Here is a 121,896-nt window from a genome sequence, read left to right on the forward strand (position 1 = left end):
TCCCAGGATCACAGAGCCAGTTTCCTTCTTTCCAGCCCTTGCTACCATCCCATCACTGGTGTCTCTATTTCTTCCTGTCCGTCTCCCCACCTCCCTCCAGCCCAAGCAGCCATGTTAGAGGGGTTTGTAGGTGTGAGGTTGGCTGTCGGGGAGGCCGACTGGCCCTGTGAGAGGAGAGATGGGGACATGAGGATGCCCCCAGCCATCGCCACAGCAGCAGTGCCTCCTCTTTTCCCTTTTGCTCATCCTCTGTCATGGGGTGCTGAGCACCCAGACCCCAGATGTTTCCTGCCACACTGCCTTGTGAGTGTGTCTGTGTTGTGTGTATGTGTCGCTTCTGCACAAACATTGCCTTCTGGCCCCGGGTCCCCTGCCCTGACCCAGAATTCCGCCAGGAAGGGATGTGGCGGGGGGAAGGATGAGGGTAGACAGAACTCTTCCCATTTCTGTCCACACAATGTTGGAAATAGATAAAGTTAGGTGGACCCTAAATGAGTACTCCCCAGAACCCTCACCCCCTTGTTCTGGTCAGCAGTTTGTGATGGGGGCAGAACGCCAAGAATAGGGTACCAGGGGGCGCAGGGCACCAGGACCAGGCTTTTGTGTATTTTGATGTTATATGAACAGCATGCAAAGCAGATGCAAATATTATGCAAACTAGAACTTTTCTTTTTCCAGTCAGCAGCACTGACAGGCTCTGAAATGGGATACAGGGGCCCAAGAATCCAAGGGGAGTGGTGGTGAGGGCAGGCATCAACACTGCTTTGTTAAGAGGAAGCTATGTTCAAGTAGTACTACTGTCTACCTGGCACCAGGCTGGGTTCCTGAGGGTTTAGATAAAGACTCAGGCAGAGGGAAGTTGAGTGAAGTAAGGGCAAAAGCCATGACCACAGGAATTTGACTGAAGGCCTTTCAGAGATATCAGAGATATCCTTGCATTTAATAGAATCTGAGACCAGATAGTAGAATGTTTAAATTCTCCTGTTCTGACCTCAGCCAGACCTGGGTTTCATTCTCAGCTCCACCATTTAATTGCTGTGTAATCTTGGGCAAGGCACTTCACCTCTGGAAGTTTCTGTTTATTTGCTCATAAGTTAAGGCTAGTAATAGTATGGACCTCATTGGGTTGTTGTAAGGACTGAATGACATGCCTGCATGTACCGTGACTAGCTCTAGGTAAAGGCTCCATAAATGGGAGTTGTGACTGTACTAACTGCTTTCCCAACAGAGCCCCCTCCACCACCCTCTCAGGTCCTGCTCTAAGCTCCTAGAGCACAACATTCCCTAACTAACCACAGTGGAGTCAGCCTAGGATCTGCCTGAGGGCAGGGCCTGGGTTTGCTTTTCTCTGTCCCCAACTCAGCCTTGCCCAGAGGGTCACTCATCTGATTGAATGAATGAAAACTGAATGTTCTCAACTCCACTGGCAGGCATGGAGGGTAGGCCCATATGCAGACCACTGAGAGGCTTGGAGGGATACCTGGATTGGTAAGCTGGGATGATGAGGGATCCCAGCAGTCAGTTTAGTGAGCAACGACTGGGTTAGTCCTTTTCCAATTAATTCCCCACCCAACTTCCTTCCAAATAAAGGTGGGGTTGGGGGAATGAGAGCAGGAGTTTCTACTCTCAACAAATGAAAGCAAGGCCAGAGGTGGGGTAGGAATGCCAGGGGATGGTCCTGATACAAACAGGCAGGTGGCGGTGGTGGTGCTGTGGGGTGTGGGTGTGGGGGGAGTAAAGGCCCATAAAGATAGCCCAAATTTAATGAGCACCTATTTACCAGGCTTTGTGATAAACATTTTTCAGATGTTATCATATTCAAACCTCACAATGACAATCTCCTATTCTTTTAAAAATGCTTGGTGATATTGATAAAGACGTTGCCCAAGGTCACTTGGCTGGAAAATATCTGTACCAGCATTTGAACCCTGGCATTCTTGCTCCATAGCTTTAACCTTCACCTCTGGGCAGCCCTTCCATGCTCCTAAAGGCTGACCTAGGTTCAAGGCCTGCCTCTTTCTCACCAGGCTTCTGTTGTTGCTTCACCTCACCTCCACATCCACTTCATCAGTCAAAATATATCACTACAGCAGAAAGCCACCCCCCACTCTCCATTCTTCCCTTCCAGCCCCATCCTCCCTGCTCCTCTCTGGTCTCTCCTATACCTCTGCCTTCCTCTGATCTATACAGTAGCCAGAGGGATCTTTAAAAATGTAAGTCAGACCATGTCACTCCCAGCTTAGAACCCACCAAAGGCTCCCACCGCACTTTTCATAAACCCTGATGCCTCACCTGGTCTGCAAAGCCCTATCATGTCTGCTTCCCCTTTGGACCAAAAGTCATGTCCACAGTGGCATGCTCCAAACGCTCTCCTTTGCTTGACTGGTTCCTTCTGGTCTTTCAGGCTTCAGTTCAGATGTCACCTCCTCAAAGAGGCCCTCCCTGACTACCATAACACGGTCCCCTCCCTGAAATCCAGTCTCACATGACCTGTTTTAGTATCTTTATGGCTCTTTAGAATCTCTGAAATGATTCTTTTCAACTATTTGTTTACTTGATTATGGCTTGTCTCCCTGAATTAGAATGTAAGCTCTAAGAGGCTGATGTCCCCATAGTCTAAACTGCGCCTGGTACTTAGTAGGCACTCGATAAACATCTGAAAGAATGTTGTGGTTGGTGTGACCCGGATCAAGAAATCCAGCCCTTCTCTACCTCAGTTTCCTTTCTTTGTTGGGCTCTAGTCTCCTTTTCTCTGCCTCCCAGGGAGAGCTCCGGATGAGATCAGAGATGGCAAAAGCCTTCCTTCGGGGGAGGGAGGGCATGATGCCCGCATGGAGATGAGGTCAGCGTGGCAGGCACCTCTCCGCTGTGCATGAGGCAAGAGATTTGCAAGGATCGTTTTGACTAGACCCCTGCCCCGAACGAGATCCTAGACGGGCTGGGGAGGGTGCGCAACCCCTTCCTCCGGTGGGAAGCTCCTCCCGGCCGGGCCTCCATTTACCCCCTCCCCGGGGAGGCAGGTGGAGCTGCGTCCCCATCTTTGTTCCCATCTGGAGCGCGTTTGGCGCGGCGTGGCGGGGGCGGGGCTGCGCCCCCGCGGTGCCCGGAGAGACGGGCCCGCCCGCTTATCTGATCTGCGGCTAATTGAAACTCCCTGCTCGCGAAGGTCAGCTCGGTCCCCTGACAGCTGCCGAGCCGAGCCGGGCCGGATGGAAAACCCGGGCTGTGCAGGGCCCGGCCGGGCGCGTGGGGGAGGGGTTGTGGGGGGCTGTCTCTGCGGCAAAGTAGACAAAGGCTGCCCCTCCCTCCTAGTGCGCGCTGCTGGGGGTCGCCAGAGGTAGCGGCCTTCGCCCTCACCCAGCGGGGCGCTCCGGCCGGGATCACGTGGCCTAAGGCTACAGAGGCGGGGGGTGGGGGCGCGCCCTTAATCCCTACGCGCCCGCCCACCCCGCTCCCACGCCGGGGCCTGTCTGGGGTCTCTGGGAGAGTCACCCCCAACTTCCTGCCCCTACCCCGCCTCCACGCCCCGGCTCTGAGACTTCCTGCCTCCTCGGCTCCGGGCTGCTCGGGCTGTGGGAAGCTGGCGGGGCGGGGGCGGCCGGGTCCCCTCCCCCCTGCGTGCTCCATGGGGCGCTGGGGGTCCGGGAGGAAGTGTGCGCGGTGGGGGGCACGGCCTGGCCCCGGGGCGGCCATCCGGTGGGGCAGGTGCGGCCTCAGTCCTGGGAGGGAGGGTAGGCTTGCCCGTTGCTAATAGTGCTGGGGCAGGAGGGGGGTGGGGCGCGCACTGCGGGGAGTCCCGTCTCCAGGGTTCCGGGTGCGGATGTGGCTGGCTAGGAGGTCCCCCCCGTCGCGCCCCCAGGCAGGCCCAGGCTCAGCAAAGCAGGCACATGTCCCCTCAACCTCCGGCCTGAGACTAGGCTAAGATGCTGGAAAGCTCCTAAGGTGTAACAGCCTTCGGGCTAACCGCGCCCTTGAGCCATGCGTTTTGGGCCTCGGCTTTTGCAGTCTGTAAAAAATAACCCTAGTGACAGCTACCATTTTTCAGAACCACGTGCCAAACATAGTGTTAAACGTTTAACGTACTTTTTTTTGGTCTCAAGCCACGCGACAATTCCATTTTGCTGATGAGCAAGGTGAGACGCAGAGAGGTTGAGACTTGCCTGAAGTCACATATCTAGTAAGATACCTAGGCGGGACTCCAGGTTCTTTAAGGGTGGTCTTGTTTTAGCAAGAGGTCTGGAGTGGTGCGCCTATATAGGTCGATCGCCCAGGGCATCCACTAGTTTCGTGAACCCCTTGGCGGCTCGCTGCACGTGTTCTAGTCTTGGAGCTGGGCACGTGTATCTTGGCGCACTCCCGCGTGCCAAAGCCTGGGGACAGAGGCAGAGCCTAGCGCACTGGTGCCCAGGTGCGCCCTTCCCGGTTAGGACCCGGCAGAGTCATACGGCCTGAGCCGCGGGCTGAGTGGAGCGGGGGCGGGGAACGCAGACTAGAGTCCACGCGGGCCGAGGCGCCTGGGAGGCCGCAATCCTGGCGCCTGCAGCCGGCGAGGCTCGGGGTGACGCGAGGGGGCCCAGCTACCGTGACCTCCTCCGCGGTTTCCATGGAGACGGTGCACTATAAATAAAAAAAAAAAGAGAGAGAGGAGGAATTTCAAACCCGTTTTCTACCGCGCTAGGCGGGAGGGGTTGGCGGGGGGGGAGGGGGGGAGGAAAGCTCTCTTTGAATCGAGTTTCCCATTTCACCTTCCCAGGCGGTGGGAGCGCTTCCCCCGCAGCCTAGCCGGGAAATTGCCGCCCCTCACGCCGCGTGGCGCCCCCCGAGGAAGCTAATTAGTGCAGCCCGGGGAGCTGGGGACTGGGGACCTGGCCCCGGGGGGCCGGAGCTTGCCTCTTGAGGGGGGAGCGCCTACAAATTGCCGCCCCCCCCCCCCATCTCTCCAGGCGCGCACGCAGCCCGGCGCGGGCCGGGGCACAGGGCGCAGGCGGGAGGTCGCATCTGCAGCTTTGGCGCAATGAATCAGGCGCGGCCGCCGCCGCCGCTGCGGAGCGCGTCTGGCATCCGGAGTCTCCCGGGATCGAAAATAATTTGGGCAAAGCGGTGGGAGGTGTGTGCGCGCGCTCCGAGGGGAGGGCGGGGGAGCCGGCCGGGCCGGGTGCGCGGGGCGGGGGGAGGTGCCATCCGACAGCCCCGCTGTGGTGAGAACGGAGTTGACACTTCTTTCCTTTCCACTTACTGCGGCAAGTAACGCGGGGAAGCTTAACCCTCTCATTGCTTGGAGGATTAAAGAGGCCGCGAGCGCCCTCACGAGGGCCCGCTAGTGTTGGGGGGCCAGGTGTGTCCGCTCTTTTGAGGCTGGTCATTGGGGCCTGCTGGCTTCAGCCCTTTGGCTCCTCAGACTGGTGCTGTGCTCCCACCTGAACATTCTTTAAGGCATTCTCCTCAGGGCTTTTCTCCATCCCGCCTTTTACCTTTTCCATATCGGCTAGCGTCAGTGTTATGGCCTCAGTTTCCCCACTTTTACAAGAGGGTCAGAGTCCTGTAGCAGCTTCCTAGTCTGTCTGGAGACCCAAGTTTTATGACCTGGCTGGAGCACTGGGCAGAGGCAAGAGTGGGTGGTTAGGGTGGTGGATGCAGGAGTTGAAACCCCACCTTCTTTCATCTCCCGCCTGCACTGTGGGCGCCCTTCAAGAAAATGGCCGAGTTCCTGTTTTTGCCTCTGACGGCAGAAATGTCACCGCCGCTGCATTAAGCACGCTCGGTGGGAACTCGGGTTTGGATGGAGAAGCTGGCGCTCAGCTCTGCCAAGCTGCCTGCCGCAGGGGGGTGGGGATGAGCTGGCTGGCCAGTAGGCCTGGCTGGGGTCAGCTTTTGTATGTGCGTGTTCCCACCTTACTGCCTGCCACTCCAGTACCCCCAGGCTTCCCCTCCCTCAGCTATGCTGGTTGGTCCCACCTCACTGAAGTTTTTTTTTTTTGGGGGGGGGGGGGGGAAGGAGGCATCTATTCAGACCCTTGTGTCCGTCCATCTCAGGGACCTCAAGGAGAGCTGATTAAGGGGCAGAACCCACTTCTTCCTTCTCCCCACCCCCATAATAGGTAACACCTCTAGAATTTACTGATCTCCCCATTAGATAAGTAATTGTCCTTTGGATGAGGAAGGAATGGTAAGCCAGACCCCAGAGCATCCTCAGCCTTGTGACTTGAAGTCCTTCTAGCAGGGCTTGAGTCGGGGGGAGCTTACCACTACCTTCCTTCCTGTCAAAGGATCCCACCACCCCAGAAATTCTCAAACCTTGGTGCACAGCAGATGATTTGACCTTGTGAGCTTGCAGATGTCGGGAGGGAGGGGTTGCAGTATGTTGAGAGTCTGATTCAGTGGGTTTTGGTTGTCCTGTCATCTGCATGCTTTACAAGACCCTAGGGGGAGGCCCTGGCTCTCACTCTGAGGCCTGATCCCTTCACCCAAGGAGTCAGAGCTGGGAGTCCCACAGAGCTAGGTGGTCATGACTATTAGCAGCCCTACTGCATAGACTGGGAAATGGAGAGAGGAGAAGGGACCGTCTAGCGTCACTCTGAGGTAAGGGTTCTATGGTTAAAGTGTAACTCTTGACTCAAGCTCTCTTGACTTTGCTATGAATCAGCTGCATGTTGAGCTAAACTGTGCCATGTTTTCCTCTGTTGTAAAATGGGGATAACAGTAATAGTCCCTAACCTCATTGAAACAGTGTGTGACCTCAGTGAGACAGTGTATTGAAAGTGTGAGCATAGGTCCGGGTGTGATAAATGTGAGCCTTTTTTATTATCATTGTTAGCACTATTAGAACTAGAACTCAAGTCTGAGGTTCGATACTAGTTTTGGGGGGCAGAGACTCTGGCCCAGCTGTTGCTGATTCCCCAAGTCTGGTCCTTCAGGACTTCACCAAGTCTTAGACAGGGAAGAGTGTGTATGGGTTAAGAGTCAGTCCTCCCAGAGGGTGGTTTCATCTGTGAGTCTCCCCACCACAAGCCTACACTTTGGTCCTTTTTCACCCTTGGGAAGTATTGGTCCTCTCACAGTTCCAACAATTCCAGATGCCCAGTGGGCACTGGCCTAGTTAGTGCTCACCCCCACCCCAGGTCCATGTCCAGCCATGCTTCTTTGTCAAACATCAGATCCTGTGATGGTGGGAAATAGGCCAGGAAATTTAGTACCTCCTCCCCACCCAGGTAGTGTTGGTGTGGGGCCTTCTGGGGACAGGAATAGGATACTCAAATTGGAGAGATCTTTGAGGGTGGGGAAGCCCACCTTCCTCTTTGGAAAGGCAGGTCAGACCTGAATGAAGACATAGGACCAACATGTGCTTGGAACACAGGACTGATGGCTGTTTCATTTGTGAGTTTTTGGACTACTGGTTTCTGAAGTGTCACCCAGGGATTGTGGTTAGAATGCTGGAAGGACTTCCTGAAAACCAGGGGAGGGTTCTAGGGGGTTGTCCCTAGGCACAAGAGCATTGAAGTCTGATGTGGGGAAGGGGTTTGTCTATTTGAGACCAGCTGGCAGATGGCCGAGATGGCCTTTCAGACCTTCTTAGACTGTAAATAGTGGAGCACCAGCTTTGGGCTCTAAAGTTCTCACATATGCTTACCTAAACATCTGCTTTTGCTCACTCATCCAGACTCACACTGTGCCCATGTGTTCTCATCCCCCACATGTATATACCCATGAACATTTATGTACACACATGTTAAAGCATCACATGTGCAACACACACGTATACTTCTGCATGAATTCACACTGGTATGGAGTTGAGCTCTCAGATGCACAGATACTAACATGCATGTGCACATAGTATCCTGATGCACTCAATGCACACATTAACACCTATGCACGCATATATGCACATACTAACACTCTTGGATGCACACATGGAGACTTCACTGGTGGTTCAGTGGCAAGAATCGACCTGCTGATGCAGGAGACTTGGGTTCAATCCCTGGGTCAGGAAGACCCCCTGGAGAAGGAAATGGCTACCTACTCCAGTATTCTTGCCTGGTAAATCCCATGGACCGAGGAGCCTGGTGGGCTACAGTCCACGGGGTTGCAAAAGAGTCAGATGTTATTTAGCAACTAAACAACAACAACAAATGCACACATGGGCAAACGCCTAAACGTTTGCTCTCCCATCAGCTAACTTGTGTGTATGTGGATTGTCTGTTTTCCATGAGGATAGTTCTATCTTCAGTTGTTTGCAGGTACCCCGGAGAACAGGGATTTGTTCTACTTCAGGGCCCACATGCCTGGTGTTTGGAAGGTGTACAATACAGTATTATGTGGAATAGATGAGTAAATGTGTTAGTGTACACAGGAATGTATGAGTGAATAATAACCATAATAATAATAGCAATTACCATTTATTGAGTACATGCTAAGAGTCTAATCCTGTGCTAAGTGCTGTCTTTAGAGGTAGCATCTCATTGAAGCTTCGTAGCAACATATGGTTGGTGGTTGGAAGTTTAGTTGTGAAGTCATGCCTGACTGTTGTGACCCTATGGAATTTAACTCACTGGGTTCATCTGTCCTTGGAATTCCCCAGGCAAGGATACTGGAGTGGGTTGCCATTTCCTTCTTCAGGGGATCTTCCCAACCCAGGGATTGAACCCACGTCTTCTGCATTGCAGGCAGATTCTTTACCACTGAGTCACCAGGAAAGCCCTATACAACCTATGAGGCGAGTACTATTATATTTCCTGTTTAGGACTGTGGGAACTGAGGCTCCAAGCAACAGTCACTACTTGTATTAGTTTCCTAGGGCTGCCCTAACAAAGTACCACACACTGAGTGGCTTAAACAACAGAAATGCATTGTCTGAAGGTTCTGGAGATTAGAAGTCTAAAATCAAAGCATCGGTGACTCCTTTTGTGGGCTGTGAGGGAAGGAACTGTTCGAGCTCTCTCTCCTTGACTTGTAGATGACAGTCTTCTCTGTGTCTCTTGTATCATCTTCCCTCTATGTGTGACTGTGTCCTATTTCCCCTTCTTGTAAAGACATCAGTCATATTGGATTAGGGCCCACCCTAATGACCACATTTTAACCTGATTATCTCTGTAAAGGCACTATCTCCAAGTAAGTTCACATTCTCAGATACTGGGGTTAAGGACAGCAACATACGAATTTGGGGTGGAAAGTAATTCAACCCATAGTGCTACCCAAGGTCACACATCTGGGAAATAGGGGAAGCAGGATTTGATCCTGGGTCTGGAATGTCAGAGCCCACAGTACCATCCTACTGTGTGGTACAGAGTGTGAGCACGTGTGTGTGTCCTAGCAGTCACTCTCTGTGGCTCCCCTCTCCCATCAGCAAATGGGCATCCAGTGCCTGTTGCATGAAGGTGTTGGCCTTTTGCAGTCCAGGCTCACTGGCATGCTGGTAGCTTTAATGCTCCTTTGGCCATGATGTGGGCATCTAGAGCCATCCCCCGGGACCCTGGTGGCCAACGCTGCCCGACAAGTCAACATTGACAGGAGTGCCTGGAGATACACACCGGGGACGGGGGCTGCCTGACTCCCCCCACCAGCTGCCAGTTTGGATGCTGCAGCCTCATTTCAGAGGCTTCTGGCTTTGAAGCGCTCAGCCCAGTCAGGTGGGAAGCTGGAGCCTGAGTTGGAGAAAAAGGGGCAGTCATGAGGCTTCTCTGCGTCAGCTGGGGCAGCTAGGAACAGGCAGGCCCTGGGCCGGCTTTTGTCCACAGCCTGAACCTCTGCCTCTGCTGTGAGAAGACAGGAGGGCTGGACCTCTCCCTTTCTGCTCCTCTGACCTTGCCTGGGGGAGGGCCTAAAAAAGAGACCTGGCCCCCAGGCCAGTGAGGGAGACAAAAGTTTGAAGAGAGAGGCATGGCCTCAATTCTGTGGGGAGACTAGACTTTGGAGACATGGCCTCTGCCTTCAGGGAGTTTTCAGTCTGAAAAGTCCTAGCTTTTCTGAGGCCCACTTTGTCCATCCAGGAAGTGGGGCTGACAGTTTGTTGTGAAGGTCCTGGGAGTTACTATGGTAAAAGATGGGCTTCCCTGGTGGCTCAGACAGTAAAGAATCTGCCTGCAATGCAGGAGACCTGGGTTCGACCCCAGGGTTGGGAAGATCCCCTGGAGAAGAGAATGGCAACACACTCCAGTATTCTTACCTGGAGAATTATATGGACAGAGGAGCCTGGTGGGCTACAGTCTATGGGGTCACAAAAGTTGGACACGACTGAGCGACTAACACACATAGTAGAGGAGGATTGCGATTAGCATGAGTATCATACCCCACACATAGCTACAATGTTTATGGGGATGATGATGGTAATGGTGAAGGGTCACAGTTATTGTTAACACTTACTGTGCTGCAGACTGAGTGCTAAGTGTCCTCTTAACCCAGTTATCCCATTTAATCCTTCTGAGATATCTAGAAGACAGTTATCATCATCGTTGCCATTTTAAAAATATTTATTTGACTGTGTTGGGTCTTGGGCTTCCCAGGTGGCTCAGTGGGTAAAGAATCTGCCTGCAATGCAGGAGATGCGGTCTCAGCCCCCAGGTTGGAAAGATCCCCTGGAGGAGGCATGACAGCCCACTCCACTATTCTTGCCTGGAGAATCCCATGGGCAGAGGAGCCTGGCAGGCTACAGTCCATGGGGTCTCAAAGAGTCAGACAAGACTGAAGCGACTTAGCACACACACACACATACTGGGTCACGCAGCATCTTTGATCTTCTTCTCGGTGGCCTGCGGGATTTTTTGGTTACAGCATTAGGGTCTTTACTTGTGGTATGCAAACTCTTAGTTGTAGCATGTGAGATCTAGTTCCTCAACCAAGGATCGAACCTGGGCCTTCTGCACTGGGATCACAGGTCTTAGCTACTGGGTCACCAGGGAAGTTCCATCATTGCCATTTTTAAATGAAACTGAGGTTCAGTGAAGTGGACTTGCTCAAGGTCACACAACTAGAGAATGAAGGTATGGTCTGATGCTGCTCTTAAAATTTCACAGCAGGCCCTGCAATTATATGAGGATGGGGTCTCGGGGGGGACCTTGGGGTAAGACTGTCATGGCTGGCAATGGCACTGATTTTGGGGTCTCCACACTCTGAGCCCTATGCTGGCCTAGGCGACAGTGGCTGAGGTATGTCCATGATAATGATGTTGATGATGATACAGTGTATCCTCTGTCAAGATGATCCAAGCATCTGCCTCCACGCTTTTGAATTTTGTCCTCACGGCAGCCCTGTGAGGTCAGCAGGGTGGGAATTATTATTCTTTTACAGATGAGGATACTGAAGCTCAAGAGTGTTGGGGTCAGTCTTCTAAGCAAGTCAGAAGGTGGTGAGTTGTCACTCAGATTTCCTGACTCCATGTGAATATTCCTTCTGTTAGACGCAGGTAAGCATCTTCAGGTTATTTCAGAACAAAAGCCCTCCCCGGTTCTCTTCCCCACCCCTGCATTGCTGGCACTGTGATTAAGGGCAGGGACAGCTGAGGAAAGGGTGCCGATTCCCAAGAATCAACTCCCAGCAACCATGGCTGCATGAGCAGTTGGCCCGGGCCCTCACTGTGTGGTGTGTGTGGTGCTTATGTGTGTTTGTGCGGCCAGTGCTTCAGGCAGCCCTGCCGGCCGACGTGAGTAGGCACAGGAATTCAGTTCAAATGAGCCCGTATCAGTGAGCACCTGCCAGACACCAAGCACTTGGCTGAGACAGAGGGTTGCAGGTGAGAACAAGGGCAGTGACTAAGAGGTAGATGTGAGACACCGGTGATAACTTAATGTTTGGGAATGGCTAGACTGTTGGGACACAGGCACAGGTCTACCTGAGGGTCCACCTGAGGTGCTAGGAAAGGCTTCTCAAAGGAAGTAATGTCTAAGCTGAGGACTTAAGGGTTCAGGATTTAGCCAGACAAAGAAGAGTGGCAGGGAAGAGTTCTGGGCTGAGTATAGCCTAGAACCATGAGGCCTAAAAGGTGGAAGAACAATGTATCCTAGGATATTAAGGATTCTAAAGGTGCTGGAGCAGGAGGGGGTAGAGGAAGGGTAGGCCATTGACTCAGGACACCTCAGGCCAGGATAAGAGGTCTGGTATTGTCTCTGTGGTATGGGGGCCCACTTATCCTGCTTCCTAGCCCCTCTTCCACTTAGATAGGCACTCTCCTATCTTCAAGATCCTCTTTCATCAATCGGATTTGCCCAGTACCTCCTAGCAGTAGGTGGAGCCAGGGTCACCATGTCCACTTTACAGGTGAAAAAACTGAATCTCAGAGGTTATTGGCTTGGTCCATTTTACCTGGCTGGTATGAGGGGCATTGGGCCTGGGCCCTAGACCTCTTCAGGCCAGTACTTAGCCTGGGCTGTCTGCAGGACATCAATGTAGATTCTGGGATGGTGGTATGCCGTGGGATAGGGGCACAGCCCGGTATGGGGAAGCCCTAAGGATGGAGAGAGGGTGGGGATCCCCCTCCCCAAAGCTCCAAGTTGGTGAGGACTGCTGCCGCCTCCCTCCTGCAGTCCCCAGAGGCTGGCTAGGGGTGAGTCAGCCTGGATGAAGTCACCGGCTTCCGCGAAGCCTGTGCCCCCTGACCTGGGAGGCGCCTGCCAGGGGCACCCGCTGAGCGGGAGGACAGGCCGGGCAGCTCTCCAGGTCTCTCCGTTGCAGCTGATTTAGGGGGGCTGGAGGTGTCCGGAGCCATCAGAAGCAGCTGGGCGTCTGGGGCTGCGAGGCCCATAAGTCATGCCACCACCCGCCGTTCCCTGCAGTGCTCCCCGAGAGGTCTGTGATGAATCGCCCGGGACTGGGCTCATCAAAATCAGTTTATGCCAAAGGGAAATTAATTTCTGTCTCTCTGAGATGGGGAAGGGAAGGGCAGCTCCAGAGGCAGGCCAGTGACAGCAGTACAGGAACCAGAGGGGTCCTCGTATGGCCATGGTAGTCCCTGGCTAGAGACCCTAACCCTGTCCCTTCTACAGAAGGGGTGACTGAGGCTTGCAGGAGCCTCCTAATCTTGGGGACAAGAACCCAGATTTTGTTCTGTGTTAATTCTTTCTCCCCTTCCTCCCTGCTTTTATTTACTGAGCACCCGCTATGTGCCAGGCTCTGTTTTATGGTGGGAACACAGTGAGCAAGACAGAAATCCTGCTTTCATGGGACAGACCTTCTGCCTGGGTAAGACAGACAGACAGGTAATAGCTAAATAAGAAAATACCAGACAGGAAAACATAAAAGCCAGGTGATATGGCCAACTTCCCCAGCATGGTCAGGCAAGACCTCTCTGAGGAGGATACAGTTAAGCTGACACTTGAGTTTCAGAAGAGGGTAACCCTTCCGTTGTGAAGCAAATTTTCTGAAAATCTAGTGTTGTTGGGGGCTGGGGTAGGAAGAGTGCATTTCAGGGGAAGGAACCAGTAGATGTCAAGGCCAGCAACCCCCAGACAAGCATTCCCCTCATGATCCTGGGCCGCTGACTGCCATCACCTGAGCAGCTGTGCCTGGACTTGGCTGTGTGGGTGGCTGGGGGCAGGCTAGTGAATGGCTTTGCTTCTTGGACTGTATCTTTTACTAGGGGGGAGATCAATAATTTAATATTATGATTTAAATGCATTAGAAACAAGTCTGAATTGCTTATAGGGGAATTCACAAGATTCTTCTTTAAAGATAAAATGGGAGATGTCAAAGAAACGTTGGGTGGGGCAACTCACCCTGAGTCAGTGATCTTCCTAAAGCCAAGGGCTCCTTTGTGGTTCAGTATGAGCAGCTGGGTCAGTCTCTTCACAGCAGATCTTGAATCCCTCTGTCAGGAGTTCTTCTGTGGCTCCCCAGTGCCTGTAATAAGAACCTTAGGTTGGGCGTGGCACCTGTCTGAATGCTCAGAATGATGCTGTTAAACAACTATTTTTACTCCCCTGTTACAGATAAGGAAACTGAGACTTGGGCAGGAAAGAGACTTTTCGAAAGTCTTAGGCCTAATTAGTGGCAAAACCAGGATTCAAACTCACAACTTGAGTCATTCCTCATCACTGCCTTCCTGGTAGCCACATCGTCATTCTTATTTTCTCTTGACCCACTTTCCATTATCCTGTGTTCCACAGATCTACTCCACAGGTTCTCACTCCAGCACCTTTGTATGTGTGGTTCTCTACGCCTGCAGTCCCCTGCCTCCTTATGTCTATTTGTTGAGACTCTAACCATTCTTCTGCCTGTAATTCAGGAGACTTGGGTTTGATCCCTTCGTTGGGAAGATCACTTGAAGAAGGGAATGGCAATCCACTCTGGTATTCTTGCCTGGAGAGTTCCAAGGACAGAGGATCCTGGCAGGTTACAGTTCATGGAGTTACAAAGAATTGACATGACTGAATGACTTTCACTAACCGGTCCTCATGGTTTTATTCAACTTCTTCTGATGTGCTTTTTCCCACAAGCAAGGGGCTGCCCTTTATCTCTTATGCCTCATAGTTCTATTTGCCCTACTCTCTGAGCCATTATCACACGTATTTTATGTGCCCAGGGATTGCAATGTGACAGACCAGGATTCAGGTTCACGTCTCATTTCTTTCTTTCTTTTTGTGTGTGGCTGTGCTGCCTGGCCTGCGGCATCTTAGTTCCCTAACCAGTGATCGAACCCTATCCCTTGGCAGTGAAAGCTCTGAGTCTTAACCACTGGACTGCCAGGGAAGTCCCCGTGTCTGTCACATATATTGGCTCTGTGACCTTGGGAGGGCAACAACTTTTATGAAACTCAGTTTCTTCATTTGTTAAAGTGAGCCTACAATGTGGAGTCAAGAGATGATGAAGAGAAACACTCAGCATAGGGTCTGGATGTCTCTGAAAAAATGGCAACAGTTGTTACAGAGCCTTTCCTAGCCTCAGTTTCTTCATCTGTAAAATGGGATTCAATGTTCCCTTGTAGGCGGTCACAAAAGATAGCAAAGGGTGTCCGATGTGCCTGGCACACAGTGAGTCGGTACTCAGCCAGAGAGGGTAGATCTAGGGCTTCCTCACATCTCTGTCCCTCACAGATCCAGCCCAGGGCTTTCTGGCTCGGAGCATATTTTTTCAGTTAAAGTTGAGGTAGATTTACATTTCCAAGCAGTGTGGGTTCATTCAGTCCAGGCAGCCCTCACGGTCAGCCTGGTACAAGAGGGGGAAGTGACTTGGCACCCGCAAAGTCTCCATCACGATCATCATAACAGTAATTAATTTTTTGGTATGGACAATTGGCATTTTCATTTTATGTAAAGCACTTTTGGAGAATTTTGCTGTTTTTATTGATCTGTAATGTATTGTCTAAGTATAAACAGCAGCTGCACAAGCAGTTTTAAGCAAAGCCCTCAGCTCCCTTGCAAACAGACTGCTGCCTGAAGTCCTTCCTGAAGAGAAATTTGGGAGCTCCCTCTGTCCAACCATGCCCCCATTGCTACCCTCCTTTGGTTATGAAACAAATTCTCTGGAAACTGCCCTTTAGTGTCTGGGATTAGGAGGGTAGAGGTAGGTGAAGACCCCCAGCTCCTTTCACAGAGGGAGGGGTTGTCTTCAGTCATTTTCACAGGGGGAAGAGGTCTGAACAGCAATAGCAGAAAGATGGCCTGATCCAAGGGCAGGCAGGGAACTCTGCTTTGCGGTGATGGAGGGACTGCCCCCAGAGGTCCAAAGGTGCCTCTGTCCCTAAAGACACGTAGCCTTTCCCACCCTCTCTTCAGGCTGATTTCAGAGTTGGGAAGACTGAGATTGACGTTCCAGTGGCTCCCATCTTGGGGCTATTTCTCTGGGCAGTGAAGTTGATTATACTTTATAAGTAGAGACACAGCCATTGCAAGGTGGGTGCTTTGTTGTGTGTCCTTTTGGGGCTGCAGCTGCTGCAAACGGGGCTTCTCAGAGGAAGGGGCTCTGTCCAGAGGGCAACCCTGAAGCGTGAGGTGCCTGCGGTCTCGTGTGTCTGCTGGGCACCCCAGTGTCCCTCTCCACTGGTGGGGTCTGAGCTTTATTTTGGCCACACTGAATGGGAGCTGGAGAAATGACCCAATAGTTTGAAAATAGTTTGAAAAACTGGATATAAGGAGAGAAATGGGGCAGCAGACTGGAAGAAGACTCTGCCTCTTTAGTCCATGGTGCCTGAGGATTTCAGGAGAACTTTACCTGGATGGGTGCAGAGGCCTTGGAGCAGATGGGCCTCCAGGTGTCCTGAGGGGCCTGACAGCCCCTCTACCCTCCCCAGTTTTCCACAGCCCCATATATTCAGGGACCGCAGAGGTCTTATCGTGAGTGAGAAAGTAGATGGTGTGTGACCTCGAGAGGGGAGAGAACTCCTTGGGCCTGTCTGAATAGCCCCTACCTCCTCTCCCCTTGGGTGTTGGGAGTCCAGCCATCCTTACTGAGCTCCAGAATCATTGCAGATGGTGATTGCAGCCATGAAATTAAAAGATGCTTACTCCTTGTAAGGAAAGTTATGACCAATCTAGACAGCATATTAAAAAGTAGAGACATTACTTTGCCAACAAAGGTCCATCTAATCAAGGCTATGGTTTTTCCAGTGGTCATGTGAGAGTTGGACTATAAAGAAAGCTGAGCGCCGAAGAATTGATGCTTTTGAACTGTGGTGTTGGAGAAGACTCTTGAGAGGCCTTGGACTGCAAGGAAATCCAACTAGTCTATCCTAAAGGGGATCAGTCCTGGGTGTTCATTGGAAGGACTGATGTTGAAGCTGAAACTCCAATACTTTGGCCACCTGATGTGAAGAGCTGACTCATTGGAAAAGACCCTGATGCTGGGAAGGATTGAGGGCAGGAGGAAAAGGGGATGACAGAGGATGAGATGGTTGGATGGTATCACCAACTCGATGGACGTGGGTTTGGGTGGACTCCGGGAGTTGGTGATGGACGGGGAGGCCTGGCGTGCTGTGGTTCATGGGGTCGCAAAGAGTCGGACACGACTGAGCGACTGAACTGAACTGAAGATTATTCAGTCAACAGTGTTTCTTGAGAGTCCCCATGGCCCAGGTTTGTGTTAGGAGCTGGACAACCAAGTCCCCTCCAGGGACTCACTGTCAAGACAGGGGAGCCAAACTCATGGCCAGCTCATTCCATCTCAGACATTTGAACTTGGGGATTGGTCATAGTAAGGGCCTTAATCTGGTCTGGTCTGAGAGGCCAGGGAAGGCTTCATGGAAAAAACTTGTTAGGTTCCAATCACAGCTCCACCACTTACTAGCTGTGACCTGGAAGAGTTTGTTTGTTTTTTTAATGTTGCTGAGGATTCAGTGAATTAATACATGTAAATATCCCTGAAGATAGTGCCTGCCACACAGTGTGTATTCTGTAAATGTCAAATAAAAACTAAAAACCCCAACAGTCCAGTGGTTAGGACACTGTGCTTTCACTTCAGGGGCACGGGTTCAATCCCTGGTCAGGGAACTAAGATCCCGCAAGTCATGCAGCCAAAAAAAAAAACCACCAAAAACACAAGTACCACTTGGGTGAGTAGGACTTGGCAAGCATATGGGTAAGAAAGAGTGTCCTCAGCAAAGAGAATAGGGACATGGATGTGGGAAAGCAGCTTTTTCCAAGGATCTCCCTTCTGTGTCACCTGGTGGGGGTGATGGTGGCTGTCCTGATCTATGATTTGGGCTGGTAACTCCACCTCCCTCCCTCCACCACCACACCACCACAGAGTGGTCTTGGGGCATGAGATGCGACTGAGTCCCTGCTGTGCCCACTTACCTAGTCCTCTGCTGGTCCTGTCAGTGTCTGTGAGCCCAGCCATGGGTGGGCAGTGCTGGGCATTCTCCTATGGACATCTGGAACTCCCCATTTGGCTGGTGGGGGTCAGGAGGGCTTCTTGAAGGAGGTGCTCTTTGAATAGTGTCCTAAAGGAAAATGAACCCTTTCCTAGACAGGGGGAGGGGGACGTTCCAGGCCCAAGGGCACAACCTGTGCAAAGGTTGGAGAGATCCCAATTCTGGGAAAACAAAAAGACCTTGGGTGGAGTTTAGGCGCAGGGCCTGGGGAGCCCCACTTTGGATCGCTTTTATCAGGAGGTCTGGATTGCCCTCCCTTTGCCCTCCAGCCCCAGCAGGCGTGGTGGCCTAAGAGGTTAAAGTCCAGTCTTGCTCCAGGGCCAGCCCAGGAGCTGGGGGTAGGGGCACCAGTTGCCCCGTGCCTCCCTCCCACTCCAGAGCCAGGAGGGTTTGGCAAAGCAACAACGCAGCCTTTGTGCGTCTCTGCGGGTCTAGGCACGTCTGGCCCAGCCTAGGCGGCTGCCGGTTTCAGTGCCCTGTGATCCCAGCCAGGCGGGGCGGGGCAGGGCAGGGCAGGGCGTCCTCAGAGTCTACACAGTGTGGCTCCTGGGTTCCCCACTGCCCCCCCCGCCCCCCCCTCCCCGGCAGGGCTCCCCATGTGAGGACACCCATGGTCTTGGTTGGAGTACCTGGATATAGGTGGGGCTGGCAGTGAAGCTATAGAGCAGGTAGACGGTGGGCGGAGGTGGGCGGGAAGGTGGGGGATGGGAGCCGGACACGTCCCAAGGCATGCAGCCTGATGGGTACCCCGGGGTGAGTCTGAGTGTGCATTGGGGTGAGGACATACTTCAGGGTGTGAGGGTCTGGGGTGGAGCACATGAGCAGCCCCCAGCCTGCTCAGAACAGAGCGCTGCTGTCTTTCCCTGTAGCGCCAACAACGAGGCCTCTCTCTCAGCACATAATGTCCCCTCTGTATTGTCTGCTGCTCAGTGGTGACGATAATTTTAAGGCTCAGATCCTTTTCGCGGGTGCTGGGGGAAGGATGGAGGCTGTCTGGGGGAGGGCCAGGGCTCCTGGGCTGAGTTTCAGCCTGTGCTTCGGGGGAGGTCTGTTTTGTGTTTGGGGTCTCCTCCTAAACACCCACCACCCTCCCAGGGGCAGCAGAGCGAAGTCAGACTCTGCGGGGACCCCCTCACTGCCAGTCACGTGGCCCTGGCCAGCTCCAAGCCCTCCCCTACTTAGACGTGTCACTGGGGGCCGAGACCTCTTCAGAGGAACCTGCTCTGGTCACTTCTGGTCCCTGCTTGTGTCTGCTGAGCTAGATGTTTCTTCATGTCTGCCTGTAGTCTTTCCTGCTGTGGAAGCGCTAGACCAACAGTTGTCAACCTTTTTTTTCCTCAGGACTCCTTTTTGTTGTTCATTGGCTAAGTCTTGTCTGACTCTCCGACTCCAAGCACTGCAGCACGCCAGGCTCCCCTGTCCTTCACTGTCTCTGGAAGCTTGCTCAAATTCATGTCCATTGAGTAGGTGATACTATCTAACCATCTCATCCTCTGCTGCCCCCTTCTCCTTTTCCTTTAGAGGCTTGATACTAGGGACCCCGGAGAGCTTTTGTTTATGTGAGTTATATTGATCAAGACTTACCGTATTAGAAATTAAAACAAAATTTAAAAACATGTAATCATTCACTTAAAAAATAATAATACTAACTCTATTACAGGTTAACATAGACAATATACTTTTATGAAAAATAACTATTTTCTGGAACAAAGCAAAATTAGCAAGAGGAGTGGTGTTATCTATACATTTTTGCAAATCCCATTAATAACTGGCTTAATAGAACAAAAGGCCCCCTTGGGGTTGGATTCTCACGTCTGTTTTTGCTTTCAGTCTGTTGTGGTATGTTTCCGTTGTTTTGTTGAAGTGTATGAGGAAAACTTGGCCTCACACAGATTTCTGTTTGGAAAGTGATGAGTATTTTCCTCGCCTTTGCAGATAATTTGATACTACACCAAAACTTGACAAGTGATAGTTTCTTAAAGGTTAGTTGCTACGAAGAATCTGAAATACCATCAATGAGCCTTTTATATTCTGTTTCATTAAAGTTCATTTGTCTATCTTGTCCATTGAATGGCTCTTTTGCCCATGCATAATTTTATAACATTATGCATTGGTCATTTAAAAAATATTAGTTCACTGAGTTATGCAGATCTCTCAAATGTTAATATATTTCATTATGTAATATTAAATAGTCATATTGATATCATCATCAATTTAATCAGAAATGTACCAGCAAGATCTCAAGCTCATGGTGACCTATACAAGTATTTCCCAATTCAGATTTTCACTTAATAGAATTTTATCATTGGCAATAAATGCTGTAGTTGTTTTTGTTGAAGTGATAGGTTCACTTGGTTATTTTTGAGAGTATATCTGCCAGATAGCCAAGTCTAAAGTTTGTCTGTCAGTCTTTCTTGTCTTTTTCTCTTTCCGTCTTTCCTTCTTTCTTCCCAACCCAGGAATTGAGCCGGGGTCTTCTGCATTGCAGACTAATTCTTTACCAACTGAGCTATGAGGGAAGCCCTTAAAGTAAAGTGGTATTCCATAAAGAAGCAGCTAGTTCAGGTCATAACTCAAACAACTGCAGAACTGCTTCCCTTTGAGGTAGAAATCATACTTTGGTATGTTACAGACTGTTTTATGTGAATTTCCCAAATCATCACACACAGTGTTTACTAGATGTGTATGCAAGGTTGAGATTTAATAAAATCACTAATTTTTTACTGCCTCACTTCAACAAGGACATTCTTAAGTGAAACTAGCTTCTTTTTTTTTTTAATGGACGCTCCTGACAGTGATATATACAATAACTTCTAGCCTTGATTTGTGCTAAGGCACGAACAGTTTTACCCACTATTATTTTTGTACCATCATTGCAAATCTCAGCACAGTAAAAAGCCTTAGTATTATTGGTAAAATAATTTTGACCTTACGTAGCCCAAATAAGGTCTTAGATACTCCCAGGGTTCTATGATCCCTGCTTTGAGAACCACTGTACTAAGTTATAGGCTTCCCAGGTGGCTCAGTGGTGATTCCACCTGCCAATGCAGGAGACACAGGAGATGCAGGTTTGATCCCTGGGTTGAGAAGATCCCCTGGAGGAGGAAATGGTAACGCACTCTAGTATTCTTGCCTGGATAATCTCATGGACAGAGGATCCTGGTGGGCCACAGTCTGTGGGGTTGCAAAGAGTTGAACACGACTGGGCAAAACTGATCACACTCATGCGTACTGAGTTATTCTGCCTCATTCTGTTCTTGGTGGTGATGGGCCATGTTTTACATATTTCACCGATTAGGACACTGAGCCCCAGTGGAGCCTCACATGGGTCCTCATCTCTCATTCCAGCACCAAAATGAGAATTTTTTTCCTGGCAGGGATTGGGGAGACTTCTTAGAGGAGGTGGTGTTGATTTGATGGTTGGCCAGAATGCAAAAGGTGGGGGTGGGAACCAGGGAGTACATTCTTAGTAGAAGGAACAGCACTGGCAAAGGCCTAGGGAAAAGAACACATAATGAGGCCAGATAACTAAGATCTCGAATGCCAGCCTCAAGGCACTAGGCACCACAGAATCATGTTGACAGGGGAAGCAGTGACTGTTGTTTAGTCGCTCAGTCGTGTCCAACTCTTGTGACCCCATGGACTGTAACCCGCCAGGCTCCTCTGTCCATGGGATTCTCCAGGCAAGAATACTGGAGTGGGTTGTCTTTACCTTCTCCAGGGGGGATCTCCCCAACCCAGGGATCGAACCTGCGTCTTCTGTGTTGGCAGGCATATTTTTTACTACTAAGCCACTGGGGAAGCCCCGTGATGAATGAGATGAACCCAGAGACAGACAGGGCCAGAGATGGGGCCCTGGGCCTTCACCAGGAGGCCTTTCCATGCCAGCTGGCCTCAAGGCTGTGCCCTTAGAGTGGGTTGACATGTGGCCACTTAGATGGACTCATCCTTCATGACCATGACTGGCAGAGTGTGGTCTGTTGCCCAGAATCCCCTGGTGAAAGTGTCTCCCAGGTTTCTGCGCCGACAGCTTCTCTCTTCCTTTGTATCAGCTGTCGTAGTGACAGTGACCAGCCTCGCCTGGTTTCTTGTCATGCGTGCATGGGAGGTGACCTGATCAGGGGTGACAGCTGCAGAGAGAGGTTGGTCATGGTGTCCTGTCAGTGGGTGATCAGGGCCTGGGCCCAGGAGCTGTGGAAGTGGGGGGCTGCAGCACTGACTCTGAACAGGGATCGCCTCCCACCTCCACCCTGGGCCAGGCATGCCCTTCTTTTCCTCCAGGGGCTCTGTGTTCCTGCTCCGGCTTGTCCCCCTGTGCTGCTGGGGCTCAACTCCTGGCCGGGTCTGAGATGGGGAGACAGACCTCAGTTTCTGCGTAAGACGGGCCTCTCTACCCTGCTGTGCTCCTGGGAACTGGACCCGTATGGGTGTGCGTGGCTGTGCTGTGTGACTGTGTGGGAGTGTCCTATGCCACGTGTGTTTGTGACTGTGGCGTGTGATGTGCCCTGGAGCACAGATGCATGTGAGCTTGTGTACCCTACCATGTTGAGTCGTGTGTATGTTTTTGCGCCTTTAGTTGGGTGGTGTGTATTTTAGTATATAGTTTTGTATATCTTTTGGGGGCGTGAGTGTCACTGTGGTGGGAGTGTGTTTTTGTGTGATGGTTTGTCAGTATATATCTTGGCCCGGTCCCAGAAGAAGGCCTGCTGAGGCACTGGGGCTTGGGGGTGGGGCCTGTGCTAGGCTAGGGAGCCCATAGCCAGGAGGTCTGACTGGGAATGGACATGTCTTCACTGGCTCAGTGAGCATGTGTGCTCAGTCAGGTCTGACCCCATGGACTGTAGCCCACCAGGCTCCTCTGTCCATGGGTTTTCCCATGCTAGAATACTGGAGTGGGTTGCCATTTCCTTCTCCAGGGGAATCTTCCCAGGGATCGAATCCGTGTCTCCTGCATCTCCTGCATTGCAGGCAGATTCTTTACAACTGAGCGATCAGGGAAGCCCCACTGGCCCAGAGAGCATTGCAAACCATCAAAGAACCCCTGTCTAGCTTTGCCACCCCTGGCTAGTCAGGGTGGCTGGGTGGAAAGAAGGTATGAGGGAACCAAAACAGGCTTGGCCCACCACCAGCACCTTGCTGCCACTTGAGCCTAGTGGTGGTAGCCCAGTGCCCTGGGCCCATTCTCCTAAGGCTCCAAGCACTTTTTGTTGTGGGAATTGGGAAGGGGCCAAAGGCATGGCTCAGTTTGGCTCTTGGGGTCAACTTCAGCTCGTGGTGGACCATGGAGGCAGAGTTGGACCCACACTGTGTTGGGCTGGGGCTGCAGGTAGGACTAGCTCCACTGAGTCAGGCCTGATGCTAAGTTCATTACATATGTCATTCACTCAACAAATGTTTATTGAGCATGTTCCAGGCCCTGCTTTAGGTGCTGGCAGTATAGCAGGTAGCCTCACTGAAGCAGAGAGAGGAGAGAGGGCCTACTGCTGTGCGTGTTACAGAAGAACCAGATCCTAATGGGTTAAGTGATTTGCCCAAAGTCACGACAAAGCTGAGATTGGAAACCAGGCCTGTCTTGTGCCAGAGACGCCCTCCTCCTGCCCTTGATGTTCACAATTGCAGCCTACATGCTCACTGAGCTAGGACCAGCAGGGCGAGGGGATGGGCAGACAACGCTTGGCTAGCCTTGTGCCCTGGGCTATTGGCTGATGCTGGAGAGTGGGTACAGCAGCTAAATAGTGAGCTCCTAGTTGCTCTGGAGGGAAGGTGAGGTGCTTGGAGTGGTCCCCAGAGGCTGTCCGTAGAGGTAGTCAGGTAGAGATTCAGGTGTGCAGAGGGACTGGAGGGGGTACCTTGTGTTTCCAGGGTGCAGTGACCCAAGGGAACACTTCCTCTCTGGCTGTGTGAACTGAGATGGGGCTCTGCTGAGATGAGGCTCATTGTGAGCCTCAGCTTCTGCATCTGTAAAGTGGGCACAATAATTGTTCCCTCCAGCCCCAGTGGGTACAATGCTCAGGCCTTGGTGGCTGGCGCACAGTAGGGCAGCTGTGGGGCTAGGGCAGAACTGGAAGTAGGCAGGGTCTCCCCCAGGGCTCTCTGCTCAGCCCCAGGAAATGGGTAGGGGGTAGGGAGGAGGAGGAGCAGATGTGCCCGCGTCTCACAAGAGCAGCCGCATTTAGCCACCGAGTTGGGATTGAAATATTCCTGAGGGAGAAGAACCCTGAGGCTTCAGGGCGGCAACAGCTCGTCAGTGGGGAGCGGGGAAGGGATGTTGTCACCATCTGCCTCGTGTCTGTCTGCGACTAAAATAATACTGGGGTGAGACTCGCCGCAGGCACGGGCCCAGCCACAAGGTTCCCCGGAAGAGGGAGGGGCCGGGGGTGCTGCGAGGCTGGTGGGGGGATCAGTCTCATGAGTGCAGGGCCACGGGACCCGCAGACCTGCCTGGGGTCTGCTCCAGAGGGGAGACCAAGAGTGTGCTGAGATCTCAGTAAAGCAGGGGCAACAACAGAAACAAAAGCAAGAGGGACAGACAAATTGCCTGATTCAGCTTCCATGAGCAGATCCAGAATATTGAAACCAGAAAACGTAGCAAGAAGCTATTTTAATTTCAGCCAACGTATAAGTTTCGAGTCTATGGTTTACTGTGGTTTTTATTTTGAATCAAATATGGAGGATGCTCCATAATCTGCTCATGGCTCAGGGTTCTGGGGACAGAGCACCCACCTTTCTCACTGGGCATAGCAGTCACATCCCAATTGCCTCTAAGGGTTGGTACCCTGGGGCCTGGGCAGACACCCCTTCAGATGGGGACCTGGCTGGGAGCCTGATGCTTGGCCTCTGGGCAGTGAAGCAGTCATGCCTGGTCTTCTGCTGTGCGTCTCACCAGACACGAGCTGTTGGGTATTTTTGTTTTTATAGAGAAAACAGACCCATGACCTCAGCAGTTTATTTTAACTGCAGAAGCACCCTAACTGCTGGTTGCTATGTGCTGACACGGTGCAGTGCTGTCTGTTCAGCAGGCAACATATGAGTACCTACTGTGTGCAGGCCGTGAGGGGGGCAGGCTGGACCCACTCTCAGTATACAAGGCCAGCCACCTGGGTACCAGGGAGGGTGCTGGGGAGGTCAGTGAGAGGTGCTGGATATGGCAGGAGACCACAGCTGTTGTCTTGAAGGAGGTGGCAGATGCACTCAGCCTTGAAGAGGAGACATGGAAGATAGTTAGCATCAGCAAGGGAGAGCGGAGAGGATGTCCCAGGCAGTGGGAACTGTGTATACACAGACCACGACTTTGTGGCTGCCTCTTTATAGGAAATGTGTCTGTATCACAATCTTAGCTGTGAAGCAGAGCCCTTCCAATAGGCTAGACCTTGTGCTTACTGCTTTACATGTGTTTTCCTGGTCATTCCTTACCAAGCCCCCAAGAGTTGGTACACTTAATGTCCATCTTACAGATGAGGAAACTGAAGCTCAGAGATGTCTAGTAACTTGTCCTGTGTGGTACCCTGGCACAATGCCCTCATTTGGGAGGCAGCGGTTAAGCACCTACTATGCGCAGGCCCTGAGCCAAGGGGCCTCCTGGAATCAGACCCAGCAGCACACTCCAGAGTTTTGTTCTCAGATGGCTGGGGTCTCTCATCTCTATCTGGGCACAGTGACCATACAAACCTCTTCAGCATGTGTGAGTGTGTGCACATGGGAGAGAGAGATGCAGGTGCCTGAATGCAGGAGCATTGGGAACCCCATTTTACAGTCTTGAGCAAATTTCTCTGAGCCTCAGCTTCCTCATCTGTATAATGGGACTATAGTACCTATGTGCAGGCTTCTAGTAAGGATTAAAAGTGAAAGCAGGTATGAGAAGCCCTCTGTAAATTCAGTGAGTCCCCAATCAGGGCTGATTCTCCTCATCTTCCCAGAACAATCCAGTCAGCAAGCTTTCCCTGAAGCTGACAGCACCCCTGGCCACTGCATCAGCCACCACCCTGAATTATTCAGGACTCTCACTCCAGGCCTTTGTGGCCACTCTTCCCCTCCTCTGCAAGCCTGGCTGTCAGCACCCACTCTGAGCCTTTGTTGGGGCTCTGCTGACCTCGGTTCCCCCAAACTTCAGTCTGTTCAGGTGGGGCGGTGAGTGTGATAGGGTGAGTGTGTCAGAGAGTGACCGGGAGTGTGTGAGAGCACAAGAGTGTGTGACAGTGTGTATAAGCATGTGAATGTAGGAGGGTTACGAAGTGTTTGAAGTGTGAGTGTAAAAGTGTATGTAATCGTGACAGTGTGAGAGTGTGTGGACATGTGAGGGTGAGGACGAGTTTTTGTGTGAATGTGTGTAAGTGTGAGGATGAGTGTGTGAGTGTTTGTGTGTGTGAGTGTGCTATACCGTGTGTGAGTGTATGTGGAGGCCTGGGCCCTCCTTAAAGTGCAGGGAAGTCAGGCTCAAGAATATACAATGAGCTGGAGTCAGAGTCCAGCCTGGAGAAGGACGGGGTCAGCTCACCTCTATTTCCAGGGTCTCTTCATAATTGCATGCAGTGGGAGAGATGGGAAGAGGAAAATGTTTGGGAAGAAGGGTATGTAATGGTTAGATCATGGACAGGACCTGAATCCCATGCCCTATGGGGGCTTTAGCCCACTGCCAGACTGTTCCTGGTCTGCCTCATTTCCTGACAAACTGAGACCCTCAGAGGAAAGCAATTCCCTCTCACTGGTCATTTTCCTCTCCCTGAGCCGGGGTGAGCTGAGAACCCCAGTGGCTGTGACTGGGGGACTCTTCCCTTGCATCTATAGCTAGGTGGCAGTCCCCAGAGGTCTTAAGGGGGAGCTGTGGAGGGGGCAGGAATCTATTGGTACACTTGCTGTAGGGCCCCCACCCATGGGCTGGAAGGATATAGCAGACCTCCCTCTGCTTGACCCCCACCCCGACCTGCATGCTGGTCCTGCCTGGAGCCTCACTGTCTAATGTGCATGAATTTGGAGTACTGGGGTGGCCGTGGGGGTGGGATTTAGGAACTGGGAGCCTGCAGTATATGGATGTTGGGGATGGACTGTGTGAGAGAGGCATTTAGTATGGGAGAGGTCTGTGTACCAGTATGCCGCTATGGGTGACTGAGTTTACGTTTGTATCTGTGAGTTTTTCTATGTGTATGAGCAATGTATGTGTGATTGTGCTTGTGTTTATCTGCAAGTTTGTGTGTGACTACCTGTTTGTGTGGTTGGATGAGCATGTACAATCTATATTGGAGCGTGTGTTTGTAGAAGTATCTATTTGCGTGAGGGGGTGAGAGATGACTGACAGGGAGGGCTAGGTGGGGGGCCACCCTAAGCTCCATGGCTTCGGTCTTCCTCAGGCCTTGTTTGGCATGGCTTGTATCTGACTGCAGTGGGGCCACGCTGCTGGCAGTGTGGTTGTCTGACTTTGTGGCAGAACCTCACAGTCCCATGGCGGGGGGAGCTATAGGTTGGGGTGGCAAGGCAGGGTGAGAGACTTGGTTTTTGTGGGGGATAGAAAGAACTGGGGACAGAGCTAGAGCTCCTGGAACCTGATGCCTGGGTCCAAGTCCCAGTTCTTCCACTCACTTGAGTGAGCTGAATGAGTTGCTTCTCTCTCTGAGCCTCAGTTTCCTTATCAGAACAGTGGGGATTCTGATGGTCATGAGACCTTGGGGTACAGGACCTGCACATTAAGTGTTATCCACCAAATATCCTGAGACTGGGTTTTCCTCCAGACCCTGGGAAGTTGGCCAGTTGAAGGCCTGGACACTGGCCTCCAGAGGCTGGGGAGATGATACCTTTTCCCCTTTTCTGGGCCCAAAAGGCCTGATTTGTCCCTACTGTACCTCTTCCGTCAGCTGATATGTGTGCATGTACATGTGGAGGATGCAGAGGAGTATAAGTCAGCTGGTCATCCTGTCCATCCCTCTCCATTCTGGGAGGGTCAGTCTCCAGATCAGCGAGCGTTTTCCATTCTGCTCCTCCTTCCCATGGTCAGAAGCAGGAATGGAGCAAGTCCTGCCCATTTCCGCTCTGGCCTCACTTTCTCCGTCTGTTAGAGCCAGGTGGGTGGGAGGCCTGAGTGTCTCTGTTGCTAGGTCCTCAGAGCTGGCTAGCTCCCCCAGTGCCCCACACCCGCTAGCCTGCAGAGCTGTGGCCCAGGCAGCTGTCCGGCTGAGCGGGTTAGCAACACAAGACAGATGGCGAGGGATTATCTCAGCTTCTCAGAGTGCAATGGCGGCAGCGGTTGGGGGGAGGGGGAGGGCCTCTCACACCCTCCCCATGTGTGTATCCACACACACAAGTACACATGCAGTTCCCCACTCCTGCCCCAGACCCAGCCCAGCCTCCTGATATTTATGAAGTAGGCAGGAAGGCAGGAGGAGAGAGGAGATTCTGAGAACTGGTGAGAACCGTGGGACTTGGCAGTCTTGCTTCTGTCCCCCTGGACTCCTGGACCACAGGCTGAACCAGCTGGGCTTCTGAGAAGGCCCTCCCAGGCCCCTCTTGGACTGTGCCTCTGCTTCTAGGGTTTCTCTGCAGCTGCCCACACTGGGAATGGTGTGTTCACAACATGGACTTAAAGAGGAGCCTGAGGCTCAGAAATGTGTGAGCTGTGCCCAAAGTCACACAGCAAGTTTGGTGCATCGGCAGGCTGAGCCCTGGAGCTTGCTAAGTGATGGAGGGCACCGGGCTATGAGATTCCTGAGTCTTCTGTAAACAAAATGTGGTTGCCTCAGCACTTGACGCTGCTGCCTAAGATCTCACAGGGATGTGTGTATGACCTGTCCCGGAAGAAGCTACATGCACACAAAGACTCAGGCACAGCCTCTTTCACATAGACTTCAGCCTGCCTGCAGGCTGTTTGGAGTTGAATGACAGAGCTATGTCTCCAGGCTGTGTCACTGGGAAGGAATTGGAGTGAGGTTAGAGCCCCACTAGAGTGAATTCTCCCACCTGTCCTTTAATTTGCCACAGGCAGACGGTAGAGAGCGCTTCAGCCAGAGACTCAGCATTAGTCCCCCAACCTCGCCTTTGGACACCCTTCCTCCTCTCAGGCCTGAGTCATCAGTGCTGGGCCCCAGGGAGGGGTGTGGGCCAGGAAGTTGGGCCAGATTTGCAAATGACATCCCCAGGGGACCCTTTTCCCAGCATTGGGGGGGGGGGGGGGGAGGCGGGAAGGAGGCAGGCCAGGGTGGAGACCTCAAGACAGAAACTTGGTCTCTACTCATAGCTACCAAAGTCCAGACCTCTCCTCCCTTCCCTACAATGACTCAGGGCCTGCTGGACCCAGGCAAGTGGACTAGAGGCAGTGCTAGGCTGTGCAGGTGGCCTGGTTCCAGTCTCTGCACAGAGCAAACCCACTCCTCTAGGCCCCTGAGGCTTCAGCTCCTCACTGCTCCTAGGGGCTCATGTGTGGCTGTCTAGGACCCAAAATCAGGTTGACTGGAGAGTCAATTGGGAAGCCAGTTGGGCCTAGCCTTGAAGATGCAATATTTGCTGGCTTGCAGAACTTGGAGATACCACCCACACTGTTCCTGTCATTCTGTGCACCACAAGCTCCTCACCTGCAAGCCAGATTAGCCCCTCTGTCTCCAGTCTGAAATGACCTGACTACACTTCTGGCTCTCTGGGGCAGGGTCCTGGCCAGTCTCTCTCTGACCCTTTGGGCTCGAGTTGCTCGTCCGCATCCTCTGTCCGGAGGGTTGGGTGAGCCCATATCTAAGCTCCCCACGTCCCCTCAGAGCTGGGCCTGGGGAGGTCCTACTTGAACTTTACGGGTCTGAGCTTTCCCCCTCTCATAAGTGAGACTTTTCTCGTTCTTTCCTTAAGGTTTCAAAGTAACATTCTAAAGAGGCACCGTGAGAGCCAATCAGAGAGCCTATGTAAATAAGGTCTCGCTGATTGGCTGTCTCCTTCACGCCCTTTACGAAACTTCAACTTCATCAACTCAGCAAAGATTTTTCCCTTTGGCCTCTCGCGCCTTGGAGGAGGTGGGGCTGAGGGTCATCAGGGCCATTCTCCTGCTGTAGGGTGCCTGACCCACCGAGTCGGGCCACTTTGGGTCAGGCAGGGGCGAGTGCGCCGGACCCTGGAGGTTTATTCTGGCTCAGAATCCCGGCAGGGGCGGCCGGGGGGAGTATGCCCCCTCCTCTTTGTAGGACAGCTGCAGAGAGGGCTGCAGGCCGCGGGTATCGAGCTTGGCTGGGCCGGATCGATATCTGCCCACTGGACTGATGCGCCGGGGAGTCGGCTCGACAGGGGCTCCGCGGCAGAGTGATGGCCATGCAGCTCCCTACCTCCCACCCGCACCCCGCCTTCCCAGGCACTCCCCGGGAAACCGAGGCGGGGGAGTGGTGTTGGGATCGAGGGCGCGGCGTGGGGCAGATGACAATCTCATTCTGTGCTGATGCCCTCTTTGTGGGGGCGGGGGTAGCCGGGGACCGCACCCTGCTCCCCAACCTACGCTTGTCCCCACCCCCAAAGATTGCTCGCAGTCGAGGCTGTCCCTGCCTGTATCTCATCCCCTCGTCCTATCCTTCGCCTTCCTCCCCACTCTCTTTGTGTGTCTCCTCCCTGGCTCTGTGGTCCCTCCCTCACTTCTGTCTCTGTGTTGTCTATCTCTCCATCTCCGTCTCCATTTCTTTCTCTGCCTGTCTCTCTCTAGCTGCCCCTCGGTCTCTGCTTAGGCCTCTCCTCGCCTCTTGCTCATTTTCACTTCCTCTCTTTGTCTGGCTCTCTCTTCTCTCCTCCCTTCAGGCCCCCCCACCCGCACACCTCACAGCCCTGTTTACGACATCCCCGGGGCTGGCAGGTGGGCGGGGCTGCAGCAGAGAGGGGGTGAGTGAGGGAGACGCAGCCTCCCCCCCAGCTGTTAACCTTCACGCTTCAGGCCTCTGCGGATGGCAGAGGAGGGGGAAAGCCCAGCTGCCAGCTTGGCGGAGGTGACCAGGCGGGGACTGGGGGCTGCCCCTCCCTTTGGGCTTGTCTCTGGGGAGATCTGGGGCCGGAAGGAATGTGATGAAGGGCGCCTCCGGCCGAGAGAGGCTATTAGCCCCCCAAAGCTTTTGCTGGCCAGGCGGGTACCCAAAGGGAGCTCTGAGCGGCGCCGACTCTGCCCGCGGCCGGGCCGGACGTGGGGGCCGGCGTGAGAATCCCGCCCATCTGTGAGCCGGCCTCACGCCGTCAGACCCAATTTATCTCGCCGCCAAAGTTTCACAGCCATCTGCTCGAGTGGAACGGCTTCCAGCGCTGGCCCCACCGGGCCCCCCAGCCAGCGCGGGGATGTTTTCCAATACGGCAGTATCGCAGCCCCCCCACCCCAAAGCAAGGAGGGAGTGTGGTGGGGGGGAGGCGGCAGAGCGCGGTGCGTGGGGCTGGCAGGCAGCCCTCTCCCGCGAGCGAGCCGACCCTGAATTTTAAGCGATTGATCAGGAAGCGCAGGCCGTTCCCATCACTTAGAGCAGCCAAATGCGACGGCGCAGGGATTTCAAGGGGCCTTTGCGGAGGCGGTAATGAGGTCACCGTCACCGCGCCAGCAGGCGGGCAAGAGGGGGCGAAGGCCTGCGGGTACACGTGTGTGTGCACACGCCCGTGTGCAACCACACCTGTGCCCACGTGACCTCCGGGGACCCAGCACTGACCAGGAGAACTCGGCATTTGGGTGTGAGCAGATCACTGTTCCCCGACCCCCATCCCCCACCCCCTAGCTCTGTCTTCGTGACCTCTCTAGAACTCATCCCCTGTCCCAACAATGATCACCTTAGCTTCAGCACAGGAACCCCAAGCTTCCTCCCCTCCCGCCATGTGCCTAAAATACAAATGTTTGGGCACCTGCCCATTGCACTTCTGAACAAGCCTGCAGGGACACATGTACCCTAGGCCTGGGTGATCACACAGGTGTGCACATTTCGATTACACACTTGACCTCAGTGTTCATGCATCCTACACTCCCACCCTCCCCCGCCCCGAACCCCACCACAAACATGCACGCAGGAGCTCCACCGTTCTCAGCCCAGCACCAAGGAACAGAGAACCTAACGGAGGCCCTCCACACCCCCTTCCCCAGGAAGCACACATGTGCACACTGCTTCCCAAGACTCTGAGCTTGGCGCTGTGTCCGCGGGGTGGGCGCCTCCACTGCCCTCCAGGCAGCGTGGGTGCAGACCTCAAAGAGAACAAAGGCCGAGCGGATGCAGGGAGGGGGGCGCTGAGGCCCCAGCCTCATCCTCCTTGGCGATGCTCGTCTGTCTCGGCTCCACGGCCACCGCATCGAGCGGCTCTGATTGCCGAGTAAATCACAGCGATGATCTGAATAATTATCGTCTCCTGAAAAGTGAAAAAAAAAAAAAAAAAAAACCAAACAGGGGAATAAATAAACAGAGGAGAGAGCAGCCACATGATTTCTCACAGCCCTGGGTGGGGGGAATACGTTGGGGTGGGTGTCAGTGGTCTCCTGAAGATCCTAAGGCCTTCTTTGGGATGCAACGCAGGTGGGGGTGGGGTAGGCCTCAGGGTAGAAAGTCCTTCCAAAGAGGGTATAATGATGATCTGATCCCCTTTCTTCATTCATCTCCTCAGGTTAAGTCATGCCACTTCCCATACCCATTCCACCCCAGCAGGCCTGTCTCTGCCTCTCACACAATCAAGCCCACCTGTCCTGTAGAACTCCCTCCTGTCTCCAGTCCCAGTTCGCTGTTCAAGCCCATCTGCCCCCAAGGATGCCCTCTCCTTTCCGCTCCAGCTTTGACTGACTCTCCCATCTCTGAAGGATGAACCCCAGGCTACTTCCTCTGGGAGGTTCTTCCCAATTGTCCAGCCTTCCAGGATCCTCCCCTCCCAAGGGTTCAGTGTCTGATTCTACATAGCCTGACTGATTTGGGGATGTTCACCCGGTCTCCTCAGCTGGATGGAGAGCTTTGGTGGGAAAGCTATGTTCTAAACAAAATAATGATTATTACAATAATAGCAGCTCTTACCCCATCCTGAGCATCACTGATGTACAGGCCTCATGCTAAAACATCCTTTCACATGGATCCTCCCCAGAATCCTGTGTGGGAAGTAATAGTCCAATTTTACTAATGGGGAAACTGAAGCTTAGCAAAAGTGAAGCTTGGCTCTGGCCTTTTCTCCAGGATTAAAATGGTGATCATCTTCTGGATCCTTTCTGGAGTCATCCCTCCCCACCCCGTCCTACATGTCGGAGGAGCTGCTGTTCCTCTCCAGGTCTCAGCCCGTTCCTGCTCTTTCCGCCTCCCCCACCTTCGTTTTCCTGTCCTCGGGAGGGGTGCCATCCGTGCTTTTTGACCCTCAGCCCCCTAGAGGGCACGACCCTTCCCCACAGCCCCAGCATCAAAGGAGGGGCAGCTCAGTCCCTTGCTTCTGCTGCCTGAAATGGTTCCAGATGTGGAGCTTGCACGAGCCTGCATAAGACTAGGGTGATGTGCAGCACATGGTGAATTTCCTCCTGGAGGCTGCTCTGAGGGAGACCCATCTACCTGGCACCTGGTCAGTAAATGGGAGCAGAGCATGGTTCATGGAGGGGGTCTCCCCAGAGGCTGAGGGAGGAGGAACCCTTATGGAGCCTGGTTGTCCAGGAAGATTCCACACGCCTGTCTTGGAGCATCTAAGCCCATGCGGCACAACTACTGAGCCTTCTGGAGCCTGGTTGTCTGGGGCAGGAGAGAAGCTGAACCCATAGTGGGTTTTCATTCTACCCCCCATGGAGGGCAGGCTGTCAGATCTGGGGCCTAGGTTCTCCAGGCCAGGGAGGCCCAGGACTTAGCATTTCAGATCCTCTTGCCACTTCCACAGAGAAATGCTATTGTGGATGGGGCAAACTGAGTCAGGGGTCCCAAACTGACTCCTGGGTAATGGTACTTGTGAAGAGCTCTCCCATGGGGGTGCTGATTCAGGGCCTCAAGTGTTCCTGGGGTCATGGGTGTCCAGACCTCAAAGATTTTGTCTGTGGCTTGAGTAAAAAAGGGACAGGTGGTTTTGGTCTAGAGACACATAGAGGTAGTCCCGCCTCTGGATGTGGAGGAAGACGAGGCTGGGCCAGCCTGGCTCTGGGAAACCCTCATGCCCTTCTCATCAGGCCCATGCATGTAACAGTCAGAAACATTCACACGCGGGTACACACGGGCAAGAAGACATTCACACTAACATCCACACACAGGGGGACACACAGCACCTCTAGGTACAAACAAGTACATACATACATACTCCATGACAAACACACAGGATATGCAAGCATGTTGCACACACAAGAATCCCCAAGCCCCTGTGCTTACCCCCCCCACACATGCATATGGAGAACAGACAGGTACATACAGACACGTGCACAAAGACACGCAAGCACGTTTGCACAGCGATGCACAAGCACACACATAGGCACACACCAGATCACTCGCCCCCACCCCCTGCAGGGAGCTGGCTGCCCGCCAAGTGCAGTGCTTTCTGCTGGGTGTGCACAACCTTTCACAGGCTCTAATTGAGTCGAGGGTGATTTATAACTCGGCAGCGCCCCTGCCTGAGTGGGCTGCCCCCTCCTATTGCAGCCCTGGCCAGAGCCTTCCCCCACTTCTGCCCCAGCGTCCTTACAGCGGGGTCACACACACAGGTCCCTAAGATGGAGAAGAAAAGACCTCTCCCTCCTTGCCACCAGCTCCTCTCTTCATTCTTGCCTTTCTCTGGGGCCAGACTTTGGGTACTGAGAGTTTTTGCCTCAACCCACTCACCACCAGCAAACCCAGTACTGCACAGTTCAGCCTCCCAGAGACTAATCACAGCCTTTCTAACCTGCCCTGTCTAGGGACAGACAGGACTTGGACCTCAAGGCTCATCTCATGTGCCTCCTCTCTCTGCAGCGAGAGAAATTGAATTTAGACGTGAGAAGGGACTTTCTCCGTGTGTTGGGGCTGGGGGGTGAGCTCTGGTCAATAGGGACTGGGAGAGCCTGGGCTTAGGGTGGTGGGAGAAGGGGAGGTCACTGGGAATCTTGTTTCCTGCCCCTCCACCCTTTGGGGTAACTGAGCTGACTGTGACCCTCCCTCCCAGCTGTCCACATGGCCTGTGTGCCTGGGTCTGTGATTAATCGCGTTAATTAGGCTGGAGGTTTGGCTAATAAAGTCCCCTTGTCCACGTAAGACGGAGCTGCAGTGAGGGCCTTTGTCCTGGTGTGTGCATGGGGAGTATGCACCCTGACCCCTCACCTCTGGTCCTAATGTGGACTAACAGCCTCAGCCATGGTCTATGAGCTCAGCCTGAGAGCAATTTCATCCTCCCAGTGGCCTCCTGTGTTAGATGCTCATGCTGTTAACCCATTGGACAGTGAAGGCAACTCAGGTTCAAAGAGGCCAAGTCATTGACCAAGTTATACCCTTGGTTCATGGTGGGAGCTGGCATTTGAAACCAGACATCAGAGCAAAGCACGCCTAACCCAGATTCTGATCTCATCATGGAGTTCCATCTGGCCCCCAGATCCCCTGGTGCTCAGGGTGCTGTGTTTTTTTTCTTTTTTGGAGCAGGAGAAGCTCCTTGGAGGGGCTAGCCCTCTCCATTCCCAGGATTGGGCTTAGTTTAAAGCATGAGGGACTCAGATAAGAGGGACCTTCCTGGCAGAAGGTGTGTGTGTGTGTGTGTGTGTGTGTGTGTGTGTGTTGGAGAGAGGTGCCCTGGAGTGTCTGGGCTGCCCCTAAGGGAGTCCACATGGTAATGGCAGCCAACACTTAGTACCTGCTTATTGCCTATTGACTCACATAATCCCCTGGGAGAGAAGTTGAACCCTATTTCAGAGATAAAAATAACTGATACTCTGGCATTTTAAAACCCATCTGCCCCAGCTTCATGGACTCAATGCAGCTGCACCCTCAGTCCTTCCCCCACTGCCATGTTCTTTGGCCTCCGTGGCCCAGTGACCCCACTTCATCTCTGCCGTGGCCTTGGCCCTCCAGAATTTGCTTGAATGCACTTGAGCCCATGTGAGTGAGAGTGTGAAGTGGGTGGCCTTGAGGACATGGGGTGTGTTTCAGAGACTACTGAGGTGCAGATTTGTGTGTGGATGCATGTGTCAGTGTGTGCGCTTTTGTGACCCAGGTCTGTTTATGTGTGGGGGTATCTTTGGGAGTTGGTGTTTGTTTATATCTCAGTATGTGTTAATTTAACTGTCTATCTGCATGGCCTGTGTGGTGTGTTTGTCAGTATCTGTATTTTCTCCATATTTGTCTCAGTGTGTGTGTGTCTCTTTCCTGGTTTCTGGGTGTGTCTCTAGGTGAACATTTCTTCATGCCCTGGGTGTGTGGTGTGTGTGTGTGCGCGCGCGCTCCCATGTAGCCCTGTGTCTGTTTCTGCAAGTGACTTTAGGTGTGAGTGTGTGATGGTGTCAGGGTCTGTGTGTGTGGCTGTGGTTGAGGCTGCCTGGAGTGTATCCGCGTGCCTGTGAGACGCCGTGTGTGCGTGTCACTGAATGGTGGGGTCCGTGACCCTGTTTCAGGGCTGCGACTGCGATGGGCACCACATTTCTCAGTAATCAAGAAAATTCTTTCCGTGAGGTCTTTTTTCAAAAATCGCAATTAATGCAAAAACGGCACGGTGGAAAAATATAAAAATAGTAAAGGCAGGATGAGGTTGTGTGCGCGTCTGCGTGACTGTGTGTGTCCTCCCTCCCGCGCCCGCCAGGTGAGCCCACCCCCCTCCAGTCACGCTGCGCTGGGCTGAGCCACGGTAATTTCCGAGTCGGCGGCGGCTTTGTGTGCACCGGCCGCTGTCTTGGGGGCGGGGATGGAAGGGAGGGTTATTTCTCCCCCCTCTTCCTTTTTATTGGGTCATTAACAACGGCCCGGACTGCCGCTGCGCCCCCGCCCCCCTCCTCTTTCATGTCTGCCGCGCCTCCCGCCATTATCTCCCTCCACCGCGCGGCGTAATTCGATGCCAATCAGGTTTGGGGCGCTGAGGCAGCCGGATCAAAGACGGGGCTGCGGCGCTGGAGGGAGTTGGGTGGGGGAACCGGCTTGTGTCCCCCGCAGGCCTCGAGATCGGGGCACCCACCGTGTGTCCGGCGCAAGTGCCCAGGGTCAGACTGGGAAGCCCCGCCGGAGCCGGGGTGGGCGTGGGTTCAGAAAACCACCTGGGGGACCACGTGGTCCAGGGCCCCGGGGCCCCGGGTGGGCTAGAGCTCAGAGGTGGTTCCTTGAGGGGGCTGGGGGTTGGGGTGGGGCTGGCCTTTAGGCGGAGCCTTGAAAGATTTTGGTAACAAAAGTGGAGCTAGTTGGGAGATGGCGTGCTAAAAAGAGGGACTGAGGCTGGGAGGCAGGGATCAGCAGCGTTCGGGGAACAGAAGAAGCTGCAGATCGTTCTCAGTGGGTGTTTGTGCGGTATTCCGCGGCACGGAGCAGTGGAGGGTTCTTGGGAGGAACAGAGTCCCAGCTGGCCTTCAGGACAATTTATCTGATGGTGTCCTCTGCCTGCTGGAAGCCCTGCTGACTCAGTTTCCTCCTCTGGGAACTGGGGACCCTATCAGCTCCCTCCACCTCCTCCACAAGACATTAGTAAGAGAGTGAACATTGATAAAACAACCAAAGACAACACAGTTCACATTTATTGAGCCCTTACTCTTTCCCAGGCTGGGTCCCTGTCTTGTTTCATCCTCACAACAGCCCTACATGGTTGAAACTCATTTTATAGATGAGCAAATAGAGGCACAGAGAAAGTGATCTGCCCAAGAATCCACAGCTGGCGAGGGCTGTGGTTGGGATTTAAACCAGGCTTCCAGACCCAGAGCGCACAGAAAGAGGCCCCTCCCCTGGGAGAGTCCTTGCCCTAGCTCTCTCCTAGGCCACCTGGGCCTTGGGGAAGGACAGGGTAAAGGTTGGAAGCTCCTTGAGTGGGGCGGTGATTCCACAGAGCAGGCTGAGTGGGGAGTGGGACCAGTATCATCCTCCCCAGACTCACAGCCTCATCTGTTGCTTACAACACTTGGCCTTAGATACCTCAAGGCTACCTCCACCCAGTCTGCTTCTGTAAAATAGGGTTAACACGTTTCTTTGGCTTGTCTCTGAGGAGTCAGTGAGTGAATGCAGCAAAGGGTATTTTGAAAGTAAGATGTATTAGGAATGGTAGTTTTTATTATTTTTGCCATCAGCCAAAGACTGGTGGAGGCGGGGTGGAGTTCTCTGCAGGACAGTCCCAGCAGGGGATGGAAAGCCCCTTTCTCCCCAGAGAAAATGCCAGCGTTTAGTCCCAATGATTCTGAGGCGAGCTGTTCCCCTACCCCCGCTCCTGAGAAGGAGAGAAATAGATTTTCTCTCCCAGATAGTGCTGGGTCTTCACAACTCTAAATATCTCAGACCAGAGAATGTTCTGAGCAAACCACGGTATACATAATACATGTTTCTATCCTCAACTACAAATAGGCCTCTGGACCTTGAGGGCGCCAGCCTGCAAGGGTCCCCGCCTCTGTTATCTACCCCTAACCCTCGGGTCTGGGTTCTAGTAAGCACTGGTTGGGGTGAGGCGGGGGTAGAGGCCCCTGAGCCCTTGGAGCCTTCCAGATGGTTTCCTGAGTACCTCCTTGGGCTGGGTCTATGTTGGCACTGAGGAGATAGATATAAGAGGCCCACAGAGAGTGCCCATCCTGGTGGGGGTGGCCAGTGAGAGCACAGTCCTGCACAAGGGGCTCTGCTCACACGGGCCAGGCTCCTAGTGGGCCTGGGGGACACCCTCTGTGCTTGGAGGGACAAATAAGTTGGATTGAGAAGAATGAAGTTTACCAGATGATGGCTGGGGGCAGGAAGCCCACTTCAGAAACATGCAGAGCCTGGACGCCTTAAAGAGCAGTGCACAGTGAATGTTCCTGGAGATGGGGAGGATGAGCGGGGTGCTGGACTGGAGAAGGCTGCTGGACTCGGAAAGAGGGGAGCCTGAAGGAGCTTGGAGGAGAGGGTGCTAGGGACCCAGGGTAGCAATGCAGCGGCAAGTCACCGTACTTCAGCCTTCTCATCTGTACTATGGGCACAAGACAGCCTCCCTCACCCTGCCACAGCCAGGCAGGCCTAGATGGGAGGTAAACAGAGGAGGGGAGGCGCTTGTGCTTTCACAGCCCCTTCCACTCAGGGAACTAAGTCATGGGCAGAGGCTGGGGTGAGGAGGCAGGTGTGTGGGGCTCTGTGCCCACTGTTCTCCATGCACAGGGAGACAGCTCCTGAGCTGTCCTCCCAGATCCAGTGGCCATGGCTTGCAGCTCCAGGTGATGTGAGCCTGTGGTTCTGGCAGCGGCTGCCGCTGGGGAAATGGAATCTTGGTTCTAGCTTTCAGCTCAGGAAAGCTGCTCTCCGCTGGGGGGCTCTGCAGGGCCCGACCTCAGGCCCGACCAGGTTCTCTTTTGCCATCTGTTGGTTCTACATCTCCTTTTTTCCCACAGAAGGTCCGTCGCCCCCCCTCGACCCCCACCCCTCCCCGGGAGTCCCTGCCTGACCCAAGCTGGGTGCCCGTGTGCGTTGGGGAAGGGGGTGCCTGCGTCGCACACCGCAGATCCCAGCCGCCTCTGGACGCTGAAAAATCCAATTTTCTTCCTAATTGCCACCGCCCGCGCTCTCTCTCCCCTCACAGCCTACTTCTGCTCGGCGGCGCCGCGTTCCCCCCACACTCCCCCTACTCCTGCCTCCCGCTGCCCACTCCACGGCGGACGCTGCCCCCCCTCGCGGTCACCCGTGTCGGGACGCACCATATATCATGTCCGCAGTCGGGAGGGGCTCGGGGAGTGGACAGCCCCCGCCCTGGGCTCCCTGACGAAATCGTCCTTTTCTGCGGCGGATGACAGGTTGTGGGAACAACAGCTTGAATTACGGAAAGAAGTTTCCCCACTGAGTTAATCTGCAGTGGCTGGAGGTGACCTTCTGGAGACGGCGATTAATCACGGGCCGTGGCGGGCGCCGCGCCACGCCGGGCCCTTTGGGGGAATACTAATTCCACTACAAGATAAATCATAATTTGACAATAATCATCTGCCCTAATCACTCCAATTCTTCCGTTTAATTATTTGTATACACTGTGTTTCTTCATCGAGGACCCTGTGTGCCCATGGGTGGGGAAGAGATGGCCACCTGGGCACAGACCCCAGTCTGGGCCCCTCAGCCTCTGGGTGCTGTGGGTGTGCCCGGGGAGGCCTGACTTAGAACTGCTTGGGGGTACCCTGGGGCTCAGAGTCTTGAGATGACATGACTGGGGAAACTGAGAGAGGCCAGGCCTGGCCCAAGTTTCCCTGTCAAGTGTGGGGTGAGTCAGGCTGAAAAGACTAAAGCCCGTGATGGTCAGTCCCAGGGGGCACCCCTGCACCACTTAGCTGAAGAACTGGTCTGGAGAGCCTCCCCTCCACTGTCTAGCGACCTCTCCCCCCAGTCTCCTGGGTGCCCGGCCCCACTCCCCATCTGCCGGCATGCATAGGGTTGCTGGCTGCTTCCGCTCTCCTCACCTGAGCCCTGGGGCTGGCTGTCAACTCAGGACGTGAGAATCAGGGCTTGTGGGCCTCTGAGCAGACATGGCCTGCCCCTGCCTACCAGGTGCTGTGTGATTGCCGGTAGATGACAGGACCTCTCCGAGCCTGTCGCCTTTACCTATAAATTGGGTGAGGCTCCCTCCCTTCCAGGGTGGTAGAGACCTGGCCTGGAGCCAGATACAGGGTGCTCACAGATGGATACCTCCCACTGCTACTTCTTGTTCTGCAGGGTCCAACTACTAGAGCGCTGTGTTTTCTACCTTCACCCTCCTCCAAATCTGGCTTCTGGTGCCCCAGAGCTCAGCCCTTGGTGGGGCTGCTAGGAGAGTTCTGGGGGTTTGGCTCCTCCCCAAGTCGTGTCTCCCTTGGAGGAACTGGCTAGGCTGCCACCAATGCTGTTCCCTGAAGTGGGAATTAGAATGATGCAGGGCCTTTCTTCTTGCAGGACGGCTCCTGGCACCCCATGGTGGGGGGGTGGTGGTGGTAAAGAAGGGGTCCAGTGGGGGTTGTTGGACCCAGAAAGGCCCCCCAGATGAGCAGCCTTGGTGGGAACCTTGGTGTGCCTTTGTGGCAAGTGAGAGGACGCCTTCCCTAAACAACAGCCAAACACCTAGGTGAATGCTGATGGGGCTACCGCTGTAGAGAATGATATAGCAATGACCATGAAAATGATGATAACAACAGTGAATGTTCATTCCCAATAGTGGCCTGCCTGGGGATCTCCTGGTCCCAAGGATGACCTATGGTAGGCTGATGGTAGAAACACAGTGCCTATCCTCAGGCTGGCCTAGGCTCAGGGAAGAGATGTGGCTCCTTTGCTCAGATCTGAGAGAGAAGGAAGCTGGGGAAAATACAAACCACAGTATTACTTGCCTAGCATTTAGGAGCTCCTGCCATGTGCCAGGCCTCCTGCTTAATACTCTGCCTTTTTCACATCTTTGAGTTCTCATGATCATGAGTGAGGTATGATGTCAGCCCATTTTACAGATGGAGAAAGTAAATTGCAAGGAGGCCAAGTCACTTGCTCTGTGTCACCAAACTTGTGAATACGAGGTTGGGATATGAACTCAGCCTCTGCCTTTATTTCCTCCTGTCTCCCAGAAATCTTGACAAGGCCACTTCATCAGTGTTGTAAAATTTCTGGTCAGAAGATCTGGGGAAAGCTGAGTCAGCCTCTTCACCTCTCATGGCCTTAGTCTTCCCACCTGTGAAAAGGGGTCTGGGGCAGTTGTGAGAATGGGGGTGTGAAAGGGCGGCTGGTCCATGTTTGCATACTTGTAAGTCCCTTGTGGGGTCTGAATTCCCTCCCTTCTGCTGTAGTTTCCCTTCACTCGTCCTCTGTGAACAGAGGGCTCCCTTCTTGGCCTTTGGCTAGACCTGTGCTCTTGCGTTGCAGCTTCTCAGTGACCCCTGCCTAGAGGAGGAGATACAGGTGGGACTGGCCATGTCTTGTAGTCTAGTGGCCTCCATCTGATGCCATTCCCTGACAGCCCTTGGGCAGAGCAGCCATGGCCTGTGACCTGTGGGGCCTGATGCTGGCTCTGTGAGGTGCATTTTGCTCAGGCACCCTCTCTAAACATCCTGCGGTCCTCACTCTATCCATCTGACCTTTTGGGGCCAGTATTTCCACACACCAGGAGGGGCTCTTGAGGGTGGCCATGCAGGAGTCCCCCAACTGTAAAGACCCAAGGAGGGGGGTCATTTTGTCTTTCTGAGCCTCAGTTTCCTTATCTGCAGACCAGAGGTAATAATAATAAGCACTCAGTAATTGTTATCTATTGTTAGTATAAGGATCAGACTGCATGATGAGATCACAGGAGAGTTGGCCACTTGTCACCCTCTCCTGGCCTGACCCCTGAGTTACCTATTTGGAGTGTTCAAGAAGGGAGGGGCAACTGCCTGCAGACAGCACTGGAGTCAGAAAAGCCAGGCTGCGGGGGGTCAGGCCACTCCCGCCTGAGCTGTCTCTCTTGCAGGGAGGTGTTGGGGGGGCTCGGGAAGCTGGCTGGGAGGTGGTGGAGCGGTGCTGGGAGAGACGCGAGCAAAGGTTGGGAGAGATGGCCTGGGGGGAGAGCGGCTGTGTCGCTGGGGAGGGAGGGAGGGAGGCCGTCGTGCTATAAATACCTCCCAGGTAACAGGACCTGTAAATGAAGGGAGGGAATTAGTCACATTCCGCGGCGCCTCGGAGAGAGGACAGGGAGCAATGACCTGAATCCATGGAAGGGAAAAATTAGGCTAACCTTGGCAGGGGGTGGTTAGGGCTGGATACTGTGCCTTGTCGGAGAGGTGCCCCAACGGGATCTGCCGGACGGGCCACGGAGTACCAGCTGTGGAGGAGGGGTAGCTTGTCTGCTCCGTGCTCTGGTGTGTGAGGGGCTCTTTTCTTCTCAAGGATTCCCTGGCTTCTCTCAGAAACTCAGACCCATTCCTCTGGGAAGTCCTTCCAGGGCTCTAGCCCTAGTCTTTCCTCATGTCACTCTGAAACATGTTCTCCTGAAGTGCTCACTTTCCCTGAAGCCTCCACATTATCATGCATTTCGCTCTGCGGGGTCACTCCCCGGATTCCAGGTTCAGGCAGAAGAATCTGCGAGGGAAGGCAAGAAGGAGGTGTCCTGCTTCCTAACTGGACCCCACTGCCAGGGGGCTGGATCCTTCTCCCTTGTGGGGTGATGACCATAGCTTCCTCCCCAGTCTTCCAGCTTCACTCCACTCTGGACCAGCCCCCCCCCCCCCATGGTTGCCAGAGCAACAGGCAGTGACCCACCCACCCTTGCTCGCACCTTCCTCCTCCTCTAGGAATGGAGTCTAGGCCCCTTGGCCTGGCATACCCAAGCCTCTCAGATCAGCCTCCCAGCAGCTTTCTAACCACATACTCAGCCCTTGCTCTCCCTCCCACCCAGCCTGCCACTCTAAATTCACCAGGTGTTTGCTCTGGTTGTCATTTTGGCCAAGGATACCTCCTCTTGCTCTGCCATGTAGATCTGTGTTTTCTCCTGGGCCTTCTAGTCTAAAATTCTCCCTGTCACCTCCCCAGCCGAGTGGGGAAACACTCTATGCCATGGAAACACTTCTGGCAGGGGTCCTGTGGGGAAGTGGTTAGGATCCATACTATGTGGCCTTGGGTGAATAAATAAGTTCTCCTTGCCTCGGTTTCCTTATCTGTAAAAAAGGGTTCTCACATTGATTTCCAAGGGTCCTATAGTTTGGGTGAGATGCTGCATGAGGAGGGCTTAGCGCAGTCAGTGGGTGGCTGTTGTTGGGGTCACAGTATTGATCGCAGTGTTTCTGTGTCTGCTTCCTCTGTGGGCTGTGAGATGGGGAGGGAGGGGTGGCGGCGCTGCGTCCCCGTGTGACTCGTCGCAGCAGCCGCAGTGGCCATCTCGCGCCTGGCACTGAGACGGTCGGCAAATGTTTGCTGAATTAATGAGTAGGGGCTGCAGGGCGGGCTTGGGCTGCAGTTCCGCCTGGGCTGCTGCAGCTGGGGCGCCTGGGTACATGTGTGAGACGTGGGAGGACGAGTGAGGGCTATCTGTGGGTGGGGGATTCGTATCCGTGTCCCAGGGGTCTGGCGGCGCCGTGGGCAGCCTGGCGCGCCCGCTCCCTGGGGTCCCCGCCGAGCGCCTGCCTGGCTGCGGGACCCCGTTGCCAGGAGCAGTCAGGATGCGGCAGCATCTCCATGGCAACGCGGCATCTCGAGCCGCGCGCCGCCCTCCCCCGGCGCCCCGCAGTGGGCAGGAGGCCGAGCCTGGCAGCCCCTCCCGGCCCAGCAGCCAGCAAGCTGGGCCAGGAGGCCGAAGCCTGGTGGGAGGGATTGAGGAGGGGGTTCCTTATTTTTCTAGAGATGAGGGGCTGACCTGTCTTTACTTCCCTCTCCATCTGGGGGAGGTAGACAACAGGAGGGTTCTGTCCTGCGTCCATGTGCACTATTCCCCCACCTCCCCTACTCTAGCCAGGAATCCAGGAACAGGTTCTGGTCAGAACAGGAGACACTCACTGACCAAGGGACATCTCTGATCGAAGTCCAGATGTGAAAATGGTACAATGATCCAGGCTCTAGAGGCTGTTTAACGGGGGCACTGAGATACTGCTGGGGAAATGCCATCCTGTCCAGGGTATGAGTACAAGGCCAGTGACTTCCAGTACTCACCCAGTGTCCATCAGTGTCCCCACTTCTCACCAGCAATGCACATATCCCCAGTACCCTGCAGAAACAAACTCAGTGCTTCCCTGTGGGCTCAGGTCCCACCCAGTGTCTTTGGTACTCACCTGGTATCTTCCCAGGGTGAATATTTCCTGGGATCCTGGCAGTAAATCCTTCCAGTATTTCCGAATACCCACTTGATACCACCAGCTGGTATCCACTAGCCCCCTATGTTTACTTAGTATTTTCAAATATCCATTCAGCACCCCTCATTTCTACCCAATAACTATGTGGTGCCTTCCTTTCAGTTTGGTCTTGGTGCCCCTCAATATCCCCCAGGGACGACCCACTGTTCCAGGTACCTGCCTAGTGGCCCCTAGTGCCCTCCTTGTATCCAGCCAGTACCCTACAATCAGTACCTTAACAGTACTCCTACGCACTCAGTGCTAATCATCACAACCCAGTAAACTCCCACTATGCACCACCTGCACCACTGTCTGCTTACTGCTAAATCTCTTTCCTCGTTATCTGCGCCGCTCCCCACTCTATCCCCCCAGCCAAGCTCCCCCAGACTGCAGTGCTGCCGGTGGCCAGGAGGGGGCGCGCGATTGGTCAGCCAAAGACCGAAGCGCGGGGCGCGGCCCGGGTGGAGGTCGAGGGGGTGCATCCCAGGCCTTTGTCTTCCGAGCCTCAGTCCGCGCCCAGGATGGGGCTGCATTTCAGGGAATTCTTCCGGGAGTGACCGCACCCTTACCCTTATCCTCTGTTAGCTGGGTCCGCCGCCGCCGCCGCCGTCGTGCTTATGGCTCTGGGAGGGGGCGCGTGCCCTCTGGTGGCCATGGAGCAGCACTGCTCCCTGGGCTGCTGCACGGGAACAAGGCGGTGCGTTCCTTCTCTTCATCAAAAAACTTCCAGTATCTTAAGTTTATTGGATATGTCCGGGTGCTGGCACGCGGAGGGTTGGTGGTTGGAGGGTTGGGGTTATTGGCAATCCAGGCCCCTCTCTGGTGGCAAGGCAGAGGGACTGATGCCTGGGATAAGGGAGAGCATTGGCTAGGGAGCTTGGGACTGGTGGTGGTGGGAGGGAGAGTGCTGAATTGGCTAAGAAATGGATCTCTACTCGAGGATTCAGCAGTTTGGGTTTTATCCAGGGTGCACTGCCTGCAGAAAGACTGGGGAGTGGTTGGGCACGGGGTAGGGTGGTAGGGTGAGGCAGCTTTATTCCAGGCCTGGCAGCTCCTGCCTGGCCCAAAACCCTTAGCCATGGGATCCCCATCGACCTACCTACTCCTGAATGAAGCCATTACTGCATCTGCCCACCTGCCAGCCCTCAGTCCCCTGCCCACCAGCCTGGACTAGTTCCCCAGTCTTTGGCAGAACCAGGGTGCCCTTTCCTTCTCCCATTTTGTGAGGTTTTCTCTCTACTGTGTATTGGGGAAATAGATGGAGTTATAGCAGGTAGGACCCAAGTTAGATTCCTATAGTCTGTCCTTTATTTGGGTGACCTTGGTCTGTAAGACCATCTGGGATCAGATCTGTCATCTTGTAGTCTACTCTGGTCTGGCATCTGGACAGCACTCAGCTAGCTACCGCTCATCTGGTGTGGGAAATGGCACCCTACTCCAGTATTCTTGCTGGGGAAATCCCATGGACAGAGGAACCTGGTGGGCTCCACGGGGTCACAAAAAGTCGGACATGACTAAGCACACATGCACACACAGGACAGAAGAAGGAGGGTTTCCCAGTGGAGGAGTTATCTAGACTGGATGCCGAAGGATGTAAAGAGCTCCCATCAGCGCTGTTGCTAGAACCCTGTAGACACACTGGAAGGGAAGGAAGTTGGTGAGAAGCACAGTGCCAACCTCATTTTTTTTTTTTTTAAACATTTTGTATCTTCCAATGGAGGGCTTCCCTGGCGGCTCAGATGGTAAAGCGTCTGCCTGCGATGTGGGAGACCCAGGTTCGATCCCTGGGACAGGAAGATCCCCTGGAGAAGGAAATGGCAACCCACTCCAGTACTCTTTGCCTGGCAAATTAAAAAAATTTTTTAAACATCTTGTATCTTCCAATGGGGGCTTCCCAGGTGGTCAGTGGTACAGAATCCACCTGCTAAGCACGGGTTCGATTCCCTGGGTCAGAAAGATTCCCTGGAGGAGGAAATGACAATGCACAGTAGCATTCTTGTCTGAGAAATCCCATGGACAGAGGAGCCTGGTGGGCTACAGTCTATGGGGTCATAAAGAGTCAGACATGCAAAGCATGCACACACACAGCCTCTGCTCAATGGATTAGTGAGAGAGTTCCCTTAGATTTACAGGTCCTTAGAGATAGATGCCTTTTCCATCTTCTTCCTCCTTGTGTGGCTGGGGAGACTGAGGCACCCAGCAGGTAAAGAATTATTTCAGAATCATCCAAGAATGGATGGGTGGGAGGGTGGGTCCCAAGATGGCAGAGGAACGGGGTGGGGAGACCACTTTCTCCCCCACAAATCCATGGAAAGCTCATCTGCATGTGGAGCAACTTCCGCAGGAGTGGAGGAGTGGGTGGCTGAACAGTGAAATGATGAAGACCACTGGTCTGGTCTGGGTTTGGGCTCAGTTTTGAGACTTTCTGAAGGTGCTTCAGCAAGTCATTTCTTTCTTCCTAAGCTTCAGTTTCCTCACTTATAAAATGAAGATTTAAAACCTCTGTCTACTTCCCAGGATAGTTATAAGGATTAAGTAGGATGATGATGATATTGGGGAGAAAATGATCGGAGGTGCTGTCAGCTGAGAGCTTTCTCTGAGCCAAGTGCTGTGTCAAGTGACTCAGCACGTGAGATCCTAGAGGTTGATACCCTCGGTTGACAGAGGCTCTGGGCCTTCCTGAAGAGGAGCTCGGTAATGAGGGACTCACAGGCAGAGTGACAAGCCCCTACCAGGCCTGGTGCTCTGACTTCAGGCCTCCAGGATGCGATTCAGGGCTCCTCTGGCTGTGCTCTGGCTGGAGGCAGAGGGAGGGACAAGATGACCTTGGGCTGTCCCCCGTGTAGAGCTCCCATGTTCCCTAGGCCTGGATCAGATTTCCGGCCCCCGGGGAGGGCAGAGGGGGCTAGCTGATGGAGGAAGCATGTGTCCTGGCCTGGGCAGCTGGACCTGGGGGCCTTGCCCTGGATCCTGGGGCCTTTCCTGCAAAGGGAATATCCAAGAGCAGGAAGGAAGGAAGTGGGGAGGGGGAGGAAGGGGGTGGGGAGGGAGAGAAAGGATGGGACAGGCCCCAGCTGGGAGCCAGTTTTCTCTGGGGCTGGCTGAGAAAAGACATCTGGCCTGGCCTGGCCTGGCTGGGAGGCTGTGGGTCTGGTCACCCTGGCTGGGGCTTGGATGTGGGTGAGGAGGTGGCGGGGCTGGGGGAGGCCAGAAAAGAGGATGAGTCCCACCCTCTGTCTCCTTATCTGTGTTACAGGTATGAGAACACCCTCTTCCTGGGCAGGATGGGGAGTAAAGAATGAAGTCTAAAATGCAAAGTGCCACAGGGGCCTGGTAGGTGCATCATGCCTGTTTGGTCCTTCCTGCCTGGCCTGGCAGCCTGACTTGTGAGACTGCATAGTCCAGACCGAGGCCTGTGAACTCGGCATTCATTCAGTAACCATTATGAAGCACCTACTGTGTGAGGAGCACAGGGCCTGTGATGGTCCAGGGGAGGTGCCTGACTCAGGCCTGGAGGCAAGGGAAGTCTTCTTGGCAGAGGTGATATTCATGCCAAGACTCAAAGGATGAGTGTGAGTTAGCCAGAAGAAGGGGTATGGTGGGGAAGAGGGTACTAGGTGGAGGGAAAGAAGAACAGGTCCTGAGCCCAGGGTTCAGGGCGAGCAGTGCTATGGTGGCAGCAGAATGTGTGGCCAGGAGCAGAGGTAGGAGGGGAGGTGGGGCCTTGGGGCTCAGCAGTAGCTCTGTGGATTTTATCCTGAGGGCACTGGGGAGCCACAGAAGGTTATAGGCAAGGCTGGCACAGTCAGAGTGGAATAAGGCCCAGTGGAGGGCACTCAGGGCGCCCGCTCCTGTGCCCTTGTCGCTCACCAGCTCTCAGAGCAGCCAGGCTGGAGCCTCTGAGTCCCTGAGTAACTCCTCAGGTTTTCCCATTTCTTTGTCAGGGCTTCTTCCTTACCTAGAAATTATTTCTCTGGAGAAGCCAGCACCTTCCCCTGACCATGAAGACACAGCACGGGCAGGACGGAGCAGCCCTTAGCCCCCTTTCCTTTCCATCCTTCCTCATCAGTGAGCCAAAAGGAGAGTGTTGGTAGAATGCGTGTGAACTGAGTGAAAGAAAAACAGTTGACTTAGTTTGTGCAGTGTTCCTGCCATTTGGGTAAGAATAAAATACATGTGCATGCACAAGCTACAGATTGCAAACTGTGTGATTTCGGTGATTCTACACCTGAGTGAAATGTCCTTATATTTGCTTTTAAAACTGGCATTGCACAAGGTAAAGGTGAATGGTAAAAGTCATGCTAGTCATTAAAATTTTTAATTTTTCTTTACTTAGAATGACATTAAATAGCCAATAAAAATTATCATAACAAGTTGAGAGACCACACAGGAAAGGAAAAAGCTTTATGTATATTAATATTAGGCACTTTCTCCTTCCTTTTTGGACAGGGAAGGGGCTCTGCATTTCCATTTTTTGATGGGTCCTGCCCTGGGTGAAAGACCTCCTCCACATCTGTTTTAGGGTGGAAACTATGAAGTTGCGGATCCGGGGCTGCCTCAGCCCTGGGCAGTCCTTCTGTGGTGCGGTCAGTGTGGTGAGTGAGGCTTTTCATTCCCTGAACCCAGGGGTGCAGGCAGGAGATGGAACTGCCTCCTTTTCCATCACATCCCTCCCAGCTGGGGGAAGACTTAGCCCTTCCTAGGGGTCCTGCTCTCTCCCAGTCAAGGGTTTGGGGCAGGGCATTGGGGGAGGCCAGCCCCCTCAGGCCTGAAGATGATGCTGTCCTTGGCCTGGGAAGACCTCTTCACTGATTATCATGCTACCATCCCGTCTGCAAGCCCCAGGGGACTCCTGGCTCCTTTGCCCAAAGACGGGGCTCACCAAGGGTGAGACCTGCAGAGGGACCTCGGAAACAGGCTGTTGTGAAGCTGTAGGGGGCTTCTGTCTCCCCTCCCCCAGCACCACCCCAACTGGGTGAACAAGAGAGATAGGTTCTTCCTCCTTGGCTTGCTTTTGAGGGACAGTGAAGGGAGGAAGGGAAACCCTGTGGCGGGGATCAGCCAGCAACCTGGCTCCTACAGAGGGAGTGGGGGGTGGGAGTGCAGTGGGGTGGCGAGGAAGGAGCCTCCTCAGACTGGGTCTCCGAGGGCAGGCTGTCTGGGGTAGTTCAGACTCCCTTAACACTTTTTGCCTTCTGTTCTATTCTCACCAACTCACCCAAGCTCTCTGACCCTACTTCCTCCTTGATATCTCAGGATAATGACTGCACTTGCCCCCAAGGACTGCTGTGAACATTCTCTGAGCTAACGCACAAAGAGCATTTAGTGTGGAGCTTGGCACTTAGAAGCCACCATTCACAGAAGCTCATGTGTTGTGGAAAAGGAGGTTGGTGACTTGGTGAGACCTCCTTCCTCTGCCACCAAGAATGCCCTCCATCCCCTTTCCCTCCTGGGCCTGCCTCCTTTCCTCTTTACCCTGCCTCCCCTCCTCCTCTCTCTGCTGTTCCTCTAGCATACCAGGCTTGTGCTCACCTCAGGGCCTTTGCACTTGCTGCTCCCTCTCTCTGCAGCTCTGGTCTCTCAGATACTTGAAGACTGACTCTCATTTCTTGGGTCCCACATAAATGTCGCCTCTTCTGGACGGTGTGCCTGACTATGCTAGCTGCTGTCTTCCTGGTGAAGTTGCTCTTACATTTCACTTGATAGGTGATAATTTTATTTACTTGGTTATTCAGCATCTTTTTTCCTCCCTCTGCCAGGTGGTGAGCCTCAGGTAGGTGGGCGCCTTGTCTCTCATAAAGTCCTCAGTGACTGGCAGCACATAATAGATGCACCACAAAGACAGCCCTGCTTTTCTGGAGTTACAATTTAATGAGCAAGGTAGGATTAAACAAGCAAATGTTTTGATACATATTTTTATTTATTATTTTTCATGGTGGTGAGATATATATATATATATATATATATATATATATATATATATATAATGTTTGTAACCATTTTTAAGTATACAGTTCAGTAACACTGAGTCTTTTCACATTGTTGTGTAACCATCACCATCATCTATCTCCAGAACTCTTTTCATTCTTCAAAATTGAAACTCTATATCATTAAAAAACTCCCCATTCCTTGCACCCTCTCCAGCCCTGGCAACCACCATTTTCCTTTTTGTCGCCAAGAATTTGCCTACAATATGTAGCTCAAATAAGTGGAATCATGCACTATTTGTCTTCTTGTGACTGGCTTATTTTGCTTGGCATAATGTCCTCAAGATTCATCCATTTTGTAGCATGTATCAGAAGTCCCTCCGTTTTTATGGCTGAATAATATTCCATTGCACATATATATTGCCCTTTGTTTATCCATTCTTCTGTTGATGAACACTTGGGTTGCTTCCACCGCTTGGCCGTTGTAAATAATGGTTCTGTGAACATGGGTGTACACATATCTTTCCAAGACCCTGCTTTCAATTCTTTCATGTATATACTTAGAGGTGGAACGATAGGATCATATGTTACTTCTATTTTTAATTTTTTGAGGAACCATCATATTATTTATTACTTTGGTGGCTGCACCCTTTTGCATTCCCATTAACAGTGCAAAAGGGTTCCAAATTTCTCCGTATCTTCACCAACACTTGTTATATTCTGCTTTATTTTTTTAGTAGTCATCCTAATGAATGTGAGGTGGTAACTCACTGTGGCTTTGATTTGCTTTTCTCTAATGATTAGGGTACACATTTTGAAAGAATGTTTGGAGAGAATTGAGGGTAGGGAGGCTTTTAGCTCTGGTGGTCTGGATGAAGGTGGTATTTCAATTGAAGGCAGAAGGGAAGGAGGCAGCCAGTGGAGGATCTGGGGGAAAATTATTTTGGGGAGAGAAAACAGTAAGTGAATGGGCTTGATGTGTGAATGAGTACTGTATGTTTTTGCTGGAGAAATAGTGAGTAATGGGCAGGCGGATGGAGGTGGGAGATGTGGTCTGAGGAGTAGACTAGGTTACCCAGGACTTTTAGGCCAGGGAAAGGAGTTTGTATTTGCAATTTACAGCAAGCACTGGTTTCCTTAGATCGTGGGCAGGAAGGGGGGCAAGGGGAGACACAGGGGACAGAGGGGTGGGTGGATAGAAAAGGGGGTTGATTGGGCGGTGATGTCATTGTGTGTGAGTGGGACAGTGTGTGCGCACAGGGCTGGTGTGTGCTTGTGTGTGTGTGTGTGTGTGTGTGCATGTGCATGTGGCAGCCTGAGCCATGTGGGTGTTTACGTGCCCGTGTGTGTATGTACATCTCCAGAGGCCCTGAATCATTACTGATCTTTTCTCAAGAAGGTGCTCTGTTTCCCTACCTCCTGCCCACAATGACAGCCCCAGTCAGCAGGGCTCCATGTTGCTTCCTGGGCTCCTCCCACCGGCCTGGAACCAGCAAGAAGGATTCAGAGCCATACCTAGGGGTCGAGGCTGGCCTCTGTGTATGATGATCAGGCTTTGAAGGTTGGGAGACAAGAGGCTTGTCTGCCTGAGACCAGCAAGGCGGCAAGAGACCGGGCCATACACTGGGTTAGCCGGGCAGGCTGCTGCAGTACCGAGAATGGCCACACGAGGGAAGCCGAGGACGCGGAGCGGAGGCGAGGCGGAGGCGAGGAGGAGACGGGAGTGAGGGGTGGCCCTGGAACGGTGTGTGCTGAGGGGACAGAGTCGCGCACAGGGTTGGGGAGAACCTCCGTGGGGCTCTGCGGCTTGTTTCTGCTTCCAGGTGACTGTCTGAGTAATTAAAGGCAGCCATGAGCTCCTCGCCATGCCAGTGGCTTTCATTTCATCCTCAGCAACAAACCCTCAGGCCCAGAGAAGTGGAGCCACTTGGCCAAGGTCACTCAGCAGGGCATTCAGACCAGGCCGGCCTGACCGCGCAGCCAGTGCTCTAACCACTGCGTACCCTGAACACTTTCATGGGCAGATGAGTGCTGGCTTGTTGATGTCTCTTGGCCATACCTGACCCTAAAATTCCCTGTCTCAGCAAGCACGCTCCCTCTTGGTCAGGGCCGGGACAGCCTGGGGAGGGAGACTCGGACTTGAGGCCCCTCCTAGAGGCCCCTCCTAGAGGCATCCGGGGAGGAGGGGTTCAGGGGCCCTGGGATGAGCTCAGGTGTATGCCCCCATCACCATGGGAAAAACAACGTATAATAACATCACTTCCCTTTCTGACCTTCTCCTTGGCTGAGGGCTGGGGGAGCAGTGGGGATGGGGGCCGGTAATGAGGAGCTGAGCCCCTAGCCTACATCTGAAGCCCCTGCCCTCTTGGTTGAATCTCACCCAAGCATCAGGCCCAAGTCCCAAGGGCTGTAGGCTGGCAAACAACCAGGGTCTTCAAGAAAACCCGCCAGTGACCTCTCCCTGCATCTAAGTGTGTGACTGAAGCCGTTTGGCCATCCTTGGAAAAAGAAAAATACAGATGGTTTAAACTGAGACGATTGAACAGAGGGGCAGACTGAGGCCCAGAGAAAAACGGGGAGTCGTTGAGGGTCATGCAGTAAGGCAGCAGCTGAGGCCCTGTGTGTTTTTATCTGGAAAGGGCTAGAGGACCCCAGACAGGGGAATCAGTAAGGTATATACCCCCAAAGTGGTGATTGAGGGGCCAGAATGACAGTGATCTGGCCTCCTCCTCCAGAAAGTCCTCCCTGACCATCTCCTCTGGCACCAGTGTTAGAAATGGCCTCAGAGCTCTCCTGATACTTTGTTTGGACAGGGAACCTAAAAATGCCCTCTGAGTTGCTTTAGGGGACCTCAGAGTCCCTTAGTCCATTCTCTTAGTCAGCCTAGAAATATAACTCTCCTGACAGGTGCCCATCTTGCTTGCACACCTCATGTGACAGGAAGCTCACTGCCTTAAAAGGCAGCCTGTCCCATTGTAGGATAGCTCCTTCTACTGAATCCAAACTGGCCTTATTGTGCTTTCTGGTTGGAACTAGCTCACCCTGTGGAGCATGGGACAGGTGCCCAACTGGAAGCAGAGAGTTCTGTGTCCTCCCACCCCTATGCCAGCCTTCTCTCCAGTTTAGGTGGTCCCGCCTCCCCATAAAAACCTTTCCAGCCCTTCATCTTCTGAGCAGCTCTTCACTGGGTTATTCTGGGTGGGAGTGGCTCCTTCTGTGGTGACCACTTCTTTCTATGTTCACAAGAAAATATGTGTTTGTTGTAGGGAAATTAGAAAATACACAAAAAGAAAAACACCCTCAATCCTCTCACCCAGAGACAACCCCTTTTAGCTCCTTAGGAATTTCCTTCTGGACTGATGCCAGTCCATGTGTTCATGAAGTTGGAGGTCAAAGCTGGTTGTAGGAGGCCTTTTAGGGCAGAAATGCAGGTTTGTTCAACTTAACACCTTGATGGGTCATTTGGTTGTGAAGACAGTTCTGCTCTGGAAGATTGAGGGAAGGAACAAAGAGAAGGAAAAGATCCTGATAATAAAGAAGAATTTCCAGTTTCCAGGGGCCATGCTTGTGATGTAGGAGAGTGTTTCTGGAGCTGTGTCCCCAACCACCATTCGCTCCATCACTTTCCTCCTCCCTGAGCCTGAGGCAAGCAGCATGGGAGTGGGGCAAACCGGGGTTCCACTGGCAGCAGCCCCCTTTAAAGTGGGGGAGGGAATGAAGGCTGCAATGGTGAACCCCTGGGGAAAGCCTCCCACAGGATGCAGTCACCCTTGAACACTGCCTTTGCCCAAGTCAGGCTGAGTCCAGCAGGTGGCGCTGGAGTGTGAAGGAATTAGGGAGTTCCCAAGTGGTAGGGCAGGGGAGATAGGACCCTGCTTGCAGGAGGCAAGACACAGAGGGAAATTGAGAACTTCCTGGAAATAGGGAACCAGAACCAGCTGTGATGAGAAATTAAAACTCCCCAAGAACTCCAGGGATTGGGATGACGCGTGGAGTATCCTGTGTCATGGGCTGGAACCTTTAGTGAGGGGAAGGGTAACCCCAGAGAACTGCTTTTCCTTCTCAGCTAGTATATACGTAGAGAGCATGCCTTTCCACTTCAGCAGATGTTTGTGATGCACCATTTTCATTGCTGCACAATACTCCAGTCAGTGCTTAAAGATGCTGTGATTTCTCTAACCCCTGCCCTGTTTTAGGATATTTGGGACTTTTGACCATCGTAATTAACGTTGCAGTGAACAATCTTGTATCTACATCTTTGCCCCCATCCATCTTTATTTTTTTAAGATAAATTGCTAGCAGTGGAACTACTGGGTTGAAGAGCAGAAACATCTTTAAGGCTTTTGATGCTACTGCTGCTGCGCTCTAGTCACTAAGTCATGTCCAACTCTTCGGGGCACCACAGGCTGTGGCCTGCTAGGCTCCTCTGTCCATGCGATTTCCCCGGCAAGAATACTGGAGTGGGTTGCCATTTCCCTCTCCAGGGGATCTTCCCAACCCAGGGATCGAACCTGAGTCTCCTGCACTGCAAGTGGATTCTTTACCACTGAGCCACCTGAGAAGCATTTTGATGCATGTTGACAAACTGGTTTCCAGAAGGTAGCAGCACTTTTGGCTCCTAGTGGGTAACAGCAGTGTGAATATGTCCATTTCCCCAGACCTTGACCATCAGTTTTCTTTTACCCCCAAATTTTATTATTCAGATTTTAAACATACAGAATATTTGAAAATTTTTTTACAGCAGACACCCATATAGCTACCACTCAGATTTAACAATGGACATTATACTATATTTGCTCTCTCATCATCTATGCATCTCTCCTCCCTCCATCTGTTCATTTTATTTTGGGAGCGTATTTCAAAGTAAGTTGCAGGTACCAGTACATTTCACCCTCCAACATTTCAACATGCATGTCACTAACTAGAGTTCAATATTTGTGTATGGTTCTATGCTTCTTTGAGAAGAAACACAATGAAGTGCACTAATCTTAAGTATATCATTGGTTGAGTTTTGACAAATGCATAGACTTATATGCCCTGATTCCTATCAAGATATAGAATATTCCCATCCCTCCAGAAAGTTTCCTAGCCTAGTTCTGCCCATTCTGGATCTTCTTAACAATGGAATCATATAGTGTCTACTTTTTGTGAGTGTCTGGCTTATTTAATTCAGCATGTTGTGGAGATTCGTCCATGTTATTGCATCTAGCAATAGTTTGTTCTTTTTTGTTGCTGAGTAGAATTCCACTGTATGGATATATAGCAGTTGGTTAATCCATTTGCTTCTTGATGGACACCTGGGCTGTTTCCAGTTTGAGGCCATTATAAATAAAGCTGCTATTCTTTGCCCAGAATGAAGCAGGGCAAAGGCTAACAGAGTTTTTCCAAGAGAACGCACTGGTCATAGCAAACACCCTCTTCCAACAAACAGCACAAGAGAAGACTCTACACATGGACATCACCAGATGGTCAATACCGAAATCAGATTGATTATGTTCTTTGCAGCCAAAGATGGAGAAGCTTTATACAGTCAGCAAAAACAAGACCAGGAGCTGACTGTGGCTCAGATCATGAACTCCTTATTGCCAAATTCAGACTTAAATTGAAGAAAGGGAAAACCGTGAGACCATTCAGATAGGATCTAAATCAAATCCCTTACGACCGTACAGTGGAAGTCACAAATAGATTCAATGGATTAGATCTGATAGACAGAATACCTGAAGAACTATGGATGGAGGTTCATGACACTGTACAGGAGTCAGTGATCAAGACCATCCCCAAGAAAAAGAAATGCAAAAAGGCAAAATGATTGTCTGAGGAGGCCTTACAAACATCGATGAAAAGAGAAGTGAAAGGCAAAAGAGAAAAGGTAAGATATACCCATTTGAATGCAGAGTTCCAAAGAATAGCAAGGGGAAATAAGAAAGCCTTCCTCAGTGATCAATGCAAGGAAATAGAGGAAAACAATAGAAGGGGAACGACTAGAGAGCTCTTCAAGAAAATTAGAGATACCAAGGGAACTTTTCATGAAAAGATGGGCACAATAAAGGACAGAACAGAACATGGACTGAACAGAAGCAGAAAATATTAACAAGAGGTAGTAAGAATACACAGAAGAACTATACAAAAAAGATCTTCATGACCCAGATAACCACGATGGTATGATCACTCACCTAGAGCCAGACATCCTGGAATGCGAAGTCAAGTGGGTCTTAGAAAGCATCACTATGAACAAAGCTAATGGAGGTGATGGAATTTCAGTTGAGCTATTTAAAATCCTAAAAGATGATGCTGTGAAAGTGCTGCACTCAATATGCCAGCAAATTTGGAAAACTCTAGCAGTGGCCACAGGACTGGAAAAGGTCAGTTTTCATTCCAGTCCCAAAGAAAAGCAATGCCAAACAATGCTCAAACTACCACACAATTGTACTCACCTCACACACTAGCAAAGTAAAGCTCAAAATTCTCCAAGCCAGGCTTCAACAGTATGTGAACCATGAACTTCCAGCTGTTCAAACTGAATTTAGAAAAGGCAGAGGAGCCAGAGATCAAATTTCCAACGTCCATTGGATCATCGAAAAAGCAAGAGTTCCAGAAAAACATCTGCTTTATTGACTATGCCAAAGCCTTTGTGTGAATCACAACAACTGGAAAATTCTTCAAAAGATGGGAATACCAGACCACCTGACCTCCCTCCTGAGAAATCTATATGCAGGTCAAGAAGCAACAGTTAGAACTGGACATGGAACAACAGACTGGTTCTAAATAGGAAAAGGAGTATGTCAAGGCTGTATATTGTCACCCTGCTTATTTAACTTATATGCAGAGTACATCATGAGAAATACTGGACTGGATGAAGCACAAGCTGGAATCAAGATTGCTGGGAGAAACATCAATAACCTCAGATATGCAGATGACACCACCCTAATGTCAGAAAATGAAGAACTAAAGAGCCTTTTGATGAAAGTGAAAGAAGAGAGTGAAAAGGTTGGCTTAAAACTCAACATTCAGAAAACTAAGATCATGGCATCTGGTCCCATCACTTCATGGGGAAACAGTGATAGACTTTATTTTCTTGGGCTCCAAAATCACTCCAGATTGTGACTGCAGCCATGAAATTAAAAGACGCTTGCTCCTTGGAAGAAAAGTTATGACCAACCTAGACAGCATATTAAAAAACAGAGATATTACTTTGCCCACAAAGGTCCATCTAGTCAAATCTATGATTTTTCCAGTAGTCATGTATGGATATGAGAATTGGATTATAAAGAAAGCTGTGGGACAAGGAATTGATTCTTTTTGACTGTGGTGTTGGAGAAGACTCTTAAGAGTCCCTTGGACAGCAAGGAGATCCAACCAGTCTATCCTAAAGGAAATCAGTCCTCAATATTCATTGGAAGCACTGATGCTGAAGCTGAAACTCCAATACTTTGACCACCTGGTGTGAAGAACTGACTCATTTGAAAAGCCCCTGATGCTGGGAAAGGTTGAAGGTGGGAGGAGAAGGGGATGACAGAGGATGAAATGGTTGGATGGCGTCACCGACTCAATGGACATGAGTTTGAGTAAAGTTGGTGATAGACAGGGAGGCCTGGTGTGCTGCAGTCCATGGGGTTGCAAAGAGTCGGATACGACTGAGTGACTGAACTGAACTGATTCTTGTATAAGTCTTTGTGTGAACATATGTTTTCATTTTTCTTGAGCAGCTAGGAGTGGAATTTCTGGGTCATAGGGTAGGTGTGTATTTAGTTTTATAGGAAACTACTCAACCTTTTTACAAAGTGGTTATACCATTTTACATTCCGTCCAGCAAAGAATGATCTCCACCACTGAGTTTGAGGCTTCAAACACAATGGGCTTGTTACCTCCTTGGTTTTGGATGCTATACCTCAGTGAATTCCACTGAAGGTCAATGACAGGCTTGGCTGCTGTTGCCCTGGCAATCAGTTGGACACGTTGGTCTGTTTCTCATGGACAGGTGAATGGATGGCTGCCCAGCTAGGTCTTCCTGACCTTGAACTTGTACATTTGCTTTGTTGGAATTTGAACATTGGCTTTTCCATTTGTCCTCATTAAATTTCATTTTGTTGGTTTTCACTTAACCATCCAGCTAGTCCTGATAATGACGACAGTAGCAAACTCACACACACAATGTGCCAGAAAAAAAAGTGAAGAGTGTGGGTCATTCAGTCATGCTTGACTCTTTGTGACCCCATGGACTGTAGCACGTCAGCCTCCTCTGTCCATGGAATTCTCCAGGCAAGGATACTGGAGTGGGTAGCCATTCTCTTGTCTAGGGGATCTTCCTGACCTAGGGATTGAATACAGGTCTCCTGCACTGCAGGCAGGTTCTTTACCATCTGAGCCACCAGGAAAGCCCCCACCATGTTCCTGATGCTGAGCTAACTCATTCAGGCCCGAGAACAGTCCTACTGAGGAGCTGCTGTTACCCTCATTTTGTTGTTGTAGTTTTAGTTGCAAAGTTATGTCTGACTCTTTCAACCCCATGGACTGTAGCCTGCCAGGTTCCTTTGTCCATGGGATTTCCCAGGCAAGATTACTGGAGTAGGTTACCATTTCTTTCTCCAGGGGATCTTCCTGACCCAGGGATCAAACCCGTGTCTCCTGCACTGCAGGCAGATTCTTTACTGCCGAGCCACCAGGGAAGCCCTATTCCCATTTTAGACATCATGAAATTGAGGCACAGGTTAAGTAACTTGTCCAAGATGACCCAGTCATAAATGCTGGGAATAGAACCATGTGGTTTGGATCCAGACATCATGGTCTTAACCAATCACTCTTTTGCCCCTTTTTGGCTTCAGACAGCATCTGTCTCCATCTTCCACTTTCTCTTCCCACACTCAGCATGCTTCTAGGTCTTCCAGATTATTGGTTAAAAAGCACAACCAGGGAATTCCCTATTGGTTAGGACTCTGTGCTTTCACTGCTGAGGGGCTGAGTTCGCTCTCTGGTTAGGAAACGAAGATCCCACAAGCCATACAATGTGCCCAAAAAAGAAAAAAAGCAAAGCCAAAAATCCTATGGACCAGAGAAGTCCAGGGCCGAGGACAGAGCTTGGCGGCATAGCTCTAGGTCTCTACCACACTCTGTTTTCTCTTCATCTGTTGGGTTCTCAGGTTGTTTTCACCTTTTGGCTCTTACGAATAATGCTGCTGTCAAGCTTGTTAATTCTTATTTCATAATACTTTCTCATCAGGTTCCCCTTGACCATCCTCACTATGATGGCTCCCATCAAGGTCCTCATGGACATCTGTTTTGCTAAATCCAGTGGTCAGTTCCCATCTTATGTGATCTATCAGGAGCACCTGACTTGGTCCATCTCATTCTTCCTTGATATGGTTTCTTCATTTGCTCCTGCTTTTCCTTTGCCTCTTGAGGTGTTCCTTCCCCATCCCCCTTTTTGGTGCTCTCCGTTCCCCCATCCACCTCTGCATATGGGAAGCTCTCAGGGCTCTGTTCCTGGCCCTCTGACATGCCCCACCCCACTCCTTGGCGGCCTTTATGACTTTTCCCGAATGCCCGTCTCTAGCCCAGACCTTTCTGACATATCTGTCTGTCTATCTGACATCTCCACCTGGGTGGCCAACTGATGTTGCAACTCCCACCTGTCCTCCTCAAGCTTTTACTTCCCCACCTTAGTTCCCAGCAACTTGATCCTTCCTGTCGTTCCGATGCTCACATTTTGTTCAGTCTTGACTCCTTTTTTCTCTGATGCCCCACGCCCAATCCCTCAACTCATCTTATTGGCTTTAACTTCAAAATATATCCAGAGTCTGCCCACTTTTTATCAGCTCCACTGCTACCACCCTGGTCTGGGTTCCCACCAGCTCTACCGTGGAATTCTGCAGTGGCCTCACTGGTCTCCAGGCTCAGCCCTGACGCCTCCTATCTATCTCCAACATAGTGGCCAGAGGGATCCTATAAACATATACATCAAATCAGGTTAGTTCTTTGTCCTAAGCCTTGGGCGGCTTCTTATGTCACTCAGTAACAAAGTCCTTACAGTGGCCTCCAAGGCCCTGTGTCTCCTGGCCCCTTCTCTGCCTCATCTCCACTCTCCTCTTGTTCCCTTGGCTCCTAGCTGTTCCAGGAGCATGCCAGGCACTCTAACCTCAGGGCCTTTGCACTGGCTCTTCTTGTTCTTTGGGACTCTCCTCCCCTAGATAGCTACATGAAAAATTCTTTTCACCTCTTTCTTGTTTTTGCTTGAATTCACCTTCTCAAGGTGTCTAACAGCAGTTCTCTATTTAAAGGTTCAATACCCCTCACCCTGTCCACCCTCCTGATTCCTTCTGCAGTACCCTATTTCTCCCTGTAGGACTCATCATTGTCTGTACTATTATAAATTTCACTTCCTTGTTGTGTTTATTGTCCCCCCCACACTAGCAGTGCTTTTAGTGGGGCAAGGATTTTCCCCTCTTTTGTTTACTGATATGATTTGCCAGAAGTGAGTATGTCAGAGAAGGCAATGGCACCCCACTCCAGTACTCTTGCCTGGAAAATCCCATGGATGGAGGAGCTTGGTAGGCTGCGGTCCATGGGGTCGCTAAGAGTTGGACACGACCAAGCGACTTCACTTTCACTTTTCACTTTCGCGCATTGGAGAAGAAAATGGCAACCCACTCCAGTGTTCTTGCCTGGAGAATCCCAGGGACCGGAGAGCCTGGTGGGCTGACGTCTATGGGGTCGCACAGAGTCGGAAACGACTGAAGTAACTTAGCAGCAGCAACAACAGTTTGTTGAACGAAGGAAGGAAGAAAGAAAGTAGGATAATTTAGGAAGGGGTCTGCAATCTAAAAATGGGTTGGAGTCAAGAAAAGGTGGGCTTTCCGCAGGGCCAGGTGTTGTGGACATCACGGCTGTTTGCTGTGTAGCAGCAGGGGTCCTGTGACTCCTAACCCCTGTTTCCCTTTGGAACCTTTCCCCTCCCACCATCAGTCCATAGACACTGCCTGGGACTGATCCCACTCCTCACTCCAAGATGGGCAGTGGCTCCTTAGGCTATAGTGACTGGCTCAGGGCTGGGAATATTTCGTTGGCCTGGGCAATGAGACTGAACCCTAAGACTTTTGCTTACATTCTTGGCATTGGGCAGGCTTCTTTCCTCAAAGCTAGACAGGCGCTCAGGGCTGCCTGAACCACACTGGGCTGCAGATGTGGAAAAGGTCACTGTTAGGGCTGGGATTTGTTACTTCCTGCAGCTGGATCTTTTCATTTGAGCCCCATTTCACTGAGGCCAGTTTCTGTCACTTGCAGCCACTGACACTGTGCCTGCCTGAGCTCCTGAACTAGGAGGTGGGGAAGGGGCTGGGTAGGGTCGTCAGGGGTCCATCCCAGGTGAGAAGGGTTTAACACATGGAGGGCACCCAATGATCAGTGCTGAAAAGGGGGGAATGGGAACAGATTTGCCTTGATCCAGCCAGAGAGGAGCTCTCAAACTGTCAGGAGAGAAGGACATGGGCACTTATGGGGTGAGAAGGACTGAGGAATCCCTCCACACGAGCTGCAAGCTAAGCTGAGATGGATTGCACCCAAGCTTGGGGAGGGAAGTGGGAAGCGGGAGGTCTTCCCTAATAGAGCTCATTCCAGAGCTGCCACTTTCCCATCACCTCCAGTGCAGGAGGAAGAGCCCAATTAAAGTACACCAGGGACAAAGTGCATACCAGAGGGTGGAGTGTGGTCTTTTTTTCACTAGAGGTGTGTTTTGCCCTAGGTCACTTATTTTTCCCAGCTTCAGTGCCTTTCTGGGTAAAATGGGCTGAATCATGTCCACCTCATAGGGTTTCCGTGTGGGTGAAATGAGATAATGTGTGAAATGAGATAATGCGAAGAACTTAGCATGAACCTGGCTCACATAACAGTCTTAATAAAAGTCATCTGCCGTAATTGTTACCCGAGGTCTCAGCCCGTGATTGTTTATAGTGGTGCAGGCGCAATTCTTATAAGCACCAGCAGATGGCGCCCCGACCTCAAAAGAACCCATTCCTGAACTGTTGTCTGAAGGGCTGCGAGAGGGGATGGGCGGGGCGGCCTCTCTTTTCTCAACCAGTAAGACTCCTGCGCTGGGGAGAAGTGCCTAGCACGCCGCTCAGTTCCAAGAAAGAGGGGCCTGGATCACCATAGAATAATCAGTAGAGCCTCAGTTTTCCATCTGTACTGGGCAAGAGCATGGATTTCGGAGACAACCTGAACCAAGTTAAGGAAATACTTAGGTTGGTGCAGGTAAAGGACTTTCAGAATGAGCAAGCATCCCAGGACCGAGGCTGGTTACAGAGGTCCTGCGACTGGACCTTGGGGGCGCGGCTGAGCCTGGTGCCGAGGCAGAGGGATGACCCTATGACCTCTATTCGCTTCCTTTCTGGATGAGTGAGAGAGAGAGGGAACCAGGCTGTCCGGCGCGGAGGACCGAGAACGGTGCGTGGCCCTATGACGCGAGACGCTCTGGTAATTCTGAGTCGGGCCAGCAGAGGGAGACCGAGACCCCTCGTGGACCCCGCTCTGCTCCCGTTCTAGCCCGGAGCTCACCCTCCTTGGACCATCACGGTTAGCCGTGCCTCCCCGGGGCAGGAGTTGACATGTCCTTTTGCTTTGAAAAAAGCCTTTTCCTCTTCTTTCTGGCTTGCCTTCCTGGGGCAACGTGTAGGGTGAGGGGAAGGGTCAGATTCAACCCTAACTCTCTGAGCCCCATCTGAGCCCCATCCCTTGGACCTCCGTGACTTGGATGGGATCTACTGGCCATTCCATCCTAGCAGCCCCCACTTCCTGAAATGGGGTGTTGTGAACTCCCCAGAGGGTAAGGATTTGGGGAGCAGGAGATCCTTTTCTCAACCCCCCATTAATCCAGGCCTGGATGGCCAGCTGGACCTCCGGAAGCAGGGGGTGCGCCCCATCCCACCCTGGCCAGTTCCCAGCATTCTCCTTGGACTGGCTCCCAGAGGCCCACAAAGGCCCTCAGACAAAGTTCTGGGCCGGGCTTTGCCTGTGCCTGAGGCCTGGGCCGGCCGTCTCTAGGCGCTGAGAGTCCCTGGCACTCCTTGTGTGGCTTTGTCCACCGGCCCGGGGCCAGCGCCGGCAGGACCACGTGTGCTGGGGGTGGGGGGGCCAGGCAGCTCTCAGAGCCTGAGCAGTCTCCCTTCCCTCCTGCACGTGGCCCTGCTGTCCTCCAGGGGACCTTCTCTCCACCTCACCTTGCTCACCCTGCCTTCTCCTCTTGGCTGCAAGCCTCCCCTTCTTCAGGGGCCTGCTCCTATTCTACTGCTTATTTATTCATTCTACTCATTTATTCATTCATTTGTCCCCATCATTCAATACTTATTGAGCTCTAGCTACACTCCAGGCCCCTACTAGATGCTGGGGATCCAGTAATAACAAGATACACAGTTCCTGCCCTTTGTGGAGTTCACAGTCTGGGTGAGATTGAAGGCAAGAGACTAGTAACATCCATACCTAAAATTTGTTTTCATCTTGTGATAAATGGAGAGAAGCAGATAAGCTGCCTTCCCCAGGAAGCTCCACCTACAGAGACATTTCCCCTGGGAAATCATCTGTTAGGCTGTGAGCTGTGGAGGGAAGAACTTCATTTAGGCCCTGTACCCCACCCTCCCAGGGCCTGGCATACAGGCACACAGTAGGTGTCCAGTAAATGTTTGTTGAATGAATGGATGAATCATTAGCTTCATAGTGGGGTGGGGGGGCTGCTAATGAGAATGGCCTTTTCACATTCCACTTCCTCCCAGTTAACACAGGAATCACAGGTAATGTTGGGGGTCTACAGACAAGAACCTGGGGCTCCCAGGATTCCACCTCTGGCCACTCTGACTTCTTGCCTGCTCCTCACTGCACAGCTTTCCTACCTTGGGCCTTGTGAGAGTCCCATGGACCATGCGTATGTTTGTCCATCACCTTTCATGAATCCATTCTTGGGCTTTATCACTTTTTCAGTGGCTATCACGTGCTGGCCCTGGGCTCAGGAGGAGCTGGGGACCCAAAGAGGTGGGAGAAGGGTCCGTGCCCTCCTGGACCATGCAGTCCAGACAGTAATGGCATGGTGTAGCATGTGCCATGATGAGGAATGAGGATGGCACTGTTACAGAAGTGACAGAACAAAGTTCCTGCCCTCCTGGAGCTTATGGTCCAGTGATGGTAGTGGTGGGAGGGAGACAGACAGTAAGCAGAATAAGCAAGGAGACATGTAGTATACAAATGTGTGTTATGGAGGAAAGAGAAGCAGGTGAAGGGGAAATGTGGGTAAGGGAGGGAGTAGGATTTTAGATAGGATGACTGGAGAAGGTAACATTTGAGCAGAGAGCTGAAGGGGGTCAGGGGTGAGTCATGCAGCTACCTGGGGGAGGATGTCTCAGGCACCAGGAATAGCACACGCAAAGGCCCTGAGGTAAGAGTGTGCCTGGTATGTTAGAGGAATAGTCTGGAGGCCAGTGTGGCTGGACAGGTATAAGATTAGAGAGGTGACTGGGGGCAGATTGTAGTAGGACCTTGCAGCAAGACTTGGCTTGAGTCTTAGTGATAAGCGAGCCATTTGAGGATTTTGAGCAGAGGAATAACATGAGCTTACACTGAACAGGATCCCTTCAGCTGCAGTATTGGGAATGTTGATAGTGGGGCTGTGTGGAAGAAGGAAGGGACCAGGTAGGAGGTTATAGTAATAATCCTGGTGAGAGAGGATGGAGCCAGGCAGTGGCATTAGAGCTGATAACAAGTGGCTGCTTTGAGACTGCTTTGAATATAAATCCCATGGGATTTGTTGAGGGATTGGATGTGGGGGCTGAGAGAAGGAGAGGCAAAGATAACTCCCAGGTCTTCTGCCTGAGCTGAGGGAGGGATGGTGGTGACATGGGCTGCAATGAGGAAGGTTTGGTTAGGATAAGTTGGAGCTGCTTTTTGGACATCCAGGTGGACCCTTCAGACCAGCGGTTGGGTGTGTGGGTCTGACTTCAGGGGGAAAAGGTTGGAGCTTGAGAATCATGCAGTGAGAATCGTCAAGGTTTAGATGGGCCTTGAAGCCAAGGTGAGCTCAGCATGGTAGTGCAAGGGGGAAAAGACAGGCCTGAGCCCTGGGGCACATTGGCATTTGGAGGTGGTGGGGGAGGAGGAATCACCCAAGGAAAAGAAGAAGGCACAGCCGGGAAGGAGGAGGGGAACCCAGGCAGTGTGGGGCTTCAAAGACAAGAGGAGAACATATTTCTGGGAGAAGGGGTGATCAACTATGTCAAATGCGGCCAATAACCTAAGACAAGGTTTGAGAATTGACTTCTGGATTTGCATTGTACTGGTCATGTAGGACCACTATTGAGTCCCTTTGAACAAATACTCAGAAGAAGGTGGCCCCTCCAGGGAGACACGGCTATGCAGGCATGCAAAAGGGAGACCCCTCAGTGGAAAGGAAAAGGTGCGTCTCTCGGCCACATGTAACTTTGTAGCAGGCACCCAGCGAGGTGAGAGGACAGCAGACTGGATTTCAGCTCTCTCTCCACCCCTCTGCACCGCGGGGGCCTTGTGCAGTGCCCAACCTGGACATCTGTCCCCGGCAGCTGTGCTGGTGACCTTGATGAGTGGTGTCAGTGGAGTGAGTGTGGATGAGAGGGTGAGAGTTGCCTTGGAGTGTGCTCATGAGGGAATGGTAGAGGAATTGGAGAGCATGCACAGCTTTTTAAGGAGCTTTGCTGTAGCGGGCTGCAGAAAAGGGGACAGTGACTGGAAGGGTCTGCAGGGATGAGCGGACTCCACCAAGCGAGAGTGGGTGAAGGGGAAGACATCCAAGCCAGGGGACCCACATATGCAAAGTGAGGTCGTTAGGAGTGGTTGGGATGTAGCGGGGTCCTAGAATGTCACATTTGAGGTGGGAGGTATCAGGAGAGGATGCTGACTGGTGGGCTGAAGTCTCTGTCTTGGGGGTGGGGTTGGAGCACAGCTGGGCATACAGTAGGTGCTCACTGAGTGTCCTGGGATTGCTTGGGGAATTCCTTTCCAGCCTCTCCTCCAGGCCTCAGTCTCCCAGCTGGCAGATGGGAGAACTGGATGTTTCCAGTGTTCTCTGAGCCAGGGCTAGACCCGAATGCCTCCTCCCCAGTTGGCAGGTCTCAGGTCCTGGCCTCTTCTCCTCCCTGGATGCCACACCTTGTCCAGGCTGAGGAAGAGCAGGAGGCCCTGAGGCTGGAGGTCAGGTAGAAGCCTTATAGTGGCAGAGGCTGTGGTGAGCTGGGAACTGTGTCTCCTGCCCCATCTAGCCTTTAGGAGCTGCCTTCCTGAGACTCTCCCTCAGGAGGAGAGGGAGAAGTTGCTGATTCTTCCTTCCTAGAGAGATGTCAGGGAATACAGAGCATTTTGGCTGCTGGCTGGAGGGACGCTGACCTTGTTCTCTTTCAAGGTAAAAGTGGCTACAAGGAATAATAACAGTAACCCTCTCTCCATGCGCATGGCACCCAAAGCACACTCTCACTCAGAGCCTACCTGGGGCCTTGTGACTGACCCTTAAACCCTTTGAGCTAATCCCACCGGACATGGGAATATGAGGCTCAGGGAGGGGATAACAGCTGCCTGTGGCCATGCAGCCAAGAAGCAGCCATGGCCAGACCAGAACCTGGGTTTCCTGTCTGGCCAGCTCATGCCCCCTGCAGCAGGCACCCAGAGTTTGGAAGGTTGGAGAGCAGATCCTGCCCAGGGACTAGGTTCTAGTACCAATCTGGCCCAGATCAAGTGCAGAGACAGCAGGACCCTTCTTCTGTTGTCTCTTTTCACATGTAGTTAATAAGCCACACCATGTATGAGGTGCTGAGGGTACACTGTGAAGGAGGCAGACCTGTTTTCAAGGGGCTCAGAGTCTGTCTAGGTAGACAGAGATGAAATAATCCATTCCGTGAGTTGTTCAGTCGCTCAGTTGTGTCTGACTCTTTGTGACCCCATGGACTGTAGCACATCGGGCTTCCCTGTGCTTCACTCTCTCCTGAAAGTTTCTCACTTTCTTTTAACATGTTTCTTTGCATGAGAGATAGAGGTAGTGATATCTACACTGCAAAACCACTGGGAGGGTTAGATGGGGAGTCACAGAGGAAGCACCTAGCGTCACAGTGCAGTGCTCCAGACAGTGGCCAATGATGCTATAAACGTGCTGCTGTTGTTCTGTCGTGATGTCAAGTCCGACGCTTTGTGACTCCATGAACTGCAGCATGCCAGGCTTCCCTCTCAACTGCTCAGCTGTGTCTATAGGAGCAGACCTCCTGGCTTTTGCTTTTGGAATCTTAGTTTTCTCATCTGTAAAATAGGTTGTAGAACTGTTTTGAGGGTGAACTCTAACACGTAGAAAGCATTTAGTGTGGACTCTGGCACACTAAATGTGTGATGCACATTTAATAGAGATGCACAGTTGATAGCAAAAGTGTCACCAGGATGGATGAAACCTCAGCTCCGGCTGTAGCCCAGATGAAGCAGGAGGAGACTGATCGCAGCTCAGACCCTGAGCCTCCAGTTGCTGGAAGCAGGGATTTGAGCACTGGGTAGGAGTTTGTTGAGCTCAGCAGGACCAAGGCTTGATGGAGCAGAAGGTGGAATACTTGCAAAGATGTGGAGGTGGGAAGGAGGTGGGTGTAATGAACAGTCCTTGGGGGCTGGAGTGGAAGGAGAGAGGTGGAGAGTGGCTTCCTGTGGTAGGACTGGACTCTAATCTGATCTCCCTTCTCCGTGGTACGGTGTCTGCTCACCCTCCCTGCCTCCTCACAGCTCCTGGTCTCCCCAGATCCCTGTGGGGGGGGGGCCCTTTATCACCCCTCTGAGAGGGAATCTTGCTCTGTAGGAGGCTCACAGCCAGCATGTTCTTTTTAGTGTGTAGCCCAAGCACAATTCTGTCAACCACCTCCTCAGAGCTAGGGTCCTGGGCTGGGGGAGGGCTTCCCGGTGGTGACTCGCACTCTGTGGGGCAGCACTGGGCTCCTGATTGGCACTGGGACTCTGCACTCCTCGCTTCCCCCCACCCTGATCTCTCCCCTTTGTCCTTCTCTCCTGCACCCCTCCTCACTGCATTCCTTCCAGCTCTGTCTGGAGCCCCCTTACCCCCATACCCCAGGTCTCTCCTCCCTCTGTCCCAGTAGGTCTGGAGGTAGGTAGGAAGGGCTCAGCCTCCCTCTCTCTGGGATCGTCCACCGTGGTTCCTGCACTCCTGCTTCCCCTCTGTCCTTTGGGTCTCCCCGGGCGTGTGTGTGTGTGTGTGTGTGTGTGTGGTGTGTGGGGTGTGTGTGTGTGGGGTGTGTGTGTGGTGTGTGTGTGTGGTGTGTGTGTGTTGGGGGGTGTGGAGGGCAAGGAGTCAGACCACAGACCCGGGGGAGGTCAAGGACCCGCTCCCTCCTTCACCTCGAGGAGGGTGGATCCCGAGGGCTCAGGGTCTGGGGCCCTAGGTCAGGCTGAGCGGGCCGGTTGGGTCTGGCCGCTTGGCCCGGGGTTAGAGGACCGCCGGAGCTGCCTGGGCTCGGAGTGGGGGGCGGAACCTCGCAGCGCTCCCCTCCCCCACTTTCTTAAAGGGCCGGCGCGGGCTGGTGCGGGACGGGTCTGGCCGCCCCTTCTCAGCGGCGGGTCGGGTTGCGCGATCCGGCCCTCAGTGCAGAGAAGCGGGCAGGCGGGCGGGCGGCCTGGGTGGCCGCTGTCGCCTCGCGGATCTGTTCCTCCCGCCCCCCCGCCCGCAGTCCCCCCGCCCTTCTCCGCCCTTCCCGCTCCTCCCTCCCTCCTTCTCTCCTTCCTTCCCTCCCTCCTGCCGTCCGTCCCCCCCCCATCTCTGCTCTGCTTCTCCACAGCCGCGTCTCCGACACCTGAAGGGATAGCAGTGAGCGCGGGAGCCCCGACAGGCGGTGGCGGATCGGGACGGCCGGTCCACGGTGGCCTCCTCATGGCCCCGCCGTGAGAGACTGGACCCAGCGACCGGGAGCAGGAGCGGTGAGTGGGGCCGCTCGGGGCCACCTTGTCCCTGGGGCTGGCGTGTTCCCGGACCCCGCCCCTCCCGAAGCCGGGCTGGGGGCCAGGAGGGGCTGCTGGGGTTGGGGGGCTGCATGCTGGGTGGTGGCGCCGCCCTCCGCCCTCCGTGCCCGCCTGGGTCTGCTAACAAAGCTACATTGCGAGATCAATTCCGTGGCGGCTGGAGCATCCGAAGGATACGGTTGTCATGGAGATGGGGCCGAGAGAGGAAGCCCGGGATGGCAGAGTCTGGGCCAGGAAGAGAGGGCACCGCTAGAGAGCCCCAGGCCAGCCTGCAGGGAGGATTAGGGCGGGCAGCCCAATTGTCCCCTGATGCCCCCTCCCCATTTGTCTAATCTGAGTGTGTATGTGTACCTTGATGGGGTGCCAGTGGGAGCTTGGTGGCCATGGACCTGGGGTGTTCGGTGCCAGGCCTGCTGGCAGCTACCTTTACCACGGAGCAGCTTTGAGGATTTATTTCTGTTTCCAGTTTCCCAACTTTGACAGCCTAGCTTGGCGGCCAGGCCTCAGCGGCTCCCAGCTCTGCCGCTGGAGAGAGGCTTGTATGGGGGCGTGGCAGGCAGCAGCGGGCAAAGCCAGGAGGCACATAATGGCTATGGCAGCTGCAGGGAAGGAGGGGTCCTCGGAGTCGGGGGTGGGGCAGGGAGTCCAGATGTGGGGACCCTCTGCCCGACGGCCCCTCCCCCTACCCAGAAGGACGTATTCTAACTCTTGCTGTCCCTGGAGGACCTGGGGGCTCCCTGAGTCAGAACTGGGGGCATTGTCTCTGCACTGGTCCAGGGAGCTGCTGCCTCAGCCCATCCCTTCATCTTAGGGCCATCGTGGGGGGCCCTGGGAGAGAACTGGGGGCATCAGCCACAATGGAAGTGGATCTAAGAATTCCTGACAAGCTCAGGATAAACCAGGCTGAACTCGTGTGGGTGAATGAGGCGCAAGGAGCGGGCTCAGAGCTCGGTCAGGGTCAATGGGCAGCCTGGGCTTGGGGAGAGGCATTTGGACTTTCCTGGGTTCTCCAGCTCCTTTTTTCAGACCTTGGAAACAAGAGCTGCTTAATGGAGGATACTCAGACAGCTCGAAGGAGAGTGGGGAAGGGGCATTGGGATTACCTCCAAGCCTAATCTGTTGCCCTGGGCAGATATAGTCATTTTCCACCTCTTCCTTGAGAGGTTTAGAAATACCTCCTCCCAACGACACTGCAAATTCTCTGACCTGTGATCTCTGAATCAGCAAAATGGGCCAGCTGTCCTCTTTATTTACCTCACATCTCTCACGTCACACCCACTTTCCCTCTCAAGAGCCCCCTTTCCCCAGCCTATGGTGAGAGACAGTGCCTTTTGAATGGGGCCACTGCAGAGTTTGGTCCTGGTGGAAACAGGGCAAGTCCGCAGGTCATGGCTGCACCAGAGGGTTCCACACAGTGGGATGAGTGGGTGGGTGGTGGCCCAGTTCAAGAGAGGAGGTTGACTGGAAAGCCCTTGGAAGGCCTCCCTTGCTGGTGCCTTTGCAGGGAGGGACAGTGCTTGGGTGGCTTGCGACTTGTAGTCCCAGGAGTGTGCTATGGCAGCCTGAGGGGCTTCCCTCCTTGCTACTTGTCCTGGTCTGACAGCTACGGGTGTGTGCTCCCCAGCCGATCTGACCCTGAGTGTTTCCTGAAGTGGGGGGTGGAGCAGTTAGCTGGAAAGAAGGACTTGCTGCTCTTGACAGGACTGAGAGAGGGGTGGGAGGACATGATGTCACCCAGCTTCCATACTTGTGCATGGCCACGGTGCTCAATACTCTGTACACAGGGAGGTACACCCATTGTTCTGTTTAGTGGATACTTAGGCTCAGAAGGGCTTCCCAGGTGGCTCAGATGGTAAAAAATCTGCCTGCAGTTCAGGAGACCTGGGTTGATCCCTGGGTTGGGAAGATCTCCTGGAGAAGGGAAAAGCTACCCACTCCAGTATTCTTGCCTAGAGAATTCCATGGACAGAAGAGCCTGATGAGCTTTAGTCACCTGGTGAGCTATAGTCCATGGGGTTGCAAAAAGTCAGCTCAAGAAAAGTTGCTTGTAAGTCTCCTAGTTAGTAAGTGACAGAATCGGGATTTTCACTTGTGCGGAACTGATGGCTCAGTGGGTAGGGATTCTGCCAAGACACGGGTTCAATCCCTGGATGGGGAAGTGGTACCCTACTCCAGTATTCTTACCTGGAAAATCCCATGGACAGAGTAGCCTGGCAGGTTACAGTCCATGGGGTTGCAAAGAGTCAAAAATGGCTGAGCACAGGCACAGAGAACTGTTTGAAGCTGGGACTTCTGTCCCCAATCTTCCTCTTCTTCCTTGGAGATGCAAGTTAGGAGGGTGGTGGGACTGAACACCTCTTCTGGAGCGAGGAGGTGAATTTGGAGAAAACTGAGGTGCTCAGCTGGGGTCGTCTAGAGAGCCAGGATTGAGGCATTCCCTTCCCGGACAATGCTGGCTTGCAGGAGAACGACACTGCCTCTCGCGACAGACGATGGTGTAGACATTCTGTGCCAGATGGTCTTTTCCGGGAAAATCTGTTTTGAGCGGCATCTTATGTCTGGGCTCCATATTTAGCCTGGCTCCTCACATGGGAGGATACACTCAGGCTGTTGCCCCTTGGGGGGTTTTTTTAGGGAGTGGGCCTGGGCCAGACCCAGCTCCTTGCTATGGCTCAGGCAGAGGTGGGTTAGGGCCCCTGCTCCGGATAGCCTTGCCCCAGCTGAGGGCTGCCCTACTGGTCTCCCTGGGCCCTGGTTGTTTCCCATAGGGCCTGTCCTTCTAAACTGGTGTGTCCATATGTTAGTTTGACCCCGTTTAGGGGGTGAGTCGCTCCAGGACTGTGTCTGCTTGGCCCGGGTGACTCTAGCATCCAGGCTGGGCCCGCACCCAGTGTGCGGGCTACTGCATGAGAACTGCCCTTTCCTGTGACCCCTGTGCTTCCACAGCCAGCCCTGAGCTCCCCTCTTTAGAGTGTCCCCCTCCACTCCCTTCCTCCCCCGTAACTTTTTGTCTTGTCACACCTAATCATACAGTGGACTCTCGCTGTATGAATATATATGTGTACACCCATATATACATACCCTTTGCCTAGAGACCTCCATTTGTCAGTTATTGACATTTTGCCCACATTTGTTTTTTCTCTCTCTCTAAAACTTCTGAAAGTAAGTTGCAGACATCATAGCACTTCAGCTTGAAGTACTCAGTATAAATTTCCTAAAATGAGGACATTTTTCTACAATACATAATGTTGTTGTTTAGTTGCTAAGTTGTGTCCAACTCTTGTGCAGCCCCATTGACTGTAGCCCCCAGGATCCTCTGTCCATCAGACTTCCCAGGCAAGAATACTGGAGTGGGTTGCCATTTCCTTCTCCAGGGGATCTTCCCGACCCAGAGACTGAAGCTGTGTCTCCTGCATTGGCAGGCAGATTCTTTACTGCTGAGCCACCAGGGAAGCCCAATTTGTAATGACTATACTGTGAATCATATCCAAGAAATTTTAATGATGCAATCTAATCTCATATAATTCCATATTCACATCTCTCTAGTTGTCCTGTAATGTCCTTTATAGGTTAAAAAAATTTTTTGGATAAAGAATGGCTTGCATTTAGTTGTATCTCTTTAGTCTTTTTTAACCTAGAACAATTGGTTGTTTTTTTTTTTTAAGTCTCTTATCACATTGTCAGTTTTAAAGAGCCCTGGTCAGTGTTCATGTAGAATGCCCCACATTCTGGATCTGTCTTACTGCTTCCTCATGAGTAGATTCAGGTTAAGCGTTTTGGGGTAAGAATATCCCATAGGTGATGTCGTGTCCTTCTTGTTGCCTCCCATCAGGAGGCACTTGTCATTAGCTGTGCTATAATAGTGGTTCTAAGTTAGGTCACTTGGCTAAGGAGTCCCTTTGTTTCAGTCCTGTTCCTCCCTCTTCCCTACCTCCAGAAGCTTCATCCACCTGGTTGTCTGCATTCAGACTACACTCTGGAGAAGGATGCTTAGGCAGATACTGACGGGGCCTTCAAGGAGTTCACAGCCTCAGGGGTGTGGATGGGATGAGCCGCAACTCAGGGCAGATGCTGTCAGAGTGGGGAAGAAGCCCCGAGAAAGCAGCGAGGGGCACAGGCTGGGGGGGACAGCAGAGAACCTGGGGGGCAAGACAGGAAGAAAGGGGATGGGGCCTGGACCACCGCTGGCCTAGAATGTGGGCTGACAGCTGGCCCTTTCCCCAGGGCACCACGAGCTACTGAAGGGTTTTAAAGAGTGGAGCGAGGAGGCAGATGTGAGTGCTTGGAGAGGCACTCTGCAGTAGGTGGCGTGGATGGCAGGGCCGGCATGGTGATAAAGACGGCAGGAGGCCCTGACATGGTCCAACACAAGATGTTGGTGCACTGATCTGAGGCTGCAGCATGCAGTGCATGGGGGGGTGGGGTGGGGTGGGGTAGGGATTCGTGTGGTGGCCCTGCTGGGATGGGGGGGCGGTGGAGAAGGGATGGAGTAAGGAGAGATTAAGAGGCAGAGTGATGAGACTGGTGTCTGGTGGGGGAGCGGTCACAGGGTGGCTTGGGGAAGCTGTGGAGAATGCTGTTTTCAGTGTGTGAGGTTTGGGGTATTTTCCAGGTCAAAGGAACAGCATGTGGAGAGCTTACCAGGTCTTGGTGGCCACCTGTGACCACCCTCTTAGGAGCTTGTTTGGGATGAGGGTGGAGGGAAGGCCACACACAGCACGCAGTAGGGGGCAGATAGTGGGGCTCTCAGGCACCAGCAGGGGTGGGCCTTTGAGGGGTTCAGGGCTGGCTGAGAGGCAGCTGCCACTATGAAAGTCAGGATGAACACTGCCTTGCAGGCCCCCCAATTCCCTTACTTCATTTTGCTTCTTCCTACTTGCTTGGCAGAACCCCCACCCTGGTTAAATCCAATGCCTGGTCTGCCCTCCGCCCTCTGTGCTGCTGAATGGGGCTAAGAAAATCCACTGCCCGACTGGTCTCACTTTTAGTTCAAATCCATGAACTTCAAGTGGGTCCTTAGCGCTGCTGCACAGTCCCACATGGGTCCAGGCCCATCCCCTCACTCCCTACCTGGTGGCTAGTTCACTCTTCCTGTTCTGCCTTCAGCCCTAGCCTCTCTCCTGCAGTCCACCCTCAAAGCAGAGGACATTGCCTCCTACTTCTTTGAGAAAGCAGAAGCAGTCTTCGGACTGCCAGTGCTGTGTTCATCCATCCATGGGCCTCTGCACCCTTGGGTCTGCCTTTCCTCATCCCTGTGGGTGAAGGGTCCCTGCTCCTGGTTTAGGACACCCTCTATTGTGCAAGAGATCCTGTCCCCTTGTGGAGTAGAGGGGGAACTATAATGTGGGGGGCCCACACTGCTGCAGCAAATGCCCCCTCCTGCTTTATAGGTTCCCCCTTGACTGGATCATTCCGTCAGCAGATATCTTGTTATTGTTTCTCCTGTCTTAAAAGATGATTCTCGTTTTCTTCAGCCAGCTATCCCTGCATCTCTGTGCTCCCCTTTACAGCAAAACGGCCCAGAAAGGTTGTCCACTGACTGCTCTTCTCAAAGTCACCTGTGACCTCCGTGTTGCTGCATGCAGTGGCCTCAGTCCTCATCTATAGCATCTGACACTTTCAATCTCTCCCTCTTCCCTGAAATGCATTCCTTGACCTCCAGGACATCCATTGTCCTCTTCTCCTCTGACCTCGTGGCTGCTCCTCAGTCTCCTCTCTCGCTCCCGCATTATAACATTGGAGTGCCCAGGACTCAGCCCTTGAGTGGCTGCTCTTCCTCGTTTGCATTCACTCTTGAGCTGACTTCATCCAGTCCTGTGGCTTTACACACCGCCTACATGCTCTCAGCTCCCAAATTTGTATCCCAAATCTTGACTTCTCTCCTGAGCTCCGATAACTCACTCAGCTGCTTGACCGCCATGTCTGCTGGACACCTCAAACTCAACTTGTCCAAAACTGAGCTCCTTTCCTCCTGATTTTCCTTCCTAAACTTGCTCCTTCCAGTCTTCTCCATCTCAGGAATGATGCCTCCATCCTTCCAGGTGCTCAGTCTCCAAACACTGGTGTCATTCCTGACTCCTCTTTTTCTCTCCTACCTTGTGGACTGTCCATCAAGAGGTGAGGCTTTTACCAGTCCCCAGGTCTCCCATTAGTGGGCTATGGCTGAATAGGAGGGTCAGTTTCAGAGGTGGGGGCAGAGAGGCGATCGTGCAATGGCCCAGCACAGACCCTTTCACGCTTGCTTTGTACCACATGCTGCTTGCCCTCAACTGGGCCCAAGGAGACCACAACCTTTGTCAGACCCTGTGTGAAGCCTGAAGCAGAGACAGGAGAGGACAGGGGAAGAGGAGGGAAGGAGGGGAAGAGGGGACTTGGCAAGGGAGGGGTTAAGTAGCATGACATAATCAGGAGGTTGGGAGAGGGTGAGGAGGAAGGTCTCAGGGCAGAAGGCAGAGAAGAGGCAGGGTAGATAGAGAACAACATGAGGCTCAGGAGGGTGTGGGGTAAGTGAAAATTTGGCAGGGAGAAGGGAGTATGACCTTTCTTGGTTATCTCTTCTGGCTGAATCAGACTGATGGGAAGCTGCTCAGAGTTTGAGCCCCTGGGGTCTGCCCTGACCCAGGCTTTTTAGCCAAGACAGGACTTGTTTGGAGGACTTGGTCAGTTCACTGTAGCTTTTGGGGTTCAACTCTCAGTCTGCAGACTCATGGCTCAAATGTGGCTCAAGAAGCAGTGAGTCCCAGGTGCCAACTGAAGTTCCAGGAAGACAGGCAGCAGCCAACTTAACCAGAGCATCCTTGTCCTCTGTTGCGCCTCATAACTGAGGGCTTGCCCTGCAGGGAAAGTTGGCTGAGGGTGAAGTCACCACCTATAAACATGATTTGGGGTTTGACAGCAGGCGCTGTGAAGTTCATCAGTGTTGAGGGCTCTCCAACCAGCATGCAGATGTATGCAAATGCTAAGCAAATGGAGGTGCCAAGTGGCTGGAGGGTGCAGAGTGAAGTAAGCTGGGGGATGTCAAAGAATGACCTTTGCAGAGCTGGGCCCAGGGGCTCCTAAAGTCCCAGCAGGCTGTGGGGCACATGCAAATAAGATGCAAATGTACACTAGCTCTAGGAACCTCTGCTTGCTGACCATGGGAAAGGAGGCCTTTTAGACCCCCATGACTCAAGGCAAAGCTGGTTCCCCAGGGGCCAGGCTGAGATGAGGAAAGCTGGGTGGTGCTGGGCTCCTGGTTAATCCCAGATTGACATCACCCATAGGGTATGGGTGCCTTTTAAGGAAGGTCCAGGCCTCTGGCCCTTGCCCTGCACTTGATGTGGCTTTTGTGCCTTGAGCTGGAAAGATTGGAGGGAGCCTGGCCTGGGGCCATGACTGTAGGGTCCTCACCTGCCTCAGGAAAGGGAGGGGCACCCTCTCTGTCCCACCTTCCTGGTCCCCACAGGAGCCATTCCCCTGCTTTCACCCTCAGGCTGAGTCTCTGATGCCGCTGCCTCAGAACCTGCTCTGACAGGCTGCCCAGGGCAAATGTCTGCTGGGACCTTTGGGTGTCCTGGACTGCTCTCCTGTGCATTCCGCCCCCAGCGTGGGCAGCCAGCTTGCTTCCCTGCAGACCTGAGAGATGGTTCTGGAAGAGCAGTAGCTGCTGCCCCTCCCTGAGCACTTGTGCCGACTCTGAGCTGAGCCTCATACCCACAGCATCTCCTTTGTCTTTGCTGCAACCTTGAGAGGCGGATGCTGTTAGCACCCATGTTGCTGAGGAGCGTTCTGAGGCTCAGAGAGGTGGGCACCTGTCCCGAGGTCACACAGCTTGTGGGATTTGAAGCTAGGTCTGTCTGACTGCAGGGTTAGGGCGCTGACCCACCCTCCTGGACTGTCCCATCTGAGGCACTTGTTGCTGCACAAGGTGGTCCAAGCTGAGAAGACCAGGTGAGTAGAGGGATTAGGGTCACTTTGGGGAATGGAGGCAGGGCAGTTCTCAAGGCTCCTGGCTAGACATGCCTATCCTGGACACCTCTCCTGCCCTGGGCAGGTAGATCATGGAGGAAGCACACACCCAGAGCTGACCTGTGCCTAGGAGTGTGCTCATAGCTTTGGGGTGACAGCAAGGTCCAGACCTCCAGACTCCTCGGCTGGCAGAAGTTATGGGGAAGCACAGTGAGCTGTGTGATCCAGGGGCCCCACCTCCCTGGTGCCTGTGCTATCAGCGGCTCAGCAGGTTCTTTTGGAGGCCTGGAGTGCACAGGGTTGGGCTGACCCAGGCCCCATGAGTAGTATGGGGTGCAGCTGGCCAAGGTTTGTTCTGAGCACTTAAGGCACGCCTGCCCTTTTCACTGATTACCTTATTTAACATCCTTGTGTGTTCATGTGTGTGTGAAGATTCCAGCTTATGTGCTGAAATCTGGGTGAGCTGAGGAGTCAGTTACTGTCACACAAATTTGGGGGAAGGGCAGTGAGCCACCGGGGGTGTTCAGCTTGGGTTCCCAGGAGGCAGAGAACAAAACTGAGAATGAAAGTTTTCCAGCTTTTTTTTCTTTTCTTGCAAGTAGGCTTCATGAAACTCTGAGTGGATGGTGTCAGAGGTGGAAGGCCCTTAGGGATGGTCCAGGCTGGAGTTCATGCCCGGTTTCTGTGGATGGGCCATAGGGGTCCATGAGACTCTCAACACACACACAAATGTTGTGCACCCTGTGAGTCTGTCTGGAGCAAGATCCAGAGCTCCATCAGAGGCTCAAGGAGGTCTCAGGCTTGGAAATGGTTGGGGATCTCTGATGCACAGAGGGAAATGAGGCCAGAAAAGGGTTTCCTTTGCCCAAGCTCCCCAGACCCCGAAGGGCAACACCTGAGTGCCTGGCTCCCAGCCCTGCTCTCTGGGACGCTGTGAGCTCACTGTTGCCTCTACACTGACATTCCAGGATGATTTTCTGTGCTCCCAGTCCCCACATATACCCTGCCTTGGACATCCCACCCACTCTTAGATTTGGCTTGTCCTGGCTAGTATTCACATCACCGGTCCCCTATCCTAACTCTGCCTCATGTTCTTCCATTTCTCATAAGTGGGCCTGTACTCCCCCATCTCCCAAATCCACTCAGCTTCCTGATGCCACAGGTGTGGCTGTGGTCACTGTGGGTACCTGTCTTCCCCACCCCCTGCTCTAGCCTGAAGCACTGGGTCGTCCCTGCCCTGCCCTGGCTTCTCCTAGAGCAGAATGGTTTCAACACCAGCTGCCCAATGATGTAGGTCTGACTTCCCTAGACCTTGGCACAGGCCTGTGGACTCCTCATCTCACCTCACATCCCACTGGGGGACCACCTTCTGAGTGGCTGCTGCCTCCCTCCGTGTGTTTTTGTGTCTCAGTGTGTGTGCATGTGTGTTTGCGCCCACAAATGCTGTACCGTGTGCTTGCTCACAGACATGTGCACAGGCGCCTGCACCTTTGCATCTTCCCTCTGTCTTATAGAACATGTTGGGCCCTCCAGCCCTTTTCTTGAGCTTTTCACACTCTCTGGCTTGGGTCCCAGCCTGGAAGGCACTTTATGAAGTTATCCCTTTGACAGTCCTGTGTCATTATTCTAAGCAGACACCAGCCTTGTCACTTTCCACCTTTGTGACCCTCAGCGTGGTCCTCAATCTCTCTCAGTCTCTGCCTACAGTGGGGATGATGGTAATCTCTAGGTTTTCATTTGCCAAATATTTAAAAAATGACCACTGTTTCCCAGGCCCTGTTCTAGGCTCTGGGGGAGACAGCAGTGAACGTGACCTAGTCCCCACCCTCACTGAACTCACCAGCTAGTGAGGGAGATGGGCAGAAAATAAGGAAACAAATGGAAAATGGGGTTTCAGGTCTGCTAAGTGGTGCTTAGCAGACACAGTGCTCTGTGAAGAAATGTGAGAGTGCTAGGTACTCAGGGAGGACCTCTCTGAAGAGACAGCATTGGAGTTAAGCCCTGAGTGACAGAAGAGGCAGTTACTTAAAGATCTAGGGAAGGAGCATTCTAGGCCAAGGGTACAGCTGGTGCAAAGGCCCTGAGGTGGGAATGAGCTCAGGGAGCAGAAAGAAGGCCAGCGTGGCTGCTTGGGTGGGGGATGGGCAAGGGCCGTGAACCAGCTCAGGCAGGGCCTTTTTAGGCCATGCTGAGGCAGCCAGATTGGTGATGGGAGCCGATGGGGTTACCAGTGAGGGAGGGGGTGTGATGTAATTTGTGTTTTCACAACTCACTCCAGCTGCTCTGGGGGGAGTGGGAAGGGGGCTAGGGTTGTCATAGGAACACCTGAGACCTGGCCCAGCCAGAGTTCCATTACCATCCTGGGTCCCATCTTGGTTGGTGCTGAAAAAGAGGCTGCTCAGCCCAAGGTTATCCCAAGGGCAGTCCACAGAGCCACCGCCTGGAGTGGGGCCTGGTTCTGGCTGAGGGAGGAGGCAGGGGATGTAGCTACTGCCAGCCTGTCATTTGCAGGCATCTCCTTGGCATGGGTGCCCTGTGGCCCAGCTGTCCCCCCATTCCTTGCTCTTGCTGGCAGGGCTGGAAGTGGGCAGGGCCATTGCTTTGGGTAGATGCTTCTGGTGGAGGATTTGAGCCCATGATCTCGTGGGAGGGTCTGGGAAATGGGGGCTCATCCTGTACTCCCAGCCCATCCGGGTGCAGAGAGAGGCTGCTCTTGAGACTGGAGGCAGCTACTCAACCTGTGACCTCAGGCAAAGCCTTTCCTGGTTCCATGCCTCAGTCTCCCCATATGTCAAATGCAGTAGTAGAGAGAGTAGGCTGTAGTTGCCTTTCTCCTTGACCTCTGTAGTGTGTTTGTTCTTCCTTGGATCTCAGCCCTCTTAGCACTCATGACCTTAAGTTCTCCCACCAGCTCTGGGGAAGGAGATTGGAGGTGATGCCCCCCATCTGCAGATGGGTTCATAAAGGTCAGACGGGACAGTGATGAGTCCCAGGGCACATGGTGATTCAGAGCAAGGATTTGGGGCATCGTTTCACATTCTGCTCGGAAGACCCCCCTGTATGCACCTCTCCTTGGGTCCAGAAAGGGGGGTGGGTCCTGGCTCAGCTCTTTCTGGGCTCAGTTGGCCTTTAGCCCAGGCAGGGACTCTGGGCCCCTGCCCAAAGTGGAGCTCAATGTGCCCCTTGTCTGTCCACCCCAGAAGCTGAGGACACGGCCCCGTGCCCGGTGTTGGCAGAACCTCCATCATGCTGTCAGCTGCAGGAGGACATGGCAGGGTAGGTAGGGCTAAAGCCAGCCTGAGGCAGCTGCTGGGAGTCGGGGGTGATGTTGAGGCCTCCCAAGAGGTCCTTGATTTGTCCACAACCCTGGCTTTGGGGCTGGTGTAGACTGAGCACCAGGGGAAGCCACTTACGCTCTCAAATGTCAGGCTTCACTGGGAGCTCAGGCAGAGCCCTGGCCAAAGGGGAGGCACTGCACCCTGCTGGGCTCAGCTTCCCTGTGTGGCTATGGGAGCCTGAGGAATCCTGGTGGAATTAGGCTGATGCTCTGTGCCCCAGATCCAGTGCTCACCCATGCCTGTGGGCTAGAAAGCAGACCAGAGGACCAGAACTCAGGCAGTGGACCCATAGACCTCGCCCTCCCTCCTCTTTCCTTTCTAAATGCTTCCTTCCCTGCAAGGAGTCTCAGCTGAGGAGATGACCTCCTGTTCTCCCTCCTCAGCACACAACCTGAGGGAATGGATTGAAATAGCAACTGCAGTAAGGGATTTGGGGCAGGCCAGAAAGAATCCCTCACTCAGTGCCAAGCCCCTTGGGGTCCCCAGCGTCCTAGGATCAGGGCCCAGATAGTCTGGAGCCTGGCTTGTCACATTTTTTTTTTTTTAAGTCTGTGGAAGTTTTCTTTTTTTAAAGTGAAAATCTTTTGCTCATACAGTCTTCAAAACTCTAGGAGGTGACACTCAGGGGTAGGTGCGCTGAGGCCCCAGATCCCGCATCAGCCCTGTTCTCTTCTACTCCATGTTTGAAAACCAAGGAGCACATGAACCTTAAGTGGTCCTGTGGTGACAAACCTCCCTCCAATTGCTCAGGAGCCCCCAGAGTAGACTCACCTTCCTCTCCAGGCTCATCTCTATGCGGGAAGTTTCTCCTGGAGTCTAAAACAATGTTTCCCAAATTTGCTGTATGATAAGAGTAACAGGTCACTATACCCATTCTCCGGAGACTCTGATTCAGGAGGCCTGGGGGAGGGCCTGTATTTAACAAGTTCCTCCAGGTGACACTTACGACCAGGTGAGTGTAGGAAGTGTGGGCCTTCCTTAAATCCCGTCGCTGTACCCACAGCGTGTTCTGCTGCAGCTCAGAAGGCCGGCCAGTCACCTCCTCCAGCCTTTCCTGAACCCCCAGCACCTCTTCTCCAGAGGAGAGTGGGGGTGCTGGGGGAAGCTGAGGCCTGAAGAGAGGAGGAAGGGAGTTCTTGGGAGGGACTGGTCTGTGTCCTTGCTGGCAGAGGTCACTGGGGGTGGGGTGGGGCAGAAATGGCCACAGACAGAGAGGGCTGAGGCACACAGCCCATCACTCCACCCTCCCACCTGAGATTGGGCAGGAAGCCTCTGGGAAACTGAGCTGGTTCTGATGTGTTTAAAAAGGGATGGGGTGGAGGTGGCAGGTAAACTGGGTCTCCCCGTTTTACAGAGGAGAAACAGACCCGGAGCAGGCAGAGGGAATGGGGGAGTGTTGGCCTGGGGGGAGCAGTGAGGAGTCCCAACCTGGACTCTCACGAGGTCACACAGTGAGTTGGGCTCACCTGGAGGGCCCCATGGCAGCCTCCTCACGAGTCCCTCTTCAAGGCTGGGTGAGCTCTGGGGGCCAGGTGTCGAAGGGAACCCCAGCTCCCCCGTCCCCGCGCCACTTCCCTCTCGCACAGCCAGAGCGTTGGGCGCTGTGGGCTGGAGGAAGCCCCGCTCTCCGTTGAGACTCCCGAGTGGCGCCGCCCCCGCTCAGCACCCTGGACAGCACCTCGTTCTGCGCCTCAGGATCGCCTCCTCCGGGCCTCACTTTGGTTTCTCTGGGGTGGCCTCTGCTCTGATTGACGTCCTTGCCTCCTTTCTTAACTCTCCCTGTAAAGGCAGACCCTAATCCAGAGCTCTCCATTCACCACTTCTCTGGCTCCTGGAGCTAGGGCGAGGGAACATGGAAAGAGGCAAAGTGGCTGCCTGCTGTCGACCTGGAGTTTTGTTCCCTCACTCACCAGCAGGAAATGAAGTGGTCTTGGGGGAGTCTTGGACCTTTCCCTAGTTCTGCCCAGCCCAGATTTTCCTTAGCGGTTGTGGTGAATTCTGAAGGACACAGTAGAGATACATAAGAGGTAACAGGGAAGGTAGGACTGGGGCACAGTGGTGACTGGGGGTCAGGGGAGAGGTGAGTGGGGCTGGCCTGAGCAAGGCAGTGAGACTCAGACTCCTCCAAGATTCTAGCTGAGAGGTTCTGGGAAGATCATCTGGGCCCACCTCTTTGTCCTCAGGCAGACTGCCTGGTGCTGGTTCTACTGGGCATTGAATGCCCAGCACCTGTTCTTTCTGATCCACCCCCTTCTCTCTCCATCTGCTGCCAGGTCTAAAGGAGTCCCTTGAGCAGCCAGCAGGGGGAGAAGCAGTGGCTGCCATGGATGAGGATATGTTTCTGTCTGCACTGCCTGGGGAAGATGTTGCCACCTGGGAGCCCAGCCTGGAACCTGAGGAGGAACCTGGGGTCCAGAATGGAATGGCGTCCAGTGAGGACCTGAACAGTAGCCACACCAGCCCAGGGCATGCAATGAGGGGCACCCTGGCAGGCACCGAGGGGCATACAAAAGGCCTGGACATGGCCCTCCATGGCCTCAGCCTTGGCCTTTCCCTCACCAATGGCCTAGCCCTGGGGCCAGACTCAAACATTCTGGAAGACTCTACAGAGCCCAGGCCCTGGAGGGCTGGTGGGCTGTTTGAGGGAGACAATGCCTCCAGGAGTCTCTGTCCAGACACCGAGGATCCTCCACTTGGGTAAGTGGGAGTCTCAGGATGGGGGTCACCACATTTGCTCCAGTGCTGCATGGCCTGGGCCTTGTCACCTAGCCTTTCTGGTTCTTCTTTTCCTCATACATGAAGTGGGAATTTGATGTCCCTCTTTTGGGAGGATAGAGCTATAAGAGATATTTCAAAGGCCAACATGCCTGTTGTGTTCCCACTCTCAGTGCCCCTAGGCACCAGGGGCTGTTTCTTTTTTAAAAAACTTTTTTCTTTTCTTTTTCTTTTCCATTATTGCTTATTACAGATATTGACTATAGCTCTCTGTGCTATACAATAGGACGTTGTTGTTTGTCCATTCTCTATATAATGATTTGCATCTGTCATCCCAAACTCCCAGCCCATCCCTTCCTCACCTCCCCTTCCACAATGGGCTCTTTCTATGTAGAGCTGGAGGGCCACACTCCCTCCATCCCAGTCTGGGCATCAGAGTTCCAAAATGCCTTGATGTGGGAGGTCATCTGGCCCATCCCTCTACTTCCTGGAGATGAGAATCTCCCAATTCCACAACTGACCTAAAGAGAGTAGGCTTTGTAGATTAATCTCTGTCAGCTCCTCCTCCCTGAGTGCCATCTGGGAGTTCGACGAGGAACTCCTACTTATCGGAGTAAGTCTTACTTCCTGGAGTTACAGCTCCGTTTCTATTATCTCCAGCTGCAGGTGGAGAGGCTTGGCATCTTAGAGGTGCCAGTTGGACAAGGCGGGTAGGGATGGTTCAGGGGAATGTCTAGAAGCCCCCAGGGTGAGCTGAGAAAAGAAAGCATATAGGTTTAGTGTGCCCTGCTGCAGGGGCTTCCCTGGTGGCACTAGTGGTAAAGAACCAGCCTGCCAATGCAGGAGACATAAGAGAGACAGGTTTGATCCCTGGATGGGAAGATCCCTTCGAGTAGAGGATGGCAACCCACTCCAGTATTCTTGCTTTGAGAATTCCATTGACAGAGGAGCCTGGCGGGCTATGGTCCATAGGGTTGCAAAGAGTGGGACATGACTGAAGGGACTTATAATGCACACACTGCTGTAGGCCCTGCTCTGGGCAGGAAGTGTGTAGGAGGTGTGTGAGCATGCATGTGGGGGACATGCATGTGTATGCCTGGCCTGTGTACTGATGTGTGCATGACAGTGTGTGAACCTGTTGGTGTGCCTGGCCTGTGCATTAGGGACACATTTGGGTGTGCACGTGGATGCATGGAGCTGGAGTGTGTCTAGGTCTCCAAGACAGGGTCAGATGCCTGCATGTACTGCGTGTGCTGTATGAGGCTTTCCACCTGGGCAGGGCCTAGTGTGGTGTGGGGCCTCGTGAGGTGCAGGCAGGGGGCTGGGGCTTGGAGCTGCTGTTTGTGTTTAGGTGGTTATAGTTTTGGAGGCTGGCTGAAGGTGGGGCAGATGAGAGTCTGGAGACTGGGCTAATGGTCTTCAAGCCCCTATCAAAGCTGCCCACAAGTGTGCTCATGTGCATGAGAGGGTGGGGTATGTGGGGGAACCATTCATGGTTCTGACATGGGATGAGCCCCCAAGGGCAGGACTCTGTCTTATTGTTCTAGGACCCTGTACAGGCCTGGCAGAGAGAGCTGCTGGGCAGATTTGGGGTGTCTGCTCTGGCGGCCAGGGCAGTGGCCCTTCTCTTCCCTCCTGTCCTCCCAGAGGTCAGTAGAGGCAGCTTCCACCCCAGCCCCCTGCTGGGCAGCCTACTTGTGACCCAGTGTGACACTTTCCCCTATTTCCTTTTCTAAATGAGGCTGTCCTTTCAACTCCCGTGGGTTATGGCTGTGGTCTCAGCTTTTCACTCTCAGGTCAGTATTTCTCCAGGAAGCATGCAGGAATCAAATCTCAGGCATGGTGGTGGTGGGGCATGTCCAAGAAGTGCCTTGAGGGGCTGGACCTCTTCTTCATCCTCCAAATATGACTCAGTCTCTGTGAGGTCGCAGGGGTTGGGGGATAAGCAGGACACGGCCAGATCCTCCAGGGGACCAGGGTGTGCTTCTTTGCAAATGGTGGGTCCTAGTTTATCTGAAATGGGCTGGGCTCAGCCTGCTTCTTTCTTTTGCTGTGTTTCTTCCTCTTGCTGTTTCTCTCTCTCTCTTTGTCTCTCTTTATCTGTCACTCTCTGCCTCTCTTATTCTGTCTCTCTTTGTTTTCTGTGCTCTCTGTATCTCTTTTCTGCCTCATTCTTGTCTCTCTTATTTTTCTTCTTTTCTCTCTCTCTCTCCTTGTCTCCATTTTGATCTCTTTTAGTCCTCTTCCTCGCCTGACTTCCCTGCTTACTTGCGCATCTCCCCAGTGGGTAAGAGGCCTCGCTTTATCTATGTGTGTTGCTCTATTTTAGGTTCTGGGGATACATCAGTGAACAGAATATACAAAAACTCCTACTTTCATGGAGCTTATGGTCTAGTGAGGAGACAGATAATAAATCATAAAAATAATAGATAATTACATAGTATGTTGAAAGGGGTGAGTGCCTTGGAAAAAAGTAAGAGAGAAGGGTTGGGGGAGGGAGCAGGTCCCAGTTATAAATAGGGCAGTCAGGATGAGAAAGGGATGTGGAAGGCAGGCTCCTGAGGGAAGAGTGCTTTGGGCAGAAGGAACCACTGGTACAAGGGCCTCTCTGGGGGGCAGCACAGGGCAGGGCTTAGGCGGCAGAGTGGGCCTCCAGGCTGATAGGCATCTGCTCATTCACCCAGCGCGCCATTCGGGAAGGCTTAGAGGATCTCCTGTGTGCTGGGTGCTCCCTGGCCTTGTGTGTGGTGGGGGAAACAGGTGTCAATAGGAGAATAAACAGAAGGCTACAGGCTGAGAGGGGCTAGGAGGAAATAAAGGGGCACCCCAAGGATAGACCACCCTGAGATAGGGCCACTGTGGTGGGTGTTCTGGGCCTGCCTTCCTCAGTCTCTCTGAGGAGGTGACATTAAAGCAAGGCCTGGGCAGCCACGCTAGGAACCACCCAGGCTGTGGGGACAGCAAAATTATGACCCAGTGAGACGCTAGCTGTGATGGAGCCTGGAAGAAGAAGCCCTGCCCCTTTCCTGGGCCTGGACTCTCGCAGGAGCGAGAGTCTCACACTCATTCATTTAGATGAATGATGCCTCTTGGGGGCCAGGCCTGGTGGGCGCTGGGGGGCAGGGCCATGCCTGTCCTTTCAAGCTGTACCCCAGTACCCAGCCCAGCATCTGGCACCTGTGCTTAGTAAGGGTTGGCTGAGAGAATAAACAGGACATGATCCCTGCTGGCTCCCCACACCCAGGGAGTGCCCAGACATGGATTGGTGCCATCCTAGCACCTATAAGGGGCCATCTGGCAGGATGGTGACTGGGCCCCGCATCCCACAGGCCGGGTGGCCCTGGAGAGCCAGATGTGCGAGACGGCTTCAGCGCGACGTTTGAGAAGATTGTGGAGTCGGAGCTGCTGCGGGGCACCCAGTACAGCAGCCTGGACTCCCTGGATGTGCTGAGCCTCACGGACGAGAGCGACAGCTGCGTCAGCTTCGAGGCCCCTCTCACGCCCCTCATCCAGCAGCGGGCCCGGGACAGCCCTGAGCTGGGAGCGGGCTTGGGCACTGGGGACATGGGGTCTGAGGCGGACATGGGAGCAGCCGGTGGCAGTGGGGCGCTCGGCAGCCCCCTGCGGCGCTCCATCTCCGGCAGCCGCTCCGAGAATGTCCTGAGCCGCCTGTCTCTCACGGCGGTGCCCAATGGCTTCCATGAAGACGGACCCCTAGGCCCACGCGGGGACGAGGAGGACGATGAGGAGGAGGAGGAGGAGGACACGGACAAGCTGCTGAACTCGGCCAGGTGAGGCAGGGCCTGGGCTGGGAGCTGAGAGAACCGTGGAGCAGATGGGGAAACTGAGACCCAGAGGAGGCAAAATGAGTCAGGATAAGCCAGGGCTCGGAGTGAACAGCCCTCTGCAAGGTCTCTGCGCCCACCTTCTGCACACAGACCTCCCACCCCCAGCCTGAGGTTCCATCCTGCCCTTCCGGTATTTCCAGCCCGGGTGGGGTCAGGGAGCTGATCATCTAATGGTTTCCTCTGAGGGTTTTTCTGGAAGTCTAACTTGATTCTGTTCTGATGCAGTGGAGCTTCTTTCCCTGGTCTTGGGAGACCTTCCAGCCCTTGCCCAAGGGTCTCTGACCCCCTCATCCCTGCCACCTTTCCTCTTCAGCGACCCCAGCCTGAAGGATGGCCTGTCGGACTCGGACTCAGAGCTGAGCAGCTCGGAGGGGCTGGAGTCTGGCAGCACAGACCCACTGGCCAACGGGGGCCAGGGCGTCAGTGAGGCTGCCCACCGGCTGGCGCGCCGGCTCTACCACCTGGAGGGCTTTCAGCGCTGTGACGTGGCCCGGCAGCTGGGCAAGAAGTGAGTTGCGTCTCCATCCCCCACCCCAAGCAAACCCCGTGTCTTTGTCAGCCCAAGGGGGTGTGGTGACTTCCCTCAGGGGTGCCTAGTGCTGGGGGCTCCCAACAGTCCCCAAGAACTGCCACTGTCCTCATTCTGGGCCTTGCCCTAAATCTGTTTCCTTTCTGGGCTGCCTGGGTGAGGGCCCCTGCTCCTAGGGAGGGGAGGTAGGGTTGGGGGGGCCCCTTGGGGCTGGGGGAGTGGCATGTGGCTTGTGGTGGTGGGGCCGTGGTGGAAGGCAGCAAGGAAGGAGTAGCCAGGCAGGGTCTCGTGGGTGAACTAATGGGGCCAGGGAGGGAGGGGCACCTGGTCTGAACGGGGACCGCCTGGGACCCCGGAGCTGGGGGAGGGGGTTCTGACCCTCACTGAGCCCCACTCACTGTCTGTTGGGACCAGCTGAAGAGGGGGAGCTGCCTACACACAAGCCCCAGTCTTTGGACTCAGGGAAGGGAAGTAGCCAGGTTGAAGTCCTGGGGGGTAGGGGACAGTCAGCTGTGAAGTCAGTCGGTTTGTCATGAGCAGGTCTGACCACCAGCACGTCCACCTGCCTTGTCCTCCTTGCCTTGTTCTCCAGAGGGGCCCTCACACCCACATAAGCCTTCAGGTTGCACAGAGGCAGGCCTGGCCTCCAGAGAGGGCTGCTCCCAGGCTAAGAGAGGCAGCCCAGACTCTAGACCCCAAGTTAGAGTTGAGGGGGCTTTGGGCCACAGGGAGGTCCTGCAGATGCCCTCCTTCTCCCCACTCCCGCCTCCTTTACCCTCTGTAGCCTCCACAGCACTCCTGCCCGGGCCTTCCCCCAAATCACGTCGCCTGCACCCTCACCCCTCCCACTGGGCTAGAGTCCCCCAACCTAATGACATCCTCCTTCATTAAAGTTGATCCCCACCCTCCCCTGTCTTTTCAACCACTCTTTCTTCATGAGTTTTCCCATCAGGATTTAATTGTGCTTAACCCTCTCCCATCTGAAACAAAAATCCTTCCTCAAATGTACTTCCTCCCTCTGCCTCTTCACAGTCAACATTCTGTCTTCTGCTCTGGGTGGCCTCTGTCCCCTCCCCTTCTGCACATTCAGCATCTCCAGGTCAGCTTCTTCCCTGTCCCCCACTGCCCTACACAAGCTCCTCTTGCTAGAGTCAGTAGCAGCCTGGTGTCTTTGAATATAGTGGCCTCAACTCTCTCCCCTTCAACAGCCTTGACACACCCGCCACTCCTTTCTTCTTCTTCAATTAAACTTTCAATGATGAAAATTTTGAGCACACACGAAAGCAGAGAAAGCAATACTTTAAACCTCCTTGTACCCATTATTCAGCTTCAAAGTTATCAACATTTTTTATTCTTGTTTGATCTCTTCCCCCCACGGCTTCCCCTCACACTTGCTGGAATATTTTAAACCATATTTCAGACTCTATCATATGATCCATAAGTATTTAGTATGTGTCTCTAACTGATTAGGATTTTTTTTAGATAGTCATAATTTCTGACAAAATTCCTTAGTATCTCTAACATTCAGTCAATGTTTAATTTGCTCTGGTTATCTCAAAAATGTTTGTTCAAATCAGCACACAAATAAGGTTTTTGATTACATTTGGCCAGTATGTTTCTTAGGTCCCTGGTAGCCAACAACAGTTGCCAGGCCCCCTCCTTTTGGTAATGCCATGTATTTGTTGAGGAAACAAAACCATTTGATGCTGCCACGTATTTGTTGACGAAACAGGAGGGAGAGCTTGGGGCTTGATTGCACGGAGGTAGAAATATGTTCTCTCTTTTGGCAAGAATTCATCACTCCAGTCTTGAAATTCTCTTCGCCTCCAGGACACCACACCCTGCCGCTGTGGCTACTGTCTTGTCTCCTGCACTGGCTGGCTGTCTCTTCAGCCCACCCTGAGAGGGGCTCTCCTCAGGTCTCTGGGCTGGGTCTGCTGGCCTGTCTGAGCCCTTCCTACAGGCGTGTCCCCCTTCCTACTCTTACCAGTTAGGGTCAGACAACTCTCATGTGGGTGCTTCCAGACCCACCTGTTGTCCTGGGCTCTGGGCACCACCCCAGGGTCTACTTGGTCATGTCCCACACTGACTCCATCCCTCCCCATGTCTTGTGGATTCTACCTCGGAAACAACCCTCCTCCCCACCCCTTCCATCTCTCTTGTGGACAGCTCCTACAGCTCTCAGTAGGTCTCCACTCTGCAGGCAGTTTTCCAAATACAGATCTCACCCTCTCATTCACCTCCTGCTTCAAACTCTTCCAAATCAAGTCTCGATCCTTGCCTTGGCCCAGGCCCAGATCCCTGCCTCATCTCTTGCTGCCCCCATTCCTGCTCTCTAGCTCCTGCCACATGGCCCTGCTGGTAGCTTCCTGGACAGTGTCCTCTACTAGGGACACTGTGTATCACCCCACACCCTACTCCCTTCACCTGGCTGGCTCTTACTTTTCTGAAGGTATCTGATGAGACATCAGCTCCTCCAGGAAGCCTTTTTTGACCCTCTCACACTCTGGCCCACTGGAGAAGGAAATGGAAACCTACTTTAGTATTCTTACCTGGAAAATACTATGGACAGAGAAACCTGGCAGGCTATATAGTCCATGTGGTTGCAGAGAGTCAAGCACACCCTGGCCCAAGGTTGAACTGTCAGAGTCCAGTTGGCCAGCAAGGGAGGCAGCAGGGGGATGGATGGACAGGTCTGGGTGGGTGGGTCAGGGTCCCCAGGGGCCCACTGCCCATGTGCCCCCACTGTTTGCTATGCCCTGCTTCTAATGAACACCCCTTGCTCTCCTGGCAGCAATGAGTTCAGCAGGCTGGTGGCTGGGGAGTACCTCAGCTTTTTTGACTTCTCGGGCCTGACTCTGGATCGAGCGCTCAGGTCAGTGCGGCTGGGCTAGGCAGTGCCCACAGGCGATACATCTGGATCCTCCTGCCAGCCCTAGTGTGGGCTTGCCGTGCAGCCTTGGGCAAGCCCTCTTGAGCCCTCTGGGGAGGCTGTGGGGAAGGGCCTTGAGAGCAGCAGAGTGCAGAGGCTCACTGAGTGCTGGCTCACGGGGGGCACTGCCAAGGCGAAGGTGGGAGTGCAGAGGTGACCCTTCAGGAGGCATAGCCTCGACACACCCTGCTGACGGCGCCTTAGTGTCACCCCTGTGGGGTGGGCGGTACCGTCCCATTTACAAGCGGAGGAAGTGTGGGCCCGTTCCCCGCGACCACTGAGGGAGGACATGGTCAAAATGACACTGGACGTGGTCAGTTTGATCTCACGTCCTGTTGGTGTTTGGACCCGGGGAGTAGCCCTCAGGAAGGGCAGGTGCAGGCCCAGGGAGCAGAGGGCAGGCAGTGGGAGGATGAAGCCCGGTGTCAGTGGCCCTGCAGCGGGGCCAGCAGGGAGACCTCAGGCCAGAGCCCTCGCAGGTGGGGATGGCGGACTCAGACTCTGAGCCGAGGGATGGGTGGTCCATGTGTGTTATATCTGTTTACCTCCCATGTGTCTCTCATGCTTTTAGAAACCGTATTTTCCCTTTATTCTCTCTGTTTCCATTGGGATCTTTTCTATTGACCTGCTTCCAATTCACTTATTCTTCCTCTGTGTCTCATTTGCTGTTAAACCCATTTATTGAGTTTTTACTTTCTATTGCTTTATTTTTCAGATCTAGAGATTATATTTTGTTAAAAAACTTTTTTTTTTTGGTAGGTTCTAAATCACTGCCTTATCGTGGTGAAGGGGCTTGCATAACTCAATGAAGCTATGAGCCATGCCTTGCAGGGCCACCCAAGAAAGACCAGGTCATAGTGGAGAGTTCTGACAAAACGTGGTCCATTGGAGGAAGGAATGGCAAGCCACTCCATGGGGTTCTTGCCTCGAGAACCCCATGAACTGTATAAAAAGGCAAAAAGATATGACACCATCACCGATTCAATGGACATGAAGTTGGGCAAACTCCAGGAGAGAGTAAGGAGCAGGGAGACCTGGCGTGCTGCTGTCCATGGGGTCACAAAGAATTGGACATGACTTAGTGACTGAACAACCACAACAATTCTTTAGGGGGAGAAGTCCTCATCTTTTCATTTATTTTTGCTTACTTTCTTCATCTTTCCCTCTCTTTTTGGGAACATATTATTCACAGTTAATATTTGAAAGTCCTTTTCTGCTTACCATGGTATCTGTGTCATCTGAATCATCTGTATCTGGTTCTATTGTTTTTCTCTTGCTTTTCCATCATATATCCTATTTCTCTGTGTGCTTAGTAATTTTTTATTAGATGCTGTACGCTGTGCATAGAATTACAGCAGCTCTAGATCATTATGTGTTCCTCCAGGGGGTGTGCCTTCTGTTTGTCTAGGCAGCTAGAGGAGAACTGGGCGGGTACAGTCCCAGTCTATCCAGGGCTGAGTTGGGGAACAGCCGCTCTGAAGTTTGGTAGGGTTCAGAGTTCAACCCAATCACAGGGCAAGGGCTACAGGGCTTTCCACTGGGAGCCTGGTGTGTTCACTGGGGCTCTCCCTTTGGTGGGTCCTAAATTTCAGTTTTGTCTCCTCAATGCGGCAAGCCTGTGCAAAAACCAAATCTGTCTGAGAAGCAGAGAGGCTTTCTGCTTAGTTTTTCAGCATACTGCCCCTTCCATCTTTAGACTTTGGCAAATATCTCACAGGGAAAACTGGTCACATGTTTGTATTAGCCCCTGAAGTCTCTCCAGCTCCGTGAAGCCACTGAATGTTCTGCCTCAACCCTGTGTCTGTAATCGGCGATGTCCCTGGGGAGAACTGCAGATCGGCCCACCTCCCTGAGTTCTCTACCCCCTGGGATCTTGGTCCCATTGGTGTCTGTTGCATCAGCGGTTTTCTGATAGCTTAAGAGAGATGTATTCTGTCTGGCATTTTTCACTGTTCTCAGTGGAAGTGTTTGTCAGCTGGCAAGCTGCTCTATCCTGAGCTGAGTCAGGTTCACACTGGATGATCCAGCGGAGAAGGTGTTTAGTGGGTCGGCTTGTGATCAGAGGCCTGGGTGCTGGGCTGGAGGACCTTGAACATACAGCCCAATAGATTAAGACTCGACTACACAGGCCCTGGGGAGCCACAGCGGCTGCTGAGTGTAAAGCAGGGTTTTGGGAGGCAGTGGTGGCAGCACTGTGTTGGTGGCCTTTGATCCAGAGGCTCCTGAAGAGGATCAGGTGGGAGAGGATGAGGCCTGAAGTTGGACCACAGGGCTCGAGGAATGATTGGTGTGAGAAGCGCAGAGGATAGAGCAGAAGAGCTGGGGATGCCAAGATGCAGAGAGAAAAGGGGGTGGGCAGCAGTGAGGCTGATGCTGGGGAAGGCCTGAGAGTTTGGCTGGAGCTTGGTGAAGACCTCCGAGGAAGGGGTGTTTGGGCTGGGGAGCCCAAGCTGGGATGGATGGCTCATAGGTAGGACAGGCTATGGTTGGGATGGGGCATGGTGTTAGTGGAGTGTGAGGAGAAGAGGGAGGGGCCGGATGCAAGGAAGAGAACAGGGAACAGGAGAGACAGAGAAAGGAGGAACAGGAGAGACAGAGAAAGAAGGACCAGAAGGCGGATGGAGTGTTTTTATATAACTGTTGACTGACTGGGATTGAATCAGAGAGTGGTTTGCAGTTTTCCATGCTTTGGGAAACCTCCGAAGGTAAAGACTGGCCAAAATGGGGCTCACAGGTCCCAGGGTGCCTTAGAAGTAGTTTGAGAGAGGATAGAGTAAAGTGGACATAACAGAAGCCAAGGGAACTGCAGCAAAATTGGGAACAAGCTAGTCTCATGAACCCAGGACAGATAGAGGCCCAAACTGTCTCAGCCTCCTGTTTTCCTTCCCAAGGAGGGGTGTGCCTAGGCCCCAGGTGAGGGACCCCAGGCCCATCTCCTGGCCCCTCTGGTTTTGGTATCCTCTGCCAGGAACCCCTGAGTGCTGGTGACCTTTGACTTTTGGCCTTGAGGGGAACTCAGAGCTGCCCAGCAGAGGAGGCTCAGACTTGGGATTGGGGAATAGAGGGGGGTAGGGTGGTTGGGCCTGGGGCCATCCACGTGAAGGGTTACACATCTGGGAAGGGTGGGAAGGGCTGAGGGAGAGCGCTCCTGGGGAAGCAGTGTGGACAGTCTGGGCCCAGCTGTGGAGGAGGGAGTGAGGTGTGGAGCGGAGGCTGGCACTGAGGTGTTGGTCAGCCTTTGTTCTTCACAATTTGCCCTCTGTCTCCTTCCGAAAGGGCCCTGGAGGGTGATGAGGGTTGAAATTCCCCACTCCAGAGGCTGTCGGGGGGCTCAGGGTTTCTTCCTGGGCCCAGATGCTGGGGCTCTGGTGCCTCAGCCCCCTTAGGCAGGCTTGGGTGGTGTGTGTGTAGGGTGGGGGCTCCTACCTGGAGTGAGGATTTGGACAACTCAGGGGTCTGGGAGGCCCTCAACACCCTTGCATTGCCCTCCAGAACTTTCCTGAAGGCCTTCCCACTGATGGGGGAGACGCAGGAGCGTGAGCGGGTCCTGACGCACTTCTCCCGCCGGTACTGCCAGTGTAACCCTGATGACAGTACTTCGGAAGGTACGCCTCACCTGGTGCCCCGACACCTCACTCTGCACCCCTGATGCCTCACCCCACACCACTGACACCTCACTCTGCACCCCTGATGCCTCACCCCACACCACTGACACCTCACCCCGCGCCCCTGATGCCTCACCCCGTGCCCATGATGCCTTACCCTGCGCCCCTGATGCCTCACCCCACACCACTGACACCTCACCCCGTGCCCCTGATGCCTCACCCCATGCCCCTGATGCCTTACCCCGTGCCCCTGATGCCTCACCCCACACCACTGACACCTCACCCTGCACCCCTGACGCCTCACCCCACACCCCTGCCCCCCAGCTGGGCCCTGGCTTCTTCCTACCCTTGATCCACCTGCCACTTCTGTCCTGCTCGAGAAACAACAGGGCACGATGGCGTGTGGCAGGGGGACAGTCTACTGGAAAAGGCACCTCCCAACTGTCTGGCCTGGTGTCAGTCCTTATGCGCGAAGGTCCTCTAGGCCCCCTGTGCCCTGAGTCAATCCTCTGCGTCCTCCTTCTCTGTGTTCCCTGTCACAGCGCTGATCGCTGGTGTGGGGGGAGTCCTGGATCCGGCACCCTCTTGTCCCATGGGTGGACCTGCGTCCCAGGAACTGGGAGGCTAGGCTGGTTATTAGAGGAGACATGGGCCTTGGAAGGGGTATAGCCTGGGACCCAGAGCCTTTTCTGGGTATGAGATTCAAGGTGAGTTTGGCCATAGGAGGCAGGAATCTGGGCTAGAACAGACCCAGGATGGTCATGTCCCCCACTAAGGGAAGGGTGTTTCCTGACATGGGGTGGGGGAGTGGCTCTGATGCTGTAGAGGGGTGGGGCATGGAGGATCACGCAGGCCCTGGGCCCTGACATGCGGTTGGCAGGTGGCTGGCCTCTTCCAAGGACTGAAGGCTGGCTTTGGCAGGAGATGAGTGGGTGGCTGCGGTTGAGAAAGAGCTGGGTGCTCACACTGAGGGTGCCTCTATCTCTGATTTAGATGGGATCCACACGCTTACCTGTGCCCTGATGCTGCTCAACACGGACCTGCACGGACATGTGAGTTGGGGGGGGGCAGAACCGGGTTAGTGTTCTCTCATTGACTCATCCCGAGTTGTCCGAGGGCCAGCCCTATCTCCAGCCTCCTTCCTGAGACCTCTCACTTGCTGGCCCATGTTTCTTTAGCAGACCTGGGAGTCAGGCCACTTGGCTTCTAGACTTGGCCTTACTCTAGTTTTATCCACTTGAGACCTGCCTAGGTGCTCACCCCCAAGCAGGGCCATAAGAACAACTGAAGTACACAGGAATTTAGGATGTGCCGAATAAGATATGTGCCCCTAGCCATGGCCATGCCAGATGTTGCTAAAAGATCACCTGCTCTTCCTACCCCTCGTGACTGCAGCCCTGCTGAAGGGCTGTGCCCCAGGCAGCCCCTTCCCCTCAAATGGTAGGTTGCCATCAAGAGGCATTTTCATCACCTCCATCCCCCACTAGGCAGACGGAGAAGTGATGGGGGGGTACCCCAGGCTGTGAGCCTGGGCATCTCAGTGCTGCTTGTGGCTCAATAACTCCTTCTTCTTTCCTCTGTCTGCTCCGGGGACCCCCTCTCTGGGCTCTCTTGCCCTCCCTCAGGTGGTAAGTGTAGCTGGTGGTCTGCATGCCCTGTGAGCTTAGACCCCCCCATCTCCATTCTCCCCTTCTGTGTCCCCCATCACCCCGTCTGGCCTCACTGATCACCGCCCCATCATTGCTCACCCTGGGATGGTCAGAGCACCTCTGCTGGATTGGGGATATTTCAGTGACTCATGGGAATAACAGGCCCATGAGAACAATTCCAGAGGTAACCAGCTTTCGGTTCCATCTGGTTCTGGAGGTGACCAGGAAAGTCCAGGACACTTAGAGTGGAAGAAGGAGCTGGGAAAGACCCAACTTCAGATTCCACTCTTGCCTCCAGGTGGCACCTCTGTGACCCGGGGCAAGACTCCAGCACTCTGAGTCTCGGGATCTACACCTGTGAGGTGTGAATGGTGATTTCCCCATAGTGTCCTGGGGAGGGCTGGGAGAAGTAGCACCAAGTGTCAGGGTCTGGTGCTTAGTAAGGATATTTATTATGAATAATATTATTATATAATAATCATCATCATATTCATCATTAATATTAGAATTTAAATGATGGAGAGTCTGAAGGCCCAGCCTGCAGATTCCTAGAGGATCAAGAATATGAAGGACCTGCCCTGATGGCAGCCTGAGCAGGCATGGGCACACTGGGTGCCTGGCCTGGGGAGAACAAGAGCCTCGATGGCCTTGGCATGAAGAGTAGTTGTGTGACAGCTTCGGTTTTGTCTGCCAGGGCTGTCAGCCTGAGTGTGGAACGGGAGAGAAGGCGTGTGGATTCCATGGGAATGTCACCAGAGTTAATGCCCACTAATGGGCTGATGCTCCTCCAAGACTGCTTACTGTTTGCAGAGAGCAGGTGTCACTGGCCTACCCTAAAAGGAGCTTTAAGCACACATTCCTCTTCCCATCCCTACGCTCAGCAGGGCCGAGGGCCATCTCAGGACCCGGTCACTGCTGTGTTAAGCCCCGGGTGCCTCTTCCCTTGGTTGAGAGCTGCTAACAAAGGCAGCAGTCAGTGAACCCCAAGTTGAGAATATTCTTGAGCTTGGTGGGCCCTAACTGCCCATGGCACCACCTTCTGCCTGAAGTTGAAGAGAAACATTACTACCTTCATACATTAGACGTGGGTGCAGTAGGGTTGTTCATACTCGCAGTCAACAGACACTGAAGATCCGTTTCTTTCTCAAGACAGTATTGCAAAACACCAAAAGCAAGAGTTCTGAGTTGTAATCCTCTTTATTTCTCACACGACAGCATGTGAGCTGAGGTGAGTTACTGATTTCCCTGAACCTCAGTTCCCCTGTGAAATTTAAGGAGACAGCAACTGTAGAGCGTTTAGCCCAGGACCAGGCCATTGCCGTCACTGGGAGCTTTCCCGGAAGTGGCAATGCCTGCTTGTGCTCACCCCATCCCTCCCTCTTCTCCTGCTGCCGTTGTTCCACAGAGACTCAGTTCCTGGTGGAAGGTGGGGATCTCAGGAATGTGGGGCCTGCTAGGGCCCCCAGAAGTGGCTCTGGTCAGAGCGGGAGCCAGCATGGGGACTGGCAGAGGGAGTTGGTGCACACTCCCAGATGGGCACAGCCTAGTGGAGGAATTGGGAATGCCCCTCCTGCAGGAGGGGCATTTGGACTCTAGGGCCCGACACCTTCTGCGTTCCATAAATGAGAGAAAAGAGAACCCCTGCCTCAGGGTGCCTACCTTCTAGTTAGAGGAGATAGAAAGTAAACAAGTCAACAAGTGATTGCAAATAGTGATAGGTCTATGAAGGGAATCAACAGGCAGGTGTGATGGTGGCTGGACTGGGGGTCAGGGAATGCCTTTCAGAGGAGGTGCAATTGTCTATGGCCATACCACCTGAACGCGCCCGATCTCGTCAGAGGAGGTGCAATTGGGGCAGGAACCTGCAGGCTCAGCAGGAGTCAGTCATGGAAAGGCCAGAGACAAAGTCTCCTAGGCAGAGGGACCAGTGGGACTGGTTTTCATCTTTTGGCTATTGTGAACAGTGCTATGAACGTTGGTATACAGGTTTAAAAATTTTTTAAATTATTTTTAAACTGAATGAAAGATTGTTTAAATTCTATAGTGCTTACAATTTTCCGAAGTTTCCCACACATGACTTCATGTAATCCCATAATAACCCTTTTATCTTCCTACCCCTTCCCCTTCTTGGTAACCACTCGTTTATTCTATCTGTGAGTCTGCTTCTTTTTTTGTTTTATTCACCAGCTTGTTGTATTTTTTAGGTTTCACATCTAAGTGATATCATATAGCATTTGTCTTTCTCTTTCTGACTTGTTTTACTTAGCGTAAGTTTTTGTTTGAGAACCTGCTCTCAGTTCTTTTGAGTATATACGAAGGAATGGATTGCTGGGTCCAATGGTATTTTTGCGTTTAACTTTTGGAGGACAGTAAAACTGTTTCCATAGTGGCTGTTGAGTCCAGGAAGAAGGTGATGGTGGCTTGGGCTGACAGGGTAGTGAACATGGGTAGAAGGGACAGATGAGAGAGATCAGTAGAGGATGAGCCTGACGGGACTTGATGATGGGCTGATCAGGGAGAGGGGGAAGGATGGCTTCAACATCTGGCTCGATGGGGGTGCTATTTCCTGAGATGAGAAGGGAAATTCTGTGGGTGGGTGGAAGGTGTGGTGAGTGGGAGAGCTGGGGCTCCAGCCCCATTTTTGACATACTGTGTTTGAGATGCCTGTCGGACATGAACATGGGTTTTGCCAAGGAAGTGGTGGGATAAAATGAATCTAGGATGCCAGAGAGTGATGGGGTGTGGACAGTGACAAGGTCGCTGTCATCCTAATGGAATGAAAATCATGGGACTGGCTGAATTCCTCAGGGAGAGAGGCAGGTTGGTGACCCATTGTGGGTCATGGCCTTATTTAGAGATCAAGCAGAGCAGAAGGAGACACTTGGAAGCAGCCATGGTGATGGGCGGAAAACCAGGAGTGTGTGGTGTCTCGGAAGCCAAGAGAAGAAAGTGTTTCAAGGAGAAAGAAGTAGCCAACTATATAAAAGGCTGTCATGAGGTCAAGAAAGACAGTAACAGAAAAACAGCCTTTGGGATTGGAATGGCCATTGGTGGGTCATTGTCATTGGATGGTCAAGGTCATTGGAGCCCTTTACAAAAGCACTTTAGGTGGAGTCGGGAGGCCAAATGCCAGGATGGAGTGGGTGGAGGTGAGGATAGGAGGTGAGGAAGTGGAGGCTGTGGAAATTCTTTTGCAATGTTTGGCTTTGAGTGGGATCCTGAAGTAAGCTACCAGCTGGAGGGGTCTAGCAGGAACTTTTTTTTTTAAGTTGGAGTATAATTTCTTTACAATGTTGTGTTAGTTTCTGCTGTATAATGAAGTGAATCAGCCATATGTATGTATATATCCTTTCCCTCTTGGTCCTCCCTCCAACCTCCCTTCGCCATCCTACCCATCAAGGTCATCGCAGAATACTGAGCTGAGCTCCCTGTGTTACACAGCAGATTCCCAGCAGCTATCTGTTTTACACATAGTAGTGTATGTTAATCTAATCTCCCAATCATCCTAATCTCCCAATTCATCCTGCCCTTTCCTTCCCCCTCTGTGTCCACATGTCCGTTCTCTATGTCTCTGTTCCTGCCCTGAAAACAGGTTCATCTGTACCATTTTTTTAGATTCCACATAATATGTGTTAAAATACAATATTTGTTTTTAGGAGGGACTGTTTTAAATCTGACTAGGGTGTTGTGTATAATGCCATTAGAATCTACTAGGCAGGCAAGGAGAAACTGATGATGCAGGAGAGAGAAGGGAAAATCAAAGTTTTCCTCGAGATGAACAGCAGGGCATAGATGGAGACTGGCCTTAGCTGGGAGTAAGGAAAGCTCATTCCTCATGACAGGGTGAACTGGAAGGGAAGGATGTCAGAGGAGGGTGAGCTTAGCCTCCAGACAAGAGAGGATGGGGGCTTGGGTTAGACTTGGAGATGGAGACAAGGAGAGATATTACAGATGTACTGTGGATGTGCAGTCACTAGCACTGGTTGATGGAGTCAGTGTCGGGGTGAGAGCGGGAGGTCTCTAGGATGAGGCCAGGAGAGGGGGAGGAGATGGTGGGAGAAGCTGCGCTATGAACCTCCAAGCTGAAACAAAGATAAGTTGTTTTGCAAGAAAACGTTAATTTCTCTCACACTTGGGCTGCTTGAGGTTTAGCAGTGGGAGTGCTGGGGAGGTGGGTTGGGCCAGATGGTGGAGGACTTGAGGGACAAATGCACGGGTCGGCATACTATTCTGAAGACTGGCAGCGGCGGGAAGGCCCTGCCCATTCTCAGGTGATGAACAAGCCTCATATATTAGAACTTTGAAGGAGCACCAAGTACAACTCAGGTTTAATCTCGATTTGCAAATAGTGATGAGGGTTTTCCAGACTTTTGACTGGTCCCATCCCTTACTCTGAAGGATGACATCTACTTTCTTTCTGCTTGGCCTATTTCATTCTGCTTTGAGAGGGGGGAAGACTTAAAGACAGGCTGGGATTGTTCTGACCTCAGGTAAGTCACACTAGACCTGCAGAGAAGGCCTTGGAACGGGGCTGTGGCCTGCCCAATCATAATTCTTTTCTGATTGGAAGCAGAGGCTGTGGGAACAGATTTTCAGGTCAAGGTCAGGGTTGGAGGCCCTTTTGATCCAAATGTTGGTGGGAGCAAGGGAGGAACTGAGAACTTGGAGGTCCCAAATCATTCACATCAGTTTGGCTTTGGAGTGTTCTGGGCATGTCTCTCTTTCTCTCCATCTTTTTTTCTGTCCTCCCTCCTCCCCTCCCTTCCTCCCTTTCTTTCCCTCTCCCCTCCCATTGCCTTCCCTTCTCTTCTGTCTCTCTTTTCCCTTTCTGGTATATATCTTTTGGCCTGGTGGCTGTTGTTCATTTACCAGTATGATTTTACTTCTTTGCAACTGATTATCTTACTTTCTTATCCAGAGAGAGATTGATTTAGTAGCTGTTTCACATGGACTTGAAAGTGTATTCTGCAGTAATTTATTGTAATGTTCTATATGTGTTGATAAGGTCAAGCCTTTTAACTATGTTGTAAAAATCTTTTATATCCTTAATGATTTTTTTATTGTTGTAAAATGTATAAGACATAAATTTACCATTTTAACCAGTTTAAGTTGTGCAATTCAGTGGAGTTAAGTACATTCACACAGTGTGCAACCGTCACTGTTCTCTGGTTTCAGAACTTTTCATCACCCCAAAAGGAGACCTTGTACCCATTAGCAGTCACTTCCCATTCTCTCCTTCTTCCAGCCCCTGGCAACCACTCATTTGCTCTCTGTCTCTATGGACTTGCCTCTTCTGGATATTTAATGTGAGTGGAATCATACAGTACATAGCCTTTCATATCTGGCTTCTTTCACTTACTGTAATGTTTACAAGGCTCATCCATATTATAGCATGTGCCATAATTTCATTTGTTTTTAATGGCCAAATAATGTTCCATTGAATGGATATGCCACATTTTGTGTATCCATTTGTCTTTTAACGAATATTTGGATTATTTCCACCTTTTGGATATTGTGAATAGGGTTACTCTGAACATTTGTGTACAAGTTTTTGTTTGAGCACCTGTTTTCAATTCCTAGGAGAAGACCAGCTGCATCATATGGTAATTCTATGTTTAACTTTTTGACCAACTGTGAAACTTCCTTAGTGGCCAAAACGTTTAGAAATCCCACTAGTAATGTATAGGGTTTCAATTTCTTCACCTCCTTGCCAACACTTCTTTTCATTCTTTTCTTTTTTAGTGATAGCTATTCTAGTCAGTATGAAGTGGTAACTCGTTTTGGTTTTAATCTGCATCTCCCTAATGACTAATGATATTGAGCATATTTTCATGTGCTTGTGGCCATTTGTGTATCTTCTCTGGTGAAATGTCTATGCAAGTACTTTGCCACTTTGGGGGGGATATATAATTATTATTTAAAATTATGGTAAAAATATTAAAAATCATGGTAAAATATGCATAATATGAAATTTACCATCATTGCCATTTTTATGTATAGTTTACTAGTATTAAATCTGTTTACATTGTTGTGCAACAAATCTCCAGAACTTTTTCATCTTCTTAAAAAGATTTAATTCCTTTTCTTTTTATTTTTTTATTGAGGATAATTGCTTTACAGAATTTTGTTGTTTTCTGTCAAACCTCAACATGAATCAGCCATAGGTATACATATATCCCCTCCCTTTTCAACCTCCCTCCCATCTCCCTCCCCATCTCACCCCTCTAGGTTGATACAGAGCCCCTGTTTGAGTTTCCTGAGCCATCCAGCAAATTCCCGTTGGCTATCTATTTTACATATGGTAATGTAAGGTTTCCATGTTACTCCTTCCATACATCTCACCCTCTCCCCTCCTCTCCCCATGTCCATAAGTCTATTCTCTGTGTCTGTTTCTCCATTGCTGCCCTGTAAATAAGTTCTTCAGTACCATTTTTCTAGATTATGTATATAAATACAATATTTATCTTTCTCTTTCTGACTCACTTCACTCTGTAAAATAGATTCTAGGTTCATCCACCTCATCAGAACTGACTCAAACATGTTCCTTTTTATGGCTGAGTAATATTCCATTGTGTATATGTACCACAGCTTCTTTATCCATTCATCTGTCAGTGGACATCTAGGTTGCTTCCATGTTCTAGCTATTGTAAATAGTGCTGCAGTGAGCAATGGGGTACATGTATCTATTTCAATTTTTGTTTCCTCAAGGTATATGCCTAGGAGTGAGATTGCTGGGTCATGTGGTGGTTTTATTCCTAGTTGTTTTAAGGAATCTCCAAACTGTCTTCCATAGTGGCTGTATCAATTTACATTCCCACCAACAGTGCAAGAGCATCCCCTTTTCTCCACACTCTCTCCAGCATTTATTGTTTGTAGACTTTTTGATGATGCCCATTCTGACTGGTGTCTTTTGCTTTTCTTTAATTGGTCTGTTTGTGTTTTTTGTTGTTGAGTTGTAAAGGTTCTTTATTCTAGTTACTATATTCTTATCAGGTGTATGGTTAGAAAAAGTTTTCCCTTTTTGCAGGGATCTTGTGTTTTCTCCCTCTCTTCATTCTATTAGTGTGGTGTATTATGTTTATAGATTTTTATATGTTGAACTACTCTTGTACTCCTGGGATACATTCCACTTGATCATGGTATATAATCCTTTTACTATGCTGCTATTTTGCTAGTATTTCATTGAGAGTTTTTACATTTATATTTATAGGGGATACTGTTCTTTAGTTTTATTTTCTTGTGAATTCTTTGTCTGCTTTTTGTATCAGAGTAATGCTGGCTTTATAGAATGAGTGAGGAAGTGTTCTCTCTTTTTCAGTTTTTGGACAAAGCTTAAGAAGTATTGTGTGCTCAGTTGCTCAGTCATGTCTGACTCTGCGATCCCATGGACTGTAGCCTGCCAGGCTCCTCTGTTCATGGAGTCCTTCAGGCAAGAATACTGGAGTGGGTCACCATTTCTTCCTCCAGGGAATCTTCCTGACTCAGGCACTGAACTTGCATCTCTTGTGTCTCCTGCATTGGCAGGCAGATTCTTTACCCCTGCACCACCTGGGAAACCCCAAGAAGTATTAATGTTAAACATAAGTTGCTCAGTCATGTTTGACTCTATGACCCCATGAACTGTAACCCACCAGGCTCCTGTCCATGGAATTCTCCAGGCAAGAATACTGCAGTGAGTTGCCATTCCCTTTTTTAGGGGATCTTCCCAACCCAGGGATCAAACCTGGGTCTCCTGCATTGCAAACAGATTCTTTACCATCTGAGCCACCAGGGAAGTCCCAAGTATTAGTATTAATTTTTCTTTAAATGTTTGGTAAGTTTCACTAGTGAAGCCATCTGGTTTTGGGCTTTTCTTTTGTGAGGTTTTTGATTGCTGAGTGAATATCTACTTCTTTTTAGGTTTATTTAGGTTTCCTATTTATACTTGAGCCAGTTTTAGAAGTTTGTATGTTTCTAGGAATTTGCTTATTTTATTTAGGGTATTGGTTGGCATTAATTGATTGATATTAACAAATTAATTGCTTAGGATTCTTGTTCTTCTTGTTACTGAGAAAGCAGTGTTGAAATCTCTAACCGTGACTGTGAGTGTCTTTCTCTTTTTAGTTCAATTTTTGTCTTTTACTCTTTGAAACTATGTTATTAGGTACATACAAATTTAGAATGTTTATATCTTCTGGTAGATTGACCCTTTTATTATTATGAAATGTTTCTGTAGTAATGCTCCTTGCCTTCAAGTCTATTTTGTCAGTTATTAGTGTAGTTATACTGGAGTTCTTTTGCTAGTATTTGCATGCATGTCTTTTCTATACTTTCCCCAAGATTTCTGTCTCCTTATATTAAGAGCTGTCTATTAATCTTTGCCTTTTAATTTGATCATTTATTTTTTATTTTATTTTTTCCCTGTTTCCCTCCAAAGTTTTTTTTTTCATTTATTTTTATTAGTTGGAGGCTAATTACTTTACAGTATTGTAGTGGTTTTTGCCATACATTGACATGGATCAGCCATGGATTTATATTTGTTCCCCATCCTGAACCCCCCCTCCCACCTCCCTCCTAATTTGATCATTTAATAAATTACTAATATATTTGAATTCAGACATATCAAGTTACTCTTCATTTTCTCTTTGACTCATCTGGTCTATATTGCTTATTTTTTTCTCCTTTCTTGCCTGCTTTTGGATTATTTAAGTATTTTTTTAGACTACTGTTTTCCCCTGTTAGCTTGTTAGTTGTGAATTCTTTTAGAATTCTTTTTGTGGTTTGCAATATATATCTCTCACTTATTAAAGTACTTTAACCATGTCCTAGAAATGAAATAACCTTAAAATGCCTTAATTTATTTGTCTTCCCAACTTACATACTACTGTTATCATCCTTTTAACTGTTTGTATCTCGTTCTACATTTTATTCCCCAGAAAACTTTATTATTTTTATTTTTCACAGTCAGTAATCATTTAGATTTAGCTACCCTTTTTGTTGCTCTCCATTCCTTTCTGCTTTGCCAGGCTTCCATCTGGGATAACTTTCCTTGTGTCTGAAGAATTTCCTTCCTTTCTTAATTTCAAGTTTTGAAGTGTGACTGGCGTGTTTCCCAGGGCCCCTTGTCCTCGGTGGGCCCTGAGTTCCAATTTTCATTTTCTAGTCCTTTTGACCACTCAGTTGTTCCTCTTTTGCCCACTTCTTGAGAACTGACAGATGCTTTGAAGAGGAAAGCTGCTCCTTGTCGGCCTCCCCTCTCCATGTTTCCCTTCTTTGTAGGACCTTTGCCCTTGAAATCCTCATTGCTCTTATATTTCTCCAATGTCTTCACACAGATGTTTTTTTAAATATTTTGACCAGCAGTTGTTTCTGATGAGAAGGTTCATTTGCAACAAGACAGTCTGTCATTATTAGGATTATAACTCTTGCCTGGTAAATTTTTGATTTTACACCCACCCCTTACTGATGGCTTGGGAATGTGTGTGTGTGGAACTCAGACAGTGTGATCAACAGTGCCCTCATGTTCCTCAATTATGACTGTAGGCATAAATGACTATATTCATATATACATACTTACATGGATGTACATGTAAAATATACACATAGACATATGAAACACATATTAAGGCATTTGTAGGATCATTTCTCCTTAACCCTTTAGAAAAGGTATAGAAAATTCTTGTTCATCAGCTACTTATAAAACTTTCTATCATTGTTTTCTGAATTATTTCCTGTGGTGTGTAAATGTCCCACATGGTATTAATAAAACTGTTGCTAAAATGGAGTAATTGAGAAACTACATGGAATCCTCTCCTTGGAGACTCTCGATACCACAGAAGCACACTGAAAGCTCTGAAACATATAAACTTGTTTGATTATGAAATCCTTCAGGGGGAATTCCTATTCTCATCTGTAGGTGAATCTTGGGAAACACTGCATTACAGCAAACCTAAATCCACCAAATCCTACACCAATAAATGTCTAGTGTTCAAGGGACTTTGTCTTCTCAATGGTGAAGTGCCATCAGTGTTCCCTCAAACATGGACACTGCAAGGAGAGTCTGAAAGTATGCACATCAGATGTTGAGTTTGGGGGGCTGGAGCCCCTCTTCTAATCATCAGTAAAAAAGGCAGAAATTGGGGTACAGTCATTCCAGCTCTTTGTCTGTCTGTGCCTCGTGGAGTGAAACCATCTGCTCAGGTTCCCTTGGTCCCAGTGCAGCTCAGCATGGGGTACCCATGTGTGTTGGTGGAAATTGATTTTTGATTCTCTTAAGACAAAACTCTCCCTCACTTCACCTACCTCTTGGAGGTCTTGCCGCCCCTCTGTACAGGTGAGAGGGCAAGACAGTTGTGACGGAATACACAGAGCTTCTGCTCAGGAGTCAAGAGGCCTGGGTTCAAGTCCTGGTGCTGTGACCTTGGGAGAGTTAACCATGGAGTAGCGGGTGAGAGCATGGGCTTTGGTGTCAGACACACTCAGCCCTTCTACTTCCTTGCTGTGTGATCATGGGCACATCACTTCACCTTCCTGCACCTCAATTTCCTTACCTTCAAGTGGGGATAATAATAACACCCACCAAACCTTCTCTTTGTTGTGAGAAGGAAATAAAATAATGCATGTCGAGTACAAAACCTGGAACGTGCTAGGCACCCAGCAAATGTCAGCTGTTATTTCATCTAACCTGACTCCTTCATCTGGGTTTGAGGAGAACCCCAACCTCTCATGATGCTTGAGGATCAAATAGAATCTTGAATGTGAAAAAGAGTTTTGTAAACTCATGGAGAGACAAAGGGAAATTCAGGCAGTCTTTTTTCATTACTGCCCTTGATTCTGCCTCATCCCTTCTTGCCGGGCAGGGCAGGGTGTGGGGACCATACCAGGCTCCATCCCTACTCTCAGGCAGAACCATTCCTTCATTACAGAACATTGGCAAGAAGATGTCCTGCCAGCAATTCATTGCCAATTTGGACCAACTGAATGATGGCCAAGACTTTGCCAAAGACCTGCTAAAGGTATAACTTGCTAAGGGTCCCCATGCTCCCAGCTGTGTTTGGGGTGGGTGGGGAGGAGAGAGGTTTCTGCTCCACTAAATCCTGATGGTCCAAGTTCTTCATTCTGGGATCAGGGTAATGATGGCTTTGGGACAGAGGTAGAGACCACCCAGCTCAACACATGACTAGAATGAGTTCCCTGAGTTAGGCAGAGGGTAGGCTTTGTGAGATTTGTTTTTAGTGCTCCACTATCATTATTTCTGTCAAGATAGTGCTCAACACTGCCACCCATTGTCACAGCTGCCACCGCCATCATCTTCACCTTATCACCCTTATCACCACCACCACTTTCACCACAATCATCAGTATCATCACCACAGGGAAAAGCTCACTCATTTCTTAAACATCACAAGGAATCTAGTTTTCTTTTGAAAACTTTTGAAAAGTTTCTTTTGAAAAACTCTGGCTTTTCAAGTTTGGTCAGTTCTCCACCTTGGAGGAATAGGAGCATGTTTGGGGGGATAGATGATGAGTTCAGTTTTAGAGGATGAGTTAGAGGGAACTGATGATATCAGGTGGGCAACTGGATAGTGAGTCTGGAGGTCAGAAAATAAACATTGCCTTCATCGCCCTTCTTACCATAATTATGTTCTTCACTGTCAGGAAGAACTAGTTAAAGTGTATTTTTAAGTAAAATAAAATGATCCCAGTCCCTTCACCCACCTACTCCCCATCTACTCATCCATCCGTCTACCCATCCTCCCATATATCCATCCTTCCATCCACATACCCACCCTGCAACTCAATCATTCACCTGTCCCTACACCTACCCATTCATCCATCACCCACACATACTCTCCTACACAGTCCTCTATACACACTTACCCCCCTATTTCTCAGCCCATTTACATACTTACCAACTCATCTACCCACTCATCCTCAAGTCTATCCAATCATCTAAACAATACTCACCCACCCCCATTCATTCACCCATCCAATGAATAAGTGTGAATCAAGCACCCTCTTTGCCCCACTGGCTGAAAAGGTACTCCCTCACTGCCTCCACATCGCTAGAGGTAGATGGACTCTGACTCTTCTTTGAACTCCTCTCTTTCCCCCTCTCCTAGACCCTTTACAACTCCATCAAGAATGAAAAACTGGAATGGGCCATGTGAGTAGTGCCCATGAGCACAAATATGGGGAGAGAATTACTGGGAGTGGGGCGAGGGAGTGGCTGATGGTACTGGGAAGGCATGCTGGTCACTCTCCATGGTGCTGATTTCTCTCACCCAGGGCCCTAGTGACCCCTGACCAGCTGGCCAGCTCCTGCTGTTGAGTTCCCCTTTGGATTCATTTTCTGTCTTGATAAATAGTGTGCAGTTTTACAGCTATGGAATAGATTAGACTGTGACTTTAGTTTCATGGTGTTCACAACAGGTTTTCTGTTCAGGGGATATTGCCACTATTTTCAGTGATAATATGTATCTTTCCCCTTGGGGAGGTAGACAGGCATGAGCTCTGAGTCCCTTTACAATGCTAGTAATATGACCATATTGAAGTGGTGACTGCTCTTGGCAATGGGGAGAGGTGACTGCCCCCTAACTTCTTCCCCTGAGAGGGCAGTGAGACCTGGAGGTACCCAGCCATCGGGAAAGAGGTGTGGTGACCTTGCTGGTTGGGGAGACTATAAGAGGCTCCTGGGGAAAGTTGACACCCCACTCTGCTGTACTCCCCAGGGCAGCCTGGGTCTTGGGGTCCATGCGAAGGTCCCAGGTAGGGATCGTTAGGAAACCCAACCCAACTGGGCTGAGCTGGCATTTTTCTACCAGGGCTCCAGTGGGGAACCTAGACTTTTAGGGGCCTAATCTACTGACCTTCTGTTCCTCACCATGTCCCTGGGACTTGGGCAGTCTGCCCATGGGTTACTTCTCCCTGGGGCTGGGCTTTCAGAGAGGTCAGGGAAGACCAGGGGGTAAGTCTGAAGGTAGTAAGGTCTCCAACTTTGTGATCAAAGGTGAAGATTGGAGCTTGGAGGCCAAAAATAAAATTTCAGAGGATGAAGGTCAGAATTGGAGACTCAGGTCAAAGGTCTGGATTTATGGTTGGAATTGAAACCCCCTTATCTCTGTTCCTCACCTCTAACTGGCTTCCAGAGGAGTGTTTGGTGGGGAGAGGGCATGTTGGCATGGGGATGAGGCCTCTGTGGAGGTGGTACTCAGCCCTAGTACTTTCCTAGTGATGAAGATGAGCTGAGGAAATCACTGTCTGAGCTGGTGGATGACAAGTTTGGGACAGGCACAAAGAAGGTGACACGGATCTTGGATGGTAGCAACCCCTTCCTGGATGTCCCACAAGCTCTCAGCGCCACTACCTACAAGCATGGTGTGCTGACCCGGAAGACTCACGCCGACATGGATGGCAAGAGGAGTGGGTGTCAGGCAGGGAAGGGGCGTGGGGAGGGATGCTAGTCCAGAGAGGATCTGCACCCCCTTGGCTGCTCCTCTGGGTATGCTCATGCCAGCAGACATGTAGGGGGACACAGGGGAGGAGATGCCGGGATGGGTGTTATGGCCACACTACCCATGCCCCCCCTCCTTAGCACCCCGTGGGAGGCGTGGCTGGAAGAAATTCTACGCGGTGCTCAAAGGGACCATTCTGTACCTGCAGAAGGTGAGAGATTCCCCCAGAATCTTTACCCAGGAAGGGCCAACTCAGCCCTTGCCTTCTGGTGCCCAGAGGTTCCTGGGAAAGGCCTAGGGCTTAGGCAGATCTTGGATCCTCCCACATCAAGGACCTGACTTTGGCTCACCGAGGGCTTTGGTGGTTTCAGAGAAGAGCCTTTTAAAGGGAGTTTCAGAGGAGTAAGGCCTGTTCAAGCTTCTGGGGCCAACTGGGGTGCTGGGGGAGGAGTGCATGGTGATTCTTATTGGGGTGGGCATGGTATCAGAGTGACAGCAGCTGAAAGATGGTGGGATGTGTAGGGACAGAGAGAAGGTGAATGACAGGGAGGGACAGTGAGGGTGGAGGTACGGGTCAGTAAACCAGAGCCTGGTGATGACAGAGGCTTGCCTACCCCTGACCCGGCCTGTCCAGGATGAGTACAGGCCTGACAAAGCCCTGTCCGAGGGTGACTTGAAGAATGCCATCCGTGTGCACCACGCTCTGGCCACCAGGGCCTCTGACTACAGCAAGAAGTCCAATGTTCTCAAGCTGAAGACAGCTGACTGGAGGGTCTTCCTCTTCCAGGCACCGTAAGTAGGAGTGGGTGCCCCCTCGCCCCCACCCTGGGCTCAGGACCTGCCCCACATCCTTGCCTCATCTATCTCAGGGGAGGCGCCCTTAGCTTCTCTGGCATAGCAGCTGTGAGAGCAAATGTAATCGCTTGGCACAAACCAACAGCTCAGGTCCCTCCTGACAGCAGTGTTTCTCAAGTGTGATCCCTCAGCATCTCCTGGAAAACTTGTTGAGGGACTTCCTTGGTGGTTGAGTGGTTAAGACTCTGCTCCCAATGCAGGGGGCACAGGTTCGATCCCTTGTCGGGGAACTAAGATCCTGCATGCTGCCCAGTGTGGTCAAAAATAGCCCCCAAACTCAGAAATACAGTTTCTGTGGTCCCACTTTGGGACCTCAGAAACACTGGAGGTGGGCCAGCAGTTGTGTTTTAATAAGACCTCAAGGTGATTCTGATGTTCACTGAAGTCTTTAAATACAAGACAGATGGACTCTTTGTAAATCATCCTCCACTTAAAGTTGGGGTGATAGGCACAGAAGACTCACCTTATTGTTTATCCATAAGGCCTTCTTTCTATGCCCCTGCACCTCATCTTTCTGTGACTTGAGATTCGGGTTTCATGTGTCAGATGAACTTAAAAGTGGGGAGACTGGCAGGTGAACTCTGAGGATAGGAGCGGTTGTTCCAGGCCAGGCAGCAGGGCAGGGCCGAGAGGGCAGAGTCGGGGTGACCAGTTGCCCAGCTGCCTCTGACCTCCCCTGCTGGTCTCAGACTCACTAGCTCCAGGCCGTTAGCTCTGGACCTGGCTGGGCAGCTTCATTTTCACATGGAAATCCAGGTCTTGTCTGGGAGCTGGGACAGAAGGGAGCTCCCTATGCAGACATGACCAGGCCCATCAGCCCCCATCCTGCCACCCTCCCTCACCCCTTTGCCCACCTACATGGAGGTCTTTGTGTTCTCTCTGTGCTGGGTGCTGGGTGGGGGATAGGGAGTCCTGTTGTGAGAAGCCGGTGAGCCCTCCCCTCCCCTCCCATCCCCAGGAGCAAAGAGGAAATGCTGTCCTGGATCCTGAGGATCAACCTGGTGGCTGCCATCTTCTCAGCGCCCTCCTTCCCCGCTGCTGTCAGCTCCATGAAGAAGTTCTGTCGGCCTCTGCTGCCCTCCTGCACCACTCGCCTCTGCCAGGTACAAGCTCCTGGGCTAACGACACCCCCCCCCCCACCGGCCCCTCATTCAGCAGTGCCTACCCGGTGCCTGGTCTGGGTTGAGAGACAAGCCGAAAGAGCAGACATCCTCCTCCATCCCCCCACCCACACCCCCACTTACACACGGGGAGACTGAGGTCGTACCCCGCACAGTGGTGTGGGTGTGCCAGTGGCGGTGTGTCCTCTGGATGTGGTGTGGTCTGTGGCTGTCCTGTGTGTCGGACATGAATGGTTATGAGTGTGTGTGTCGTGGGGAGTGAGGGACAGGCGAGACTTGGAGAACCCTTCATCTAGCTGCTTCCCTCATCTACCCTTACATGTTTCTTTGTAATCCTTAAAAATCTCCTGGGCTTTCCAGGTGGCTCAGTGGTAAAGAATCTGCCTGCCAGTGCAGGAGCTGCAGGAGACATGGTTTTGATCCCTGGGTTGGGAAGATCCCCTGGAGAAGGGAATGGCAAACCACTCCAGTAGTCTTGCCTGGAAAATCCTGTGGGCAGAGGAACCTGGTGGGCTACAGTCCATGGGGTTTGCACAGTGCACACACACACATCAGTACTCCATTTTTCAGGGATTTTTTTGAGAGGAGAGGATAAATGCTGGGCTACCACTTGCATGGTGGAGATGGGTTAACGCCATGCTTTCCATCCTGTTAGGGCCTTTTCCTGATTGGCCAGTGTCCAGGCTCTTCTCTGTGGAGCCCCTGGGGCTACTGCTTATGTCCACAGCTGTGCCAGCACTCTTGGTGCTCCCCACACAGGCACACTTACCATTCAAGTACATGCATGTTTGTATGTATACACACATACACATACACATATGCAGCCTAGTGCCCATAGGCACAAAGGAGCCTGGCTGTCCTGTGGAGGGTGGGGTGTCCTGTTCACTTGTCTGGTAGTGACAGTGTCTCTGCCTGTCTTTGGGTGTGATCCTGGGACTGTGGCCCTCAGATGTGTCTGGACATGAGTATGAGAGGCTGTGTGCATTGTATGAAGCCCGGGGAGCCGGGCTGAGTCTCGGTGATTGTGTGTCTATGTCAGGGAGTGTGGACACACAAGAGTGAGGGCCTCGCATCTCCTGAGCCTGCTGGGGAGGCTCCGGGGGGAGCTGATGCCGATGGTGGGAGGGGGCGAAGGAAGGCGGTGGAGGTGCACTCATTCAGATGCAAACCTGACTCTGCCCCTGCGTGTTGGATGGCCCTGGCAAGGCCTCGGTTTCCCCTTAGGGAAGCAGATCTCCTTTGGATGAGACCCACCCCTACGACCCCCGAGGGTGGGACCTCACCGTCCGCGACTTATCTTTGCAGGAGGAGCAGCTGCGCTCTCATGAGAATAAGCTGAGGCAGGTGACTGCAGAGCTGGCTGAGCACAAGTGTCACCCGGTCGAGCGGGGCATCAAGTCCAAGGAGGCTGAGGAGAACCGGCTGAAGGAGCATTATCTCACGTTTGAGGTGGGCCCATCACAGGAGGATTTGGAAGGACAGGGCTGGGGCAGGAGGAAGAGGTCAGCTTCTCCTTCCACATCTTTCCACAGTCAGGGAGTCCTGCTTTGGGAGCACTCCACTTTGGGGGCTCCCCTGAGGTCATGAACTGCAGTCACCTGTGGGCCAGTCTCTGCACAGCCCAGCAGCTCAGACAACTGTGCCCTCACCTGTGTATCTACCAGAGATCTCCCTGGCCCTCTGCATCCTTCTTCAAGCCCCTGCCTCACTTCCAGTTTCCGCATAGGCCCATCTTTTCGGGAAGCTTCTACAACCAAACCACAGAGCTCACAAGCCCTCTCCATGTGACTTTCCCCCCTTCACATCTCAGGTGCCTCTCTCACTGGGTTTATCAAGCAGAGCACCGTGGTCTCTCCTTCCGAGCTCTCCCTTTCTTCTGTTGTGTCTCTGCCCCATACCCTGCTTCTGCCCTACAGTGCTCTGCCTTCATCGTATGAAGGATGAGGGCAGACTGAGGGGAGGAAGGCAGGAACCACTTGTCCATTTTGGACTGACTTGCACATGGGGGTAGACAGATACAAGAGAGGCCGAGACCAAGCCAGGAGGAAGTCCCTGGAGCGGAGGGGCTGGGAGTCGCCCATCTCAGTCTCTGGATTTCCACGCTGACTTTCTGTTGTGGTGTAGAGGAGAACAGATAGATAAATCCTGCCTTTTGGAAAAACATGATGCTTTATAGCTTTTGAAAGCCTTCTCAGATCCACTCTTTCTGCAAGGTAAAAAATAACCATGCTGATTGTCAGGCATGATTCTCTTCACTTCCCTTATGTTGACTGATTTAATCCTCATATCAACTGTATGATGTGGGTTTGTTATCCCCATTTTACAGATGGGGAAGTTGAGGCTTGGAAAGATTGGATCATGTGCCTGAGGCGAGACAGTTAAGTGCAGGAGCCAGGATCCTAACCAGGCAACTGGTTGTGCCTCCAAAGCCCTGGTCTTTCTCACCCCCAGCCTGGCTTAACTGGGGGGTGAAGTGGCAGGGCAGATGGACGGTAGGAGAGGTAGAGCCCAAAACGAAGAGCTTTTCAGTTTCTGTGGCAGAGCTGGGTGAGAACAGAATCTTATGACCCTTAGTCCCTGCCTCTCCCAGGACGGCGATAAGGGCCCGAAGCCTGAGTCAAGACCTCAGGCACTGCCAAACCTCCCTCCTAGGTGTTTACCAATTTACAGTCCCTTTAATAGCTCATGAACACACCTCCATACCTTCACCAACACTGGACATAGTCTTCGTTAATCTGATAGGTTTAGCAAGTGGTATCTTATTGATGTTTTAACTTGGTTTAAATGTTTTAAAACAATTGTGATTTAAAAAGCATAGCTAAGATTGATCATGGTTAAGGTTAAGGAATCAATGGTTAAGGAACCATTTTAAGTATTATAGTTCAGTAATGTTAAGTCTTTTCATATTCTTGGGCAACTAATCTCTAGAACTTTTTTATCTTCCAAACTGAAACTCTATAACTATTAAACAAAATAATCCTCAGCACCTTCCTCCTGGCCCCAGTCCTCGACTACCACAGTTCTACTTTCTGTCTCTATGAATGTGACTACTCTAAGTGCTTCATACAAGTGGAACCACAGAATTTATATTTTTGTGACTGGCCTGTGTCACATGACATAAGGTCTTCAAGCTTCACCCCTACTGTATCAGAATTTCTTTTCTTTTGCTCTGCTGTTGTATTTGGACACCACGTTTTGTCTGTCCTTTCATTGACTGACGCACATTTGGGTTGCTTTGATCTTTTGGCTACTGTTAATAATGCTGCCATGAACATGGGTGTGCCAGTGTTTCTTTGAGATCCTGCTTTCACTCCTGCTTTTATGTCCAGAAGTGGAATTGCAAAAAAAAAAAAGAACTGGAATTGCTAAATTGTATGGTAATGTTATTTTCACTTTTCGAGGAATAACTGTACTGTTTTCCATAGTAGCTGTATCAATTTACATTCCCACCAATAGTGTACTTGTATTCTAATTCTTCAACATTTTTATCAACACGCTTGTTACTTTATGGTTTTTTTTTTTGATAGTGGTTAACTTAATGTATGTGAGGTGATAATCTCATTGTGGTTTCAGTCTGTATTTTCCTGAAGGATAATGATGTTGATGGAGAAGCTCTATACAGTCAGCAAGACAAAACCTTATGCTGAGTAGGCTCAGACCATGAACTCCTTATTGCAAAGTTCAGGCTTAAATTGAAGAAAGTAGGGAAAACTACCAGGACATTCAGGTATGATCTAAATCAAATCCCTTATGATTATACAGTGGAGGTGACAAATAGATTCAAGGGATAAGATCTGGTACACAGAGTGCTTGAAGAACTATGGACAGAGGTTTGTAACACTGTACAGGAGGTGGTGACCAAAGCCATCCCCCCAAAAAAGAAATGTGAGAAGGCAAAGTGATTGTCTGAGGAGGCCTTACAAAAAGCTGAGGAAAGATAAGTTCAAGGCAAGGGAGAAAAGTAAAGATACACCCAACTGAATGCAGAGTTCCAGAGAGTAGCAAGGAGAGGTAAGAACGCCCTCTTAAATGAACAATGCAAAGAAATAGAGGAAAATAATAGAATGGGAAAGACTAGAGATCTCTTCAAGAAAATTAGAGATACCAAGAAAACATTTCATGCATGTTGTGACATGACATTTCATGCAAAGATGGGCACAATAAAGGACAGAAATTGTAAGGACCTAACGGAAGCAGAAGAGATTAAGAAGAGGTGGCAAAAATACACAGAAGAACTATACAAGAAAGGTCTTAATGAGCTGGATAACCATGATGGTATGATCACTCACTTAGAGTCAGACATCCTGGAGTGTGAAGTCAAGTGTGCCTTAGGAAGCATTACTGTGAAAAAAGCTAGTGGAGATGACGGAATTCCAGCTGAGCTATTTCAAATCCTAAAAGATGATGTTGTTAAGGTGCTGCACTCAATATGTCAGCAAATTTGGAAAACTCAGCAGTAACCACAAGACTGGAAAATGTCATTTTTCATTCCAGTCCCAAAGAAGGGTAATGCCAAAAAACGTTCAAACTATCATACAGTTGCACTCATTTCACATGCTAGCAAGGTTATGCTCAAAATTCTGTAAGCTAGGTTTCAGTAGTATGTGAACTGAGAATTTCCAGATATACAAGCTGAATTTTGATGAGGCAGAGGAACCAGAGATCAAATTGTCAACATTTACTGGATCATGGAGAAAGCAAGGGAGTTCCAGAAAAACATCTACTTCTGCTTCATTGACCATGCTAAAGCCTTAGACTGTATTCAGTTCAGTTCAGTCACTCAGTCGTGTCCAACTCCTTGAGACCCCATGGACTGCAACATGCCAGGCCTCCCTGTCCATCACCAACTCCCGGAGTTTACCCAAACTCATGTCCATTGAGTCAATGATGCCATCCAACCAACTCATCTTCTGTTTCCCCCTTCTCTTCCTGCCTTCAATCTTTCCCAACATCAGGGTCTTTTCAAATGAGTCAGCTCTTCTCATCAGGTGGCCAGAATATTGGAGTTTCAGCTTCAACATCAGTCCTTCCAACGAACACCCAGGACTGATCTCCTTTAGGAGGGACTGGTTGGATCTCCTTGCAGTCCAAGGGACTCTCAAGTGTCTTCTCCAACACCACTGTTCAAAAGCATCAATTCTTCGGTGCTCAGCTTTCTTTATAGTCCAACTCTCACATCCATACATGACTACTGGAAAAACCATAACCTTGATTAGACGGACCTTTGTTAAACTGTGTGGATCACAACAAACTGTGGAAAATTCTTACAGAGAATATTCTTACCTATCTCCTGAGAAACTGTATTCCAGTCAAGAAGATACAGTTAGAACGGGATATGGAACTGACTGGTTCCACATTGAAAAAGGAGTATGTCAAGGCTGTACATTGTCACCCTGCTTATTTAACTTCTATGCAGAGTACATCATGTGAAATGCCAGGCTGGGTGAATCACAAGGTGGAATCAAGAATTCCAGGAGAAATATCAACAACTTCAGATATTGGCATATATGCATATACCTCAGATATTCTACCACTCTAATGGCAGAAAGTGAAGAGGAACTAAAGAGCTTCTTGAGGAGGATGAAAGAGAAGAGTAAAAAAGCTGGCTTGAAACTCAACATTTAAAACACTAAGATCATGGCATTCAATTGCATCTCTTTATGGCAAATAGAAGGGGAAAAAGTGGAAGCAGTGACAGATTTTATTTTCTTGGGTTCCAAAATCACTGAATATGTTGGCTAAAGCCATGAAAAACCTAGACAGCATATTAAAAAGCAGAGACATCACTCTGCTGACAAAAGTCTGTATAATCAAAGCTATGGTTTTTCCAGTATTCATGTATGGATTTGAGAGTTGGACCATAAAGAAAGCTGAGTGCTGAAGAATTGATGCTTTTGACTTGTGGTGCTGGAGAAGACTCTTGAAAGTCCCTTGGACTGCAAGGAGATCAAACCAGTCAATCTTAAAGGAAATCAACCCCAAATATTCATTGGAAGGACTGTTGCTGAAGCTCCAATACTTTGGCCATCAGATGAAGGGCCGACTCATTGAAAAAGACTGATGCTGGGAAAGATGGAAGGCTAAAGGAGAAGGGGGTGGCAGAGGATGAGATGGTTAGATAGCATCATTGATTCAATGACCATGAATTTGGGTAAACTCCAGGAGTTTGTAGAGGACAGAGGAGCCTGGTATGCTGCAGTCCATGGGTTGCAAAAATTGGACGTGACTTAGCAACTGAACAACAGCAGCAAAATGATGCTGAGCATCCTTTTTTGTACTTATTGGTCATTAGTGTATCTTCTGTGGTGAAATGTCTATTCAAGTCCTTTATACATCTTGAAATTGGGCTGTGTTTTGTTGTTGAGTTCTAGGAGTTTTTTTCCCCCTTTTAATATTCTGTATACTAGACCCTTACTAGATTAATGATTTGCAAATATTTTCCCCATTCTGTAGATTGCATTTTCATTCTATTGATTGTGTTCTTTGATACAGAGGTGTTTTAAATTTTGATAAAACCCCATTTGTCTATTTTCACTCTCATTGCCTATGCTTTTGCTATCATATCCAATAAGTCATTGCCAATTAATTTTGGTTTTTAAAATTATAAGTTAAATTTCTGTGCATGCCCTTTGCCTATTTTTAAAATTGTTTATCTCCTTTTACTGATTGGTGAGAACTCTCTAAATATCCAGGAGAGAGTCTTTTGTCATATAAGGTACAAATGTTTTGTTTTTTTTTTCTTCAATTTGTTGTTTATCTTTTGACTTTGTCTTTGGCCTTTCTCTGCTCTTTTCCCAGAAAAGCCGTTATGAGACCTATATCCACCTCCTGGCTGTGAAGATCAAAGTGGGCTCTGATGACCTGGAGCGGATTGAGGCCCGGATGGCCACCCTGGAGGGTGATGACCCTTCACTCCGCAAGACACACTCAAGCCCTGCCCTCAGCCAGGGCCATGGGACTGTGACTGGCAACAAAGCCCCGAGGGATACCACTGGGTCTGATACTTAGCTGGCAAGGATGGGCAGGCCTCAGAGGCAGGCAATGCCCCTGGAGGGGCCAGTGAGCACAATTGCAGCTAGGGGCCACTCAGACAAGCTCCAGACAGTTGTTAGGCAGCCAGAGGGGTGTGGAGAGCCTTGCGGGCTAAGGAGATGGAGATGCTATTCATGGTGTCGATCTTGTATCCTAGGGCTGCTCTGGGCCCGAGAGCCTCTCCCCAGCCCTCACCTCCCTCTCCACCATGGAGCCTGTTTGTAGGCCAGTTGTGTGCATGCTCTAGATACCATCTCACTGGAGAAGCAGGAAGGGCGGTTGGCTTCCCAGGCTTTCCTCTTCTCATAAGCGCCTCCCCTCATCTTCCTTGTTTCTGAGGGTAGGTCTCAACCCCAGATCTCAGTTTGGACTCCCATGCCTCCTCCTCCTCCTTCCTCTGAGTTGACCAGCAGCAGGTCTGCAGACCACCAGCACTGTCCTCTTCTCCCTCCACTCAGCAGCGTTGGGAACTGCACCCCGTTCTCCTGCCTTGCCCGGCAATAACCCAGCTCTCAGGCCTGTCCCTCAGTGCCAAGCTGTCTCTACTCAAGTCCACCTCACCTTCCATCCATCAAGACCACTACTGCTTTTATATGGACATAAATGTATATATATAAGAATTAAATACATATATAAACTACCCCTTTAGAGATGGTTTTGGAACTGATATCAGAGGATGAAATGAGGTATGGAAAAGCCTATCTCAGATACACTTGTTAGTGAGGAGGGCTGCTCTTTGGCCCCTGGAGGCTCTGACTCTCTGGAAGAGAAAATAGAGATAGTGTGACCTCCTCTCTCCCTGTTTCCCCTCTTCCGGCTGACCTGTGATTTAAACTGCTCTTACAGTTAATGCTTTGGAATAAATAGTGTGTGTGTGTGCTTCCCCGTCTGTCCCACAGGCGTCCTGGGGTGTGAGTGGGATGGGACTGCGGCCCTGCTTATATTTTGGTCTTTATGTTGGTGCTGCCAGGTCTCTTGGGCCCGGAGGTGACCTCTTGTACAGATCTACTGCTACAGGAATAAAAGACACTCTGCCTTGCAAATAGCCACTTGTCAACAAACCCAAAGATGTTTGGTGGGGGCAGCTTATGGAAGCCATTAATTCTTGGTCTTGGGGAAATGTGGAATGACAAATTGTTGATTGTTAGGCTGATATTTCTTAACACTCTTTGAGTGACTCAGAAATGCTAGTTAAGGACATGTCTGGAAAGGATAATTTGCCATGTGATGATCACAGACTAGCATGTTTTAAACCCTGCATTCCTCAGACTGACAAGTGGTGGGGGTGATGGCACCCTCAATGCAACTGTGATGAGTAAATCCTATTTTTTAAACAGATTACTGTAGTTTGGCCAGCAGTTTGACCTCAGTGGTAATATATTTAGATAATAAGATAAGCCAACTTTGCAACTAAGTACCCGACATTTACAAGCCCACTCACGTTTGATGCAAGGGACCTGTGAATCTGTGGAGAGATGTAGTGATTTAAATCCAGATTATTTAATTTGGATCAGCTGAGTGTATTTTATAACCAAACCATCTGGCACCTTCATTTTGCTGAGGGGAAGTTAATGTTCATTTAAGTGAAATTGAAAGAGCAATGTGGCAACATAAAAAGCTCTCTGTACTTTTTCTCTATGCTGTCTCAAAGATCCTTTGAGTTTGGGGTCTGCTTCCCACCTTCCACCTCTTGAGGGTGGGTGAGTGAAAGCAGAGGAGCAGGCTCCGTCCGCTGCAGACAGGTGTGCTTCCCTGAGCACGAGTTGTGCCTCCCATCAGTTAAAAAAAACTTTTAGTTCACTTTCTTAATTGTATAATTATTTATTGTAAATTATATACATGTACTACTGTACTAAAATATTATGTACATTATAAAACATACACAAAATAGAAATTTTAAAAAGATGAGATGAAAATAAATCTAAAGCAAACTTCTAATTTTTTTTTCTGCATTCCAATGGACCACATGTTCCCTCTACCCTTAATATGTCCATTTCCCAGGACTGTCCAAATCCAGAGCCTTGGAGGACAGCCGGTGAGATGCAATAAGTGGTTTGCGCCACCTGGTGGTCCTGGGAAGTGGCTGCAGGCTCAGGGACCCCTGGGGGCTGCCCCTTGAGGACAGCCTCTCTTGAGCCTCCCATGTGCTCATTCAGTGAGAACAGCACTGCACATTGTGCTGGGTGCTGGGGATACTACAGTGAGAAAAGGATTGACCAGATCCCTGTCCACATGGGGCTCACAGTCTAATGCGGAGGGAGATGGTCAGTCACCATTTCCATCTGGGACTCTGGGAGGGCTGGGGAGACAAGACAAAAATGACCTGGCCGAGAGAAGAATCGGAGGAGTGGGGAAGACTGATTCAGGAAGCCGCCTGAATGTCCTAAGTGCTCCTGGGGGACAGGATGGTAGTAGTAAGCCCCTTCTTAGGCCTATACTTCTTCCTAGTGGGCCATAACTTAAAGATGCCCTAAAGTAGAACTGGAGAGGCAGAGTGAAAAGGGGGCCTCTCTGGCCACCCCTGCTCCTAGGTTCCATTCACACCTGTGAATGAACAGGTGGCTGATAGGATAAAGAGTCAAGGAAACTGATTAGATTCTGGCCTTAGACTCTCAGCAGGTATCTTAGAATTCAGACCAGATAATGGAGGTACCAAGTGGGATCATGTGAAGGTCAATGAGTTTATCAAGAGGTTATTCAGAATTAATTGGGGTGACATAGATGGATTTACTGCAATCATGGAGGTGGTTTCTGATTAAAAATTTAGAAGGTAAAAACTTAGGACCCTCCGAAGGGTCAAGCAAGTGTACTAAGCTGAGTCATGAAAAGGGCAATGGGTTCATTGAGAGGTCATTCATAATTAGTTGAGGTCATAGAGAGGTCAGTGGGTTCACCAAGAGGTCGTTCACAATTACTTGGGGTCATAGGTCAGTGTGTCAGTCAGGGAAGTGGTTTCTGAGTCAACATTGAAAAGGTAGGTAACTTGGGCCCTCAGAAAGGTCAAATGAGGACATGAAGCTGGGTCATGAACAGGGCAATGGGTTCACTGAGAGGTCAGTCACAATTAGTTGGGATCATAGAGAGGTCAATGGGTTCACTGAGAGGCCATTCATAATTACTTGGGGTCATAAAGAGGTCAGTGTGCTCACTGGAGTCAGGAAAGTGGTTTCTGAGTGAAAATTTAGAAGGTAGGTAACTTGGGCCCTCAGAAAGGTCAAATGAGGACACATAGCTGGGTTATAAATAGGGCAATGGGTTCACTGAGAGGTCAGTCACAATTAGTTGGCGTCATAGGTCATTCATAATTACTTGGGGTCATAAAGAGGTCAGTGTGCTCACTGGAGTCAGGAAAGTGGTTTCTGAGTGAAAA

At 51.6% G+C, this 121,896-nt stretch overlaps 1 protein-coding gene and 2 long non-coding RNA genes across 7 annotated transcripts; 1 reads left to right on the top strand and 2 right to left on the bottom strand.

The window, feature by feature from the left end:
* Positions 1-4,061: 4,061 nt before the first annotated feature.
* On the bottom strand, positions 4,062-13,843 carry LOC139034398 (uncharacterized). The gene is made up of 2 exons (XR_011486864.1): positions 13,701-13,843; positions 4,062-4,617 (listed from the first exon to the last, which is right to left on the bottom strand). It is a non-coding gene; the product is annotated as an uncharacterized lncRNA (long non-coding RNA).
* On the top strand, positions 11,281-119,569 carry PSD2 (pleckstrin and Sec7 domain containing 2). Of its 5 annotated transcripts, XM_020908445.2 has the most exons (20): positions 11,281-11,395; positions 47,854-47,930; positions 49,047-49,192; positions 49,854-49,995; positions 50,357-50,477; positions 69,343-69,481; positions 83,082-83,505; positions 86,853-87,314; positions 87,685-87,879; positions 90,695-90,775; positions 94,325-94,437; positions 95,431-95,491; positions 106,990-107,080; positions 108,187-108,230; positions 109,296-109,486; positions 109,659-109,729; positions 110,153-110,310; positions 111,332-111,476; positions 112,800-112,943; positions 118,293-119,569. In XM_020908445.2, exons 7-20 carry the CDS (start codon positions 83,132-83,134, stop codon positions 118,500-118,502), a joined length of 2,340 nt encoding a protein of 779 aa, XP_020764104.2. In that variant the 5' UTR covers positions 11,281-11,395; positions 47,854-47,930; positions 49,047-49,192; positions 49,854-49,995; positions 50,357-50,477; positions 69,343-69,481; positions 83,082-83,131; the 3' UTR covers positions 118,503-119,569. The 5 variants fall into 5 exon arrangements, with proteins under 5 accessions (XP_020764104.2, XP_070321571.1, XP_070321573.1 ...); XM_070465470.1 differs by lacking the exons at positions 47,854-47,930; positions 49,047-49,192; positions 49,854-49,995; positions 50,357-50,477; XM_070465471.1 differs by lacking the exons at positions 11,281-11,395; positions 47,854-47,930; positions 49,047-49,192; positions 49,854-49,995; positions 50,357-50,477 and adding an exon at positions 80,671-80,746 and having other exon boundaries at positions 69,085-69,481.
* Positions 31,785-45,267, bottom strand: LOC139032406 (uncharacterized). The gene is made up of 3 exons (XR_011484941.1): positions 45,167-45,267; positions 32,758-32,828; positions 31,785-32,107 (listed from the first exon to the last, which is right to left on the bottom strand). It is a non-coding gene; the product is annotated as an uncharacterized lncRNA (long non-coding RNA).
* Positions 119,570-121,896: the final 2,327 nt, after the last annotated feature.

This window comes from Odocoileus virginianus, chromosome 3 (genome assembly GCF_023699985.2).
Source record: "Odocoileus virginianus isolate 20LAN1187 ecotype Illinois chromosome 3, Ovbor_1.2, whole genome shotgun sequence".
In the NCBI taxonomy this organism is placed as follows: Eukaryota; Metazoa; Chordata; class Mammalia; order Artiodactyla; family Cervidae; genus Odocoileus; species Odocoileus virginianus.

Coding starts and splice junctions, on each gene's coding strand:
- PSD2 (XM_020908445.2), top strand. CDS start 83,132: ATGGATGAGGATATGTTTCTGTCTGCACTGCCTGGGGAAGATGTTGCC. Junction 83,506..86,852: donor ACCGAGGATCCTCCACTTGG/GTAAGTGGGAGT, acceptor CGCATCCCACAG/GCCGGGTGGCCCTGGAGAGC. Junction 110,311..111,331: donor GTCTTCCTCTTCCAGGCACC/GTAAGTAGGAGT, acceptor TCCCATCCCCAG/GAGCAAAGAGGAAATGCTGT.